At 36.8% G+C, this 144,179-nt stretch overlaps 9 protein-coding genes across 26 annotated transcripts in view; 6 read left to right on the forward strand and 3 right to left on the reverse strand.

Annotated features, from left to right (window-relative positions):
• Nucleotides 1-4,040: 4,040 nt before the first annotated feature.
• Nucleotides 4,041-33,461, forward strand: LOC122574252 (neuroendocrine convertase 1-like). Its single transcript, XM_043741622.1, has 15 exons — nucleotides 4,041-4,154; nucleotides 4,242-4,407; nucleotides 20,497-20,601; nucleotides 20,829-21,062; nucleotides 21,269-21,415; nucleotides 22,058-22,124; nucleotides 22,740-23,011; nucleotides 23,646-23,858; nucleotides 24,523-24,623; nucleotides 25,596-25,661; nucleotides 28,398-28,550; nucleotides 30,307-30,476; nucleotides 32,803-32,936; nucleotides 33,088-33,219; nucleotides 33,331-33,461. Exons 1-15 carry the CDS (start codon nucleotides 4,147-4,149, stop codon nucleotides 33,424-33,426), a joined length of 2,064 nt encoding a protein of 687 aa, XP_043597557.1. The 5' UTR covers nucleotides 4,041-4,146; the 3' UTR covers nucleotides 33,427-33,461.
• Nucleotides 33,462-36,763: 3,302 nt separating this feature from the next.
• Nucleotides 36,764-55,558, forward strand: LOC122574400 (ankyrin repeat and death domain-containing protein 1A-like). 4 transcript variants are annotated; one of them, XM_043741944.1, is made up of 14 exons: nucleotides 36,764-36,912; nucleotides 47,124-47,284; nucleotides 47,984-48,087; nucleotides 48,937-49,035; nucleotides 49,316-49,414; nucleotides 49,856-50,062; nucleotides 51,264-51,461; nucleotides 51,530-51,628; nucleotides 51,692-51,790; nucleotides 51,869-51,967; nucleotides 52,997-53,092; nucleotides 53,773-54,007; nucleotides 54,231-54,371; nucleotides 54,450-55,558. In XM_043741944.1, the coding sequence occupies exons 2-14, from the start codon at nucleotides 47,191-47,193 to the stop codon at nucleotides 54,533-54,535; spliced, it is 1,656 nt and encodes a 551-aa protein (XP_043597879.1). In that variant the 5' UTR covers nucleotides 36,764-36,912; nucleotides 47,124-47,190; the 3' UTR covers nucleotides 54,536-55,558. The 4 variants fall into 4 exon arrangements, with proteins under 4 accessions (XP_043597879.1, XP_043597881.1, XP_043597882.1 ...); XM_043741946.1 differs by having other exon boundaries at nucleotides 54,243-54,371; XM_043741945.1 differs by lacking the exon at nucleotides 36,764-36,912 and adding an exon at nucleotides 45,735-46,947.
• Nucleotides 55,559-55,769: 211 nt separating this feature from the next.
• On the reverse strand, nucleotides 55,770-86,602 carry LOC122574401 (heterogeneous nuclear ribonucleoprotein 27C-like). 5 transcript variants are annotated; one of them, XM_043741952.1, is made up of 8 exons: nucleotides 86,446-86,602; nucleotides 85,160-85,367; nucleotides 84,864-85,050; nucleotides 82,933-83,015; nucleotides 82,032-82,425; nucleotides 80,470-80,670; nucleotides 78,404-78,559; nucleotides 55,770-57,299 (listed from the first exon to the last, which is right to left on the reverse strand). In XM_043741952.1, exons 1-8 carry the CDS (start codon nucleotides 86,481-86,483, stop codon nucleotides 57,235-57,237), a joined length of 1,332 nt encoding a protein of 443 aa, XP_043597887.1. In that variant the 5' UTR covers nucleotides 86,484-86,602; the 3' UTR covers nucleotides 55,770-57,234. The 5 variants fall into 5 exon arrangements, with proteins under 5 accessions (XP_043597887.1, XP_043597884.1, XP_043597888.1 ...); XM_043741949.1 differs by lacking the exon at nucleotides 55,770-57,299 and adding an exon at nucleotides 57,306-58,711; XM_043741950.1 differs by lacking the exon at nucleotides 55,770-57,299 and adding an exon at nucleotides 59,258-60,646.
• Nucleotides 86,603-89,591: 2,989 nt separating this feature from the next.
• LOC122574091 (chondroitin sulfate synthase 1) lies at nucleotides 89,592-100,638 on the forward strand. Of its 8 annotated transcripts, XM_043741239.1 has the most exons (9): nucleotides 89,592-90,547; nucleotides 91,476-91,640; nucleotides 93,147-93,241; nucleotides 93,330-93,443; nucleotides 93,655-94,645; nucleotides 96,770-96,910; nucleotides 96,986-97,166; nucleotides 98,215-98,571; nucleotides 98,688-100,638. In XM_043741239.1, the coding sequence occupies exons 5-9, from the start codon at nucleotides 93,827-93,829 to the stop codon at nucleotides 99,647-99,649; spliced, it is 2,460 nt and encodes an 819-aa protein (XP_043597174.1). In that variant the 5' UTR covers nucleotides 89,592-90,547; nucleotides 91,476-91,640; nucleotides 93,147-93,241; nucleotides 93,330-93,443; nucleotides 93,655-93,826; the 3' UTR covers nucleotides 99,650-100,638. The 8 variants fall into 8 exon arrangements, with proteins under 8 accessions (XP_043597174.1, XP_043597169.1, XP_043597171.1 ...); XM_043741234.1 differs by lacking the exon at nucleotides 93,330-93,443; XM_043741236.1 differs by lacking the exon at nucleotides 91,476-91,640.
• A 924-nt stretch (nucleotides 100,639-101,562) lies between these two features.
• On the forward strand, nucleotides 101,563-103,364 carry LOC122574093 (lysozyme-like). The gene has a single exon (XM_043741241.1). It carries the CDS (start codon nucleotides 101,708-101,710, stop codon nucleotides 102,173-102,175), a length of 468 nt encoding a protein of 155 aa, XP_043597176.1. The 5' UTR covers nucleotides 101,563-101,707; the 3' UTR covers nucleotides 102,176-103,364.
• Nucleotides 103,365-119,925: 16,561 nt separating this feature from the next.
• Nucleotides 119,926-126,596, forward strand: LOC122574337 (pro-resilin-like). Its single transcript, XM_043741834.1, has 3 exons — nucleotides 119,926-120,950; nucleotides 121,514-126,000; nucleotides 126,568-126,596. Exons 1-2 carry the CDS (start codon nucleotides 120,672-120,674, stop codon nucleotides 122,000-122,002), a joined length of 768 nt encoding a protein of 255 aa, XP_043597769.1. The 5' UTR covers nucleotides 119,926-120,671; the 3' UTR covers nucleotides 122,003-126,000; nucleotides 126,568-126,596.
• Nucleotides 126,597-128,733: 2,137 nt separating this feature from the next.
• On the reverse strand, nucleotides 128,734-131,650 carry LOC122574339 (immediate early response 3-interacting protein 1). Of its 3 annotated transcripts, none has more exons than XM_043741839.1 (4): nucleotides 131,449-131,650; nucleotides 129,292-129,467; nucleotides 128,988-129,089; nucleotides 128,734-128,913 (listed from the first exon to the last, which is right to left on the reverse strand). In XM_043741839.1, exons 2-4 carry the CDS (start codon nucleotides 129,380-129,382, stop codon nucleotides 128,858-128,860), a joined length of 249 nt encoding a protein of 82 aa, XP_043597774.1. In that variant the 5' UTR covers nucleotides 129,383-129,467; nucleotides 131,449-131,650; the 3' UTR covers nucleotides 128,734-128,857. The 3 variants fall into 3 exon arrangements, with proteins under 3 accessions (XP_043597774.1, XP_043597772.1, XP_043597773.1); XM_043741837.1 differs by having other exon boundaries at nucleotides 129,292-129,520; XM_043741838.1 differs by lacking the exon at nucleotides 131,449-131,650 and adding an exon at nucleotides 129,832-129,962 and having other exon boundaries at nucleotides 129,292-129,520.
• A 185-nt stretch (nucleotides 131,651-131,835) lies between these two features.
• Nucleotides 131,836-144,179, forward strand: part of LOC122574335 (6-phosphofructo-2-kinase/fructose-2,6-bisphosphatase-like) — a 13,444-nt gene continuing 1,100 nt past the window's right edge. Inside the window, exons 1-6 of one of the 2 annotated variants that reach the window (XM_043741826.1) lie at nucleotides 131,836-133,027; nucleotides 137,948-138,109; nucleotides 139,185-139,354; nucleotides 140,949-141,332; nucleotides 141,818-142,087; nucleotides 143,244-144,179. The exon at nucleotides 143,244-144,179 is cut by the window's right edge and continues 1,100 nt beyond it. In XM_043741826.1, coding sequence (XP_043597761.1) covers nucleotides 132,808-133,027; nucleotides 137,948-138,109; nucleotides 139,185-139,354; nucleotides 140,949-141,332; nucleotides 141,818-142,087; nucleotides 143,244-143,672 — 1,635 coding nt within the window. In that variant the 5' untranslated portion in view covers nucleotides 131,836-132,807 and the 3' untranslated portion in view covers nucleotides 143,673-144,179. Of the gene's footprint in view, nucleotides 133,028-137,087; nucleotides 137,247-137,947; nucleotides 138,110-139,184; nucleotides 139,355-140,948; nucleotides 141,333-141,817; nucleotides 142,088-143,243 lie in introns of those variants that run through there. The other variant, XM_043741827.1, reaches the window with a different exon arrangement.
• Nucleotides 144,100-144,179, reverse strand: part of LOC122574338 — a 4,638-nt gene continuing 4,558 nt past the window's right edge. Inside the window, exon 4 of the mRNA XM_043741835.1 lies at nucleotides 144,100-144,179. This exon is cut by the window's right edge and continues 2,163 nt beyond it. The gene's annotated coding sequence lies outside the window, so the exon portion shown is untranslated.

Raw genomic sequence — 144,179 nt, forward strand, 5'->3', positions numbered from 1 at the left:
CCAGAGAATCTACTCATGTTTTATTTTTTATTCTTTACGGTGCATATATGTCATGTATGTACAAAAGTGGAAATAAAGAATGGAATATGCACGATGATAATTTCAATAATATAGCAACATCAAGTCTATGATTATTATCGAAACAAACAACGAAATCGTTCTCTTTTTTCTTCTTCAGTGAATCTCTCTGATTTTAAAATTCTTGTACTAGAAAGATGTATTGTATGAATATGAAAGTGTAAATGGAAAATTATCTGTGACGTTGTATAATTATTTACGACAATTTGAATAATCCAGCGCATCGAATCTTTGATCAACGCCGAGACAACAAATAAATACAATTTTCAATGATAATAACGCGAACGTGATATATGCAGACGATGAAATGGAAATACACAAAATACATGCTGCCTTAATGGAATACAAACTTCCGTTAACTATTGTAACGGAATTATCTGAAAACTGTCAACGGGTGACAACGGACCGTTAACAGGAAAGTAATGCATGTTTCGAAGCCATAAACGATTGCCTCGAAATAGTGGGAACTGGTCGGTCGGCGGGCCAGAATAGGAAAGTCTCGGTGGAAAATGGACGCGATCGTCGAAGGTCCTACACGTTCACGGGAAATCGAATTCCATCCGTGGAAATGGTCGTACATTTTTAGCAAACGAATTTCTCGACGTTTCCCATTAATTTGCATCGTTATTATTTGGTCGTTTTCTCGATCGAAATATTGGACAAATTAATGTGTACACTGTGGAGAAAATTTATAGTTGCGGGCAAAAGTATTTGAGCATTTATCATAAAAAAGTTTTATCTATGTATCCTACCTATATGTTATATAAAACATTTTGAAATTTCGTCAGCAGTGTAATGAGATACGACTGTCATGATTATATTGATAAATTCTGAAACTGATCTAGAAATTTATGTACAGGTCACAAGTCATTTACTGTAAATATATTTCTTACAAAATTAGTATTTAGTGTTATTATATAAGTGCCAAAGGTAAGTCCAAGGAATATTGAGGCTCATTAATAAAATTGATAATTCACTGTTTATATCTGTGCAACATATACTTGCACTAGATATCATTTAATTTCTGTTGTAGAGTTTCAAATTAATTTCGCCTCGTTACGATGCCAATTAAATTTCAAAATGTTTCATGTAGCATAATATATTTATAAAAAGTGTCTACAAATCTTCGAATACTTTCGTGTGCTACTGTTTTAAATCATTATCTTTGCTGTTTTTATCTATCTTCGGTATAAAAAATTCTGAGAAAAAAAAAATGTAACATGTTACACGCGTGTTTAGTGCTCACCCATCCATGAAAAATTTGGCAATAAAAAGCTCGACTTACACCGTGACAATGTTTCAGCCAAAGTGGAAAATCCCTGCAAATAGAAGAAGCAAGGATTTATTCCGAATTCGACGTGAGCAGAAGCAAAACGAGTTCCCTTTATCGACAGATATCCCGTTCTCCTTTCCCTACGAACTTTACGATGCCTGCTGCCTCTCTGTTTCTGCTTTTATCAGCCACCCTTCAATGTGTCTTCGCGTGTATATTTATCCGAAGGCAGCCAGTAAGGAAGCTTGAATTTATTTATAAGTACTACCCTCCAGAGGCCGACAAAGTGAAGTCGTTCTGGATTGAAAAGTGTGAAATTCTTCTCTATCTGTCCGCACTTCTCGTCCATCAATTATATCCAGATTCCTATGACATATTCCCCTTCAAGTTTATTCAATCAATGATTTCTTATAATTCTCGATAATATCCAATATCTTTCTGCGATGACTTATAACCCATAACCTGCCGTGATCTTTGAATTTTTCTATTTCAACCTTGCTTTCGGTTTGGACGATAAAATGTAATGTTCTACGAAAGTATTTAAGAGAATTGAATAGAACTGAACCGAGAAATTACGGCTACCAATAATGATCTTTTCATATTCCGTTCGAATTTGCGATACTGTTTTAACCAGTAAGAGGCGATGCAGATATCGTTGAAGAAAGTATATAAGTGATATATTACTTTTTTTAAATGCGAATAATATTTAAAAATAATAAATACTGCATAGACGACCGCTACATGATTCAAAGACACGAATAAAGTTCCCATAACTTGAGAAACATGGTTCATCATAGAGATACGGTAAGTATCGCAGTTTCTTCATAAAGTCATCATAAAACTTCACGAGATTACAGCATATAGATGAAATCGAAGGTAATAACGGACAAGATATTAATGGTTCAATTTAAAGATATTAACGTCAGAAAATATATTAGATCGACAGCAACAACTGAGCCAACGCACGAGGATTAGACAAGAATTACTCTGTTTGTACGATAAAGGTACAGAAAAATACAATGTAACAGGACAGAATAAATATTTAATTCTACAACGTGCTTTGACAAAAAAAGGAGGGAAAAGGGAGAGAAATAAAAAAATTACAAACCTCGTCGTTGTACGCGTATTTGATCAATACAAACCGACAAGTTCTACGTACGCGCCATTGAAACAATTATCCCGAAGGATTCGACCGAATTTCTACGTATCACAGAGAGACTATATCTGCAGAGTGTCACAGAAGCGAAATTTCATACGAACTTTAAATATCGTGGGTGCAAATCGCCTTTGGTAACTGTTGTCCTACGGGAACGTGAATATTAACACGTTTCACGTTATATGCACCGACGTTTACAATGCATAAGTCAGAATTACAAATAGATACGTCGGATATGTAAATAAACAAACCATGGAAGTAAATAAATAAACTGGAAATGCTCACACGGAAAATTTTGGTCGCACGATGGGTTTGAATAAAACTTGGTACGAAAATCACGCATATAAAAAACCACATATGATTTTTCAGTAAATTAGGCAGTGAAGACGATGAACAAACAAAATTTATTATTTGCATAATATTTCATTTTGCAAAGGCTTTTCGGAATGTTTGTTGATATCGTTCGATTGATCGTCGCACTCGTGACATTTCGTAAAATAGAGGAATTATTCCGTGTCATTTCTCGCAAAATCGACTCACTACTGATTGTAATTGAGATGCAAAATTATACCAACCGCTGGATGCTTTGTGTTATATTCTCTGGAAATTCCTCGGCGTAATCGAAACGCTTTCCAGAGCAAACATAATCGAAATTAATCGCAACCTGTCTCAAGGATCGGTGCAAGAGCTGCACCTTCAGCTGAGAGCAGACATTCGCAAAAATATGCAATGACAGGTGGTAAATGCGAAACACTTTCAGGGGACGAGATAAATTCAGATATGGGGAATGCATGTATTTAATATTATAATAAAAATTTCATGTTTATTATGTGTGTCCCTTGATAATCAATTTCTTTATCCTATTTCTTCTTAATATAATTCCAGATTTTGATTCGAATCTCACGTAAACTTCTCTCTTAATTACGAAGCTTTTTCAATAAGATGATTAATTTATTACGTTTCTCTTGTAATTATTGCAAATAATTTTCAAATACTTCTGTGTCGTTACCTTTCACCAATGCAAAATCATCATTGTTTAATCATTTCCTTAATAAACGAAATCATTTATGACATCTTTATATAAACCATAGAAGTATCACGATATTTATGCACAGAGAAATATATTTAACGAATTCTAACAGTTAATAGGTAGCATAAATACTACAACATTATACAATTATAATAACAATGTGTTTTATAACGAGTTATAAAAAAACAGATAGTTCAGAAAATGTTTCATTGTATGCAAGATTACAATAGAACCATTTATTGGATTCGAAGTTCCGTTAAATAAGAGGGTGGAAAAAGGACAGAAACGGGATAAATGGTGTCTTTTTAAAACAGACAGGCAATCACTCTTCGTCCCTAATCGTACCTTGTTTGCGTTATCACGTGCGTGACCCTTCCCCGTTTACCTGCCAGACCTGGTGGGGAATGTGAGCTCCCCTACAAGCAAAAAGAAGGATCGGAACTAATTGTCACACACACTGTCCGATCACTTGTCATTCGAGATCCAATAGTCACCGAGGGAACTTCGTTACAGCGATTGTTCTTCCAGAGAAATCAAGTGAAAGAAAATGTAAAATAAAAATCCTCTAATTGCATCGAGAGTGTTAATTACGCGAATTCAACTACCGATATGGCTAGGTATCTGATCAGTTTTAAATCGTAACACAAAGTGTCTCTCATAATATTACAGATAAGTGTCTGTGACGAGTGAATTCATGTCCACAGTGTATACTTTTGGCTCGTTATCTTTTCGATCATCCTGAATAAGCTTGCAACAAGTATAGTGGTTGATGGTGATAATCATCGAGAGGAATGGGTGGTCAGAATTCAAGGTGGGCCCCAAGTTGCGTCTCTTTTGGCGTTGCAGAGTGGATACAGGCATCTCGGACCGGTATGTCAATCGATCAAATTTTTAGATAAACGATATTCCTTCCTTGTAATTATACTACAAATACAACTAAATAAGTGTAAGCTAAATAATGATACGTTTCACCTATTAAATGGGCTGTTTCGAAACCATATTGATCGATTATCAACATAAATTGCAAAGCAGAGTAAAAGGATGATGTTGCAAATACTGCTTCATTTTACCTTAGAATTCTGTAATGGAATTGTTCAGTTTGGCTTCTGAGAGATTCCAATATCGTAACAACTGCGTTACTTTGAATATTCTGTATATTTTTGTATATCACGTATCTATCTTTTACACTTATAAAGCTTCAGATAAGTAACGATTTCGCATCGAGTTATCACTTTACGTCGAATCAAGTATTTGAATTATTCCAACGAATGGAAAATCGGAAAGATAGTCGGTGAAAACTACACGAGATATTCACTTTTTTATGTGGGCAGCGGTTTAATTTTGCAGGGGACGCGTGGTCGAGTGAGTTAATATTTGAAGATAGAATGGGTGTGAAACAGAATAGAGAAAAAAGCGTGGGAGTCGCTGTTCCATAGAATATTCACCGGTAATTCCGGGAATAAGTTCGTCAACGTTAGGTAGAACAGCTTTCTATCCCTCTGAACACAGGGCATTGCGAGATGCAATTAAAACTTGAACAACTGCTTAATAACTTATTGTTAGCCACTTGTGCAACGCCCAATTCCAGTTTAACTTCGACCAGAGTATCCCGCCATTGTAACTTAACTTTCGTGTTTATCTCAGACAGAAGTAGTCGCGAACGAACTTCCTTCTCGTTGAACGGTAGGGAGAAAGGACTGGCAGCGAATTTATTGCCGCGAAACCGAAATTATTCGTCGGCAAATCGACGAAAACAAAACCGACGGATTTGTGAGCCCGTTGAATGTCTTCTGAATTCAATCATCGTAAAATGTACACTGGCAAAAGCATCAGATTAAACCTTTGAAATCTCTGTTGTTTCAACAGAGATTTCGAGAAATTGTTTCTCAAATATTGAAAAGCTCGTGATGATTCGGTGTTTAACGCTGGAACTACCGAACATATTAAAATGGTCAGTTGTAGGTATCTCCTCTTTGCAATTAATAGAATCTAATAAATCTAAATAATAAATAAAGCTAATAGAATCTAAGTGTTTCTAGCAAAATTAATGCCGATTTTCATTGGCCAAAAATTTGGAATTGTATCAGTGCTGAATCTTCTCTTAATTATCTTATTACTTCTAACAAATTAAGTTTAACTAATATTTAAGTAATTAATTCCTATATAAAGTCAATACTAGTCACTTGTATGGCTAGTTTAAGACTGCCATGCTTGCAATAATATAATTAATTTCTATTATATCTTTTTTATTTTCATCCATTATTTTTCATTTAGCGAGAACATTTAACATTTACTTAACCAGCATTGATTTTTATTAATACTTGACTCAACGATTTCAGAAGTTTCCTTTTAAGAAACGACTCGGTTAGTGGATTAGTTACGATCATTCTATATGTATAGTATATTTAGAAACGTTCCATGCATATCGAGTTACAAGTAATTAAACGTACAATATGAAATATACAAGCGCCATCGGAGAAAGGCTCAAGTACCGAACATCAAACGAAACTAATTAATAGGACGAGAAACGGATGAACGGTAACATGTGCGGTGTACAAACAGATGTTTTACACGTTCCGATAATCCGCAACGAGTCACTCTAATCTCAAGTGTTCGTTAAACAGCGGCGCAAAACGCGTTCGCTCCATTTCACGCGTGACGCAAACCTCATGTTTCAAGAGAGTCGAGGATTCGCTTTAAAACGTTGTTGTTAAAACCGTGAATCGTGGGTGACGGTTCCTACGGCGATGCTGGAATAATATCCATTCCAAAAGAATGCCACGAATTCTTCAAGCGAACTCATTAGGGTTTTGCAAACATGCGTCCAAGATTCGCTCATAACATAAACAAGACAGTACTGCTCTTTTAAAATAATGAAACATTCATGTTTCCTTATTTTCATATATTATATTATAAGTTGAACGCTACGCGTCATGTTTCTGAGAATTCGCGGCCAGCTGGCGAGATAAAACTTGCAAGGCTTAGTAGCCAGCGACCGAGGTGGCGAGAAGGGGATGATAGTAGTCTTCAGTAGAGGGAAATATTTATGTTTCCTTATTTTCATATATTATATTGTTAGTTGAAAACTACGCACCGTACTTCTAAGAATTTGTGGTCAGTTAACAAGACAAGGGTTGCAAGGCTTACTGGTCAGCAACCAAAGAAAGAAATGGGTGATGAGGAGAGGGGGTGATAGTGGTCGTCTCTTGAGAAACCGGCTCGAGAATATTTGTAGAGATTCATTGAAACGCGGATGAAATTATTCTATTTCATTAGTAGTTTAAAGAGGATATTTCCTTGCCGAGAATTTTCAAAGCGTAATTGTTGCTACAAAATTGCAATAGTAATTCAAATACCTTGAGCAAACGTTTCGCGGGAATATTTTCCCGTCGATCGTTCACCGGGATTCCGTCAATCCGCGGGAGGACGCGATATTTCTGCTGTCGCAGCCTCCAACCTTTTATCGACAAATAATATTTACATATAATTCCAGTTCGGTTGGCGCGATGTAATTTCGCCGGAACGGCGAACGTTTTTTCGGACCTCTGTTTCCTTAACAAAAATGAATATAATTGAGTGGCGACGAAATACACGACGCATTAAATGCAGTAATTATGACGTTAGTAATGAAAACCGCAGGTGAAGAGAGTGATAAGTTTCTCGTTTCTCACAGAACAATTTCTTAATATAGTATGTCGTCGACCAAACCTACATGGAAACTATCTACGTATCTTGGAATCTATTTAGCCGTCATTCGATTATTTCATATTAGAATACTTCTTTTTAGTCACCAATTGACATAAAGATCAGAAAATTGACAAAAATTGTTTTCTCACAAATTTAAAGAGCAAGTAAATTGAACTAAAGAAATATTGTATTTTTAATGTAAAAATGAAGCTCTTTAAAAAAGAGGGAGTCAAATATACCAAGTTCCGAGAAGTGACTAAACCGCATAATTAAGAAATCTAGAACGCAAGAATAGCAATGATATCACGCCCACGTCGTAAATCTGGCTTAAAACTATCTATCTATAATCCCTTGACATACAACTCCCCAAGCTAAAAGAGGAAAAACGAACACAGTGAAAAGGCAATATTGTTATCACTTTTTTATTAAACTTCACACTCTAAACGTCGACCCTAAAAATCGTTTCCGAAACGTTTTTCTGGTCGATGCAATCGCGATGCATCGCCAGAAGAATGGGGTTAGCTTACGTACATAAGGGACGAGGAAACGAGACGATCGGCTAAACATCGGTTGGTCCAGAGGCAAAAGGGAGAAAATACGTCCGGGGATATCTTCTTGGTCGGTGGGACGTTTTCTCTCGCGCGACTTGATCTCAAGGCAGAACTCGTTTTGCAAAGTGCACGAACGAGGGGAAGAGACGAGACGAGAAGAAATATAGAAAGATAGAAGGAGAAGGAAGATGGAACGGGAAGAAGAAACCGGGGAACGAGATCTGGCCGATGTCTCGGTGAATCTCGACGCGGAAACGGAGGGAGAGAATGGCTGGAACGAGCGATCAAATGGTTCGTGAGGCTTGCTTACCGAGATAATCTCTTTGCAGCGATCCGTGTGCCGTGGGGAAACGATTTGGCCGCACTTTTTCGACGCTTCCCCGCTACATTCACGTCTCGCTGGATCTCGAAGGCCTGAAATACGTTTACGCTTTCGCGCAGATTTACCAGGCCAACGGGAACACGGTAGGGAGGAGGGGGAGGGGGAGAGCTTGCTTGGTAAAATGTACGGGATCCACGTTCAAAGGCTCGGGAAGCTGGGAAAATTTCTAGAGTGAACGGCAACCCTCTCTTTCCACGCGTATTTGACTGGGGCCACAAAGCGAAAACTTCTTTCGAGGAAATTGAGACGCGCCCGTGATCTTCGAATAACGGTGACTTTTCGCTCGTGCTGTCTCTCTTTGAACGTTCACCCAAAGGTAGACTCGATGTATCGCAACGTGTATCGCGAAAGTAACTACACGCGTATGCAAGTGTAAGAGAGAAGGGCGAATCGAATTTCATCTAGCTTTTTACGAGCGCCGTGCCGTGAATGCCTTCGATAACTCTTAAATCGAGTAGCACGATAAGGGTGTATGCTTTGTCTAAAAGCGTCGATGGACGAGAATTTGTTGCGGGAGTATCAATGTAATAAGATAAGATAAAGTATTTTGTGCGCTGTGTCGTTTCGCGGAGAACGGATTTTTCCCGAGAATTATTAAAAAAGAAAGGAGGAATTGTTGGAAGCTATAGAAATGATACGCCCATTGTGTTGAATTATGTATATTCCCTGTTTTTAAAGTGTATTGAACAGAGTTAAATCTTGAGATACGACACAGTCAAATATTATATTCATAGTTATAATCGTGTATTCTAAAAAGCTACTCTAAGAAAAGAACAGGACAAATGCAGTAAATAAAAGGGATTTCAGATCCAAGAAGGAAGTATGAACAGATCGCAACGTGTTCTCCAACGAAAATGATCTCAAAAACTAAGCCAACTTGTCTTCTAGATTTTCTTACCGATAATTTTCTATGTAAATTACATTCCATCAAAAACAAACAACCATCCCTATACTTCTACTTGACAGTGTAAGTACGTACAACGTTCTTAAAGGCGTTCTTCTTCAGCCATACTTTTTAACTCTCTTCTTTACCAATAAGGAAGGTGACCTACATGGACCCGCATGAAATTGCAGCAACCCCGTCGCCGAACGAGCGTTTACCCTCGTGAAAGAAACGCGCGTGTGCACAAACTCTTGAGCATCCATGCTCCACAGAATTTCCCTACGCTCGGCACACGCATCAAAAGTTTGATCCACTTTTCCAGCAAGACGTCCCAGACGAGTTGAGAAGGGCACTACCTCGCCGTGATCGTCGCAATTACCATAATCATTTTTCGTGCCTACGAAAAGTGACGTGTGTTTTTTCTGAACATCAACCGGCATAATACAAGTGGGCAGCATGCGGCATAATTACGCTAACAGAGTGACTCTCCTTTTTCAACCGCTTTACCACGATTCCTGACCCCTGGTGCCGTCAACCAGTCGAGCACTCTGTATTTCTGCGCCCGCGAAACTGCATTTCCCTGCAGCTGCAGCCACGAAAGCCGACTGGCGCAGTTGCAGCTGCACAAGCAGCCTCGCGGCCGACCGCAATCCATGGCGAGCACGATTCACATGCCCTCGCTCGCTCGTTTATTTTCCAGTCACGTCGTGTAATTATTTCGTATAATTAAGCTCACGTGGTCTCTCGGTCTCAAAGGGAGAAAAAGGGTAGAACGACGTAGCGAAAAGCCGTTCGAATCGAGCTCTTTTTTTACTACTGACCTAACACGAACGTCGGTGTCGACGGTGGTAATCTTGGAATTGGGTTATTCGGTCTTTTGGTCGAGATAAGGTTTGAGCGAGTGGCTTTCGTAATTTTCGATTGGAAGTAAATTAATAGCAGAAAGCTAGTAGCGATAGAAGCGTGAAATTTATGCCAAGTAAAATTGGAATAAATATATTGCTGCTCATCTATTGATGTTTAATATACGAATTCAGTGATTTCAATGTTTCTGTTTTCTAGTTAGTTTAATACAAATCTGTTATTCTTTATTCGTAGCGTATTGATTCTATGATTCGAATAATTTCGAATGAGAAGGCTGATAGTTACGCGGCACTGGGTTGATGATCAATCTTCCGTAAATCGCTCCAGTCGTGACGTTCTATTGCTAAACGATTATAAGAGGACACTTAGATGCCATCGATTTGGCAGCGAAACGTAACATCCAGCAACCGCTATTTTTCTCCGACTGTCGTACATTATAGCTAATAGATCACGCGAATTGAAAGGGAACATATCGTAGAGACAACTCGATCTGGAATTCTCCTCTGAATAACTTCTTAATTGGGTTGCCAAATTTCGTGTCACGTTTACATTCATATTGTAAGAATTATATTCTTACGGCGTTACTAAAATTTGAAATCTCGATATTTCTTCCAGCATTACATATTTAAACAAACTATTCTATACTTCATTATTGCCAACGATTGTATATTTATCGATTATCATAGTGCTTTATTCGACAGTCTGATAGAGAATTGAGCAGAGAGTCGCCTAAATTTTCTGGGATTTTCTCGCGTTTACGTCCGTTCAGGTAACAGCTACATGCCTGGAACTGAGTGACTGACAGACGTGGAATAGGGAAAAAGTAATTATTCATCGGGCTCGAAAACGAACTGCCGTCGTAGCCTCGAAAGCTTTCGACCATTTGATATAACGTTGCCTATCCAGGATCTTGGCGACGCGACGACGTATGAAATTTCGTTGATTTTTCTCTTCGAAATACAACGTACCATCTTCGTGCGCAACACGTCCATAGACAAGTCAAGTTTGGAAAATTTTCCAAGAATTGTAATTCAATTGCCTTTGCACATACGGTACCGTTTTTAATTAAAAGACAATCTTCGGAAATTCATATTTCGAAGTTTCGATGGTCCCATTTCTGGGATACTTATTTTACTCTTCTCTTACTTCGCAATACTTTTGGATTCTACCCAACATTCTGCGATATTCCTTCTACCCGATCTTACTTCAGCAACTGCTTTTCTAATACTACTTGTTTGATAAAAATAAAATTGATTTCATCATTGGGCGCAGAAGTTACGTCGTCTCTTAAATTTGTACCATTGTGTATGCAAAAGCGCACTGCCTCCAATATTCTGACAATGAGTAATAGTAATTTCTTGTTGAAGGCACGCGTAAACACAAATGCTATCTGTCTTTGATTCAAGAAAGACGAATTCTTCCACTTTTCTACGGCTAATCCAGCTTACTGAAATAAATTAATGCTACGACAAAATCATATATTATAACGGTCACGATAGAAATGAAATTATTTATCTTGACACTGCTCTTACATTAATTGTATCGAATGACGAGTAGTAGTATACCGAGTTCATGTATAAATTCATATTTAGAAGAAACGTGACCCAGTCTATTTTTATTCCGAATGACTCGTTTGATAGGCATCGCATGGCGCACAATACGCCACTAGTTTTATAGTTGCATTAAGAACGATTGAGATAACAATTTGCTTTAACGAAGAAACGCAAACGACATTTTTAACGTGTGACCCGCATTTTCGTTATAATCTGTCGCCTACCTATGCACAGGAAGCAGAAAATCCGATAAGCCAGTTAATTACTCGCAGTGAAACTTGTGTACGTCTAAGTTACTCAGGTTTATCATATATCTTACGCGGACACCCTATATTATAAAGGCACGAGATTGCTCAATCAAGCCTGGCCTCCGGGCAAATTGAAATCCAGTTATCGAGAAGCTGTTATGAAACTGTTGGAATGAATTTCCTAACATTAATTTCCGGAACAGGCCGAGGGAACAGTGTTTTCTTTATTTCCTTTATAATCGAGCGACAGTAGGAATCGTACTACAATAAATGGAGAATACCGTTGAATGGAACTAGATCGCTGACAAAATTTATTAAACGTTCGAATTTTAATAGAATACGTTGAACGTCACAGTTTCGGAGTTATCAACAACAACAACTTCGTGCAGCATGTAATACGCGTAATTACTCTGTATCGTTAACACATGTATCGTTAAGTGTGGAAATTTTGGAAAGTAATTAACCACCCTGTGAAACGACAATCAGTCTTTGTAAAACCGAGTCTTTTGTAAAATGAAAGGTTCATCAAATTTCAGCATATTCATACTCATAAGATACTAAGAATTCTCATGTTTATTCATCAATGGGACAATATAAACTTGTTCCTGACAGAAACGAGAATTACAAAGAAACGAATTAATCTTTGGTTAAAATAAGAGACAAACTGCTACGAAGCGCGTTACGTGTACCGTAAGCTCGGAGCAAAAATTGAAGGGACTGTTACAATAAAGAGGTAGCGTCACTTTCGAGTAATTTACGTAAAGCGGCAAAAGTCAAGGCAAAATCAATCGAAATCAAATCACGTTTTTGCTACAAATAGAAGTGTCTTGTCGTGCCTCTCTTCCTCTTCCAATAAATACAATTCGAATATTGGAAATGCCTCTTTATCGCTGCGACATTCAATTTTGAACACCAATGACACGGTGTAAACTCGTCCCTGACAAAGAGAGTTACAAAGGGACGAATTAGTCTTTGATTAAAATACGAAAACGATCAACTACGATGAGACGTAACACGAGTGTTCTAGGATCGAAACAAAAATGTTTCAAAGACGAGTAGCGTGACTATGACAGTTTTAACGACCTTCCCTCGTGGTAGAGGCATTAATGACGGTACGTTCATAAATGATCGAAGCGGATGCGAAGGTTTTGCCGATTCAGCTTCAGCTTTTGGCAGTAATTGAAATAAATGATATGGCGTCCTCTGCTGAACGCCATAATGAACTTCCACGTTACGGGGGTTGACAGATGTCATAGCGACCTGCCGCTCGGTGCTCGCCTTCGTTAGCTTCCTACCTTCGAAAAGGTTTAATCTCGGTTCAAGTAGATCCTGATATTTGATCTCTGATTTCCGGGAAACTTCGCTCTCGATATTTCTTATCATCGACTCGATCGTGCACCGTTCAATGGACCCGATGACAAATATTATATTGCATTGGTATTTATTCATTTCTCAAGCACTGTTTGCCAATTACATTACCATAACCGAGCAATACAAATAGTAAAAGTAGTAAATAACAAACAGCAGAAGCCATGCAAAATCGTAATGCACGCAAAAGTTTAGTTTGCAAATATACGTTAAGAAATATGTAGCAAGAAGCACCGTATATTTTTACGTGTTTGCAACACAGGGAAGTATTTTTTAGGCCAGTTTGCGATATTAATTTCATGTTCCATTCATACATGACGCGTTTGATTTTATCATCTTAGATATTTGGAGTTCTTTTTAAATGCACAAGCTAATTCCACCTTTCGGGATTTTCAGAATTTTCACTTGGACACCATCAACGTTGTGCAAGAAGGAAAATAATGTCACGTTGTTAATAAATACGTTTTGTTCGCATAAAAAGACGTGCTCACGATTTTTGTACAACTACACAGTTTAATTAATTTTATGTATACAATGCTCTGTAGGAAATTGATGTTTTAACTTTTTACGCGTAATTGTCAGCATATCTGGAGAACCGAAAGCTTTGGAAAAGATCGATGCGTGACAACGTTATGATCGACTCGTGTGGCAGACAGGTATTTCCCACGCCTATATTGCTGCGAAATTACGTATTAGTTTACGTGCACACTTATGGGTAGCACGGCGTGTCAGCCACATAATTCCGATACATAACATAATCGATACGGCACTAATAGGTTCAAGAGTTAAGTGAGATCGAGTATATGAAACTAGTCCGGACCCTCTTTGACCAAATTCACGTGACGCTGGTTACGGCGTTGATTTCAATTAAAACTTTGATTTTGACGTAGCCGGGTTTGACGTAGCGTAGTTTCGAAGATTGCCTTTGCTAATTCAATTTCCCACGCATTATATGGGCCCCTGGACGCGCTCCCTGCTACAAATGGACGATCCATGGTGAGACACCATGATCTCACCTAAATCGACAACTTTTTCAATTCTAATTTTAACCTAGTTTCATCAGAGAATAAACTTTTTCAATCCAGAAAGTACACTGGCCAACTTTTCTTTCGTTTCAACAATTACAAAGAACGAAAAACAAGGATCGAACGAAATATACTTTGCCTTTAAATCCGGTTATATTCCAGGATAGAAGAATTCATATTACATAGCGTTTCAGTTGGAACCGAATTGTCTTTCTCATTTTTGATGGTATTAAGAAATATTTCTTCCAACGATCGGATCGATTCTAATAAATGTTATGTTTAACAATTTCTATGCTACACGTACAAAAATTCATTTTCGCGATTGTTCGCACAGTAGCCATCGGTATAGCTAACCAGGCAGATGAAATCGACTGCAGCGTTCCCATAAGTCCAACGAGTTTTCACTATTTCTTTCTTCATTCTCGAGATGCTCGTACCCTCGATTCGAATTTTTACGAGGCTCACACACAAATCTACGCGATACATATCCGCGTTGCTTGTTCGCAGACACCAATCTTGAAGATTGTTTTCTCGCATAAGCATTGTCATTATCACGGTCGATATTCGTGAAGTTACATATTGATAGGTAAATACTGTGAGCATCCGTTTCCATTCGAGGATCTGCAAACTTTCGTGCCACGAAATTACCATTTCCATCGTGGAATTCAATGTATATAATTGAATTTAGCGTGCTTAAGTGGCAGGGAGAGAGCGTAATCTCGAGAAACACGCACCGGGTAGAGCGTTATAAGCTCGAGCCACCTACGACGTTGAACGATATACAAGCGATTATTATACCGGGATGGTAAATGGCGCGGTACGAGCGCAATATCTGTGAAATTTGTAGCATTTCCGCAACTCGCGGGTATAAGAAACTTTGCGTTCAACTGTGGAATCGTTTAGACAGTCGTATGTACTGGATATTACGTATATTACAGAAATCTGTTGTTACATCGTATCTCTTTTACCAGTTACTAATTTGTACGTAAATTCATTTACTTTCTGAGTATTTCATTCTTTAACATTTTTAATTGCAAGCGAACTGTGCCAGTTAATATTCCACACACGCGATAAGATTTAAAATAACTTTTTCTTCCACGGTATTTCTCCTTTGAATTTATCCAGATTACGTTTTAATCCCCGTCTAACAGGAACTTCCTCGACTTCGTCACGACTGTTGAATATTTTACTTTGTAGTATGAAAATGAAGAGGCAAACGAGAGGAACGTTTACCATGTTACATTTTATTACATGATGCTGTTACGTGAGATGCTGAACAAACAGTAATTAAAGAGTCAATCATTTAATTTACGCTCAAAAGAGTCTTGTTTTCAAATTATGAAAAAATCACTATCATCGTTCAAACGCACTAAAACTTCTCCTAGTCGAAAGAACAAGGTAACACAACTCGAAACGAAAAGTAACAACAAAACCAGTTCGCAAACAACGACCGTACAAGCGAAGGGATGCGCGAGGTACACGTCCCCCGTGGATGTTACACGAAAGGTGTTTCTGTTCCACGGTAGAACAGAAACGTTAGGGTTTTCATTGAAACGTGGCGATGCCTGCGGGAGCTTACTGCCGCGGGATTACCAGAGACAGTTGGAAATCCGATCAAAACAAATGGACTGCGAAAATACTCTCCCTTCCTCCTGTTATTACCTCGTCTCCCTCTCTTCTCGTACCTTCACTCCTGGCGCATATAGTATCAGTCGTTTGCGCGAGAAGACTGTTACAAACCGACCTGGATAGCCTGGAGCTCGTGGATTTTCCCACAGAGAGAAGACAGCCGGGCGTAATTTGACCGATCGATACGAGGAATCGCTGATCGTCGAGTAATGAGCGACTCTGATTTCTTGTCCTCTATCTCTCAGGTCTCGTTCGTTTCACGTAGACGAACGATAGAATCGGTGGCTGGTTTTCATCTGGCAGGCTAACAAACACAAGGGGAATAGAAGAGCTCGTCTCGAGGGTAGTTTTGGGCAGCACCAAGCGTCGATTGCCACCGGGACGAAGGGAATCGAACCATTATCACGTAACAGACAGATTCGAGTTTGAAGCGTTCCCACGTGGAATTTAAAGCGAGCCATGTTGTACGTGTCCCATTTTAAGGTTAGCCTCTTGTTCAAGAGCTGACCTTGATGGACATCCAGACTTTGGAATTGGAGGAATTAGGGGAAAGATTCTTCGGGGTTTAATTCATATCGTATGAGACACGGTGGAACATATGATACGTATGTTTCTGTCGATTTTCTTATTTTAATGTTGTTTTACGATTAAACAACGAGATTTTAATAAATCTATATCTAAACAGAAAGACTTTAATATAACAGAGTCACGAGTCTGACATAAGTCTTTCAAAAATAGACAAAATTGTGGACACATGAAAAGGCATATGTTTGATTCTAAAGTCAATTAGAAAAGAAAAGAAGAATTTTAGTAACACGGGATCGATGACAACGTACTGATTTTCAAAAATGATCCCCTGTAAAAGATAGGAAATTTAACTCGTCGGGTCCTTCTAATCTTCGTACAGTAAAAAAAAAAAATGAAGAATTGCTGCAGCTTCGCATTCCTAATTCCAAACGCAGGATGAATAGAGCATCGCAAAGAGGAAAGAATCGGAGATTAACCTGGAAAAGTCATGATTAGAAGCACCGTCCATTCTTCAGCAGGTTGAAGATAAAGCCAATGGGATAAAACATCTAGTCGGAAACGAGAAATCCATGATACGTGGCGACTTGAAGCGAACGAGGACGTCGAATGACCGAAAATCGGCTCCATAAATCTTCTGAAATGCCGTGGCGAAATTATTTGCGGGACACGGAGGTGTCGTGGATGTAAATTGCCGCGCTTCGACTTCCTACTGGCGCCGGAAATCGTGATAACATCGATGTACCGGGGCCAGTGGCATAAAAATCGGTAGCTGCTTACGCCATCACGTGCGATCGTTCGCACGTACGACCGTTTTTATCCTCGCGTCCAAACTGAATTGTTCTCTCCTTCCACCAGCCTCCCAAAAATACAAAAAAAAACAATAAAAATAAAACAGATAGAGACAGAGACAGAGTAAGAGGGAGGGAAAGAGAGAGACAAGCGAATAAAAAGGAAAATACAAAAAAACAAGCGCGTCCGTCGTCGAGGATATTCAGCCGTTTATCGTTTAGTTCGATGGCAACGACCGGTCGGATTCATTCCCTCTGGCTGAATACATTTCAAATATAATGGATACTGGATTATAGGTATATTTTCTCCATGGGCCAAGCAAAGCCAAATGCTGGATTATTGTTTCATAACAGGCTTCGTGGATTTTTCCGGCCTTTGTTTTCCCTGTCGACGTTATTCGATGAAAATTGGGGTCACTTTTGAGGGTATCGCGCCACCACGCGACGTCCGCGGTAATATCGCGCGAAACATACTAATCGCGAACCGTTCGTTGTTTTTTTTCATTATCAAATTGGTCGTGTTATCCACAGCTTGGTGTTGCGAGCGTTCTATAAAGTATGAACGCGTATTTGCAAATATCTTTGACCGTTAATTAACCGGGCAACATTACGGATGAAAAACTACGAATGATATGTACGATGAGATGGCATGGCAGTGACTCGCTGTTTGTCATTTTTCTCTTTTTTTTCACGTTTCAAATCGTGTGATTTTTGATTCCACGAAAATATACAGCTATTTGATAATGCGGAGAAATATTTCGACTACTGACAGTTCATTTTCCTATGCTTTTTCGCTGCTGCCGGTGACGAACGAGGTTTTTAATCGTGACGTCCATTGAAACGATGCAAATATGGAAATGATCTAGCACGATGTAACGAGATATGACGTTACATCGGCAAAGAGAGGAGATACACATCTGCTCGCGCAGATACGCTCGATTTATGCAACGTTCGTAATCCATGAACTGCTGTAATATTTGTAATTGACATATTCGTAACGTTCACAATATGGACATGTTGTTTGGCGATGCGCCAATACTTTGCTTTGGTATTTGCATGAAAAAAAGATACGATATTCGGTTCAATTATATTTTATACTTCGTATGTGACCCTGTAGAAATATACCGACAGTTGATTATCCTTGACACGGTGTATTTTAATCGCGCAGCTTTTTAGATAAATTAAACCACAATGATTTTCCTCTTCACAATTTTCGTATAATATCATGACGCGATTAAATTAATTTTTAAATGCTGACATGATACAATACAACCAGTACTCTTAAATGTTAAACTTCGCAGAACTATTTCGTTGCACAATAAATTATTTATTTCCGGATTCTTTAATTTCTGAATTATGAGACAGTTAAGGAAGATCCTCTAAATTGATGAAAGAACTATTTATGCCAATACAAGCAGTGATATTTAAAGAGTAAATTTATATGTTAGTGTACACCACAAATAATACAATATAATATTGTTAGAATAAATCATTAAATCATCATTAACTCGTAAACATTAATAAAATTCGATCATCGTTCCTACAAATTGACTACAAATATTTCTGCACAATAGTATACGTTCAATCCTTACGAAATCATGGATCAACCAGAATCAGTGATCGACCAACGCGTTAAATAGGAATTGCGAGCCAAGAAAGTCCATTCAACTTTTCCATTCATTTTCTTTCTGCGGCCATAAGTCATAAACCATTTTGCACCTGCAGCTCCTCGTCACCCCGTGCACGTATGTCCATGCGTCGCGCCCTATTGCGCCAGCACACGCAGTTACCACTACAATCATCAATCAGGGGAGCTCGTGGATCGATAAACTATCAGGAGCAGCCAGTAGGAAAATCCAACTATCAGGAGGTGGATCGAAAATAAAAAACAGACTTCGCTCGTTATGGAAATATCGAGGCTCTGACCGGGTCTTTCCCTTTTCATATGAGGAAGAAGCGACATCAAATACCAGAGATACCATACAAAAATACCACCAACACGTAGCACTTGGATAATAATAACGTTATACCCCATTTTAGACGTTCGACGCTCCCTCAAAGCCCTTTCATCTGTTCCACTCTATCTGTCTATCTATCTCCTGTTGAAGTTAAGACGACACCAACCTTCTGTTCATGCTATCCTATTCGAAGCGTCCCATTCGATCGTTCGAAGGGCTGAATCGTTGCGACGTCGCGGCGCACCCTCGCCGCTCAAGCACCCTGCGTGCTCAGTCAGAAGGGTAGCGGCCGGCGGCTCGTTCTATAGAGTCCAGTTTACGTACAGTCATTCGTGCAAAGACAACGCAGAAAAGTATGATAAGTCACGTGTCTAGTTTTTTACATGCAAGTAATTTTAAAATCCAATATCTTACCAACCAACTATATATTATCAAAACTTTTTAGTAAAAGGGAGGCTTGAAATAGTTGGGAAAATAACTGCTTGAAGCTGTTATGTAAAGATTCTGATTAAAATAGTTACGAAGAACCTTTTTATCCGTAATAACTGTCACGAAAAACTGAAATTTCCAACTATTATCGATTTCGATTATGGTTTCTATTTCAGTTCCCATATTGATCCCATACACGTTGCTCTTCCGATTCTATATCGCTTTCGAAACGGTTCTAGAATCGATTCCTGTATCGACTTTTCCCTAATTGATATCACTGATTACTACAGCTGCAGATCACACTGTATATGTGTATATTTTTTGACAAAATTATTATAGACAAAGGGGAAGAATTTGTGAATATCATTGATTTCTAACCAAGCGTCGAAATAAATAAACCAGGTACATATTTTTCATACTCTCAGTTAGGGACGTCGACTATTTGCACAGATGGGCACACTCCTTCCTCATAGGCATAAAAGATCGCGGTATATATACGTACACATTTATGTTCTTCCGATGCATGAGCGTATATTTATACGCATATGTTTATAGCTATACGTGTACATACATATTGCAACAGTTTTCAGGCCCCGTTTTTTACTAAATGTCATTTTCTCTTTGTAGTAATTAAATAACACGAGAATCAGAAAATCTACAAAATTATGCTCATCATATTTTCCCTTGTGATCTTCGTAGAAAAATTTAGAGTATTCAGACAACAGCTATTTTCCTGTGAATTTGTAAAAATTTGCGAGTTTCATTTTTGTGGTCGTTTCGAAAATTTAAACGCGATCTCGTTTCAGGTATTTTATTAAATTTTTGGCTCGAAAAATGCTGCCGCAATGTGGTACAGAGTCGTGTTACACGATTATCGAATTGGGAACATAAAAAATCGAAATAAAAGAACTACTGCTAGATGAAAGCAATACGCAGCACTGCACGTCACCATCACGTTAATTTAAATTTTTATGAAGCCACTACCATGCCTAGCGTCACGTTAATTTAAATTTTTCTGCCGAAATTGCAATCTTTCCGATCTTTCCATACGAGGTTCTTCGTTCAGGTCTTGGGCTTCGAGGATACGTATATATGGCTCAAAGATGGCAATGGTGGTCAGAAGAAAAGGGGTGGAGTTTGGTTAACAAAACCACTAAATTCAAGCAGCAAGGTAATGGATAGATTTTTTTAGAATTTCATTGATTTTTTTAATAAAACATATGGATAAAACATTATTCTCTACTTGCGTTATATTATACTTTTCATCCATTTATATATCTTTTCACGCTTTATTTCGTTAGTTTTGATACAAGCTTTAATCCTAGTGATAATTCCAGAGTTACATTTTTTTTAAACTACGATATTATGTTCTACCAACACGATTTTTCAATTTTGAAGATTATTTGGGCAGACCAGCAGAAAACGATCGAGCGACACAAGCGCGGTTACGTGCCATTATCTAGCTTCGACTCGGAGAAACCACTGATAAGGGAGAAGAGACTGGAGGTAGATCAGTATCATTTGAATAGCATCAAGGAGGACGACGAAGATTGGCAAGAATTTTGGCAGGAAGATCCTCAAGACTCTAGACTGATGTTCAATGACGAACTTTGGGATCAAGAATGGTACCTGGTAATTAAACTCATTCAAAATATCCTTAAAAGTTGCGTAAAAATTGCTTGCAAATGTAGGAAAAATAATACAAAAAAGACAGGAAGAAACATGTAGAAAGAAATCAATAGTAAGTGAAATCAATAAAAAGGGATTGTTGGTAAAACGTTTAGTGGATGACTTTGTTATCTGACGATAAGACAAGGCTTCCTTATCAACTGTTGCAGCAAGACACGAGATCGAACAAAGCTCTCCCTAAGCTGGATCTGAACGTACTGTCCCTCTATCGACTGGGGGTAACTGGTCGAGGCGTGAGAATCGCAGTTTTGGACGATGGGTTGGAATATACCCACGATGATTTGCGAAATAACTACGTGAGTAGCGAGAAACTTTGCTTTGAGCTACTCTTTTTAGCTCATAGATGACGAGAGGGATCATTTAAAATCGCACCCTGTAATTTTTTGGATATTTTCTATTTTTTTACTTCTATCAACGACTTTTAGCTTGTCAATTAATCTTATAATCAATTTATTTAATTAATGCTACAATTCTGATATTAGCTACATTTTCTATTTCATAGGCGACCGAGAGTGGACTTTTAAAATTGCATCCTTTGATTTGAAATTTTTAACCCTTTTTTAAATCCTTTTTTAATCCTGAATTTTTTAACTCTTAAAAGCTACCGTCAAAAGAAATCGTGTTAATTCCATCGTGATTGAAATTTCATCCCAGAGAGAGAGAGAGAGAGAGAGAGTACGTCTTTTTTATTTTAGAAATCAATAAAGTCTAACAAATGAAATTAAATAAAAAAGTGAAATTGAATTATTACCACCTAGCGTTAGATGAAAAATAGAAAATTTATTGTAAAACGATAATGTTAAAAAAAAACTTCGCTCGAGGTGAAATTTAATCCAGGATAACCTTCCAGCGTTACAAGATTTCTATTTTTGCTCTTTCATCTACCAAGATCATTATGTAGTGGTTTACTAATTAATTTTATGAATCTGCTGATCTAGGATCCTGATATTAGTTACGATGTAAACGAGGCTGACGATGATCCTTTGCCACGATACGAATTATCAGGTATGAATTATCAGATTAAATCGCTTATACGCTTAACTCCGATATACGTTTTCAGTGAATATATATTATACAGATTATCCTGAAGTAGTATTACAATCCTATCACGATAAATACAAAAGGTGGAAACAAAATTATAGCTTTTGGTTGAGCTCACATTCTTCCCACCATTTATTATACAAACTAAATACGTGACTTTATGCGTCACATCGTAAGATTTACGCGATCAGCAAAGTTTATACCGTAACTTTATACGTCATATCAGAAGATTTGCATCGCCAAGAAGGTTTATCAAGATTTACCAGGAACATAATATCTCTGCAGTAATCCTCCAATTTTCATACTTTAACCTTGCCCCCGTTTTATCAAACAAAAACAACTTAATACTCTAAGATCTCGTCTATCATAGCAACAAAGCATAGAAACTTACTAAAATTATAACGATCAAAAAATAGGATTTAATCAAGAATGGCCTAGAGAAGGTAGAAAGACTAGACATTCAAATAAACATCCGTCTAATCAGCACAAATCACGTTTCCTATAAGAATTTTTCTTCTCGCGCGTAATTCCATCAAACGTTACTTTTTCGCGCGTAACAATTATTCAACGCGTCCTCAGGGGCGAACGGCCATGGAACGAGATGCGCAGGGGAAATAGCAATGGAAGCTAACAATCGGAAATGCGGCGTGGGCATCGCTTTCGAGGCTTCAATCGGCGGCATCAAGTTGCTCGATGGTTTGGTAAACGATCGCGTTGAGGGAGAAGCGCTAGGATACAAACCGGAACTGGTAGACATTTACACGGCCTCGTGGGGGCCAGCCGACGATGGGAAAAGTCTAGAAGCTCCTGGCAGGCTGGCCAGCGAAGCTCTCGAACGTGGTATCGCTATGGCGAGTATAGAGATAAAAGGGGAGGGATAAAGCGAATCGAAACTTAACTCTTTGAAACTGAACGTTTTCGTTTAATCATAGACGGATGAGTCGAGTTAGCGAACAGCAACGAGAGCTCGAGACGCTTTGTGTCACTCTCGGCATAGATCAAGAGTTTCTAATTACTTGGAACGTTAATTACCTTGAAACGAGAAAGTTGTATTAACGTCGTCATTATAACACGCCCACCAGGAAGAATATTTTCTTCGTCACCTGGCAAACTGGTGGAAACAATGAAAATTCATCATCATAAAAATCTTACTTTTTCATCCGGACTAAAAAGTTTCCTGCAATTCTAATTAATTCTATATGAGAATATACGAGATACGCCATAAATGGGTGTCACGAAGCAGGTAGAAAATACACGGCGTGGTAGTGAACAATTAAATATTCATGTAGAATAGATCGTGCGAAAGGTCGAGAAGCATAGGCCTCGATGCATATTTATGTCGTGGGTGGATATTTATCAAACGATCCCTCGTGATAACGTCATTTTATCTGATACGCGTAAAAATATCGTTTTCATGCTGGATAAAGATAATAACGCATGTAGTACGCGGCTTCTTAAAGTTATTGATTTGACACGATTATTCAGGGCAGAGGCGGCAGAGGTAGCATTTACGTGTGGGCTTCCGGGAATGGGGGATTGAGATCGGACGACTGCGGATGTGACGGATACGTAGGAAGCATTTATACCATCGCTGTGGGATCTGCTAGTCAAACTGGAAGATTTCCATGGTACGGTGAAAGCTGTCCCGCAACGTTGGCGACCACGTATAGCAGTGGCGCTTATCACGATCAAATGATAGTAAGCGATATTGTACATGTCTCATTTTCTACTACAATTGAAACTTGATAACTTGAAAATCTATAGGAGGCAACTGATCAACTTCACTTTCTGTCAATTGCTTAATTTCATTACACAAATACACAATTAACGTTTAATTCTCAAGAAAGAAATGACTTACTTGTATAAAACTATTGATCGCAAGAAGATGATACAGTTAATTCCAAAGATAATATGATATGATTGTAAGAAGACAAATGATGAATAATAGTATCATTAAATATAAATACGACAGTGTCATTTTCGCCTCGGAAATCAGAGAAAGAATCGAAAAGGAAAATCGATAAATGAATGATAAAATTATTTAAAAAATGGTAATTAATTAATTTCTAAAGCTCTAAAAGTTGAATTCGTTCTTTCTGAGCACCTACAATTCGGAAAATATTGATCGTGAATGCCTCGTAAGATGGGTCTTTAATGATTTCTGTATGTTAACCATTCTTAAACTCAATAAAACTCGATAAAACAAGATCTTTATAATTCAAAGATTTTAGATGTCCCTTTTGGGTTTGAAATGTTCGAAATTGAATAGTTTGAAATTTTGGATTATATCAGAATGAATGAAAGTACTACTGGGAATTCAGCTAATGGAATAATTTAACGAACTGTCTTTTTATGCTTTCAGGCGACAACAGACTTAAGAAACACCTGCACCACGGGTCATACTGGCACTTCCGCGTCCGCTCCATTAGCTGCAGGAATCCTGGCCTTAGCTTTACAAGTGAAGTACGAGCTCGTTAGTTTCCTTTTTTCTCGGACCCATTGAAATATCTGTTCTATTTAGAGGCGGGTTGTGGCCATCACATTTGCAGGAAAAATCGTTAAATGCATTAGCGCGACTATGGTTGAATCTCGTTAAGATTCAAGTAACTTCGAGCACAATCCTTAAATGGGTCTGCAGAATTGAATATTTGTACGAAGTGGAACATGTATTAGCACCAAGGAAGTCGCGTTACTAAAAGTTCCATCACAGCATAGAGAGATAGTGTGTAGCAGATTTATATCAAGCAGATATTGGTCATTTCTGCTTGAACCTTAGAATTAGCAGACTAAATATTTCCTTCGTTGCGTTCATTTTTTCATTTCCTCCTCTCGTTTCTTCCTTTGTTCCTCTCATTTTGCTATTTTACTTATTTCCTTTCCTTCTTTTGTTCTTTTGCCAATTTCCTTTTCTTTCTTATATCTCTCTTCTATATATCTGTATTTAATTAATATATATGTGAAATACATAAATACGCCATCAGCAAAGTTAAAACGAAAGGCAGGAGGAAAGAAGAGTTCCTTTCCGTATTCGATATTTATTCACCACAGATTCCCCTAATCTCTTTCTCATTTATGAAAACGTTGTTACCGGAAATCTGTGGCTCCGAGGAGGAAACGCTCGTAGCATAAATCCATCCATGCGGAATTAACATAATACGGAACTCGATTAAAAACTTATCGTTATCTCGACCGTCAAGAAAATTTCAAACAAACCACGTGTTCGTTTCGTCTATGAAACTACGAAACTTGCCGACATCAACGTTTCCCAAGGGTTGTTTTAAGCAGCTCAGAAAAACACTTTAGGCTATTTTCCTGTCTTGGACCGATCTAACTTGTCCCAATCAGATTACGAAATATTCCATCATTCACACGCTACAAGTACTTCTTCGAAACATAGTTGCAACCATCAGAATAATTTATGTATTGTCCTTGAAGCAAAGATTTAACCTGGAGGGACGTGCAGCATCTCATCGCTTGGACGTCAGAATATAATCCACTCAGGTATGTTAACATTATATTAAACTGTAACATGCATCTGTAACATGTATCCTTTAAAGACTAACAATTTTTAAATCGGATACGTAATCAATTAATTCCATATCACGAAAATTGCGATTTTATTTGATTTTAAGTCTAAACATATAATTTAAAAATATGTGAATTCAAAAATATAGCTTGCAATAATACTAAACTAGTAAGAAACATTCAAATACTGATGATATAAAAATACGAGTTATCTTAATGACCGTATTTCTGTCTGGATCTGGTTCTTTTCACATTTAGCCATTTCATATCAAAATATATCCGTTTTAGTCATGCAGTCACATTAAAGTTAAAAAATTAACAAAAACGTACTTATCATACTTTTCCCCGTGCTCTTCACTTGCCTCGTTTTCTCCGTTTGCAAATAGAGATAGGAACGGAACGAATTTATATTCCAACTCGATATATCAAAATTTCCAAAACCTTAAATTTCCATAGTTCAGAAACGACCCATATCTGAATAATCTAATCGATATTCTTAGAAACTGCGAACCTTTCTCTTTGATTCCTTTTCTTATTCATGTCGATATCACTTCCTGTATTCGATAAGATACCATCGGTTGAAGAGAAACGTAATTTTTAATGCAACGCTATCGCTGTCCTTGTCACACAGCCCAAGTTCTCGCTCGCACCATCGCCATGACCTATCCCACTGCCACGCCGCGTGCTCTGGTCAGTGACAGGCGCTAATGCGGTTTTTCGTTAATACTACTTACGTCGTACGTATTTCCGGGAGAAAATGTAGGTCAACGTTATTTGTGCATGCCATTCATGACCCTCTACGTTTTCATTCTAAGTTTGATGTTTTATATTTTCGAAATGGTCAAGCTATCGATTTGAAACATCACTGTAAAAGATGTACTTCTTTCTACCTATGAAGTATGTTAAATTCGTCATTTTTGGGATATCGTAAATCAAAGCGACAAGCATGCAGTGTATATAAATGGTGTCATAAAATTCTCGAACTCGGTATAGAAAAACATGAACACGTCCAATAAGAAATTATCATATTCTATGTTCTATTCTGTTTCTTTGAAATAATGATAGCTTCATACGACTTCGATGTAATACATACTTGAAAATTTCTTTCAAAATATTTGATATAATTGCTTGAAAATATTGTTGAAATTATTCATATGAAATGCTGTTTACGACACGCGTTTACATTTTTATCTTTATGTTATTTTGATATGCTTTCCCCTTAACAGTAGTTTTCAGTTTTTGATACGGTATAAAGCTAATCTGTATATCCCATTTTTTCACAAGTGTCCTCTTTTAAACAGATATATTATTATGCAGACTTCAAGTGTAACGATACATATAAGCTTGGATTACAAAATCGGCTTGAATCAGTATTCGCAAATAGCTAGTTTGCTATACCGTCAGAGAATTAAAACCACTAGAACGCCAGTCCTAGCTCCAATTCGCGAATTTTATCGGAACACCGTTTAACGATAATTGTGATCGATTTTAATTAACTGCACTACATTTATATCCACCGAAATGTTTATCCAATTTCAAGCAGATCGCGGTGTCGCTATCTGGACGTATCATTGGATTATTCGGGGAAAATATCTCGCCGAATTCCCCAGGTTATGAAAAAAACTTTTTCGCGATATAGGAAGCCCAAGTCGATCTCGTTTTTCTCCTTGGGCACCGCGAACCGTCGCTGGATTGAAGCATTGTGTCATTCTTATTCGTTCCGCGACGGAGAGGAAATGTAGGTCGTGCTGTTTCAACGAGAAACGATAATTGCAGTGAAACGAACAAGAAGCAGAGATCGTTTCTTTCTTCGCTAAAGACAAATGCCACGGCTTCTGTGCTGTTACGCGCACCTGATCAACAGTCAGGGTCAAGATGTGCTTGCATCATTCGAGCTTTCCTTTTTATGCATAATAAACTATGTAATAAATTAGTTCATAATAATAACTGTGATTTTATTCTGATCTTATCGTGCTCGACGATAAACGAGGTAGTTACATTATTTTGACACGAAAAAATAAGTAGAGGATTAAAATGATGCCAAAAAATATACACGTAAGTTTGGATTTATTAAGAATGTTCTTCATGTCGAGAATTTCATGTCAAGAACTTCATTCACGTCGTTCAAAGAGCTGGTGCGATACGTCGAATTCAGTGACCTGATTGCGCGATTGTATCGGGCTCTCAGCGAAATGCGACCAACAATGCCTTATTCTGTATCGATGTTGCTTAAATAAAATCGTTAGTCGGCTAAATCGATGTTTGTTAAAGTCATAGATTATCGATCATTGCATCGTCGCTGCGGGTTTTTATGAAAAATCAAATTTTTATGGACATGGTTGAGACTTTTATCAATCTCTGATTACCATGATGACTACTACTATTTACTACTGATTACTATTATGATTTACTATGGATATAACTGGAATCTACTATGGATATCTTGGACGCTTTTGCGTATTAAGTAAAATAATCCTCAGAAAATCTTAATGTAAAAACACAAAAATTCCGGGAACAATTTAGAAACGAATATTGGATTTTTGAAAGGAAGAGAAGGAAATAGAATTACCGGCGAGTGTTTCCCTAGCAAAATGGAGGTTCTTTGCCGCGTGTAAAAAGGGATTACACCAACCTACGTCGGGAACCGTATCATTTTACGTTGGACGTTCTTTCTTTCGCGCTGGCAGACCCCGTAATTGCATCAACTTTCAGGAAGAATCCAGGGTGGTTCAGAAACTCTGCTGGATTTTGGTTCAACTCACGTTTCGGATTTGGACTTATGAACGCGCACGCTTTAGTGTCGGCCAGTTACAACTGGACTACTGTACCGGACAAAACCATCTGTAAAGTGGAATTCGCTAAATCGTAAGTAGAATTGCGAGAAAATTTCGTTCTTGACTTTCATCGCTTACAAAAATAATTGTATTTATCATAAAGGAGTATTTCAGCGATTCAACATTTTCTTCATATTCGAAAGGGAATTAGCACGAATTCAAACATATATTAAACCGTATTTCGTATTAAAATGTGTCTGCGTAAAATTACGGTTAAAAAATTAGTCAAATTTACAGTATGTGACATAGATATCTACGTGTTCGTTAATCGATAATGTGTACGTGTTCCGTTGTAGCTGAACGGGCTACATGCAAATACTACGCAAGCGTACGTAGAACGTAGCACACAGGATCCATTTAGATTACCACGGTTAAAACGTAATTCTGTACGCTGTTTTAAACATCGTGAACTTTGAATACTAAAACAAGCTTCCCAGCTTGAGGATCTGGTATTTCCACCCACTATTGCGCCAACTTTTACATGCATTACATCTCGACTTCGACTTCATGAAAATTTAATCACTCTTCCATTACTAATCGATGCCCTTTAACTAGTTAATCCGGTGATCTATTAATCATAGATTTAAAAGTCAACAAACACAAAAATTTAGTTCTCGATTTAATCCCGACAAAACTTTAAATCTAATTAAAATTCATTCTAGAGAGATTTATAAATAAGAAAATTGTTGTATCAAAGAACAGGAACGAGTTACTCGTCGTCCTCGGTTCCATGAAAGGAAGTTATACTTTTATCATTTTTTCCAATTGAAGAATATTAAAAGATGCTTGTTTCCTCAGGGAATGCAGGGCGTGTACTTCTCTCAGGTAGAAAACAGAGACACGAATTACGTCGCAAGCAGTTTCATGCAATCAGAGCTTGAGCTGATACTCAGATTGTGTCCTTGGTCCTTTAAAAAGCGCAGCAAAGCCCGGTGACTTTTTACGTCGTTAAACTCAACATACGGGAAAGTGCTCTTCACTCATTCGTTGCTGCACTGTAAGGGAAGCATAGTCGAAAAAGTGGAACGTCTCGAGGACTTCTCGTACATTCCTTACCCGTCAGTTTACTGTTTCTTCAGATAAGAAGTAGACCCGTCTCCTCCTTTCAACTAAATATGTTCTGACACACTACAGAGTGCAGCCAACATTTTTTGCAAATTTACAACTTAACATTTTCATGTCACATTTCTTCTAAAAAAGTATTCTACTGAAATTTCAACGTCAACAACTTTCTTATCCTAAAATATTTATGGCTGTTGTTTCAACAACATTGTAACTTAATTATCAAATGAAAATTAGAATATTTCGATAGCTCGTCGAAGCTATTAACGTTTTCATACCATTGCACTTCCTTTGCAAAATTCTACTCCAATATCAATATAAAAAATTCTCTTATTTTCAAATATTTACGATTGTTATTTAACTATCTCATATCTGATGCTATTTCTACAATAATTATCAAATTAAAACGTAATCGATTCTCGAAATGCTCGCAATAGTCCAGACTGACATATTCATTGCTCTGTATTTACCTCCAGAAAGAGTTCCACTGGAATTTCCATAATTTTCTCGTTCTACGATATGTAGAACTGTACATTTAATTAATATCTCATGTAATTATCAAATGACATTTAAAGACTTATGACTATCGAGATAGAACGTGCTTCGATCTTGATAATCGATATTCCAGAAAGCTTCAACATGTTCTATTGACAAGACACGGATGTGTCCGGAAGCAACCCACAATTTACTCACACATGTATAAGAAAATATTCCGTTTGGCTTAGAATCGACAAGGAGTTGGCTTATGGAAATACCAGGCGGTTACGATTCGAGACGGAGAACGAGTGTCGATCGGAAGGAAACGAGATTACGTTTTTGGAACACGTGGAAATCGAGGTCAGCCTCGAGTACAGTCTTCGTGGTGCACTTCAGATGTATCTGACTGCGCCCTCAGGTATGCACTTTTCATTTGTGTCAGCTTAACTCGTCTCTAATATTTGTTTACATGCTATGAAACACTCGAGATAAAAAAAATTTATCCAAGAAAATAATCGCTTCGAATATATAGAGATATCCTAGATATTTGAATATCTGGTACAATTCGAATAGACCGTGAATATTATTCTTGTTGCAGTATTTTCAAAATTATAATCGAGGAATATTTTTCCATTGTCAAATGTTTCCCTGTTCCCATAACAGGGACGAAATAATCTCACTTAATCTTTAAGGATCATCATGAACAGTGAACATTCCGTTTCCAATAACATCGTAATATTATTTTTTAATCATAAACAATAATTTTTCTACTCTTCGTCGAATATTGAATAACGATGAAATATTTAATTTCATCTGCTTGATTTTATACAACGCGCAATGTATATGTACATATTTCTATGGTAAATGTATTATCTTCCGCAACTTTAATTGAAATTGATACCATCAAGCAAGAATTGGTTTCAAATTTTACCAGTATAATTATGACAGTCGTATCTCGTTATAGTGCTAACGAAATTTCAAAATGTTTCGTATAATACAGTACAATACAGTACATACAAATATTCTCTGGTAACTGTACAAATACTTACAACGCGCAATTATAATAATTTAGAAGCGTGCCAATACTTACGCACGATAATGTAACTATAAAAAGGCCTTTTATTGATACAATGCCTCGACGATTTTCAATAATGCATCCGCGCTGACCCGAGGTTTCTGTTCAAAGGCTTTAAGGATGAAGTGACGCGTAAAACTCTCGTATGCACTGGAAAGATGCGTTTGAATGTAGATTGAAATGTCTGTTTCGGTCTGTTGCGTATTTATCGCCGCATAACACAGCTTTTACGACGTTTGCGGCGTATGACGAAGGAAAAATGCTCGCGAAGATTCGCGAGAAATAAGATTTTTACAGTGTACACACTTGCAATCGAGATACACGTCGCATCTCGAGATCGATTTCGTGTCATGAACTACCGTTTCCAACCGGAGGAACAGTCAGGAGTGTAGATTTATGATCGTGGTACAACCTCTTACTTTCTAAAGAGAAATTTAGCGAAAAATCTTCCACTCTCAACCTTTTCGACCCTCGAACTTTTAAAGGTTCTACGTGCAGGCAAGTATTGTGAGAGATGCATTATTCTTTTGCACTTAACAAGCATTTTCATGATATCTCTTTCTATCAGTTCTAAACAATTAAAGCCGAAATTTTCATAAGAAAAAATTGTTTATATGTTTCTGGTGTATATATAATATAAAGTGTATTAATTTTTGTCATCTATACATATACATTTATATCAGATTGTTGGAACGATTCGAAACAGGAATGCACCTCTATCATTCGAAATACATTCTAATTGAAAAATTGTTAAATTTCTTTATAAGATAAAATGTTCTATGAATTTGTTGTTGAAAAAATCAAAATAGCTGCTGACTGCTTGCGTGTCTATTATCATGCTCGTATCTTTAATGTTTGATTTATTTCCAGATGTAATATTTAAACTGCCTGTCATAGAAGACTAGTTGAATAAGATCAAGTTATTCGATATCGATTCGTCATTAATAATTTTGATCTTCCGTAATATGACCGCACCGCTTAACAAGTCAAATATATATACGCGAGAAACCGAGTGAAACTGGTATATCCGAAACGGTGAATAGCTATTTTATTTTACAAGTTACGACACGAGTGTGACACGTGCGTTGTGTATAAAATAAATTTCTATTTATCAAGTAATCAAGTTTCTGACACTTTATGCATTTTGGAAAGAAGATTACTAGTATGAGCACATGTAATATGACGTAAAAGCGAGATATAGCAAATGATTCCACCGTAGCAGAACTGAATCGTGCTGATGAATTATTAATTTTTTTATCGAATAAAGATGAAACGCTTCCTCGTTTTGTTTTACATTTTCCGTAAAATTTATAACAGAAGCATTTGCTCTGCGTTCGACGTGCGATTCTCGTCGTTGCTTGATTTTAACTACGTACTCCGTAAAGGACTTTTGAAACGATACTCCGCAATTAACAGGTTAAATAATCGCACATACCATGATAAAAGCTCACAAAGAATAACATTTGTAATTATTATTTCTCTCTGCATTTTAATTTACGCAACTGATTTGCATCGCTTCTAGGTAATCTATATTTATTGATATTAGTTATTTGTCCATTACGACCAACATACGTGGCGCTCCTATAATGCCACACAAAATATAATACCAAGAGTCGAATAAACTTGTCATACAATCTAATGAAATTAATTCTTTTCGCATGGTCTCAAGGGACACGGGTACAGATACTAAAGCCAAGAAAATTGGACGATTCAACTGCGGGTTTCGAGAAGTGGAAATTTATGTCTGTGGCATCATGGGGTGAGGACCCACGTGGCAGCTGGTTTCTAGACATTCTCGATGAGGTAAATCATCATAAAAAAAGAAATTGGGGAAAAGAGAACATTTCCTATTAGCCCGACAAAGCTACAATTTCTTCCCCATTGAGTAACAACGAATGGGATTTTCAATTGAGTGGAACTTGTATATTTGTTCGATTCATTCGCATTTCAACAGATCGGACCAAAAGAGAATAACGGCACGATAGAAACGTTTACGCTGGTTTTACATGGGACCAGAAAAATGCCAGAATACCGAAAAAATGGGCCACGAATTTATAACCAGGACTACAATCGAATGCGAAACACCGTAAGTAATATAGAACTTATCGGTCTTTCAATGAATTGTAAACGTACTGTGTGCTCTTCCCTAATATTTTTTACATTTTACATAAAAAATATATGTGTACATTTGTCACAGGACGAGGATCAATCATCTACGTTCAAAAAGAAGCTGGGATTACTCATGCAAGAGACAAACGATATCTATGAAAAAGATTGGTTGGAGTTTTTGTGAATATAAATTCTCCGAGGAATTAAATTGCCCTGTATTGTGCGCCAACAAAAATACAATATCCGTTTGAATAAAAATAATAAAAATAATAAAAATCGATATACGTATATAGCTAAGAATCTTTCGAATCTCAATTCGTTCAATTTCGTTTTCACATTATCTACATCTTTTATATTAGCTGAATCTATTATTTTTATATTATCTTCATATTATCTTATTCTTCTATTCTCATATCTTTATATTATTTTATTATATTAAAATCGATTTCTCGTATCACTGAACGAAAATAATTGATGACACAAAGGCAATTAACAGATGATTACGATACAAACAGAATTGTAAAAGAGACTGAATTTTCTAGCAACTTGGCTCAAAGGAACTTACTATTTTCCTTTTCAAAGGAAAATAGAATAGAAGAAGTCGTATTAGCTTAATTAATAATTTAATTTAATTAATTTTTAGCAAGCACGAAAGCTCACTATTGTCGACGGGTAGTACACTCAAATTCCATTTTCTGTGCAAATGTCTCGCTGTTATGACATACGGTGAATTTTAATGTGCAAGTTTTCCTTGTTCCATACATCCACTGTACCTAACGTCTTTGTGGTGACTTTCAACTATACCCAGCAGTAGCGAAATTCTAGAAGGCGACTTTAGTGTCAGGGGACTCTGTACTTTACGATGAATTAACATTCATAATCCTTCTGGAAACCTTCATCGTCTTCAAGTCCCGGCAGGATTTCGCAGTAGTATGTCAAACATTTAAGATTTGCTGAAATAACTCACAGTTATAATCCTAGAAATTACTGAAAGCTTCTGTTTAATTTAAAAAGTGGGCAGTATTTTTATATTTCTTTTAGCAAGTTCTTTTATTTTTTGCACTTCTATGTTTCTCTATTCCCGTATTTTGTACTTGTGTAGGAATTTCCGTATTTTTATATTCTTACGTTTCTTTTTTTTCTTCTAACAATTTTCTCTGGAATGAAAATATCACAAAAAGTTCCAGATTCTCATTCTTTGAATATTTTTGATGAAAAAATTAAAAATATTACAACTTGAAATTTACTTGTCGCAACAGTTTCATTGGCTACGTAAGGGTTAAACGTGGATTCGTTTAACTCATTTGGAAGTATTCCTAACTCTTCAATGGCACCTTTCTGGAAGGATATTATTACTTGGTTCATGGCAGCTGCATGAAGAGTAAGGAAAAAGTATTTAAGACATCGTGGAACACATCTTAAATAGAACGTGACCGAGTTCGGATATTCTTTCTCGTCTCGAGTAATGAAATTTCTTAAAATTCGTTCCTCTCTAAACGAGCTTTGATAGTTCTACGAAAGTGTCGCTGTGCTTGAATATCGTGTTACGAGGAACATGAATTTTTTACACGTACATAAGTACCAGCACACTCTCTACAATTGATCTAAATAGATGGCGATATTCATTCTGAGAATTTTAATAAATCAATCAGAAAATTCGATGAAGTCTGCAAATTTCTTTTAATCTTCGTAAAATTCTTTCAATTCTCTCACTCGTTAATCATTTATATTAAATGCCTTCGTGTATAAATTATTAAAGAATAATAAATATAATGAAAAACATAGCAATACAAATATAAAAATCGATTGAAAAAGTGATTGATAAAAATGTGTATACATAAGAAAAGAATTTAATTCTATTATTTTTCTATGGAATTTTTATCGTGATATAAATAAGTAGTCTAATACTTGTGCCTAACATTATGGCAATTCTATCCAAAATCATACTTCAGTACCTTTTAACATTCACATCCACATAATCGTTAGAAATGCAATCTTCGGAGGAGTTCATTCCTCGCCGTCATATATCATATCGTAATGCAAAAATGCGACTTATGTAAAATCGTAGGAATATTTTGAAGTAATGCATACCCAAGAAAACATTTGTGGTGGAATATGGTGGAAATTATTAGGGTGGCTCGCTAGCTATTTCGTCCTTTGAGAGTAAACCCAGATGAAATGTTAGTGGGAACGCGTCCGTTTCGCATTTTTCCGCCACGAGGCATAATTTGCACGTGTCATTGTAATTTTCCGCCAGCATGAAGAAACAAGCAACGAGCTCGTTTCATCCCTTCGTTTCTGATTGAAAACTCACGCTCCAGATCAAAGGAAAAATGCGTCGGTTGCGCATGATATTTGTGAAATTCACTTTTCTATTTCAACTCAGGAAGACGGATAGCTGTTTGTCTCGTGTTCAGAAATTTAATTTTCGTTGCAGCGATGGGTGGAATAACAATAATGCAGGCAACGACGAGGCTCACATTGTGAGCCAGTTTTGCGTGTTGTATTTTTGATTATGAAGCAAATACGAGTTCTACTGGCGGACGAGACAATGAGAAACGGTTGTAATAGGGGAAAACAATATCGGTGGATGAAAGCCGGGAATCAATCGATCTACAACGGAAAATACAGTTCTTCATGGAGAATTTAATTAAAACGCGAATTAATCTGGCCACTATGCAAAACGTGTTTCTGGTTATTAAAAGCCGTTTGCTTTATCGATTGACACGATATTACTGCGAATTAATCGCACGTATATTGATATTATAATTGACGGACAAAAATTACAATACAAATGCAAATGAAAATCACGAAACAAATAAACTGATAATTAATATCAAAAAATGTAAAAAGTATGTACGCCAGTGGTTTTAGTAAAAACTGAACAACATCGAGCGTGGTATTCGTCGAAGAATTATAAATTCGATTAAAAGGAGCTTTCACCGAAAGAAAATCCGTTTTTATCGCGTTTATCCGGAACTCTGAAGAAAGAGTTCCCGATCGATGTGTAAATAATTACGCTTTCTAAATGGCCGTGAAGGTGGCAACGTGGAAGTTGTATCAGAGAAATGGTACAAATGCGAACAACTACTTTAAAGTAGCTTTCTGTATTCAGAGCACACGAATGAATTATATATCAAAACTGTCGCGCTTTATAAATTTCATTCTTTCCTCTCTGAAAAAGAACACTTAACGCTAAATTTAACTTAACACTAATATTGATATTTCACTTTAGAACCTTCGAAATGGACTGCAATTCCACTCGTGTTAAAAATATTATGTTTAAGCAGAAAAAAAATCACTGCCCATTTTTCAAACAGTACAAAGGACACTGGCGAAAGAATAGGAAGAACTAGCTAGATGAAAGAAACATAAAGAAGGAACAACAAAGCTCTCGAAATTCGACTTACTGCGAGCGCCTATCATAGTCGTTGCAACCACCACGTAGCTGCGCTGCCGTCGACCTGATAATGGGGTGAGTTGGGGGTGAGACGGGAACTATTCGGCCAGTAGCATGCCGCCCTTCGTGCTATAAACATCGTGCAGCTTACTTGAAACGAAACGTCGATGATATCTATCCACTGCATTTGACTTCTTCAACCGCTGTTTCAACATCTGCAGTCATAATACAACGACGTCATCAGCAACACACTTCACAGAGTGAAACCGCGTGAGTAAATTCTTTTAGTTATTAACTTCTTTACCTAATTATAAATGCAAACATGGGTTAAATACAGTTCGTACGAGGAAATACAAGAAACGCGGTAACAGGGTGTGTTAATCGTACGAGCATTGCTTTCCACCGCAATTAGACAATGATAAAGGGCGTGACGATGCGAATGAAGCTGGCTGAATACTGCATCCGCAGAGTGTCTTCCTGAGTACAGACGCGAGTTCCGCACTATTCATTTAGCATGCTGACTCTTTGGCGAGTGGCCGCCGCGATTTCGAACTTCCACGCAATACCGCCACGCACCTATTCGAGCTTATGCGAAAGAATTCATTGCATTCTTCGTGTTTTCATGTACGACGAGAGCTATGGAATGTTCTTCTCACGAATATTTTGATGTACAGAAAAGTAGAGACGAGGGGAAACTGAAATGCATCGAATAAATCTATCATTTAGAGTAATAATAATAAATAAACTGAACATTTGTATGTATTTTCGGAAATTATGTTTGAAAAATTTTTTGAAATATATATGGTGGTAAGGAGGAAGGAAAACTTAATCGGGTGAATTTCATGGTTTTGGGTAATAATAAATAAATGTTTGCCCATTTATCCGTAGAAAAGTGTTGCAGTGTAGAAATAAATATAATTGGAGTAGAATTCCACGTATCTGATTCTATCGGAGGACAAGTAGTTCACGTCGTTGGAGTTTACCTAGTAGAAGTTCACAGATCCTTCGTACTATGTGTGACATTTCACCTGTCTAATAGAAGTTCGCGTTTAAATAAGTAGAGTCAATAAGTAGAAGTTCGTTGAATCTGGAACTAGTTAAAATTTTGTTCCAATAAATGGCATTCAGATACTATTATCTTCTGCATATTCAAACAAATTTATGGAATATCTTTGCAAAAATATTTCGAAATACAAAAGAGTATAAATAATCGAGAAAATAGAATTAGGACGAGTGGTTACGCTTTTATTGAAAATTTAGAGCAACAGAAATGTAAACAATACGCATTTCACGAAAATATCAAAAATATCAAATATGTAATACTCGAGAACATAACAGAACTCTGGTTACATTTCGTTTCTACAATTGTATTAATAAAATATGAATTTGTAGAAATATCCACAGTCCAACAATTACAAACGTCAATTTTATTACTGCATATTGCCTTTTAAAAATTTATGTATTCCATTATATATATTCTCTTTTTCTAATTTATTCTCAATTTTGTGATCCAAATACATCTCGTTAAAAATAATCGAGTATCTGGATATTTTTAAACGATACATAAAATATAGTGAACCAACTATATCTGTATTTTTATACAAACAACAACACAACAATTTCGTTGTCCATATAAAAATATGAATTTGCATAAATAAATTCGCAGATTAATAATAAATATTTAACAATTGTTGCAATCAGTGTACTATTTAATAGTATTTTATATCGTAAGATAGTTAGCGAAGATAGGTTAAACCAAAGAAAGTTACTTTCACGATGCAAGTAACCACTCGCATGTAGGGCGAACTTTCCCCTCAACAGGTCGGTTATACTGGAGGAAAAAAAATCATTAAACCCCTGGGTAATCATTGCGTGACCAATACAGTAGTTGTGTGGCGGAGTTTATCTTACCTTTGCGTTTCACTCGCGCGCATTCAACTAGTATAATTAATGAAATACACGATTATTTGATAACTTTGTTGCATCAACGACGTTTACCCTTCTTTTTTTAACTTTTTAATTACGCTCCCTAAAGGGTATTTGACTTTTCCTTGTGCATGAGAGCAAAAATTCTTTACGTAAATAAAAATTTTTTACGAACAAGGAAATGGGGATGAGAACAAAAGAGGTGTACGAAGTGCAGTTAAGCTTTAGAAGAGATAGATTTAAAGATCAGTCCCTAGGTAGACGTTGCTCCTTGTGTTTAATTTATTTCCAGGCATCATATGGACGTGAACAATTTTTTAATAAAAACTGTTTATTCAAAATTTAAGGAAATGATGGACGTGATATCCTTTTGTCAACCATTGCAGCAGTGAAAATAACAAAGAAGTGAATGTTAACTTTGGGATCAGCTTCGTGTTTCATTTAACGACACATCCAACGGATGTGTAGATAGAAGATAGTATAAAAGGAAAAAAGCTGATGGTTCATATACTTCTCCATCTTGTGTCCTTAAGGAAAATATATTACTGCCATGAATCGTTCTCCGTGAAACATTTTCAGCTCACACTACAAAGAATTCAAACGTATTTTTTCCCTAACATATAACATTTTCATGACGCTCCAAGATTACTTTAGATTTAATCTTAATTACAATTGCGTTCAATTAAGTACACTGTTTTTTAGTTTTTATATTCCGATCTTACTCTTGTTCGAACAAGCAGAAACACTTATTAATAGAAACTAAAAGAAAAATTCATGCACATCAACAACGATCTTTCTTATTATTTTCTTCAAACTTAAAAAACAACAGAAAAACGCGATTGTGAAAAAAATGGCCTAAAGAAGAACGATAAATGATAATAGTAGCAGTAATAGTAAAGAAGAAAATAACGCATATAAATTGTAATATGAAAAAATTCCAACATGGAACAGATAGTGGGTAAGTAAATGATAGGAATGATGTTTATTCCTCGTGTTAGCGAGCCTAAGAGAATGTGGCAGGGAAATGAAAGCAGCAGTCCAGAAAAAGTTCTCTGAGTGATTTTCGTCGTTTCGAGTTTCGAGTTTCGAGCGTGGCTCGTTGAATGCTCATTGAATCCGTGAAACGCATGTGCATCGATGGCTATTCAATGCTAGCCCGAATTCCACCATCTGGGTTAATAGCGGTCGCTTTTCGCATATCAAGTAGCACCGATTACTTAACGCCTTATTAACTAACCTCACCGAGAGAAACCCTAAATAATCCGTCGAAATAATTCCTCGGAGAGAAAAATACGAGAAACCGTTTAACACCGATGATTCCACTATCAGACATCAGCGCTCTTAAAATAACTCGTTCTTATTTCAAGGAACATGAATATTAAAGTTATTCGTGGAAACGTCAGAACCGACTAAAAATTAGAGCCAGGGAATGAAATAAAATGTATACAGCTCGAAACGGAAACAAATGGAAAGGGTGAATCGAATCGAAATATTTATGAAAAAAATTTGCTGCGTTAGGAACATGCGAATAAATTCGTTCTAGAGCGAGATATTATTTCAAAAAATACGAATCGATAAGTGGAAACGTCAGAAACAGCTAAAAATTTTATCGAAGGAGCAGAACAAATTTATACAGTTTGACATAAAAACTGATCAAGAGGATAAATTGGATCGAACAGTTTATTAAAAAAAACTAGCCGTATGAAAATCACGCGAATTAAACTCGTTCTAAACCGAGTTTTGGCTTGAAATCACACGAGTTTCTCCGCGCAACCAAATATTTTACGAGAAAGAGGAATAAAATGCGTATTAGAGGCTGTGATATCAGCGCGCGGGAGCAGATTATTGGAAACTTCAATCGATAATCGAAATGCAAGACATTTTTGTATCCGCGAATATATCACTGCACCGATATCAAACAGCTGGCCAGAAATACCTACATATTCTACCGCAAGTTCGGTTTAAATTATTGGCGAATCCGATAGAACTTTCTTTCTCTTTCTCTCTCTCTCTCTCGCTCGCTCGCTCGCTCTCTTCCAGTTCAAGCTTTCTATCGAGAAACTTTGCTCTGCTCTTTCACCGTGATAAGAGGTCGCTTTAACAGATGGTAATTAATCGCGTATGGAAGCAGGAAATTATCAGTTTTCCTTGATAGAACGATTATCATCCGGTATGACTATTGAAAAGCATCGGGATTGAGAATAGTTTCATTTGAGAGATGGAAATTTTTGTCACGATTCGAGCCACTGAATACAACTTGCTCATCCTTTCCTTCATATCTTTCTGTTATCTCTTTTTTATCTTTTTTTCTATTTTTTCCTGACGAATCCTCGATCGATACTCGTGCAAGGAACTAAAACAAGATCGAGTTCCAAGACACTTAGTTACCTAAACATGTTATTAACCGAGTTAAATTAACGTAGCAAAGAAATGAATATTATTTAATTCTTGAAAAATACTGTAGATTTATTCTGGTTCTTCGATCACGTTATTCCAACAATTATTAACAATCAGAAAAATAACAGAGGTGAGCTTGCATTTTTCTCCTTGTGATCTTCAGTGTTAAGGAAACTGGAAACAGTTATAGTAATAGCTCCATAGATGAATTCGCGCTGTTTCGGAATTCGTGAATTCGATTTTCGTAACAATGCCAATGGAGAAGCGCTTTGACTCGAAAAGATGCAGATATTCTCTGTGTGATAGATAAATCGCGAGATAGCTACCGCGAGCGTAACGATCGCTATGACGTCAACGGATAAAATCTGTTGCAAGTTAAAAATCAAAAATAGAATTAAAATAAAAAATTTGTTCATTAGGCATCGAGAACATTGTCCTCTGAAAAACATTAATGGAATAACACCATGAACTGGAAAGAAATCTCCGGTGGTCGTGTATATTTAGCGTGAGTGGATCTAGGTTGAAGGAGGAGCTTCCTGTTATTTTCAATTCAACGAACTTGTTATTTTCAATTTCAAAGTACTGCGCCAAGTCCGGCGTGTCCAGAGCCTCCTTGAAAATCGATTTTATCACGGCACGTAATTACTCGCTCGTGAACCGCGCGAATCCCAAACTGAGCGTTAACAAGCCGCGGATAAAAGTAACCGGGAGACCAATGGAAAAATTGCGAACATGGGACAAAAAGAGCGTACGATTCGAGGATCGAGAGAATATTCACCTATCTGAAGTAAATCGCAAATGTTTCTCTTGTTCCCGAAAAAATCGAGACAACGAATGCCAGAAAGTACATTGGAAAAACGAACGCCAGGGAAATGAAGAAGGATAGAAAATAACCTACAGGCCGGTTGCATTGTGTTTATTTTTAGCTTGTGACAAATACCTCGTTGCGTATGTCTGCAGGTAACATAGGCAACAACACTGCAGCAACAACGGTGACATCGAAAATTCAACCAAATTTTTTATCAATTCGAAACTGTTGGTACAGTGATTTACGAAAGTCTTCGGACAATTGTAAAAGCCTTTTCTGAATATGTTATACGAAATATCTTGAAATTTCATCACCACTATAGCGAGATTCGACTATCACAATGATATTTGTGAAACTCGAAACCAGTGTAAAAAGTATAAGTTACAAGGTATTATCGTTTGTCTGTTGTCTCCTGACTCTGTTGTTTCGACTGTAAATCTAGAATTGACAAAGAGCTTGAGGAAAATGATAGGGGAAATATATATATTTTCTTTTTTATTATTATAACGTATAGGATTTTTTAAACAACCAGATATGGAAGATATTGAAGTTTAATAGCAGTGGATAACAGTAAATTACAAGCGAGGAACCTTTTGAAAAAAAGAGGACCTTTGTATAAGTGTGTTAAATCTCAATCTAAATCTAAGTCTTTAATCTCGAAACAAAAAAGTTTATATCAAACGTAGTTTCATCGATGACTTTTACCCTGTAATTCGAATTTTTATCGAAGTAGAAGGAACACAAGTTAATCCACAATACGATCAGAGTCCAGTAAGGGATTATCGTTGACGCGTAACAACCTACCGACGACCTTTATTTTTAGCACAAAAGCGCTGGTCGTTTTACCAAAGGCGTCATCTCACAGTCAACCGTCATTCTTTATCCGTTGACCCGCACGTTCTCCACTTTTGTCGCCAACTGCACAGAAAGGAAAGCAAACAGAGGGGCCGGTTACCGCTAATTACTTGACTTCTCATCTTGCAGCCACGCGCTAAATAGCCGCCCTTTTCTTTACACAGCTTCATTGACCCGTCGGATAAGAAATGGGTAGAGCGCTTTTCGCTCATCTTTCTCGCATTTTTCCTTCTTTTTGTATCGTCAGCGTTGAATTCGCGGGGGCGTTTATCGATCGCTCCGCAAACATTTGTCATTTTTAATGAAAGATATTAGTGCAAATGTGTGACCTCACGCGGCATGTTACGGGGATTGGAAACACCGGTGTATATAATTACAACGTATTATCATTTTAAACTAATCTATTATTGAATCGATGCAAGGCAGAAATCGCCTGAAGTTTCAAAATAAAATAAACATCACTGACGCTATATTGCACAACATATTAATGCAAATCTTTGCTGAAGCCATTTCGAAACGGTCTATTTAATATTTCAAACAACATTTAATCTGTAGGAAACAATAAAAAGAGAGGGAAGCGGAGTTATTGGAATCTCATTATGTTCGGGGAAACACTATATTATACATTGATCAATCAAAATATAATTACTAGATTACCATTTCCATAATTGACGACGTTGTCTGAACCTGTCAAAGTACGAAATATTTTGAAAACCTATAACTCCCTCTATAAAATTATGGTCAGGAAATCATTATTTACTTAATTCTCACGACAGTATTATCGGTGGTCTTGAATAGCTTGTCATTTATGTCGTAACGACGTTAACGTCGTGGCTCGATAGGGATTACAAAACTGTGCCATCAGATTATCGTAGCACCGCGCCGAGTCAAACGCGGCGTGATAAACGCTCTTCATTCACTGCTGACAAAATTTACCAAAGGTTAAAAGCAGTGTAATTGATCGCCGGTGCTCTCAGTTGCATTAATTGGGAGATATCGACGAATTGCTCGAGCGATATATTCCCGCTCAAAAATTGTCCCCATCTTTGCTATTTTAGTCTCAACTTTACTTTTCTGTGAAGGAAACCGATTAAAGTTGTTCTTGATACATGAAAAACGTTTTAAGATTTATCTGGAAAATACTAGCAAAACGTGAATAAGAAACTTGGTGGACATCTCGAGCGTTGATCGTCGAGTAGAAACTGACGTAATTAACCAGACGCGTCACAGAGAACAACTAAATTGTATTTTATCTTCTTTTTTTTATTTTTCTCTCTTTTTCTGGCTATTTTTCAGCATTGTTTATTTAATTTGCGGAATACAGCGAGTGGATAGTTGGCGAAAAACGCGTATTCTCTTTCAATAAAAATTTGTCCATCAATTGTACAGCCAGTCGTTCAAATATTAATCTTTTTCCCACGGCCTCGTTTGTCAACTTTTAATCGAGCTAATATTATAAACCTGTTAAATGAAAGTATATTGGAAATCGTATCATCGAAACCATTAGCTATGCTACAATGTTTTATATTTAGAGACTCGTGTCAATCCCTTTACTGCCCAATCTTTCTAAAACTCGCTGCTCCAGGAAATGTAATATTTCAGTTGAGTCAGCGAAAGCTGCAGTTAAGCTTGAAAAATATCCTAATTCTCAAGATTGTCTCTGCCGATACGTGCGTCCACAACGTACCGTTTTAGCCATTTATAGGTCAGTCGAAGGAACTTCGATGCTTCCTATTAACGCTCGACTAGTAAAGGTAATCGTAGAGGAATCGATATCGCGATTAATTGACTAATCGCGGTAGAATAGCATAATTCTGCGAAAATAACGATTATCCTCCTACGTTGCGTTTGCCATTAGTAATTTGAGTTAGCCAGGTTATTTCAAACTCGCATCATTAACAACTAATGAGAGCATGGAGTTTAGGAAATGGAACATTCGTGAAATCGTAAAACGAAAATATCAATGATACAATTAAACTTCATTTATCTTATACACGAAATATTATCCAATAGAACTATAGATAAACGCCGACTCCTATTTCAAGCGTCTAAATGCGATGGCAATAAATTAACGATATATATAGTTAACGTCCGATTGAATTTCAACGATGTAATCGCCGAATACAGAGTCACGTTTGCAATGAGAATTATGTCAACATCATCATTCATCAGAATCCAATTGACCAGTTCACTCGTGTCTCGAATAACAAACGTATTATTTTTTAAAAATTTCTATTAAAGTTGAAATATAACAGAATTTAAATGGTGCAAGACACGCTTTTGCGATGAATATCATGAAACCATTATTAATTATAATCTGATTAACCAATCCAACCGTGTTCCAAGCAGCGAAAAAGATAAAAAGAATTTTTTATCCCAGTGAAAATATTCTAAAAATTAAATTATGTAGACTCGTGTTTGCAATCAAAACTGTACTACAATCATCATTCGTCTCAATCCAGATTGACCAGGCGTCCTTTATTTACAATAGCCAACATCTGTCATTGCAAACAATTTTCTGAAAAATTCTATTAAGGTAGAAACGTTTCAGAAATTAAAACGTGTTTGATTAAAGAGTGTATTACATGTTACCGTAGCAATTATGCAAAAATTGTTTGATCTGTGGAAGGAAGAAAGAGTGAGAGAGAAAGACAATGTAAACTACAGTAATCCAACTGGTCTTTCCAACCGATTGTGAATTTTCTCTGGAACAGCATCCACTCTTATTGCCACGTAACATTTTTTAGACCGTGCAGCCCATCTCTGGGATTCTGCTTGCATTTCGTAAACATAAAAATATCAGAAGCGGAAAGGAGATTCTTATTAAAACTTTTCCAGCGCAATAAATTCGGTAACAAACAGTTGACAGAATTTCTCCGCGTATTCAACATCGTTGTCCGCATTTCATAAAGGTGTCGCAGATCAAACTCTCGGTTGGAGAATTTCATTTTTCTGGTCGCTTCTGCAACTCGTTAAACATTCCCCGCGAGTTATAGAACGCGACTAAAACACGATGGGAAGCGTTCTGTCGACGAAAAAAAAAAAAAATAAATCGTGGAAAGTGCAAATAAAGAAAAAGAAAGAAAAAAACTAGTTCGCAAAACACGTTGTGTTTTCATATATTTTCCCTGTTCGTGTCCATGAAACTGACTCGATGATGCCTCTCGCAGAAAACGTGAAACGGAACGAACAAACAACTGCGTTCGTCCGTGAGAGGAATGTTTTGTATTTACATATTTTGAAAGGGGGTTTCTCCTTTCTCATCTCGAGCCGCGATATACTTTCGCCTCTTGACGTCTGCAACACGAGAACCTTGCATGCATTGATTTCATGAGATCCACCTGAGTGATTTTGAGAAAAATTACAGAATACAAGATACGTATCGCCAAACGGATAACATTGAAATGGTTACTTGTGAAAGGAAAAACATGTATAACCAATAAACGTGAGTGAAAAAGTTGTGAATCTTATAAATAAAGTATTTGCAGTTAGACTGACGACGACATGTACGGACGTTACAGGATTTTGTATCTTCCTTTACATTATTCCACGCCTAAGATAGAGTTTTTAGTGGTTGCTCGACCGGATCGATACCTACAACATCGTAACTTTTGATTTTGGTTGACGTGGGAGGATAATATTGTTATTAGGTTGATGAATAGAACATTAGAAAAACAGATCGATACGAGCTTCGTTGTTGCAACTTGTACATTCTAATTAAGCCGTGAGTGAAATCGACGAAGTAAAATTAGCGATGAAATTTTCATACGTTCCACTTCCACTTACTAACCGTCTATCTCTATGGCGTTACGCGTTTTAATTGTGATCTCAAACACCTGTTAGAGAACCATAGCTGTTCCATGAACACCGCTATTGAACCTCTTGCCGACGTCGTTTCGAAATTGAGCAACGGATTCCCCACATAATAACGACGTTAATTCGTGTATAGTCAGTGAGTCAAGTCATTGATGCAAATTAGTAAATACATACGCCATCCTTGAAATAGCATACTAAAGCGAAACCGCAAATATGCGTATATTTATTTCATTTGTGTTCGTCGAGCAGCCTGCCAGGCATGCGCCGAATTTCGATACAAATGGAAACTTCCGACTATTAATAACAGCAGGTTGGTCGAATTGCTTTCAGTGTAGGTTTCACGGATTAATAAATTCGTGGCATTATAGTTAATAAAAGGTCAAAGTAGCATCAGAAAAAATATGAACTCCAGGGCGAAATCAATAGACTAATAACCGGAGGCGTTACACAAAATCCGATGCAAATAAATTTTGCTAATGAACTGCATGATAAAATTGGAACGTGTACGAAAACTTTCGTTTGCATAATTTCACATTAAATACAAACGAGACTTGAAAAACTTGTTATTTCCGTTCTATTACGTAATTCCGCGTAAAATGTTTTATAATTCATAGCCTGTTAGTGCAGGCTGGAAATAACGAGAAAACGAAGCACGTTCGTGTTCAATTTTAAATTTCAGATTTAATAAGTACACGGGATGAGAGCCAACATGTAGACCGAACAGAGACGCGAGAAAATAACAAAACATGGTGGACAAAGAAGAAATGACGAAGACACCATCGCCCCTGAATATCAACGAGGCGATCGAAGGGGAAGTGTTGAACCAAAAGACTGCTAGGAGTAAGTATCGGAGAAAACGAGAATGCGATATCCTCAAGAAATTTTCCTGTTCTCCATCCGATCTAAACTCGAAAATAATAAATTCTCGTCCTTTTATGTCATCAGTTTGAGTAAACGAACAAATTTCGAGAGATTAGGATACAGCGTCTTTCATTGCTCTCGAGTCTGATATGAGAACCATTTTTTTTAAAGACAAAATGTTTAGAAATCTCTTTGGAAGAAAATATTGGGATGTTCGAAAAGTTCGTAGCACGTTTATTATAATTTTTTATTAAATAATGAAATGTTCAAACGAATACTACACTTTATTGAATACTAAGCAGAATTAAGGAAAAACGGCCAAAGTTAATCAACAAAATAGATATGTAGACAAGATATTAAATATTCTATCTAGAAACATGTAAACAGCTGTTCGAAGGAATTCTTTATCGAAAAAGATGAAAAATATTTCAGGAGAAGATTCAAAAAGTTATAGATGGCAAAACGTCTAATTCTAATTAAATCTTTTTTAACTTTCGCTATAAATCTTCCGAACAACCTAATATAAAATAAAATGTAGATAGGAGGTTTATTGTATCGAGAAAAAAAGATAAAAGGTTAGGAAGGTGAAAATAGAATATTTAGCAGCGCAGGTTTTTAACTAACTTTGTTTTTAATATTTATAATGAAAGAAGCTCATTGAAAATTTCTGTTTACCAGTACTTAAGAACGATCTTCTATTATACGAGGCTGTGATAAAAAATGAAGCGGACACCGTTCGCAAAGTGCTCAAAGAGCCCGTGGACGTCGATTCCAGGAACAATGTAAGTGGGAAAAGAACAAGCTACATGATAAATCCAACAAATCTCAAACGGGTGAATATGAAAGGATTGAAAGAAATCCGCTGCAATCGAATCACAGTTTACGTCGAATCAATTTCCGACACAAAAATCGAATTTCCCGGAATAGAGTCGAAAAATAATACGGTTGCAAATAAAATTTTTCGCTTTGTGCCACTTCGTTAACGCTAATGCTGTGCAAAACCCACTGCGCTGTCGAAAACAGATAACATGATGCGTTCGTGGTAATGGCGGAGATGTAAGTGGATGTAAGGGCACGTGTCTGACTACATACGAGGCATTACTACTAGAGGCTCCATTAGCGAAACATTAAGGATTTAATTAAGGAAACTTATCGTTTTCCCAATTTCGTCGTTGCTTACGAACTATTTCAATCTTCTCGCATCGAATATTAATGCAATGAAATTTGAATTCGAATCAAACGTCTGACTGAGTACGAAATATTTCGCTTTAACGTGTTTACATATTTCTTCCGACTCTTCGAGAGCTCACGTTGGTATTTGAACAGCACGCGACGAAGGAACGAACATCGCGTTCCCTACATGAAAATTAATTATATTTATCTTACGTCGTATTCAACGGAACTATTCGCATGAAAAGTGATCGGGAACGAAAATATTAGATTGTTCGAAGAGTTTCTATCCTTTTACAAAATGTTGTGCATCGATTATTTTCTTATAAAACGAAATAAATTTTTGCGCCGATCTAATACAAGACGAGTCTCTAGTGACTAATAGCGTTAATTTAATATCGACCGAAACGCTAGAAACACGCACGATACTCGTATGTTTGCACTGGAAAATGATTGTTTAGTACGGTCGGGCGCCAATTCATTGGGCAGCATCCAGGGGGAACACGGAGATCATAGAGATGTTGATACAAGCGAAATGCGACATCGAGGCCAGAGACAAGGTAATATCGCAGTGAAAATATTATCATTGAGATATTTGCTTCAAATAAAATTGAACTAAACCAGAATAATTGTCAGAACAAATGAACAGACGACGATTCGAACATTATTACGAGTGTTTCTCGTCGTTTCGTTCAAACGTTAATTATTTTACATATACGCTTTCATTTTCTATATTTGGAGAGAATTTTATCGAATGTCAGAAAACCAGTAGCTGGAATCTGAACAAATTTTATATAAAATTGACATAACGTAATTAAATTCCATTTGCCATGTTTCAAGTTCGGCATGCGCCCGTTACACATGGCTGCGCGATATGGACACAGGGACGCTGTTAAAATGTTAATCAACGCCGGAGCGAATGTGTCAGCGGTAAACAAGGTATATCGATAATTATACCGATAGATTGATACTAAATAAAAACATCGGAATCGAATCAATTTGAATCTTTCGAACCGACTGCAATTTCGTAAAAAAAGAAAATTTAAGTTGATATAAGTGTACGTCTACGATTTCATGCATCGTTCTCGTATAGGATCATAAATCGAGTCACGAACCTTTCTTATAGAGTATTTCTTACGATAGAAGCTTTGAACGTGACCTTATCTTTCAAAGAAAGCCCTTCACTGTTCTCGGAAATTCTTAAAGAAACCGTTCAAGATTATTTCTAAAGGAGCTTTCCTTTTCGAACATGTTTCAGTTCGTTTGATTCAATAACAATACGGTCCGATAAAAGATTTATATGCTGGCGTTGCAACGAGGCCAACATTGCGATGACGTTCATTTAGTAAAGTAGTATGCGTAACTACTACTCTGTTACAGAAGCAATATACTCTCTTAATGTGTGCTGCTCGGGGCAACAACGTTCGCGTCGTCGACTACCTTGCTGAGGCAGTGGAATCGTTGAACGGAGATGCAACCGACTGTACCGGTGCGACGGCTCTTCATCATGCAGCCTGTGCCGGTCACCCAAGTATGATAACCGCGCTTACCAATGTGCCAAGAATCGAACTGAATGCCGTGGATAAAGTAAGAGCTATCATATTTCGTTATTTTCTTTAACCGGGAAAAATGTGAGTTGAACTGGAAGAGAAGTCGATGATGCAGGTAATGGGAACTCTGATCTTTCAATAAAATAATAGATTTAAAAGTCCAAAAATTTCAAGCGCGTGAAAATTTGAAATTAAAAGATTGCTTCTCGTTACTTTGTGTTCTTTTCTTTTTCTTTTTTTTTTTTCTTGTTTCGTAACTCTGAACAGAAATGAGTTCAGCTTGAAAAGAAACCACGAGATTAAGGTGTATTTTTTAATACGCAAACTTTTAAATAAAAAAGTTTAGATTTAAAGTTCCAAATATTTGTAAATGTAAAATCTAAAGTTTCCGTTGTTGCTTTTCGTAACTTTCCGTTATTCTCATTTTGTTACCTTGCATTGCTTTAAATTTCATGAGCAAGAAGTACTCGCAACTTCTTTTCTCAACTTGGTCCCCAGAATGACAGGTTATATACCCAGTTTCTCGAAAGCAGTTTATTCAATGTGTCTCGTAAGATATTAATCCACCCTAAATTGATAGGAGAATGTAAATATTTGCACACGAACGGATGCAGAGGTGGCAAGAAACTTCAATTTATACGGAGACTAGTGCCCGTTTTCTCTCTTTACCTCTGTGTCTCTCGATTTAGATACTACGAAACTAGGTCTCCGGCATTAGCTATATTGCCTTCTTATCGCGAAGACAAGTGAAATCCCCGAAGGAGAGAGTGCAACGTACAGCAGCATGAATCTAACTACAGTCCTTTGAGGGAATTTTATAGAACTTGCATCGTTTTGACGATGCTTCCGGCTTTCCACTTCCAGCTATCATACATTCGATCATGACGACTCATTCGTGACCTTTCCCTTTATAAGTATCTTCTTCTTTGAATGAAAACGTTTGATCTTTTCAGTAATCCGGAAAAATTGCAAAATTTGAACAGAAAACTGCAGGAATATTCGAACTTAAATAAACTCAATAACAATGGTAACATTTTTCATAACATATCATTTAATTCTTTCACACCTGAATCTTTTCTTAATTGTAGAAAATATGTTTTTCTAGCTATTTGTACTAAAAATAAACTGCCCTCTGAGATGCACTAATTTTTATCCGGAACTAAATCACATAAGAAACTGGAAACTCTTCAAAACATAATCTTGCGTGACAAAGTTAACAATTTCACGTTGATTTACAGAAAGGCCAGACGCCTATACATTGTGCCTGCGCGGAAGAACATCTGGAAGCCGTGGAAGTTTTAATAGGACTGGGAGCTAAGGTGGATGCTCAGGACAATGAAGGCAACACGTGCCTTCACGTGGCCACGAGAACGAGGCACACGGCTATAGCTCAATTGCTATTGAGAGCCGGGGCGAACACTGAATTAACCGACGAAGTAAATAACGTTTTAACTTCGTTATCATCTTACTAATCAACGAACGTATTCGATTGTTCTTTTTATAGATGGGCTTTACTCCGCTTCACGTGGCTGCCAGTCAGGGTTGCAAAGGGATATTAGATTCAATGATTCACCATGGGGCAGCACTCAACAAACAATCCAAGGTATACTTAAGATACGTGTGATCGATATTCAATAATCATCCATCACCGGGAATCGGTTTGCAGCATGGAAACACGCCTTTGCATTTGGCCTGTCAGAACAACGAAGTAGAAACGGTCGAGATACTGATCAATAAAGGCGTCGATCTAAATTGCTTAAATTCGGTGCGTACGACAGTGTTCGTGGATGAAACGCATTTTTACACATTCGCTCGTGACACGATTCGATTCTATCTGTTTCAGAGATTACAATCGCCGATTCACATCGCCGCAGAGATGGGACACACGGATATTTGCGAACTGCTGCTAGCAGCAGGTGCGAATATCGAACAAAGGGAACAGGTAAATATCGATACTATTAGCTTTTGGTAGTTTCGTTCTTTATTTGCTTTTCCAAAATGATATAAATAGGTTCAGGAAAAGATTCGAAAACTAGTAGATACTTTTTACGAATACATCATCATGTGTGTAGTAGGAAACATTTCAAAATTTTGTTAGCGCTGTAACGAGACGCGACTGTCGTTACTATATTGGCATAGTTTGAATCCGATCTAAAAATATAAATTCAGTGGAAATATATATTACGCACAAAAGTATTTAAACGTACAATTAACCATTCTATTAACAATCTTCAATATTCAGTTACTCCATCTTTTACGTGTATTACATGTTTAAGACGTTTGTTTATGCTATACTAATTTTTTGCTAAATATATGATTGCAGCAAATATTTCCTCTTTTCTATCTACGTTTTCGGATTTGTTTCAAATTGTACGAATATAACCATAACAGTCGTATCACGTTACAAACCTGACGAAGTTTCAAAACGTTTCCTATAAACCATGTAATATTACATAAAAGCTTTCCACGGTAACTGTTGAAATATTCGTATATCTGACGTGAAATTACCGAAATAGCTGAAACTGGTACAACTGGTAAAATCAACGTTACGGTGGAAACTTAGTTGCACAAGTGTATCGCGGTTTTACTACCTGCAACCACGAACGTGGTCCCGGACGTGTCGTAATGTACTCGACGTCCATTTCCATTTCCAAGCACTAAACTTCGTTTGTAAAATAATACCGGGGTTATTCCATCGGGAAAATTTCTCGCAACGGTGTGGCATGTCGACCCAACACAATCAATGTAGGCGTCTCTTTGTACCGAGTATGTTAACCCCGGTTTAACACGAATGTGACGAGCTAACATAGTCAACAAGGCTACCTTCCTTGAACAAAGTTTGCACAGGCAGGGCAGCGTGCATGATATCCTTCAATTCGAGAGTACTCCAACTTGACATCGACACCGCTGTGGCATTTGTGAACTTAATAAAGTTAATAAAGTTAAAACGAAGTTGCTCGGATGTTCACAGAGCGGCAGGACACCGCTTTACATCGCGGCAAGAGGCAGTTTCACGGCAATCGTCGACATGATAATTAAAACCGCGAGATTGGACTATCCCACACCGGTAGGTGGTTTAAACGTTCCATTAAGGTGACGTAAAATTTGCAGAATATTATATTCCCTTGGTTCACAATTATTATTCAGTCCACGACTCGAGACTTTTGTGTCAACTCATTAAGAAGCGGCGTATTAACGTAGCACTTCGTTTGCATATACCTTTCCAATTAATTTGCATCGTTGAATCTCGCTTTCTAATATCAATGATGAGAGAAAAAATTCTGACGATTCGTTTGGTATTTTCTTGCAACTAATTCTTCATTCGAATCTCACGATATTATGCAATTCAAAATGTGAAGCATTTCTATTCTTTTTCAAAATCATGGAAATTCTTATGTGCGACTCTGACAAACAATTCCAAGGATTCATTTAATATTTTTATTGTCGCTATCTCCTCTTCCATCTAGATCTTAGAATTTTATAAAGCTTCAGTCTTGAAATGTCTCTATGCTACTGTAATAATCTATTTACTTTCACATTATAGAAATTCTTCTTGTGTGTATGATGTGTATAGTAAAACATCTAAAGTATCTACCTTGATAAAACAATGCTACACTTTATCAACGTTCGTCAATAATGTTACGTTTACGTAATTTTTACACCTCAATTTGGCTCATAAAGAATAAACAACCTGTAGAAGGATCAAATTTTACAGCAGATAAAGGTGACAGACAGGGATTTTTTCAGGAGGATTCAACATCCGACAAAGAAATTCGTGATCTAACGCCAGCTAGAAGAAGATGGCGAGAAGGATCGAGGGGTGGAAGCATTACCAGTAACAATGGCGCCTTTTCGGAGCATATTCGATCGATTTTATGGAAGTTGGCATACAAACAGTTAGGTCCCGAGGATTGGAAAAAATTGGCGTTGCATTGGGCGTTCACAAACGATCAGATTCGAGCAATCGAGCATCAATACACTGGTAAAATAATTACTTTATACATATCTTATAAGATAATTTCAAGTCGAAAACGCGAAGATTGCAAAGAGTCATCGAGGTATAAAGTTCATTTCTTAAAATAAATGGTTCTCGAATGATAAAGACGATTAGATGATTTAGCGATAAATTGTAATTTACGAAAATATTTTGATCCTCGATGTTGCCTCCGTAAACCGAGAACAGCCTTACGAAAAGGACGATAAAGCTCCTCTTATAGGTCCTTCGAGTTACAAGGAACACGGGTTCCGAATGTTGATGATCTGGGCGTCGGGATTGAATCCTGAAATCTCCATAGGGAAAGAGCTTTGCGACGCTTTGTTTGCAGTAGACAAAAAGTCTGTCGCTGGTAAGAGATTTATTACAAAATTGCTAATATATTTACTTTGCAACGAAAAAAAAACAACTATCGTTAAAATAATTATAGAATCCGTTCGTAAGCACATGGATCAAGAGAAAGACGGGAAAGAGAAAATGAACAAACAACGATGTCATAAATGCTCGATCACTTAAAGATAATTGATGATTCTGCTTGAATGAGAAGAAAGTTACAAAGGACAGAAATTAGGAGAATTTGAAGGATCTTCGGTAGAAAATTTTAGCGATACTCACTATGTGGCATATCTGTAGAAACGCTGATCTTACCTTTTTTACGGTATGTTTCAATATAGAAACGTGTATCATAGTGAAATTGTCGTTTAGCATTCGAAGATCAACGAAACGAAAATAAGTTCTGCGAATCAACGAAAGCTTTCGATATATCGGGAAATCTGATTTGAATCTTTCAAATGAAATGGAACAAATTCATATCATCGCGCAAATGTACAAATTTTCGAGTCTAGATATTTTAATGTTGATACTTTGTATATATTTTTAGAAAATTCGAACAATTCAGCAGTGTTGTAACTTTCATTTTCATTTGTTAGTTAAAGAAATGATCGACGTCCGAAGCCGTCCTATTTCATTTTATCTTTCGTTCAATATATTCATCCCGTTGTTCGAAAATCCTATTCCAAATTTCTACTGTAAATACGTCAGCGTAATACGTAAATACTTCTAGAATAAGCGCGAAAAAACAAAAAAATTATACAGGGCTTTCGATGTGATAAAAGAAATGCATAGAGAGTAGAGGAAGAAAATTATCACGAAACTTTCAATCATTGTATAATTCGAGGAAGACAATCTACATATCCGAGTATTACGTACAATTAAATAAATGCCTGATTAATAGTCTATAGTAAACTATTTTTAAACCACTATATCCCGCCCAATTATGAAACAATACTTAACAGAATTATCCGTTAGAAAGGAAGAAAATCTGATTTATATTTCTCAATATTTCAAATATTGAAAACTAGAATTTCAACAATAACTTTAGAATTATAATTGAAATTCTAATTTTAGAAATAATAACTTTAAAAATACAATTTCTTAATAACCTCTTTACGAAAGAAACTGAAATCCGTCATTTTATGCGATAGTTCCAGGCATCAATACCTCGGTATAATAAAATTCCGTGAAAATATACTGACAAAATTTCGATATTCCATAAATCTTCAAATAAAATATATATAAAAATTAAAATATCTTACCTTGAATCGATCCTAGTCCTTGAATTGTTGATCTTGAAAATGATAACTTGCAGCGGGGGATGATAAGGATGTTAGGCAGTGTAAGGTGGTTATCAGGAAAATTGGCAGGATACTTATCAGGACAATGGTGTATCTGGAGTAGCCTAAACAGAGTATTCTATTAAAATGTGAATGTTTATTAATCCATACGGAATATTCATTTGTTTCTATACTATAAAAGAATGCATTTCTTGTTGTTTCCATCTTCGCAATATATAACAAAATATTATAAACGATATATCTATCATCATCATCATCATCATCATCATCATCATCATCATCATCATCATCATCATCATCATCATCATCATCATATTATTATTATTATTATTATTATTATTATTATTTCATTACTAATTTATAATAGCTATCAGCGGTGATGGTATAAACAAGGCTCGAGTGCCATCAACGGCAATTGATTATCATAATCGTATATCGTACCCAGAATTATACAAATCGTATATTAAATAGGGATATAAATTCACGCCAGGCTTTCTAACTCTTAACATTACATTTAAGTGCTATCAATAATTAATTATTAATACAATAAGAATCACTATAGCTTCGTGATTCTGTCGATTTTCACACCTCCGTAGAATGTCAGCCTTTCTGATAACTATTTATTCTTTGCGTTCGAACGCTTACATACGAAAAAAGTGATGATGTATGTCTCATACCATTGCGAAAAAATACGTGCGTACTGGTGACGAGAAACACAATGGCGTTTAGCATCTTTATTTTCATTCTTTGTCTTTTATTTCTTCCATCTGGGAAAAGAACACTGACATATCGAGGGAAACGTTCACACGTGTTTCTACGCTTTTTTTAACGCCCTTTATCGTAACAACTTCCCGGATGTACGAAAATATACGTTATACTTAGTCTCATAGGCATGTACAATTAATAAATACAAATATCCATTGTTAACTGCACTTACGTAAATAATGAGGTCTACTTAGTTTAATATTTTTAAATTACACATTATTCTAAATATGGACGAAGCTATTGGCTCGCACAAAACGCAGATACGTAACACATCTACGCATTTTTTATATCGTTTCCACTCCTCTGCCGCTTTCGTGCATACTTTCGTTCTCTATATTCTTATTCTCGAACCGTGAAAAATATATACTCTTTCTTTACCTCCATTCTCTTTTCATCGTAACGCACGAAACCTTTCTAATCCGAATATATATGAATAATTACCGAGGAATTCGCGAGGATTGGAGTTGCTGCTCTTATTACAATGTGCGTTACGCACAGAATAATTCATGTTTCGTTCGTTCGATATATAATAATATATATGCATATTTATATAATTCTTCGACTCTCAAAGCGGAAGAAAGAAGTGGGTACCAAATTAATACGCAAACAACTATACAACAGACACAACAAATGGAAGAGTACAAACGTAAAACGCAAGAAACAAATGGAAACATAAAATATATAGGAGATGGAAGATTGAATTTAGGATAAAGGACCAGTTTGATTATTTAAATTAATATGCAAAACATCCCTTTTAATTCTCACGGCCCGTTAAGCGGTGACCGCGACTAAACGCGTGTTTCCGGTTCTTTTACCTCAAGTCCACAAGCCTCGCGTCATCCAGTCAGTAAAATGAACAGGACGTCTAGGAAATAAACTTCCTACGGCAGAAATTGAAAAAAACAAAGGATTAGGTTTCTTGTCGAGTTTTGAAACGAATTTATTTTTTGTTTGTTTGTTTGTTTTATTCGCCGGTCGAAACTATTAAATTAAAAAAGTGAACAAAATTGCTATCAGCTTATTCTGTACGTCTTTTCTCATAAAATGTTACGTCGCGATATAATTCAAAGAAATATTAACTACTGTTTAATTTGATCACAGATTCGAGGTAATTTCCTATTTTAACGTTTCTTACGAATTAACCAAATAAAGGGGGTGGGTATGAAAAAAAGAGAAAGGCAATCAGATAAACTGATAAGTCACGTTTCTAAAGTACTTGATCGCTTCTTGTAGCTAATTCTAAGACGAAGATTTCAATGGATCGATACGATAAAAATGCTTACATCTAAATCTTACAATACCTAAAACCGTTTTGGATGAACCAGTTAACGTTGATGCCTCTAACCTTCTTAATAAGATTCCAGTTTCCTTACCACATCTTTCTTTATATTCGCGAAACAAAAATTCTGATCTGACCGAGGTTTTCATGTACGAATTTTCCCATAGAAAATAAGAAGTAAATGATTAATTCGACAGCTTGATCTACACAGCCTGGCCGAAAGTAATTTTATCTCTTTAAAAGCAATCGTAAAAGTATGTATGTATATGTATATATAAATATATATATATAGTTTATAGTACAATGCTGGGAAAAACTTCTTCGCGTTGAGTTTGGAACTGGTGTTTCCTGATCGTGTATAATAATTGGTCCTTAATGCTCTTCCACAACTGGCAACTTGTCTTCTTCTAATGATCTCTCGTCACATCTTCAGAGAACTTCTATCCTTCGGTCCATGAATACTCTCCAAACGTACAATTTCTCGATGATAGTCCTTGAGATCTTTTTTCGCTCCTCTTCCGACTCAAGTCGTAATGAGAACAGCAAAAGAACGACCATTCTGCGTTCCATTCTTACAAAAAGCGTAACCATAATTCTGCCATTGCTCTGAAACCGTTGTTCGAGAGATGCCTCTCTCGTCGACTTAAAAAAGCTATACAAAAATCATCTTCGTCTCTTTTGCTCTATTATGATCATCGTTGTCATGCATGCTCACTCATACACGCACACACAAACGAAGATTTACACGTGTGATATGCAAGTGTCGTGTAAGCGCGACATGTATGATGCGGCAGTCGATCGGTGATTAAGATGAAAAAAAGAAGCGGAACATCGCGTAACACGGCGAGAAACCAATTCGTTTTTCGGTCCATCTCTAGCGACGATAGGGATGGTAATTGTTGGAGCTGGATGAGGATCCTGTGTGACCCCTTTTGGGTCCACCGCCACCGTTGTTGCCGTTGGTTCCTGGGGCAGGAGAAACGCTTCCTAGTCTCGGAGGTCCGTATTCGGTGCCTGTTAGAATCGTATAAATAAACGTAGTACGTGTGCCAGGACGCGATCCAGGATTGTAATCAAGGAAAGACCGGTAGAGACAGAGAGCAGTAGCACGTGTAGTCACAAACGAATGATCGAACGATTCGAGGACGATCGAAGAGATTGGCTATGGATCAAATAAAAAATTTCTCGAATCATCCAGCCCGAAATAAAATAGCATTGATCAAAAAGTATCTGTCAACCTCTTTATCTTGTCGGGCACAGTGGCGGGTTTGAAGGCCACGTCGCGATAAAGAATTTTAGGTCACAGGGAAGAAATGGTGGATTAAAGAAGAGATCGACAGCGTTAATGGAAAGGATCGCCCCCGGAATTACGAATTAATTGAATTGGCTCGAGCAACGCGACGCGCACGTGAACGTAAAAGTAAATTAAATAGTAATGGCGATTGAAGGATGTTAGGTGGTCGATTCGTGGGCGAGAATCTTCAAGATCTTCTAGAACGTGCTCTGTCAACAAAGCTCCGAGGATACACTTTACATAAGATTTATAAAAAGAAAAAAAAATGGTGTATTAATATCGATATATTAGAATTAATTAATAATCTATATGATTAACGTATAATAGAAAAAGGAAGCAGAAAACGATCAGGTCGTGCAACAAAGAAATAAATTCTATCAAAAATGTTTCGTAACGTGCAAGTACGAAAAGCTTATTATATTACGTCCTTGATCATCTTAATCGTATAGTGCTTATCGACTAAACACCGCCGACTTAAATATACGAGGATTAAAACAATGAAGTTATAATATGCTCGTTACTTCTCATCCAATTCTCGCTCTCTCCCTTTCTCTCTCTCTCTCTCTCTTACAATTTTTAATACAAAATTTATATTTCTTCCATATCTCTCGCGGCCTTAATAATTAGTATAAAAGTACTTAGTACTATGTATCACGAGCGCCGAGCAACTTCGAAGCAAATAGAGTTTACGATCAAGTTTAATTTGAATCTCTGCTAGGAGCTTCATCTTCCTACACACGAATTTCAACGCGTCTTCCCGATTCGAACAGGACGTCGACGCAAAGGGCGCAGTTTAGTAGAATTTAGTTGAACCTCGGCTTTGCACAGTAAATGAATTAAAATGATTGGATCTCGAAACAAATTGCTATACTTTCAAGTTCAAGTACAACAAAGGACCCTGCCCTAAATTTCGACTTATATTTCGCAGCCTCTTAAATAAATATACAGACAATCATTAATACCATGATTCCATTTTCTACATTAGATCTATGCGTATAAATTAAAAAAAAAAAAAAAGGGAAAAGAATAGCATAGACATTTCACAAATCTAAAAAGCTCCCGTGTGGTAAAATTTAATTAATATAAGTAACTTAATAACAGATCTAAATGGTAGGCCTTAAGTAATCTTAATTTTTAAAAGGACGCGTCACTTGCACGTAGCTTATATAAATCCTTAATAGATAAATCATCTTACGGGCTATTTACGAATCATCGTTCGGTACGAAACGATCAAAAAGTGACAACTATAAAAGCAATTTTCCTTAATAATGTATCAAAACGTGGACATGAATTCAGGCATAGGGAAACAAAGAGGATGATGATGGCCACGTTTGGGAAAGTTCTCATCGAAATCTACCACCTCACACCATTTCTTTCTTTCTTTTTTTTTTTCATTCCTCCATTACAGCGCCGCCAACCTCCCTCTTTTCCATTTTCCTAAATTTTGCTGTTTTTTTTTCCTTTTTTATATTAAGAACCTAGAGGCTTGATTTGTCTTTGGTAGGCTGTTTTTGCTATTTCTTAGCGCCTATAAGGGTGATAATTCGTGTGCTGGGTCAAGGAAAACCGTTGGGGACCTGGGGCTGCGTCTCCGTTCGGAATGAAGGTCGGACTTCCACTTTCAGTATTTTTGAACTTTGGGATCGGGGTGTTGTCTGCGGGAAATAAAGGAGGAAATTAGGTAGTGCGGGCCGTCCCGAACACGCCCTTCGCTAGGCGTAAAAGTGCAAATTTAGAATGACGTGTCTGCACGGCGACACCAATGCAAATTTCCATGATTTATACTGTGATAGTGAAAAGTACCTCTGTTTTCATAAGCTTAGAAAACATGGAATTTAACTTAACTTAAAAGAAAACTATATATTGATACGGATGAGAGATACTAAAGGGGCAAGTTACTTAATTATGAATGAAAAATATGACATAGATATAAAAGTAAAGTAATTCATCGTTAGAGATTGTCAACTAAAATCTGATGAGAAAATAAATAATTGGCCCCTAAAGTATCGACAAAGACAAGATACCTCGAACCTGAGTATCTTTAAATATCCCAGTTTTCCAATAAAATATAAGAGAGTATACATGATATATTTTTAATCTAGTGAATACATTTATCAAGCTCAGTTTCGAGATGTAATGAACTGATACGTTGGGACGCGCATAAAACACTGCACCAATGAAAAGCTCGTCTCCACCGTTTCTTTACTTACGTCAATGATATTAAAAAAAAGTAAAGAAAAGGAATTTAAAAAATATTCTTTGAAATAGTGGACCACCTCTGTAATTCCGTCCTATACAACAAAATCATTTACGTTTGCGTTCGAATAGTACCGGATAAAAAGAATATTTTAGTTTGTACAAAAAAAAACAGTTGAATTAGGACCGAAGAGGAACCAGCAACCAAAATTCGCGTGGAACTTTCACAAACGAAATGATTTCGAAAAACGGAAGTTGTTGCTAAAAGCTAATTGCAAAACAGAAGCGACAAAAAGAAAGTAGAAGGAACTAGTTTAGAATAACAATTCTATTTCAACAACTGTTTGAGCGAATGACGGAAAGGCGTGAGTACCGAAACAATTGGGCGAAAAAGGAACTTCCACGTGCACTCGCATGCTCGCTTTCATTCGCGCGCTCATTCATTCGCAAAATATTTTCTAATTTTGTTTAGAGTTGCATACATTCCTCTTACGTAATTAATTCACGGTTATTAAAAAACGGGAATAGATAATCTAATGATAACAATATCAAACTGTGCAGTGTTTTAAGTCTCTCAACCTTTTGGATAAAATAAAAGTTCTAAGATTAACCACTTAATAATACGAAAAACAGATGACTTTAAAACGAAGGAAGAGATTGTTTGGATTCGATTGACAAAATTCATTTGTTTTTTTTCATCAATATCATTTTCTATTTAATCATCCTCATAATCTATACCAGTATGTACTTTACGAATAATGATCCACTCTTTTTCTTCTATATTATTATCATAATAATTATCAGCATATCAACTTATCATCAGTATATCATATATATATATATATATTCATATATTTTTATATATAATTATATATAATTATATATATCATCATTATAATCGTTATATTAATATTATTAATATAATATCTTAAGTATCAATAATCAATTAATCCACTAGAAACACCGTTAAGTATATTAATATATATATAATATATATATATTTATTTATTTATTTATATTTATATATATATGTGTATGTGTGTATTTAATGAATAATAATAATAGTAGTAATAATGACAATAATCAATAATAATTAATAATAATCATAATAATAATAGTAGTAGTTACAATATAGTAATAGTAGTAGCAGTAATAGTAATAGTAATAGTAATAGTAATAGTAATAGTACAGTAGCAATAGTAGTGATACTGTTTTTATGTGTCATTTTGGGAGTGAGGAGAGCAGGTAGAAGTGAAACGTTACACAATTATAAAAGGATATATTCATCGAGTGAAAATAAAGCAGAAATCGGCAATTTACAAATAGAAATTGTGCCCTCCCCAATTGGACCTGCCTGACAACGTTTTTGATATCGTAATTTAAACCTTTCTTAATGAATCTCCTTCTATGGTTAACCCTTTCTCGTATTACTCTGACAGCACACGGAAAATATTAAACACCAAACTCGGAGAATTTTCTTTCTTTCTTTCCTCTTGAATGAAAATATTCATGCACACATGATCATGCACACTCTTCGATGCTTTGACGATTTTCCGCTCCATGTCATTATCAACCATGTTCGCGTTACCTTTTCTATCGTTCGTTTTTCCTCGTTTTATCCGTTCCCTCATTCTACCCCAATTCTATCGGACAAATAGCAAGATTTACGCAGCTGATTTTTTACTTCCTCTCTCATATCGTTGCCAAATCACACACGTGACAAGGGATGTTGTGTTGTGTGTGTGTATTTCTTTGTTTCAGCTTCACGTGTGTGAGATTTGTTCCATCAACATTGCGCAACTATCAAATCTACAGACTATCAAATCTGTGTACCTCCATCGATCCAAGGACCTACACGCGACGACGACATTCGTGCCCTATTCTTTGCCAATCACTCCCTCATTCTTATCAGATTAACTAATGTCGCTAAAATTAGATAACGATCGTTAATCCGCTATTAAGCTACTCTCCGAAATTTTCGTTAGTCTCTGTCCCTTTCTCCTTTCCCTTGTGCTCACCGTGTGTCGCGTATTTTACATACATTATCATAGAACGAAATTTACAATTCGCGATCAAATCAACTGACAAACAACCGTACACTAATAAGAAACGATCCTGATGGGATGAGGAGGAAAACAATCACCTCTGTGTTCAGCTCGTCTTCGATTTACCTCGAAAGTTTCGTAATGCCGGATCTAATTATTGGAAAAAGTTTCTGATGAAAATTTCAGGTGGTTAGGGAGGTTTTCTTTTCTCTTGATACGATTTGGAAATATTGCGTCGGCACTTTCATCACATCGTCGCGTTTTAAGCACTAACAGTTTAGCTATGATTCTTTTAATGCAAGTACTTCCTATGCACTATATACGTAATGCAGCTTAATAAACTTTTACATTGTCTCGCGTGTTTTTATCTTTTTATTTTAACGTTTTTTTTTCTTTACTTATCAAAGATTTGGCAAATCTTAAACCTGGTTCGGCACCAAACGGTGCCACTTGTACATCGCGTACAAACTATGTTCTTTGTATTACTAGAAATCTTGTCGGCGGCACTGTGTGTCTCTGTCGTTTGAACGTCGAAAATTTATCTCTACACGCTCTCCTCTCGCCACTTCCACGCTAATCCCATTCGCACCTGTTTGCCTTTCTCTCCCTCTCGTGTCCATGAAACTTTCCAACAATCGTTTCCTCTATGTCACTAGATTCTCTCTTCTGCAGTCACCAGCGATCCATGCTCGTTTTATGATTTGCTTTCTCGTAAACTTAATTTCGTCGGCTCTCGATTCATTCCTCGTACTATATACCGTAATATCCATCCATCTCTCATTCGTCAACATTCGTCACTCTCTGCTCTTGTAATCATTTTTATTATCTCCCCTCCTCATCCAATTAACCAATTAACCGGCAATTTAACAACGCTCTCAGTCTCTCTCTCCCTGACCTTTCGTACACCCTTTTATTACAATTTGCTTTCTAACAAAAGAATTAAAATTACAACGACTAATTAACGACTTAGATACGCGATTTTTCCTTTTCACTTAAGAGTTACGGAACAATTATGATTCTCACGAGAACACAATGGTTGGCATTTGTTTGTTTCATTAAAAATATCTTCGTTTCGCTCTCTATTTTAATACTTCCCTAAGCAACGGTTTTCTCTTATGTCAAGTTTATACGCTTTAATTAATTAATTAGATAATTAATGGATACCTTAAGTATTGATCCTACGCTTTGCCTCATCCCCATAAAAGCACGGCCTGAAAAAGTATTCGCGACCTCAGCCAAAAAGGCCCAACCGTATAAAAACGGGGGAGGTTTGGGAGAAAATTCTACGTAATATTGTGTGTATGTATGTGTGTTTAAGTCAAAGGTGAGCTTCGTTTTTCTCTCTCGTTTTCTCTCATCTTTCTGTGTTTAAGGTACTCTGAGGATAATCATTAATTTATAATACATTTGTACACAACTTATCCCTTAATCAATAATTATATCGATTTACCTACAACGTTGTCCGGATTCCCTCATGCACTCTCACGTCTATGCATATACGCGCTCGATTCACACAATTCTCACTCTCTCCGCCGAGTGTCGACCTTTCTTCCTTCTCTTTTTCTTTTTTTTTTTTCATTTATTTTTTACGATTACTAGAATCGTACGACTAACGGCCGTACGCTTTTAAGACACGTTCTAAGAGCCTGCCGTTTTATCGAAACGCTACGTAAACGTTCGAAAGCAGCATCGAAGTATAACAAAGCAACAGCGAGATAACGACAGGATACAAACGTGGCAAACGAAAAATTCTACGACTGAAAAGTGAAGAAAAAGAAGAAAAGAATTAAAGAGAGGAATCGGTAAATGTTCTCGTCCGACGACGGTAAAACGGAAAGGTAAAACAAACGTTATCTGTTCTTCTCCTTTAGGACTATAACACGATTTCCTATCGCTCGAATATACCGGTTCCCATTTCCCCTGGTAGCACTTTTGGTGTACTTTCGAGTATTTATTGATCAACCCCCCTCCCCGTAAAATTCTATTTCATTATTTACTTATCTTATTTTCGATTCGCTCTTAACCAGCTACAACTTTTTGTCTTATCGTCATTTTATTTTTCCTTATTTTCTCGTTAAATCGATTCGTACAATCTATCCTTAGGCAGAGGTAAAGTTTCCATGTAATCATTTATCGTGTAAACTAGACCGTTAAACGTTAGATAGCCTTTAACTATTATTTAATATAATAAACATGATAGTCGATAATAACCTTAAAAACGGCGTCCACTTTTAATTAATACTTCGAGGATTTTGTGTCCGCGGGGCCTGATCGTCAGCACCTCGTGCGTTAAATATAATAATTCTCTGTTTAAATTCACTTACTACCCTTATTTATCTAACTACCCGTTCGTCTTCTCCTATTTGTTACGTTAGCTGCAGCCTGTTTTCATACTCATCTTATTTTTCACTTTTTCTTTTACATCTTTCTTCCTTTGTCCACACTTTTCCACTTTCTTAAAATGATTCGTTCCCGTTCGTTCATTCACATTCTTTCGCGAAACACCAATCAAATTGCGTCTCATTCTCGCTTTAACTCGTTCACCCTCCATCTCGCCATATCTCGTTCTCCGCCATTTTTACTCTCCATGCCATACAATCTCACTGTCGAATGATTTAATCAACCGCTCATTCCCTCGTTTTCTCCTCTTCTGATATAAACTTAAGCTACGCTGAAACGCGCTCGAGAAGCTGTAGATATAGGCATTTATTCAAGAAAATAGTAAAGCCATTGTAATTCGTGATAATTAATTAATTACAATAGAAAATAATAACAACAACAGTATGGTTCCTTGTTTAAGTGTTACTAGTCGTAAATAGTAAATAGTTTGATAAATCGTAGCAGTACTTTGACACTTCTTTTACCTTTAATAGTTTCATCGACGTCCCCTCCCCCTTTTGTTTCACGTTTAATAATCCTAAGCCTAAAGTGACACGGCAATATTTCCAAATCGACGTATCGTTCGCAGGAGAAAAAGCAGAGGCGCTTCCTTTCAGTTCGAATAATTAACACTGATTTACAATTCTTTTTTTTTTTTCATCTTTTCGTTCTTCGTTTTTCCCCTTCTTCTTCTTCTTATCATCTTTTTTCTTTACACGAACCCTCGCCTCCTTTTTCGATATTCATTTCTGAGAATCTCAGATTGAAGAATTTTTCGTTAACCTACGCGAAAAAAGGGTCCTCTCTTTGCTTAAGCTGTTTTCCTTTTAAAGGGCAGTGGTCGTTGGACGTATTTTGCTCAGCGAAAAAGTACCGTAATGATTAAATAAGCAAAGAGTATGGTCTTTTAAACGCGAAAATTAAGACTTACCGTAGGAATCGTTTTGACGATACAACATATCTTTACTTTTACTTTTTACGATTTGTTTCATCTAAGATATTCCTCTATTTATTTTGTTTTTTTTTTTTTTGGTTATTTTTCGTTTTGTCCGAGAGCGTCAGTCTTATTAGGACCGTTTCATAGGACTCGACATTCTTGGAATGAGCAAAGTCAATTTCATTCGTTTCAGCCTTGCTTATGTTCGAAGCTAGTTGTACTCGCATATTTTTCAGTCAGGACTCAAACGTAATTAGCAACTATTATCAGATAACTAATTTCCATCGTTAAAATTAACATCTTAGCAAATAAAATTATGGAATCTTAAACACGTGCTACGATAGACAGAGTTATCGAAAATTCGTTCCAACCACCAGCCGGCCCTGATTTATTCTCTCGTTAATATTTTGTTGTTTTCCTTAAGTTATAATTATACACGGAAACTTCTATTTATCTTCGCGATTTCTCTTTTTCTACGTACGTACGTACACACGTATATTGATAGATGCACATCGAAATATTAAATATTACTCGTTAAAGTACAAACAGTTAATTCTATGGTAAAAGGATTAGTGCATGCGCATACAAGACTCGTAAAAACCTATCGTGTTTATCGAATCTCGTTTTATACCGTCGATTATGTCGATTTTATAGTCGAACGGTGTACAGATATATGCATACTTGTCTCTAATAAGGGTAACGTGGTCTTCTAATTAAGTTCAAGCAAAGTACGCTTGTGTGTACAAATTCTTCAACATTCTATTATATTCTGTATCTTTTTTCGCGACCTGTCCAAGTTCACTGAACTATGCCTAAGCCTAAAAACGGAAAAATGTCCTCCGTTGTCGTCACATTTACTATTTCGAGCACATTGAATATCATAGAAATTCTGGTCGCATGACGGTCACGTTTGTCGCGGCGGCACTCGTCATTACGAATGCTAAATGCAAGGGTGAACTTATTCCGACACGAATTCAGCTGATAGAAAGATACGTATCTGCGTATCCAACTAGAGAACGGTTGCTTGTTTAATTCGATAATAAACCATTACGTTAAATCCCTTAATTAATTAATCAATTAATCGATTAATATCAGTAATAACAATCTAACAAGTTTTGTATCTTTCTGATCTGGACGTACCGTCTAAGTATATTAACCAGTAGATTTCTATACGAAGAGTAAAAGTACCGTTTTTCTTTTTGTTTATCTGCATTTTAAGGCTTCGTTCATGATTCTTTCTTATTGAAAAATTCTACTCTCCACCCCACCCCCCCAGTCATATGTAATCCCCGCAATCTGCACCCAACTTTTTAATCCATTCGATTCAGTCGTTTTTTTAACGTTGTACTTCTGCCCGATCACGATATCCCTAGGAATTAATTACGTATTATAATTAACTAGTACTTAATCGAAAAACGTTTCTTTCGGGTCCCGAATTGCTTAGAGGCTGACTTACTTAAAATTGAACGGTCTAATCGTGAGCTACCATAGCATCTCTCTTCGCCGGTTCTGCAAATAATGCGTGAAAATCAAGGCGAGAGTAATAACTATTCTTAATCGCTTAGAGAGTTTCAGTCTGAAACGTCGAGATTTCTTCTTTTTCTTAACCCGTAACATCGATCTCTCGGACTTGGCTGTTATTTTGAGAAAATAGAAAGAGAAAACGGGAAAGAAAACTAACCTATCGTTACGATTATATACGTGATCTGAGAGACTGACGTTAAGCGTTAATCTATGGACTGAACAAACGTTCGACTGTACAAAATTTCTACAGGCTACTCGATTATTTCTTTTGATTTGTCTAGTAACTCACGATCGCGGAAGTATCATAGAAAGAGGCGTTGAATGAATGCGGACGTGCCTGTCTCTGTGTGTCTGCGTGAATATGCTTAACTATAGTGTGAAAAATCTCGTAACACGTTAATTCCTTAGCGGTTAGTAATTTACATCTTTAGTGGAATAATACCATTTAATTGTATGTAACACGTAACGTAATGGTCGACGAAAATCGACGGCCTGGCTGTCTGCGATATCAGCTAACGAGCGAAGGACTTATTACGAAAGGACCGACACGTTTAGGAACTCCAGGAATAAAAAAGAAGCAGCTGGCGCCTCGTTGAAAATCACGGTTCATTAGTTACAATGAGGTATATGTTATTCGACAAATCCTTAAGAACGATTAAAAAACATCTGAGTATCCCTCTTGCGTTCCATTTTCGTTTGTTTCTTTTTTCATTATCTCTAAAAGTATTCTAAAAAGATGATGCTTGCGAGTAAATTGTATCCAAACGGTAGTAGATTACAGAAATTGCTAGCAGCTTTTATTCTGATACCAAAAATCTCATTCTCTCACTCTCTCACTCTTTCTTTCTCTCTCTCTCCCTTTCTCTCGGTTTGTCCTCTTTTTATCATTTTATTTAAAAAAAAAAAAAGAAAAAAAGAAATTTACGGATCGTTCCACTGTCTGCTAACAATTCGACCTATTAACATGATTTATAACTACTCTTATCTTTCAACTTATCACGTCGTTTCGGAAAGTAAATGGTACACGTTCAGACGAACGTGACGGTCATACGAATCGGACGAGAATGTAAATGTGACGACCAACAAGATGCATATCTGATCTTTATATTTTTATATAGTCGACCTTACGAACCTTTGTTGCTAGATACGACCATTAGTCATTGATATTCTATTGTAGTTTTAACACATAAAATCATGTAACCCTGACGAAAAAGGACAGTAGAGCAAGAAAATTAGGAAATAGTTAGATTAAAATATGAAAAAAGGAAAAGCAATATTTGCACAAGTGAATAGCGATAATCTTAGTTGTGAGGAAAGTAGAAGAGTAATAATAGCATTAGCAACAACTACTACGTAAGTAAATTCTACTATGGAGTGACAGCAATGACAATAATAAAAGTAGCAGCAATTGAAAAATAGCGAATCGTAATAACAAACCCACACACCTCTCTATATATTTATGTAGTATTTACCCAATTTTCTTTGTCGACTTCTGTGCTACGCATGCGAAAATTAATGACTCCCACATGTTTCATAGACAATGTTGCGCATGTATACATACACATATATACGCTGTTTTCAAGCACTATACATTTGAATGTGAATTGTAATCGTGTCTCGTTAGCACAACGAAAACAAATCGAATAATACGACTCGGCTGAATAACTCACCACCCAACTTGACTTTATCGATCGAACCATGCGTACACCCCACCGTTAAATATCGTTTAGGAAGATAAAGACTACGTTCAGTCTCCAAGAAATAGTTGAGTTATCGAATTAACTAAAAGCTAAAACTATAGTTAACACGGCAATGCGCAAATCGATTAAATGTATCTGTACAGAAAAGAAAAGAAAGATAAAAATATTTGTTTTTATCGAGACGTAATACATGCTTCGAAAAAAATGTGTATATTTTGAATGCAATTTGCTACCCTTTCCTCCCCGTTTAATTAAAGACTAATTAATTTACCCTCTGTCTCTCTCTTTCGCACACAATCTTACACTTTTCTCTCACTCTCTCCCTACCGAACACGTTTCTTCTATTCTTCTCATCCTCTCCTTTTCTCTCTTTCTCTCTCTCTCTCTCTCCGTCCATTACCTTCCCCTTTTGTTTTCTTTATTCACAACTAATTAAGACTAATAACGTATTTGCTTATCTCATCTGTTCTTCTTCCGTTCCGAATTACAATGTCTGAATATCAACCGTTAAATTCCCTTTTTTTTTTTCAATGATTTTTCCCACCACCTTCCCTCTTTCTTTTTATACAGCCATTTTCCCTCAATAGTAGAATCAAAACAAAAAAAGAAAAATAAAGCAGATCGAAGAAAATTGTAGTGTGTACAGAAGTGTATATATGTGGTATACATAGACGTTAATATGTCGACATTACGCATGCACGAATGGCTGTGCATGCAAAATGTACATAACTTTTTTTTAAAAAAGAAATACGTACGCCCCTATATCGATATATTTTGTCCTGCTTTTTTAAAAGATATACATTTACACGAGCAGACATACGAGTGCGTGTACATACATATATGTTGCAATGAATAATATATATATCATATATATGTATATATACATATATATTTGGAATATATATACATATATATAAAAAATTGTATATATACGTGTATATATACAGAATAGTATGTAAACATGTGTTCTCTCTCAACATCTCCACTCTCTGTATTGTGTGTAATAATAGTAATTAATAATAATAATCAATCATCGTTCATTAAATCGTTATTATCAGTAAACGCGCATAATATTATAATGTTCACCGCGACAAAAAATCTTCTCTCGCTCTCTCTCTCGCTCTCTCTCTCTCTCTCCCTCTCAATCTGTAATATTTTTCGCTCTTAATTTCTTTTTCTCGTGCTTACTCCTCCTACATAATTATTCCTTTCCTTCCTCTCTCTCTTTATCCTGTCCTGTTTTCCTTTCTTTTTTTTTTACTTCTTTCGTCTCTCTTTCTTGATTCTACAACTCTAGTTTCTTAGACTCTTCCTTAAGAGAATTCTTAAAGGTAGAGACAATGCGCTTTGGCCTGGTGTGTGTATATATATATATGTATGTATATATATATATATATATTTTTTACTGCTACTGTGCTGATAATGGAGTGTTCGACTTCGTCTGGATTATGGATACACATATTTCGAAAAAAGAAATTTCCGTGCAATTTTTTCTAGCTAAGGAAATTTTTGTTTGAAATTCTTGACAGCGTGTTATTCGTTTAACACGATTGAAAAGTCGTACACTCCATTCGGTACAGAGAGTTTTTTTCTAGCCTAGGTCACTGGGAATGAGATGGACAGAAAGCGTGCGAGCGTAAAGATCCTTAAATGTATCCTTAAATCTGAGGTAAAACATGATGAACATGGATACGTATTACTTTTTCGCCGTTTCATAGTCACATCGGCTAGGCCGTTTACTTTTCTCGACTGGCAGCCGATGCGACCGTAATCTTACTAACATATATCATTTTCATTTAATCATATTTCCTTATTTTTCTTCGTCGTCGTTTCACATTTATCTATCGTTCCACTATAAATATTCTAATCGTTTGTCTCGTACAGGGGGGCACGATCTTACCAATATAATGCTAAAAGTTACAAGTATACAGGTCATGTTATTACAGTTAACAATTTCATTTATTATCGTTACAATCGTCATCGTCGACTTTATTTCATTTCTTTACGTTTATTTTATCTTATACTTCACACTAAAATATGATAAAAGTAGATCGATCGATTCTCGTTCGTTCAATGCGAGACAAAGCATTCCAAACTGTAGGAATTCCATTCACTAAAGCGGATAATCGTTTCTCGTTTGTTTCATTTTTCTCCAGCGAAATAAAGATATATCAATTTCGTTTTTCTCCCGTTTTCTTTATTGTTTAATTGTGTGTCTGCTTTTGTTTGTTGCTTTTTCTACTTTTCGTTCATGCTGAATTTTTCTTTTGCGGTTAGTGGCTCTCTCGTGTAACATTTCAGGAAGAAACAAGTCTTATTATTATTTAGTCGTTCCTATTCGATCGTTTCTCCAATCCGCTAATGCACTCACGGTTTCGTTAAGAATCTCTAGAAACGTTTTCCTCCCCTTTTTCTTTCTTTTTCGAATTCTCTCCCTCCCAAAGCCCTTAGTCTCAGAATGTGAAGCATTTTATAATGTAGTAGTGTGGAGTGGTGTGTGAACATGTGTGTCGATGAGTGTGTGTACACGTGTCGATTTTTCTTGCGCACACAACGTGTCGTTAAACGGTTCGCCTATACACCATCTATACGTCGATATAAAGTTTCTTTCTTTCGCGCTTATAGCAGGGTACTTAACATAAACGTAGTACATTTAGAATTTTTCTCTCTACCTGTCTCTCTCTTATTGTAAAACTTGAAGTGTCCTCAATTTTTTTGTTTTTCCCTTTAATTTTCTACGTTTTCCCTTCGCTACTATACAGGTTTCTCTCTTTTTTTTATTATTATTATTATTATTAATTAGTTTCCTTTTTCGACAACAATTACGTCGTCCTAACAGGCGCGCAGAAAATCACTTTGCAGAATTAGAATTTAATACCTTAACTGCATCTACTGTAAACGTAATTTAGAATATTCACGGTGTGTACCAGTGTACTCGTGTGTCTCTAACAGTGTATGTACGTCTATATATGCATATACATATATGACACACATTCCCTTCCTTATTATTTAATTTTGTTCTATTTCGTGTTTTTCCTTCCTATCTGAAATCACGTGTATTCCGCCTACCTTTTCGTGTAATACCGAAATCATTGCACTACCTGAATGCTACACCAATGACAACTCGTCCATTCTTCCCTTTCCTAGCTTTCTCTTATCGTTTCATTCGAACGCGATCAACTGAGTGTTAAACAATTTTCAACTTTAATCGACGTTTCATTTGTTCTGTTCTCTGTTGCTTTTCTTTGTGCCTCGCAATATTTAAGATACAATTGGCAACAGCTCGAAAAGTTACAAAATTCTGGGGCCGTTAACTGATCATGCAACGAAACCGATGATAGACAAGGAACAAGCTCAGGCAGTGGTTAACTTTCTTTTTGGTTATTACCTATCATCGATGGAATTTGTGCTTTGAATGATAGTTAAAAATGATTTCAACGTGAAAGTTAAAAATACATTGTCGTGCGACCAACAGATCTTTCCCGAACGTTATTCCTTACAACTTGGAAAAATGCCCACGTAGTTTCGTGCCGTTTTGATTCGTGGCAAATATATGTACTCTATTATCGAATTTCGACGTTGTTCTTTCTCGCCTACTAAGCCAACAAACAAGAGGGGGAAAAATGCGAATGTGTTAGAAGAATCAATTGAAATACAATAATAAGCGTGTAGAAATGCAATAGCCAATACGTCGTTGTGATACCAACTAATTACATTAAATATCCATTAAAAGTACAAGATAAACTCATCGATAAAAACTGTTTCTTGTATAAATTACAATATGAATAGTAAGTTATTTAAGTATAACATTTAATTATAATGACCAGTCTTCAGTGAGCGGGACGTCAAGTATGTGTTAACGTTAAAAACAGACATGTAACGCCCCCGGAATTATAATATATTTATCGTATCTCATCTTTAAATATTCAATGCTTAACTCTTTTTCTTTTTTATTATTTAATTACCTTGCAAACTAAGTTCGTTATATTAAAAATATTGAATGCGTGCACTATCTAATTAAATTAAGGCAAACGGTGAATTAACTAAATATATTATATATCTTTAAGAAATTCCTCGCAAAGACAAAACAAGAAAAAAAATACATAGAAGAGACAATGATTAAACGAATTTATGAAATGCATGAACAAATGAATAAACATTATCTTATTATTTCAATACGCGAAACAGACAGCAAGATTATTTAAATAGTAAATGATTCGGTAAAGTAGAGGGAAAATACTAAAACATGCAAAAGTGTAAAAATTGTAAAAATTACACATCTAACATTGTTTATAAAGTTGAATTGTTTGTTTCTTTTACTCTCCCTGTTGGTAATGTCTTAAAAGTAACGAAGAATTAAATCTAGCTGTATGTGATTTTCTCCCGCCTCCCATTACTTAAACCTTAATGTACAATTATTACTTCTCTACATGAAATAAAAAGTGTTTCAGTCCTACGAATCAACAATAAATATTTTACAGCAAAAGCCATCCTTTTCCGCATTACACCGCCCATAAAATGATTTAAAAAAAAAAAAAAAACATTTGAGAATGCTTCCTTCAAATACTGAGTTCAGTGCCTATTTATTTAACAAAAAAGAATTAACAAAAAAAAAAAGACATAACGAGAAGAGAAATAAGATACCAACCTAAAAAAGTATAAATACAATCATTTTCAAAGATTCTAACAGGAAGTGAAATCTTAGACAGGGAGAATATTAAAAAAAGTGATTGAAAAAGGTAGAAGACTAAAAGATAAAAGAGGAAAAAAGACAGTAACAACCCTGAGAGCAAGTCGTAATTCGTAAAAACGACGAAATTACGACAGATAGTAACAACAGCTAGAATCAAAGTATTTTTCCCTATTTGCTACCTATTACGTTAATTAGATGCATTATTTCTGTATTGAAAAATACTAATAATATCGCGTTAAATATAAATATATTATCTGTTATAATTATTAATTGTCAATTATTCGAATAGTCCCGCTTTCTCGTCATCATTTTGTGTGTATTTTTTTCAAATCCATTGCTACCACTTTCGCTTATTATCTCGATATTATACTTTTCCAGCGTACCCTAAAATATATGTATATACAAGTGCGGCAAGGCAGCCATTTAACTTTGTGTCATTATTTACTTTTTTTTTTCTCCCTCACATTTCCCGTCCCTTCGTACTAGAGTAATTTAATCATCCCTCTGAGACTCGTTAATTATAATATAAATTAATTTACCTGGCTTACCGATTCCAGCAAACACATTAATTATATCGTTAATACGTCTATAAATCAAATGTTATTATGATCACTTTCTCCTAACGCTTTGCATACACTTAAAAATCCTTTAAATTTATACGCTTTAACTTTATTTTAAAAATCGATAATAGTAAGGAATACAATAGTTAGTAGTAATAATTATAATCATAATCGATATACTAGTGGCTTTTTCATTTACGTTCTTTTATTATATTACTTTATAAAATAAGTTCTGAAAAAACAGCCGTAAAGATAAAAACTTTCTCTCTCTCTCTCGCTATTTAAATTTGCTGCTCTCACAGTCTCTCTCTCATCTTTCTCTCCCTCTCTCGCTCTCTGCCTCTCAAGTAGGTATTAAATAATGTATTATTTAGTACAACCACAAAGTCATCGCCCTTTCATTTTAATTCTTTTTTTTTTCATTATCTACTTTTAGCATCTTATTAATTTACTATTATTTGGATGTTCAATAACTTGTGGCCTCTGTTTAATTAGTTTACTTCTTTATGCGCGTAGAAGTGTACGTGTTACGTGTGTATCTGTTGAGAGTACGGTTATGTTTTACGTGTTTCGTGTAATTACCATAATAATTAGTGTAAAAGGTGGTTTTACTTTGATTGAGCTCCCTACTCGTCTTTTCTTGTCTTTAGTTTAGTCAGTAAATGTGTTATTGCGTTGATCCCAGAAGTTTCGACGAGTCGCGTTTGTTAATGCTTTCTCATCATCCCATCGACTTTTACATATCTCTGTTTCTACGATGCTACGCGATACTGTTAATTAAACGTATCGAATCCGAAAATGGTAACGAGCAGTTTAAATAGACAATGCGGAGGATAAGTACAGGAGTTAATTGATTTCAAAGTCGATCAATGACATACACAAAAAAAATTCGCACCGCTTATTACGAATTTGTGTGTTACGAGAAATATGGCAAGCTGAAATAATAAAAAAAAAAAAATGTAGAAACGAAAAAAAAAGTAGTTAAAGTTACGACAATTTGACGAGAGAAAGAACAGATGCCATAAAGGGAAAGAAAAAGCTAAATCGTATTGAGATCAATAGTGAGGAAGCTTACGCAAATTGTTGATCCGTTATTAATTGTAACCTACTGATTATAGTGTGACCTCGTAAAAAATTTAAAATTACATTAGCGCAATACTTGCAATTCTTATTGACAAAGTAAGACACAACGCGACTCGCTCAGTAATAAACATGAGCATTTGAGAGCATTCTTCCGAAATATTCCTTGTTTAGAACTATGGTAAATCCTACAGAGTAAATACAATTAAGTCATATATTTAATCAGGTAGACTTTTCAGATCGACGCCCCCCGCCGAGTACACCGCACAAATTACAAATACCCTTCCCTCCATCCAGCAGATATCATGATCTCTTTCATATCTAATCATCTAGAATTTAAACACTTATAAGCATCATCGTACAATATTTGTTAATTATCATAGACAGTAATAATAGCGTGTATAGTAGTGCAATCATAATGGTTGCAGTAGGAGCAGTCGCAACAGTAAATAGTGATAAATAGCTGTAAATAGTTCATAATGATAATAGTAGTATAATAGTAATAATTATCATAGAAGTAATAATAATAGTAACAATAATTGTAGTCTTAAAGGTGCCTAATAATTAACTATTATAAATCCGAGGTAAAAAATAAACTAGTTTCCATATTTGATGCAATACGACCGTACAGAAACGTGTCTAACGATTCAAAAGTTCTTATTATACAAATTTTCTTTTTTTTTTTTAATCTTCATTAAAAAATTCGATATCTTTTTTTTCGCTTCCTTTCTCGTCCTCTTCCCTCCAAAAACAATAAACTTTTTTCAGATACATGGAAACGGAAAAGGACCAGATTTAGATTAGAAAAAGTCACAAGTGAAAGAGAATAAAAGAAAAAGGAACTAATCGTCAATATGCCTAACATATTGTATAGTATTAGAGATACAACGTGAAAATAATAAAACAAAAAGGAAAGGAGAAAAAAAACATGCTTAAGAAAACTGCAGCCTGCTGTCAATAAAGTTATAGATATACATACATCATATTAAAAGGATCTATTTATTTTACACTATCTCTGTAGTTTAGATTATAAGTCAGCCTGTGTGAACACCTTACTTAATTATTTCATTAATTACTCATTACGTTTTCATTTCCCTTCGTTCCAGCATATTTATTTTAATAAATACGAGATCGTGGAGGGACGGGTGTCTCAAAAGTCATTCATTGGCCTTGCACTGCAGACCGTAATATAATATTTCTTTTATTTAATTATTCTTATTTTCAAATTACCGAAGTGTTCACTAAAAGTATCAAAAAGGTGAACGAGCATCGAAATTTGTGCCATCCACTGAGAAGAAATTTCTCAAAACGAAATTTCATCCATCCCCCGCTCAAATGCTGGTAAGTAATTAATGTTCAGCATTCCCTTATTCTTTACACTCGCTTTCGTTTTATTTGCTTTATTTTACTTATTCCATTCAATCTAACTCTTATAATACTTCTATATTCCGCTTCCTACCCTCTATCCCAGTGCCATACAAAAATTTACTTGCACCATGGGTGTCCATTTACTCTTTGTCCTGGTATTTTGTTCGTCTTGCTTTTTTTTTGCTATTTATTCCTCTCTGTTTATCAGTTTTAAACGTGCGGTTTCAATTGTTTCCACAGTACCTTTGAAACCCAATAAGATCATGGGCCGTTGTCGCGAGCGATCAATGAAATCAATATTTCTAGAACCTAACACCCTCTTTTCCTTGGCGCTTCCGTTTTATAAACTCGGGCAGATGCATTCTCCACTTTCCTTTATACGAATACCAGAAAAAGATATGTCAGAAAATCACTATCTTCCATCAAAATTATCGAGGGGACTGGAAAATACGACCGCTCGCGAACGACATACTGGCTTGATCGAGACATTCTTTGAATTAAACGATTTCTCGTAAATTCTCGAAAGAGTTTAAACAAGCGATAAATAAAACATTTCGCGTACGATATTTGGATAGAAAACATGATCGTGTAATTCGCGATAAATTCTAGAAAAACCAGTATAAAAGTCTCGAAAACTTTTTAAAATAATCCAACACCGTGGCGCTCAAAATAAAATCTGTTGCTCGTATACCCATGAAATATAAATAGATCCAAAGAATGTCCCAAAATTTGAGCACAGATTCTCACGATCAATGCGCAATATTGTATGTTTTTGTGTTTCTCTAAAAATGTAATATGAAATAACCCACGAGCAAGGCCAAGCCATTCAGCGCATCTCTCCATCACGGATCAATTAAAATGGTCATGAGGTGGGCCACTCTTTGAAATCAAAGCCTTGCTGGGGTTTAGGAGCGCTGGCGGCATACCCACCTTGGTTGCTTTCTCCTCCTTGATACGAACGCTGAGGATAACTGGTGTCAGCGTAATTACCATATGCAGAGTACCCAGTATAATCCGGAGTTTTAGCTGAACTGCTACTGGACCCAGGTGCACCTGAACCGGTGGTCTGTCGCGAATACATGTCACCTGGAACATTGATTTTTACCGTATTATCCAACTTCCCCACTTACCTCGTTTCGTTTATTCATAAGCTGTGAGACAGTTTTCCCCACGAAAAAGATACATTTTGGATACTTGTCATGGAATAACCGAGGCACCGATACATAATTCGATTACTTTACGACAGAGAATTTATTATGAGAGTGTTCGTGAATTACAAACGATCGGATGAAAGTATCGAAAATATATCTCTCTCATTTCATTTCGCTTCCTTTTATGAACAATTTTAAATAAAAAAAGCAAGTTTAACATAAAGGGATTATTACTGTATTAAATAAATTAAGATCAGTACGTGTAGAGAATAGACATAAATACGTGCAATTAAAAAGCATCGTGGACAATTACGAATAAATGTAAATGCATTTGGACGCGTTGACTTTGTAAAAGATTGATTATGCAAAACAAGCAGAGAATTGTACTGATCTCGGCAGATTAAAAAACGAATCGATGTCTATTATTACTATTGGAAACGTAAATTGTTATTATGTTATAAAATTCTAGAAATTCTATGCAATGTAAATTTTGATAGGAAATAAAATCGAAGACTTGAATTCGACACAAATTCTACTAGACTCTAGGGGAACTGGAAGGAGCGAGAATAGGATTGCACTATACTACATTACAGCAAGATATTTTTTTTTTTTTATAAAATTCCACATTTTTATATTCCTTTTTACAATGACAATTACAATAGCTCAGAAAAAACAACGTGAATACACTTAAAAAATTATTTCCAGATATCTAATCTACTCTAAAAATACCAATACTAAAACAGCACTGACCAATTACTAGTCGTGGGAGGTATTAAAAAACAACCAATGAAAATAGAAAGAAAATACTTGTATTGAATTACATAGGACAAAGAATAATCCACTTCAAAATTAAAAAATACAAAATTAAGGGTGATGTAGTGAATGAGTAAGTGCGAGATGCCGATGATTACATTACTACAATTATCCAGTGGACCTTGTTTAACGATTATAAGCATAACAAATATTCTAAACATAGCTCTCTACCTTTAAGTATACACACTAGTAAAATAGACATATAAAAAATGACATGATTTACAATTTTCGTAATCCTAAGTCGATTAGCATAAAAACTACGCATATTTATATTTTGTACAAACGAAAGTACATGCTCTCGAACAATTCTGGACGCAAAAAAGGAAACAAGCGCAGAAATGCTAGAACTGACGGATAATTAGGCAAACTAACGAAATGTGCAATTACATGGGAGTCGAGGATCTGTAGAGGATCTTACAAATAGGAGAAAATTTTTATTCAATAAAAATAAACTTCTTCATTTTCATATTACAACATAATTAAATTCTTCGGTTTCTCGTTCCTCCAACCCCAATGCATGAAAAGCTCATCTCTTGTCGAACTCCGAAAGCCAATTTACAATTAATGAATTGTACACGTTAACAGACAAAAGGCATTATAAAAAAACGGATGTTACATTCTTGGACGATCCAAGGGGACACTTAACTATAGAATAAATTTTCGCAGTAAAAAAATACTGTTAATAAGCAAGACGTGATATCTCTCTCGATATCACATTAAATTACAATCATGCGATATCTCTCTTCGCCGCGAGCTTATTCGTTATTAGAACATCATTCTGGATACAAACACACCCGGATATGATCAATAATAAAGATTTTCTAATGAGCTATTTATTAAAAAAAGAAAAATAATGTGTTTTTAGTTGAAATAGTAAGAAAGGCAGACAGAGACACAGAGAAAGAAAATGAAGGATGAAAGAAATACGAAATAATAGATAACTTATAGCCAGGCTCGACTATGTGAAAATGGAGCTGTATGCGAAAGGGTGGTAAGAGGACAGAGTTTGTTTGACTGAGCTTGAAGACTCACCCTGCGGGCCAGAGGGGTTCGAGTTGGAGTTGGGCTGCGAGGAGTTAGGCTGAGGGGGCTGAGGTGGTGGCTGGGTCCCAGGAGGAGGACCGTTTTGTGCCATGTTCCAGGAGTTCCAAGAACCCCCGGGCCCGCCCCCCGCAGCCCCGCCAGTACCCGCCGTGGGCCCATAGCCCCCTGAAGCGGCGGCCGCCGGCCCACCTGCGATTATCAATCACACAAAACACATATCACCGACCACCGTTCTCTCTAAAGCGTTTTCTTATTAATTTCATCGATCACTTTAGTGCCAAGTATGTACTAATAAACGACGTTTAAATCCTCGCCAAATTAATACTACCACTGTTAACGATTTTTAAAAATATTTGAAGATTATTACTTTAAAAAAAGCTGAGCATATACTTGGTTTATTATTGAAAGGGTTACTATTATTTGGAAGAGTATTGAACACTCTGTATCAACCATGAATCGAGAAGTTCTGCAATTGTTCTCGGTATAGCAAGGGTTGAAAAGGATAAGAATCCCACTTACAAACCTTGTTACACAAAAACAGGTAAATTATTTTATTGTAACAAATGAGAAAGTATGTAATTTAGAGACAGGTTGTATTTTCCATTCTTAGCTGGTCTTGGCACTCAAATGTTCGGTTTTATATATGGAATGTCTTTTAGTGTCCTTAAAATTCAATGTTACCTGACCTAAAAATGTCCATGCTTGATTTCCTCGGTAGATAATCCTGCGATAAGAATGTATTTAAAATATATAAGCATCGTAAATGTTTTATCTCTTTCGCTTGACTATCGTAAACTTCGGTTTCTCCGGAACTGAATTATTTTATAAGAAATGCAAGCATGAACATAGTAGATAACACATCATGAGGTTCAATATCTCGGAAGTGTTCATTATCGAGAAAATGTATTGATTCAGACTCGACGAAGAAAACATTGTATGTTTTAATTCCAAATCACTCTGCAAAAATAAAATGTAATTACTGGTCTTACGATATGGTCAAACGAAAAACGCAATTTGTAGCAATACTGATAACATATGATATTAAAAAGTATGTTAAAAAATAAGTAAGAAATGAGTCTGAATTGACATAATTTCGATATACACTTAATATTTCTGATGTCCTATTGTATTCTCTTTCCATAATAACCTCCAGAGGGTATCAAAGAAATGATAATTAATTGTGTATTAAAAATATTTGCTTTCTCATCTTTACTTTTTCCTAACATCTCCAAAAAGGATGGAAGGGGTAAGGATAGGATCAAAGTTACTGTTAACCTTTTATAACTATGACCTTATAGTATACTATCCTTCCGAAAAATATATAAATAAAATTATCAGACGGTTTTTAAATTACAAACTGAATTTAAAAAAGAAACTGTCCAGTTATCATTTATAATAAATTACAATTAAAACTACTTCAAAACAATTATATACAACGTGACGAGAAATGGAATCATATTGATACATTTTTTAATGTACTTATAACCAAACTTATCAAATATTTTGTTATTTTTAAGAACAAATTGAATTGTCAGTTTAATAGAACTTACCATAGCTTCCATACCCTTGAGTAGCTGCTGCAGGCTGGACATTGTAACTGCTACCCCACTGATGATGTGGTGGTGGTGGAATTTGTTGCTGTTGTGGAGGACCAGGAGGCGCACCCCAACCTTGAGAATTATATTGAGTAGTGTATCCAGCAGCATATCCTCCAGTCTGAGGACTGGTACCCCAACCTTGATACTGCTGCATCATGTTTCCTGGTGGACCCATTGGACCCCCCATCATAGGTCCACCCATCTGTCCATTTGGACCACCCATAGGTCCCATATTCCCGGCCATACCCATTGGAGGCCCACCTTGTTGAGGTGGTCCCCATTGACCTTGATGGCTGTCATTCATTTTGCTAGAAGAATCTCGTGGTTCTGCACGTTTGATTTCAACCTGTAATCAAAAAATCGGGACGATCTGTATGAAACACAACACTCCTATTATCCACCTTCTATGATTGAAATTAATTTGAGATAAATAGGATTTCAACCTCAATCGAATATAAATAATCCTATTTATATCTTAATTTGTATTTTTCTTTCTCTTTTGTGAGCATATGATTAAACCTTTGGAACTCGCCAAGTCTTACATCGATTCTAAAGTATATTCTAATTTTTGACTTGCCATATAACGCATATATATATATATACGATATTCTAGACCTTTCACTCTTTTAAATTGATACTTATATATTAAGGACTAAACATACAATAGTTAAGAGTAACATAGTATGAGAAAATTGTGTAAAATAAAATAAGTACTATAACTAACATGATTATGTAAAACTATGCGGTACATAACAGTAAATTATCGTTAACACATACATTCGTACTTATTATTATTTTACATTACAATAATCTAATGATATATAATATATACTAGTGTGTAGGTATGCTATACCTGTTTTCCATTCAAGTTGACGAAATGCTCCGCTACGCATCGGTCCACTGCATCTTCATCCTCGAAGCTGAGAAAGCCAAATCCTATCGTCCAAACGTGAGAGTATATCAAAAGGTGCCCCATATATTTATACAACAAATACATTTCCTTTATATATAACCCCAACCTTCTGAATTTTTGTCATCATACTATTAGCATTACATTTTATTCTTTTCTGCATATTTTATTTGTACAAATTGATCGTTACATCAATTATCCTTTATGATATTAATGATAATGATTACGAGTATGATTTGGAAAAACATATTTTTATAGTATTTTACACGTAATTTTTTGGTATCAATTGGAACATGCATCTTTCAAAATTTTGTAAATATTTATTGTACAGAAGAAATTCATAAAGTATTTATTTTGAATATTCATAAACTTAAAATACTTAATCTAGTAAATTTATGATGGCTGATTTAAAGAAGCTTCTTAAAATCCTATTTAATGCTACAAAAAATATTCACATATTTTGAATGACTATAACGATGCTAATTTTCTTTTTTGTTATTAGGAAAAAAATTTGCTTGCAGATTAAGTTGTCACCACATAAGATTGTCTACTAATCTTGTTAAATAAACGCATATCATCTCAATTGTAAAGAAATATATCTTGTTAGAAAGATATTATGCATAAAAAAAGGTTTATTTGTTGTCCTCACTAAATTTATTAACTTCTTGAATGCAGCCACCAAAAATGAATATATAAAGAATAAAGAAGTAATATACCTATATCTGAGTATTGAACAGTTACTACATATTAAAATATAAAAATATCAGTATTAAGATAAAAAATTTCCAAGTAAAAAGACTACTGAAATAAATAATATTCTACTTTAGGTAAATATATAATTGTTATAAACTGTAAGCTATACGTAATTTTTTATACACATATGATATTAAGAATAAATATAACTAAATCATTTATTATTTAATGAATAATAAGTGGGTAATAGTAATAAAAAATCGAATTTACAGCGTATCTTACTAGTAGCTTAACTTGACTTAAGTTATGTACATTTTAACTTATGTACTTAATAATCTGATAGTCTTAAGCTATCCTTAATAGAACTTAGCCAAAATCACAATATATATTTAATGTAATTTAATATAACATAAAGTATCTTAACGTTTTTTAAGGTAAGACAAGGCGAATTATTAAGAGTAGCAAAGTAGGATAAGAATACTATGTAAATAACTATCCATAATGCACTGAGTTTTATATATAAGTACTTAAAATATTTTATAAATATGTATTGAAAACAAATAATATTAATTAAGAAGACTGTGAGTCAGGATGTATTAATCATAATTATTAAAGGAAGCAAGAGCAGGGTCTTTAAAAAAGGGTAATCAAGCAGAGGAAGTTTAATGACCACAAATTATTAACTGACTTTAAGCACAAAATCATATTACTCAAATTTATATTAATTATTATCTTTAATGTTTACGCTTATTTTCTTTCGTCTTTTTATATGTTAAAACTAGATAAAATTTTAATGTTGTATTTTAAGTAATGGGTGTGCTGCATTCAAGTCAGAATTTTTGATTCCTTACAAAATATCATACCCATATGCACATATTTACTTTGTTATGTTACTATAATGTGTATATCAAATTATATCAAAAACATGTTAGTGAAAAAAACTTATTTCAAGAATTCTGACTGTACTTTCGGACACATAATAAACAAGATGATGATATCCAAATATTTATACAGTACATTGTTGACCATGGTTCCCATTATATTAAAAAAGGAAATTCTCTTATAAATGCAAAATATCATTAGATCAAGTGATATCTTGAATATCATTAATGTAATAAATGGAAACCATTTCAAACAATGCCAATTTAGACATATACATATAATTATCACATCGTACTCACCTCTCGATTTCTTCTTTTCTTGATCATACATTATGACAACCTCCATAACTTTACCAAAACGGGTAAAGAATGACCTCAAATCTGTTTCAGTCACGTTGCTTGGTAAGCCACCAAGGAAAACTTTTGGAAAGCCTCCACTGCGTTTCGGCTTTTGCTGGGTGCGTGGATTGCATGGTTTTGGGTCAATCTGTAATAGACACATAAATAATAGGCATAAATAAATTTGTTAAATTAAATTATATAAACTTTAGAAACGTTTATATTATGTTTATTTTATTAAATAAATTAATACTAACTGTGCGCCCATCAAGTTGATGCGGTCCATTCTGAAGAACTAATGGAACATTAGCTGGATCACTAAATGTCACGAATCCAAAACCACGACTGCGTCCAGATTCACTGTTTTTCATAACAACGCAGTCAATTACTTCGCCATAACGACCGAAGTAACGTTGAAGATTTTCTTGTGTTGTCTCCCACGACAAACCACCGACAAACAGCTTTCTGTAGTAAAAAATTATTTAGTTATTAATATAATCATATAATTAATACAATCTAAAAAAAAAATGTTTTCAAGTCAAGTTACAATTAAAACGAGAATAAACAAATATTTCGAATAAAATAACTACTGGAATACAATTTTTATAACAGGTTATATAACGAAAAAAATTTCGAGGAAGATATTGTACGAAATATATCTAGGTTATTTAATATAATAAATGATGGAAAACAAAAAATGATATCTGCATTTCATATATATTCATTTCATATTTTATATTTATATATATATATGTATAAATAATAATATATATATTATATTATAATATATATATAAGTACATAATATATATTACAAAACCATTTGTCAATAACTTATTCATTCCGACAATAATTCATAACATTAACGTATCCCACGATGCAATTTTTCTCAATAATAAAAATTCTCGGAAAAATCGGTATATAATACACGGATTAGCACGTATCTAACAATAATCGTAATTAGTGAAGCATGCACGAAGAAAGTCACGTAGCGAGGGAGTATTGAAATACTTCGATCTTTCAGGATATAGAGCATAAAAATAGAGAATCTAGAGCTAAAGGATGTAATGAGCGACGATGCAGTAGCATACTTTCACACCGAAATAATATATAGAAAATGTACGATATCCCTTAGCTACCATACCCATAATCAACGATATCTCCAAAACGGCACTATCTAAATGACTAAGAGTGCCGGATCGTGCACGAGAAGAACACTAGGCAAGACCGGCATCAGCGAATTATTCCTCTCTCACGAAATGCTACATATCCCAGCCGCTTATTGCTATGGGGAAAAAAGGTTGGCCTCGCGTATCGTGGAAATCATATACAAATAGCAAAAGCTAATGACGTTTTACGTTGTGCAGATAAGAAATTGAGCTCGAGACCAAGAAAACATTGTGAGGAAATGTGAAATACGAAGTAACTGCAATACGCAAATGGAGATCCCACGCAATAAACCCGACAGCCCGTGAACGCGTCGATCGAAAATTCTCGCATAAAAAATAACTTCAAATGATTGCTAATACACAATTCAAACTTACCCCTTTTCGTCGTCGTCCATTTCGGTCTTCACTCTCATAATATTTCACTTAAAACTACGAGAATGTTGTTAGTATTACGGCGCGAATGGGAATATGGCACGATGCTTAACGCGGACGAGGCTAATGGCTCCCTACGATGAACGCGACGTCGAGAACAGAATGTAAACGTAACGAAGCGACTCGCGTCACTTCCGTTAATGAACTAGTCAAATCAGCAATCGTATTCATTGGCGCCTCAGGGGTGTGCGTAGCGGAGCAATACTCCCTCTACAATACGAGTCTTACAACTACATTTTATTTTCGTTAAATAATTCACGTTTTGACTAACATTATTTTTTTCCTAAATAAATGACACGTATTTATGAAAATTAATGGATATTTCTCTTATTAAGGAAACAAATTATAGTTGAAATTTTGTACCGATTAAAGTCTCGTTGTAAGGTTTTGGTTATTACATTCCTGAAGAAAATATTATACGAGTTCAATGAATTCAATATGCAAGTAAATAATTAATGGAATGAGCAATAAATTTTTTTTTATATTGATAATAGATAAATAGGAAATATGTCGGAATAAATATACCAGTTGAATGCAGTAGTGCTTCTGGGTTCAACGATCTGTCGTCACATAGCTCCCGCCATTTTGTCCTCCAACTGGCGGGAAATTTTAAATCGACTGCAATTTATCAACGCATTGAAGATACGCTTCGCATATAGAGAAAATTGAACTCTCTTTCTTTAATCGTGAGAACATGCCCGCCCGCATGAAAAAATGTATCTAAATCACAAACTATCGTATATCTATCGCAAATTCACAGTTTTATCAGATAAAATATACTAATTTCCTTCCTACATAAAATGCAATCTTCTAGTTATTGCATAATGTATAAGAAACCGTGCATTGTGCAACGCATTAGTGTCTATACCAATATTAATTTCATGAAGAACTCAGGTAGAACGATGGTTTTATTAAAATCTATGTAATCTCCTGCGTTAGTACATGAAATCTAATTAAACACATTTTGCTTGAATTTAAAGTCAAATATCATGTTCGAGATGCATACCAGAAACAACAAATTAAATATACAAATCACACCTGCATATAATGCAATGCAAAAATAATTTTATGCATTTTTTTTTCTTCCCGGACGAATTATTTGCATTGCATCATGTTGAATCTCTTATCTGATAAACTGCGATAATGTAAAACAAGCAGACCCGGACGATCATCAAAGCAATCGTTAGCCTCCGGATATTTTTAAAAATGTATATCTCTACTTTGAATTTTTGTTTAAGTATCTAGTGTTACGTCACTACAAAAAAAGAACACGTGTTCATTCGCTGATCAAATAAATTTCACTAGAGGATAGAAGTAACAGATTCTAAACATCCGAGACATGAACAGTTAAAGACTTATGCCGATACTGTTACTTTTTCAAATGTGTGCCTAGATACGTTTTCACCCTCTTTAACGTCGTTAAAGATCACGCATTTCTACGGACGCCATAAAGCATATTCGTCGACCAAAATCCATAACGAAGATGGCCTAAACTAGAGGTTATCACATGTGTAGAATTCGAGGGATTGGTTCCTCTTTCTCCACTGCTTTCCGGCCCGGAGGATATCCACGAAGCGGCTAAAAATAAAATTATTTAACCCGTCTCGTCACGAGCAAACTTTCCTCTTTCGACTGATTCATCCGGTCTAGACTTCACTGTAATCATTCGAATCATCATAGAACTAGCGTTATCTAATCGTTTCATAGTTCGCCTTTATCAACGATCGTGAAATAAACAGCTGTCAAAATTAAACGAATGAAAGTGCATATTAAAATACCAGATCAAGATATGAATAAGCAAATGTCGCTGTAAATAATCGCGTGTCGCTAGCCGATCTTTTTGAAATTCTCATAGTACACCTACGTCTACGGTTTGCGTCTTAATCCGATCGTTCCGCTCGAACAAAGCTCGAGCATGGCGAATGGAAGATAATATAAAATTCACGAAGCGTAAAGGTAGTTCAATTCGCTTCTATTTCGACGGAAGTTCCTGCTTTACGGACACGATGCTATAGTGTGTCAGCTTCGACTGTTCTTACTAGTCGGCGCTTAGTAATGTTCGTTGTGTGCTACTTTCTAGCACGCGACGATCGCGTAGGCGTTGGCTACATACATAATTTATTTTACGCATCTAGTTACACAATACGTTAACCAGATATACTTATATACACATGTCCTCTCTTGGCGCTCGTCGAGAGTAAACAAACGTCCCGTTTGCCGACAATCGAAGGCGCGTGCTACAGAATGTATAGTATTTACATGACAATAGATACACGAGCAATTGGTTTTAATTTCATATTTAGAATCATGTGTGACGATACCAAGAACGATAAGACTACTTTATCTTTGATAAAGTTATTCCTATATGTTTGCTATAGTGTACGCTATAGACAGCGATATAGATAGTACGCTCTATATGAAAAAAGGTGCAAGTTGACAGTGTATCTCTTAGCTGTCACGATTCCTGTGAAAAATTTTGTTCATTTTTCTTCTAAAGATGTCACCGTCTCAAGGTGTATAACGTTCTACAGATAAGAGTACTTTTAGAGGGTCACGAGTTCTAAATTTAGAGCCAGTATGCGTTCGACCGTACCGTTTGCTCCAAAATTTAATTAATCACGTCTATATCGATAACCGACCATCCATTAAAAATAGAAGCCACCTCGACGAGATTAAACAATTCAATGTCTGTTCTATATAGAAATGAAACAATTTTACAGTTCACTTCTTGTCACGGAACCCGCGCACGAACCTCGCCACGAATACTTGGGCAAGATAATATCTCGCAAGTTTCTGGTCGTATTAAAAAATATTTAGCAGAAAACTCGTTTAAGAAATGCCTGGGACAGGTTCTTACATAATTTTTCACATCCCCACTTTAAGAGTCGCGCACATATCTCTAAAAATGTTAAAGAATTCAGCTAGCATCGAGGATTATACGCGTCATAGTCAGAAAAGGAGAAGCAAAGGAAAGAATCCTCCGAATCGGAGGCTGTCGAAAGTAGCCGAGGTCAGGAGCAGAGAGTGAAGCCTGCGTATCGACTCATTTCCATCGTATCTGAACGAAAAGTTTCTGCCTCGTCGCTTGAAAAGCTTTAGTATACCCCGGCAAGCCGATCAGGCTGGTTCTAGCTTGACTGCTTGTTGCCCGACAACTGCTTGCCCGACTGTCTGACTGCTACTAGCCAGCTCGTCTCGTTCAGTCGCTGCTCCGACATCCTGCTCGCAACACGACCGCGGTCGGTGCCAGTGCGGTGTATTCCGTGGGCCTTTCCACGTTTCTCTCGTCATCTCACGGGTTACGGTTTCTGTCATGCCGTGGCGGATGCAGCGAGGCCGTAACACGGCTTTTTTCGGCGTCAAATAGACCCACGTGTACACGCTCAACGTGAAACCCATCAGCCGGGTAAACGACGAGCACGAAGAAGAGTAAGTTGCCTCGGGAGACAAGAAACACGCATCCGCGAGCGATGATCAGTGATTAACGGAGATTTGCTTGTTACTTCTCTTAATAGGAATACGCGAACACCATTGGTAATTTGAATGGTGAAATGTCGACGAAGATATAGTGTGGAACAATCCGAGTTTTTTCGGTGGAATAGTGATCGTGAGAAAGTCTCGTCGACGGACGAAAAGAAATATTAACCGAAGGTGAAATTTTAATTTCCGGATGAAATTCGAAATTTCATTTGCCGGCTGGCTTACGTAAGTGCTTCCGCGTTTAACAAATTACAATGCCAGAAGGACAAAGGATATTTGTTTAGAAGATGGAGTTGTCGTTTAACGAGATTGTTCAGCCGTGAACTAGGATCGTTCCTTTCGTTATTATCGTGCTCTCGGACTCGAAAAGTCGATGACTCTTGGAGACTTACACCGGTTGATCGAACAGGCTCAGATTGTCTTCGATTCGAGTCACGATCACGTTGAATCTAGTCGTCTAACGTGTCTTTGCTCCGGTGATTCTGCGTCTTGAACGCGGCTCGATGTCTGTGGGAACAATTAGCGGAGGCCTCGTTCCAGTAACAGCTTTTAATGGATGGGTCAGGTCAGTCTTTCGAAAATACCATCGTTCCGAAGTTCATGAACATCGACAGTCACGGGAATCTTTGATCACAACGTGTTTTTACTCGGCCGATCACTTTGTTCTGACTCACCAAGAAATGTATGCAGATCTATCATGCAGAAGCGATTAAAATTAACATGGGGATTTCCTCGTTCTTTGACGAACGTTCATTAAACGGAATAGTATTTCACGACAATTTTTCATTAGATAATCTCTATATTATTCATCCTCCATCGTCTAAAAATAATCGTATTCTGCTGCATCAACTTCAAATTAAATTTTCTTTGCGTCAACGATAAAGGAGATGAAAGTGCATTGACATTTTCTTTTATGGTATTGATGACTGTGGAGATTCTTGTTCCAAGCGACTCATCCGAGCTAGTTCATCCTTATCTCCCCTATAAAGAACTAGAAGTCGTATTCTACCATAGGAACTAGAGGAGATCTGGAGCTGACTTTCGGCTTAAACCGGTTCTCCCGCCTTTCGTTCGTCCTCGTTCGTGCACGTCACTTCGAATTGCATCCTTTAACGGGATGAACACCGGGATTTCGTGGATTCGCCGATTCGACCGTGTAATCACGATTGTCAACACCTTTCACGACCATCGCGTATCGTTTCCCGGAAACTTCTAACGGTATCGAGCTGAATTTTTCTAGAAATTTTCGTTTCCTCGTTTCTCCGTGGAATTATTGATTCGTAGAAAAAAAAGGAACAAATGTAATCGCGACCAGCACTTCAAAATTATCTTCAAACTGTTGTTATTCCGAACAATCTTTCCTTGAAAGCGATAAGATTAAAATATCACGAACGAATATTGAATTTATGTATCACTTGCTATCGGACATTTTTGTACAAATCGAGATAATTTACATTAATCACGGATTTTAACGGGAATTTGTTTCTTCTTAGTTCCTGGTGAGAATAAACGCGAGAAGATTGTGAGAACGGAAACACGGGTGTGCGAATAACCATTGGAAACAATCGACGATGACCATCAGCGACCTTTCATTTAACGAATAATTAATTTACAGTTAACGCGAAAGTACTTTCTTCTTGATTAAATCCCACTATCCTGTGAGTATCTCGTGAGCATTTAGATTCGTCTCTTACAATCGAATTAATCTGTCGAAAGACAAACTGATTAATTCCACTGTTCGTGTAGTTTTCAATTTATGAACCAGGCAGAACTAGTATTCAATGCCTTAAAAAACGAGGGACTTTTTTCAATAAATCTATTTATTACAAGGACGACATAAATAATCAGAAATTTCAAGATGATTTTTAGGAAATAGTTATTAGTTATAACCTCTAGTTATTATCTCTCTCTCTCTCTCTTTCTCTCTCTCTCTCTCTCTCTCTCTCTCTCTCTCTCTCTATTTCAATCTGTGGAGTTGATCAGCGTGATCAAGAGATTCGGAATCAAAATTCTGTCTTATTATCGCGTACAGACTTTGGAAAATCGATTCAATCATTGACGGTAATATATTATTTACGATTACGAAAAATAAAATAATCGCACATTAATTTATTCGCAAATGTACAATTAAAATATATCTTGACCCAAATAATCAAGTTTCGAATCGGCAATGTACTACATACGTTTTGTCTCGTTAGCTTCGCGCGAACAAAAGGACGTCATGTATCGAAATTCAATGACTGCCCGCATTCAGATATGCAGGATCGTGCCTGGAACCGGTTTCCTCAAGGGACGATTCTTTGTCTACGCCGATTTAGGGAATAAATCTCCACTAACCGTTTGGGAGACGACTCGCCAAACGTGGTCGCTTCTCGCATTGTCCATTACTGAGATGAACATCGAGACACGCTTAAGTAGGATACTTACGATCTCCACGTATGTAATTTGAAACACGCGGAAAAAATACTTAACGGTACTTCTAGAGAAATTAAAAAATATATGTGAAGAATTCCAGTCACAGACTAACTTGACGATGTAGGAAATTCTTCCATATTCGCTAAAACAGTGACTGAACTAGCAGGTTAATTGATCGACAATTTCTTCTAACGGCGCCAGGTTCTCATTTCTAGACGCTATTATATTCTGTATCCTGCGGCTGTTCGGGCTCACACAGTGCCAGGTCTGTTCAGTTTCTTATCACCGTTCTTACGACGTTGGGGAAAATAGTACGAAAACGGAATCGTTAAACTCCTGACCCCTATTCGACAAATAATCTTCAAGTACAACAGATGCCTGATCATCTCTATCGAAAGGTTACGATCGAATTTGTTACAATGAGTTATTATCAAGGGACATCTTGATCGGCCGTCGTCGACTATAGATTGTTTCAAACCATAGGCATTCGAACGACGAATGAATACGAATTACGTATCAATCTATCGGAATTTACGACCGGACAGTTATGAAATATTTAATATGTCAAAGAGTAACCGCGATGGAAGAAGATCAGTCATTAATTGCCGACTCGAAGGTTTCAGTCCAAGTATTATTTAGCACGTGTGCGACCTCGATTGGCCATATTAATATATTGACCGTAGTAATTTTTATTTTATCCGTGTATTGTTTGCTCTGTATCTAGCAACAGTGTTTTGCGTATCTTTCAGATTAACATGAACGATCGATTCGCGTTGAAAACTGCTGCACCATGGAATTCGGCGAAATGCAGTGGAAGGAATCGAGGTGGTAGAACATGTTGAACGTAAGTAGTCGTGGTTTACTTGTGGTGACTGTGAACGGAAAGACCGGTTGATTACGTCATATTTAAAGATACCATATCGTTGACAAAGATTATAGATTTCGGTGGACTCATCAGCCGCGAGGTTAACGTAAAAATAAATGGCTAGCTAAACAAGGAACGCTTTTGTAGTCTTGCCGGGTGCGGTGAAAAATACACAGGCAAGGTTTGTTCTTTAAATGGCAAACAAACGTGAGCCAAAGTCCAGTGAATGCCTTTGAAACGAGCCGAATTGCCAATTCAAAAGGGTATCTTCGTTTCTCTTTCGACTTCTGTTTTTTCTGACGATTACAAAGCGACATTTGTTCACTGGATTTTAAATACAAAACCGTCGTGGATCAGATTCTAAAGAAGAATTATGAACGGTTGTTTAACAGGTCTGAGCAGAACTCGCGCTCAGTGTCGAGAAAGAGGAGCAATGGGATCGTACGAAGAATTCCCAGCAATTACGCTAATTAGCACATTGAAATCATTAAAGAAGAGGATCGCGGCAGTTAGAAAGATGACGATGAACCTAGCCGGAGGTCCAGGCACCCCGGAAGAGTATCAATGGAAGAGGTGACGTTTCACCCAGTGATGCGTAAACGGCGTGGACTGGCCAGCGCCATTCTAGGCCTGATACTGGGCCTTGTCCTAGGTTTTCTCATTCAAAGCTACAAGATACTCTCGTCGAGCCATCACCAGCGATTAAATGTTTACTCGTCTTCGATGCCTGGACCACGAATGTTGATCAAATCGTCGGCACGAAACGTTCCCAAATTGGACGACGATGAACAGATAAACAGTTCGTCGACCAGCTTGGTCTTCGTGGGCGTAATGACTGCTGGCAAATATCTAGACTCGCGAGCTAAAGCGGTTTACGAGACTTGGGGTAAAGAGCTTCCAGGCAAAATTGCCTTTTTTTCGTCCGAAAACTCCGTCGTCCCAGGTAATTGTCCAGATCTACCATTGGTACCTTTGCCACGAGTCGACGACACTTATCCACCGCAGAAGAAATCATTCATGATGCTACAATACATGTGGAACAATTATGGGGATCGTTTCGAGTGGTTCCTCAGAGCTGATGACGACGTCTACGTGAGAACGGATCGTCTGGAGAAATTGCTACGATCCGTCAACTCCAAGAGGGCCATGTACATTGGCCAAGCAGGCAGAGGCAACTCTGAGGAATTCGGTCTGCTATCGTTGGAGTACGACGAGAACTTTTGCATGGGTGGGCCAGGTGTTATTCTGTCCAGGGAGACCTTAAGGAGGATCGTGCCGCACATCAAGTATTGTCTGAGACATTTGTATACTACGCATGAAGACGTCGAATTAGGAAGGTGCGTGCAGAAGTACGCCGGTATACCTTGTACCTGGAGTTACGAGGTAATTTTCTTTCTTTCAAAACTTTTCCTCGCTCGCGACAAGTTGTTGGCGTTTTTTCTTTTTTTTTTCTTCTTCTTCTTCTATCGCTTAATCGTCGCGTAAGTTCCGCGCAAAATGATTGTCGTAAAGTTTATTTTCGTGGTTCACTCCTTCTATGTAATGTTCCTCCGCTTCGTTCGACCACTTTATGTATCTCATCGTCGGTCATATAACTATTAAATCTATTTTCGGTCGTTCAGTTTACTACTCTCTCCTGATACACCATAGTTACTGGGGACGTACGTATCACGTGTAATTTGTTGATCGACACAGGCTCACGGTTCATTAAAACAACCTGCTATCCCACAGAACGTTATACGTACTTAGATATACCTTGATAATAGGCTGCGCGTTGATGGAATCTTGCTTGAGGTAACGGTCATTTCCCCAAGAATTCGCAATTTCTTTGAAATCCTTGAAAATATTCATCTCCTGTGTCGTTGATAATTGATCATCTCTAGAAGCAGTTTAATAACTGTTGTTTAGTAGGATGTAATAGAATTTTCGCACGGTCTAAACAGGGCCCACACGATACGTATTATCGATTTAAATACATAAGCTACGCATCTGCATCATATACAGGGTACGCTATCATTGGGTTAACTCGGAAGGTACAATGCACAGATGAGGATGTTAGTCGTTAAGTACAAGCGAATAGTACCCTGGTAACCCAGTGGCCAGATCGAGTCATTCTCCTCCATCTTGACACTCAACATTAGGTCGAGGTGCTTAAGTAACAATTTGCAGCACGCAGCGCTTGAATCTCTTATCGCACTCCTTGCAATAATTTAATCGAACTGCACGGTTACGTTCATGGTTGCACGATGTTGCAATGCGAATTATTATGTCACGCTGCATCTGCTAACGACCACATCGACAGAATCATGATTCGATAAAATAATTCTTTTTCTACCGTTTTATATCGTGTTAGGAAAAGCGGTCACGCTAGATCGGGGAACTTTCAATATGAAAGAAAGAAGAGAAAAGATGGATCCTTCTTTACTTTCCCCTCTTTGTCTCTTCTTGTTTAAATACAAAATTTGGATAGGTAAAAAAAAAAAAAAAAAATGAAATATATATGTTAGATATTTTTATCGAAGAACAAATTTAACTTCTAAATCTAACGTTCTCTTCTTGGAAAATGTAAATGTCTGGAAATATTGACTTATGGGAAGACGTGGATTGAAATAATGGAATAACTCAATCGGAACGCAAAATACAGAGATGAGGATGTTAGTCGTTAGATTCGAACAAATCGTAGCCTGCTAACCTACTGTATGTTCCCGTCTTGACGTTCGTCGTAAGGTCGAAACACTTAATAGCTATTCATACTACATGCAATAACTACGAAGTGTTTGTTCTAAAGTTTTCACGCGTTTTCCCTGTCGATCGATTGATTGCTCCGCGTATTAAGCTTGCAATAACAACATTACGATTTAAATATCAAGTAATACGATAACAAATGACATCTTTTTCGACATTTTAATTACCAGATTGGTCCATATGAAATGCCTTTGCAAACGAAGCTTAAATTTCATTTCTTCTTCGAAACATCCTAAGATGATTAGCAAATTCATATTTTCAATAACATAATTTGTAAATTACTCAAAGGAACATTGAGAACAGACAATACTAGAACATGGACGAGTTAACTCGAGCGATGTAATACTAGAATAATACCCTGTAATAAGACACCACCACACCCAGTCTCGCAGCTTGATTAACACTTGCTCTGCAGTCTCGGTAAGATGCAGTTTCATGTTGCTGATAATATTTATCATCGGACATTAAATCAGTAAAAATTGTATACCTCAAGTCTGCCTTTATTTGGAATTATAAAAATTCGTCTCAATAATATTTACCAAGGAATCTTCAAATCTTTATTGTCTAACTATCAATAAATTTCATCGACAGAAAAATGATCAGAGAGATAGCAATTTCAATTTTAAAATATCGTTTGCAATATAAAAATAATTATCGCGATACTAAATTATAGACTATGTAACAAAATAAACGACGGTCATTTATTTCTGTCCCTTTAATGGCAATTGCAGCTGACGATACTCGATGCTTTCGTTGTTGCAGATGCAGTCCATTCTATATCACAACAGTAGTGGAGCACAGGCGTTCACCGGAAACTTGAAGAAAAAAGAAGTTCACCGTGCTATTACTTTGCATCCTGTTAAAAGTCCGCCTCACATGTACAGGTTGCACAATTACATGAGGGTTGGTATCGACTGGCGTAATATCACCTGCTAGTTTCCGCTGCAAGTTGCAAAACCTTCTCTATTTCCGTTCTAGGGGCTACAGATTCAAGATTTGCAACAGGAGAGACTCAATCTTCACAGGGATATTTACACGATGGCGAAACAGTTAGGAATTAGCGTGAAAAATCTCAAGAATTTCGAAATAGCCGATGGTGTTCCACTATTTCCAGTTAATCGCTACTCGAAAGAATATCCCGATGACACAGAAATATTAGGTAAATGAATATTTCCCAGGAATTCCGAGGTCATAAAATTTCCACGAGGAACGTGGGCGGTTAAACGACGTCGTTAAGATAAATACGATGTCGCGAGAAGGTTTTCGTCCTCGGAAATATGTTACGGGTTTCGAATCGTTCGTTTAAAGAACAATCGCGTTTCCCTGGATGTGCGTTATTAATAGAACCATTTAGGCCGATTAGCCCGTGCGAATTGATCGTCGGACAGACGTGGCGTTGCAGAAACCAGCTACGACACGATTCGTTTGAGCCCATCAGACGAAACGATCAGCACTTCGATCATTTTCAATGATTCTATTCATTTCCATTTTCTGCACTTACAGACGTATTCACGTCTAACACGCGAGCAAGCACTCATCAACTGCTCCGGCTTTACATCCGCGTTCGTATCATGCTAATAAAATTTTCAATACGCTAATGGAACCAGAGAGTCATACTTTTCCATCGTATACATAATTACCGTATCTTGTACGAATCACTTCTATGTATCTATGTAAGCCTTTTATGACCGAATATTCTTCGGGCTGTGTGAAAAAATAATTTCTGCTCAGCTATCGACGATGTTGATAATAAAAATAAAATACATTTCTTTCGATCCTCTTGTAAGGAAAACTTAACGCATTAAAATTGGGAGCAGTTTCACTGAACACAAATACATTTATCGTTTAATTGATTAATACAATTTTATAATACAATGTTGTTCAAACGAAGGGGATAGTGGTAACATGCTATATCTGTTCATACAAAGTTCTCGGACATCGTCTGTCATTAATAAAATTTAAGCATTTAATGTAAATTACAAACCTTAAGTCACATCAATTTTATAATAAAATGAAAAATGTCTTAGTACTTTGTACCTTCGTTGTTATATAAAATATCAAGCTAAGTAATCTTTTAATAAATACGTAACGTTTCCTAGTTTTCAAAGAAATATAATAGAATTTTCAAGCGGAGGTGTACATTTCTCACGAGATAAGAGAGATAAGAATGTGTTAATAAAAATCCTGCTTTTTTCTGTTTTAACCAGGTGTTCCAGCAGGACTTCGCTCGTTTAAACCGACAAGTAGCGACGAAGTAATTCCTTGGGATTTTTTATCGAGATCCGAGTACAGCTTAGGCGATTCGAACCCCAGGAGAAGAATTCATAGTGACATAAAGGAGGGTCTGGAGGACATCACGAGGGAAGTGATGGCCTCTATAAATGCCTGTTCACGGCAGCGTGGCCGAGTCGTCGAGGAAAGGTCAACTCTATACGGATACAGGCGAGTGGATTCTTACGGCGCTGACACTATACTGGATCTTCTTTTGGTGTACCGAAAGTACAGAGGCAGAAAGGTTACGTTGCCCGTTAGGAGGCACGTGTACCTTCACCAACACTTCACAGGTATCCTTCGTATCTCATCAGACACATTTTTCACCGTTTCGTAGAAAGCGACGTAGTAAAATGCGAGACGAATAGGAAACGGCGTTTCGAAAGATGCGTTGATTTTTTGCTCGCAGGCCTAGAAATACGAGAGACCGTGAACGGCGAGGAAGTCGACGAGACGCGAAGAAGTCAGCAAAACGACAAATCTCTGCAAAACATATTCCGCGGTGGATTTCTAAACCTGAATTTCAACTTCGAGGAAGAGGATCCAGTGAAGAGCAAGATCATTCACTTTATCCTACCTTTATCCGGAAGGTACGAGGTTTTCCGAAGGTTCCTACAAAACTACGAAGAGGTCTGTTTGACGAGCGGAGAAAAAACGGCACTTTTAGTTATCCTGTATCGTCACGGAACGGAAGATTCGTTCAATCGAACGATAGACTTGATAGAACAATTGAAATACAAGTATCGTAGCGTCAGTATCGATATTATTCCTGTCTCTGGTACATTTTCTCGAGCCAAAGCTCTCAATTTCGGTGTGTCAAGATTGAAGGACGACGATTTGATGTTCTTCGTTGACGTCGATATCGTATTTACCGAGTCAGCCCTCTACAGAATTCGCGCAAACAGTCTTCTAGGTAGACAAATATATTTCCCGGTGGTGTTCAGTCAGTACGATCCAAAGGTCGTTTACAAAGGTAACGGGAAACAAGATACGTTCGCCATAAACGAAATATCGGGATATTGGAGGCAGTTTGGATTCGGTATCGTCTCCTTGTACAAACAGGATTACAAAAGCGTGGGTGGTTTCAATTTGTCTATCCAAGGATGGGGCAAAGAAGACGTGGATTTCTATGAGAAAGTGGTGAAATCCAATATTAAGATATTTAGGGCGGCTGACAAGGATTTGATTCACATTTATCACGACGTTGAGTGCAGTAAGGACCTTTCAGAGACACAGTGGTCCATGTGCATGGGAACCAAGACTGACACAATCGCTGGGATAGAGACTCTGGCTAAGATGATCTACGAAAATCCGGAGATACTGCGATTTGCCAAAGCCAGAAGAGAGAACTTGACGCGTGCAGCGGGTTGAACGACTTTCTAAAGGCTAAAGATATCTACTGTATCTCGGTTGTTAAGGTAGAAATTATGTTTGCGACCATGGTGGTGCCAGAATGTTTCGTAGATAGGATATTTTGTAAATACGGGGTGTGACAACGAATCTTACATCGAAGTTCGCACCGAATGATAATTAATAATTGATCGCCAATTCACCAAAGTCTTTGTCCTCGTTGGACTACCATAATGGTCACGTTTGCAACTGTGACTTACTCGCTGCATCGATAAAACAGATCCTAAACTTCAGATTTAATTTAATGAAATAAAGAAGATATATTTATGTAATGAAGAAGATATTAAGTGTTCTATTCGTATGTATAGGTTAATTATCGTATTTTCGTACGTATACGTTACATATAGAAATCGCCATTGATATGCAGAGTATTAAGAAATATCAAAGAGCAAGACTTTACGATGATCGATATTAATACATATTTTGCATATTAGCTATTAATTAATAGAAATTTCCGTGTTACTTGCGTTACGAATTTGATGTATCGCTTTTGGTTGCTATTAGTGTGTAACACGTACCGAATACTATTCATTTCGACCATAAGAGTAAATTAATACCATATCGTGTTATAACAAATTTGTTTCCTTTATGATATAAAAAAGATGAAGAATCTATTACAAAAATCTCCGTTAGTTCCGTATAAACAGCAATAATTTTGTGAATAAGTAACTTAAGACGATTTAAGATGCCAATACTCTCTAAGAATAACAGCGTAACATTACCCTTGAACGAATGTTGTAAGTACATGTGATATTATTGTGCCTTCTGTATAGATTTTTATTCGTGAACACTTTACATACTGCCTACTTTATTTTATTTTTACCTTAATCACAATCGGCTAGAAAAGAATGTCTAGCAATACAAGTCTTGCAACTTGCATAATCATTTATGCAAGTGGTTAAGATGCTGGTCTTGCTTCATCGGATTGCAAATAAAATTTATCTATTAAATAATCGTGTTGCGTTAATCGCTGTACCTCGATAAAAAAAATTTCCTATCGCTCTTCAATTACATCTCGAAGATACTAGATCTTTTTTCTCCTGTCAATTCGATTCTATATTTACATCCATCGATGCAATCGTTTCCGATATTATCTATATTTTTCTCCATTAGAAAGTGTCTACAGCTTATAAGGCTGCACTCAAGGTTCCTTTAAATAACGAAACCTTCCAATTAACCGATATCCCGTGAATCTTTCCTCAACATCTTCCATTTCTGATCATTCTAACTGTACCCATTTCAGGTAGATCCTCAGCAATCCTTCCAAAGGATTCATTTCAAATTCTTAAAAGATATACGATGTACGTACGTGTATGCAGTTGAAGTGTACAAAAATTTAAGCAATATGCGAGATATCAAAATAGAGGATATTTAATGAGAGGAATTTGTTATATCAATAATTGATAATATTTATAATATCAAATAAAATTATATACGTGTGAAGAATCCATCTATTTAATCGCGTTCGTAAAAACACGTATTTTCATGAACATCTACGTAAACACCTGCAAGTAATAAAGTATTTAAAGAATATCACACAAAACATTGCGATCTTAAAGTTGTTTATTTGTTGGCAAATCATGTACATATTCTTATCAATTCTGCGTAATATCAATTAAGAACTTCGTACGATATGATTCAATTAAAAAGGGAGATACGATTATCATTAAGAAATAAAATAAAATGAAAGAAACATGTACGGAAAAGAACATCGAATCAATCGTAAGATTAATGAAACAACCTGTCTACGACGAGTGACGCCAAAGTAGAATCGTAGAAAGAAGAACAAAGACACCGATCGCCAGACATTCTTTCCAGCCGCGCGGGGCTTAGGAAATTACAATTTATCGCTCAAGCTCAGGGTCGTCTCATATCATTCGTCGCAGCGCGGCACAAGCGGTAAAACAAGCCGTCTGATATTTAAGCGTGAATTCTCGTCGAAGTAGTGTTACATCGAACAGTTTACTGGCTATCGGTTCGCCCCTCGATCTGATCGATAACACAATCATCGTCAGACAAATGAAGCGAAAGACGAAGCTCTGCTTGATCCTGTCCCTTCTGGCTGTTCTGATAGACAGCCAGGTGGAAGGAAGGATTTTGACGCAGTGTGAAGCCGTGCAGGAGCTTCAACGAGCTAAAGTCCAAAGAAGCTTAATCAGCAACTGGGTCTGCTTGATGGAGAGCGAAAGTGGATTGAACACACAACTGATCACTGGTCCGAAGACTGCCTCCAGCTACAGTTATGGAATCTTTCAGATAAATAGCGCCAAATGGTGTTCCAGAGGACACAGCGGAGGAATTTGTAATAAACGTTGCGAGGATTTCGCCAACGACGATATCACAGATGACATCGAGTGCGCCAAGAAGATTCAAAGTATGGAAGGATTCAAGGCGTGGGATGGCTGGATGAAGAAATGCAAGAACAAACCTCTGCCTAATATTGGAAACTGCAAACGACGTCGACGACGACGACGTGTGACAGTATGATTGAATTTTTTTCTTTGAATCAGCGTGTACTGTGATAAAACGATTGTCATAGTATCGCGTCACTGGGGTTCATGAACTATTAGGTGTTGGTTGCTATAAACATATATCATGTATAGTCTGTCTGATGTAAGGCTGTTATTCCTATCAGCACCACCATTCATCGCGACCGATTGCGTATATAGAACGATGAAGTTTTATAATAACTGCAAGTCGTGATTCGTGAATGGGATCACAGGTCACTCTAGTGCGACGTATATTGGTGCTTATAAGTATGTGGACAGTTTGATTGATTTAGAATAACGATATGTTACTCTAGATTTTTAGGAAAATGTATAAATTAACGATGAACTGGAATTTAGGAACATTGCTCGCTACATTTTTATGGCATCGCCAAGCTATAAATTTGAATCGCCTATTGAGAAACAACAATAATATATTTTATTACTTATTGTTGGAATATATACTGCTACATAAATTTGCCTTTTAAATAACGATAGGTATATTAACTTCAGGGCTCTCTTGCACAATAATTTATCGACGAATAGCATTTTGCAAATTGGCAAGTCACAAGTTGCATGCCGTACACTTTTCTTAAGGATTTTCTAATTTTTCATCAAAAAGAAGAATCAGGTGGCCTATAATCTACAAAACTCTCGGGTAAGATATCATTCAGCTTATCATTAAACTCGTTGCTATAAAAAGCGGATATTTGGTGATATTGTATTGTCACTTGTGACTTGTAAAATTAATATAATAGTTCAATTATGCAGGAGGGGCAAGAACTTTATCTATCGATTTAGAACACTCTTCTTAATCTGTTTTATAATTTCAAGATTAAGGAACGAAGTGAAGATTACCATCCGAAGATGAGTTTGACAAACGATAAAATAACTCTATAAGGTTTGACAACTACAATGTAAATTTTATTATACTATCTTTCGAAAATCAGTTTAATCGGTTCAAGATAGACATGCTAGTTATAAATATTAGAATCGTTCAAGTTCGATTTGTTCGTGATCTTTCAATCAAATCAAATGTCTGGATACTTCTAAGCGGTTATCAATATAGTCTAGTGAACATTTTACTGATAACAGCGAAGAAATTATACATCTATGTATCTGCTTTGATATGTGTATCTGTGAATTTATGATGGATGAAGAAATATACGTGTCTATAATCGTAAATTAAATTTGTTTTGTACGTCTCTGTTATGCAGTAGATTAAGCATCTATCAATACTTAATTGGTTTGATAATTTCCTAATTGCAGGAAAACGATTCGTTAACTCTGCTAATGTTGTGACGCGTTTAGTCACCTCAGGGGAAAGAGTAATTATTGTTTGCTTGGAATATATGTATTAATGATATTTTGGAACGAATTGCGATCAGATAATGCGGTGGCACTTTCCAGAAACTTGTCGTCGAATTTATCAAACATTTAGCAAACATTATATTAAGTGGATTCGAACAAGCACTGCTAAGTGAATACAACTTAAGAGTCACTGTTCTATAGAATTATCGTGGTGATCACAAAACAAATAGACAATGCTCACCAAATTTCAGATTTAATTTAATGAAACAGAGACATACAGAAGGTTAATTTATGTAACGAAAAGAATATTAAACGTTCGATTCTTATGTATAAATTAATTACGTTATTTTCGTATGTATAGTATATTACGTATAGAAATTACTCCATTGATACGCAGAGAATTGAGAAATATCGAAGAACAAAACTTGGCGATAATCGATATTGATACATATCATATATATTAATTATTAATTAATTGAAATTTTGGTATTTTTTACGTTATGAATATGATACGTCTCTCTTGGCTGCTATTAGCGTGTAACACGTGTTGAGTGCATTTCATTTCACCAGAAGAGTAAACTGGTACTTTTGGCACATTATACTATAACAAATATTATAATATGGAAAAGACGATGGATCTATATAAAAATCGTTGCTAGTTTAGTACAAAATGCAATATTTTTATAAATAAACGTCTTAAGACGACTCAAGCACCAATGCTCACCAAGTACGGAGCGTAACGTTACTCTTGAACAAAGTTTGTAACTATATGTGACATTATTCCGCTTTGTGTATAGACTTTTATTTGCCAACACTCTACATACTGTCTATTAAATATTACTTGTACTTAAATAACGATATGTACTATAAAAAAATGTCTAACAATGCAAATTGGAAAATTTCGTTTATGCAGTTGGTTAAGACGCTGGAATTGTTTCATCAAGCTTTAAATAAAATTTTTCTATTAAATAATCGTGTTGCGTCAGTGGCAAATGTACCTCGATAAAAAATTTCCTATCACATTTGAATTAGGTCTTGAAGATAACAAACCCTTTCTCTCCTATCAGTTCGACTCTATATATATATATATTTCCATATATCGAGGGAATTGTTTCCGACATCGTCCGTATCTTCCACCATTAGAACGTGTCTTTAGCTTTAAAGATTCTGTTTGTTCGACCAGTCGCGGGGAGACGCGATCGCGAGGAAGCGCATCAACGGGAGTCGTAAATTCCCGTTACGATTAGAATAATCGACACCACGAACAGTTCGATCCCCGTATTTCGGTTAGGACAATAGGGGTGGTTGTTTTTGTAGAACACTGCGGTTGACAGGTTATACTATTTATTTTCAACAACGATTTACACTTTATATTTGGATAACTCTGATTTGTATCTAAGATGTGTATCTGAGAAGTGATTGCCCCTTAGTTGAGGAAGCAGTCAGGTGTTGACTGTCCGAATATCGTAGTAATAGTTAATTGCGTTCTCGTAGCATTATGGAGGAAGGGTGTAGGTGTTCATAGGAAAACCCAACTTTCCTGTTAGGGAAATATTCTCTTTCTCCGTTATTAGTACGAACGCATAATAAACCTAACTGTTCCAGGGACCATTCATAAACCGACAACATTTATAAGATTAATGATTCCTTCAAGGTTAATAGGAGTTAGTTATAAATATCAAGACAAAAGGTAAACTAAAAGCCTAGGTTTATGGTGGTTGCTTATGAATAGCGGTGCAGACCCTTGGCGGCCAGGCAACTAGAAACGTCGCGTGGACCGCTTCACGAGACATAGCAGATTCCACTCAAGGTCCCTTTAAAGAGCGTGACGAAACCTTCCAATTAGTCACAATTAAGCGATATCCTGTGAATCTTTCCTCAACTCTGACTATTCGACTAACGTTTCTGACTATTCTAGCTAAACGCCCATGCTAGATAGCTCTTCGTCAGTAGCGCCAAAAAAAAAAAAAAAAAAATCACTTCAAATTCACAAAAGATATATGACGTCCATGGATATGTATATGGAATTGAAATCTACAAAAATATAGACAATACGCAAGATATCGAAATACAAATATTTAAAGAAAGGAATTCGCTATAATATTTATAACATTAAATAAATGGATTTTTCATACATATAGAATTTTATTTTATGTTATATGTTCATAAACATTTCGGTGTAAACATTTACAAATAATTAAGGATTTAAAAAACCTATACAAAACATTCCGGTCTTCAAGTTGTTTATTTATTAGCGAAGCATGTAAATATTCTTATCAATTCTTCGTAATATCAATTAGGAATTTCTTACGGCACAATTCGATAAAAAAGGAAGACACAATTATCGTTAAGAAATGAAAGAAAATAAAACGAACATGTGTGAAGAAATATTTTCGATCAATCGTAAGATCGTCGGAGCATACCTGTCCACGACGAGTTTTTTTTTTTTTTTATTATTTAATTGCAATTTTACAATTTGTCCAGTGGGACATTAGGTAAAATGTTATATCTTATATATACATAGCATGTGGATGGTTACCCCCAGCGGAGTACCATCTTCGTGTTTGTTAGGTGATATCCTTTGTGAGATCAGCTGAGTGTTTCCTTTTTAATCTTCTTTCTATGCTTGTGTTGATCGTTTCCGATCGTTATTCTTTCTCTGTATTCTTTCGCATCTGGTAATCTCCTCCTTGACCATTGGTATTCCCAGGTCCTTCCGAATATCCTCATTTCTAACGTACCATGGGGCGTTTACTATTGTTCTAAGAATTTTGGCTCGTAATGTCTCTATTTTGTTTATATGGCTCCTTGCTGCTGTCCCCCATAGTGGTATTCCGTATGTCCAGATTGGTTTTATGATTGTTTTGTATATTTTTAATTTATTTTCTATGCTTAGTTAATCCACGACGAGTGGCAACAAAGTAGGTGAGAACGAAATGCGAAAACAAAATTCAAAAACACCGATCATCGGACATTCTTGGCACACGCTCATTAGGAAATCACAATTTATCGTTCAAGCTTGGGGCATCGCATATCGTTCGTCACTGCGCAACACATGTGGTGAAGCAAGTCGCGTGATATTTGAATCCTTGTGGAGGACGATTAAACGTGTTGTTGATTAATGACTAGACGAGTTGATACTTAGTGTAGTCAAATGTATTTAAAATTATTTGCAGTACAGAGTTAGTCGTCGTTCGCTCAATGTTGCTCGATATGCGTATACAAGCTATACGCTTACGTTCGCTCAATATTAATCGCTATAAGAATGCTCGATACTGATTGTCCTCAAGGATCGTGTTCGTTTATTTATACTGGTCGGGGTAGTACCGGAAAGTTAAAATTCGACTTCGGTTATATTATTTTTTCCGAAGTGTTAATATTCCGAGTCAAAACAACGACATGAGTCATCCTCGATTGGAATCGTTCTATGACTCATGTACCGCTACATCCTCTACGGGGTAGTATTGCATCCAACACTTTGGCGATTACTGATTCACTTTCTTCGTCCAATTTCGTCAATAACAAAATCATAACGAGAGGACAAATAAGCCGAGAAACGAAACTCTGCTTGATCCTGTCTCATCTGGCTGTTCGGATAGAGAGTCAGGTGGATCAGCAATTGAGCTTGCTTTATAGAGAGCGAGAGTGGATCGAACACACAGTTGGTCACTAGCCCGAAGACTGGTACAGTTATGGAGACTTTCAGATAAACAGCGCAAAGTGGTGCTGCAGAAGACAATTGGAAGTATTTGGAGGATTTCGCGAACGATGACATCAAAGATGATATCGAGTGCGTGAAACAGATTCAAAGTGTAGAAGGAATCAAGGTGTGGGATGGTTGGATGAAGAAACGCAAGAAGCTCCTTGCCTAATATTGAAAACCACGTCAAGGACGACGATAAATGAGAGTACGATTGGATTTCTTTGCTTGAGTCATTATGTATTATGATAAAATGACTGTCATAATATCGGGTTACTGGGATTATTCAACTATTCGGTGTTGGTTGTTATAAATATATACTGTGTATAGTCTGTACGATGAGAGATTGTTATTTTTACTGACATCGCCATTAATCGCGAATGATTGCGTAGATAGAACAATGAAGTTCCGTAATGACTGCATGTTGACTGTTTCGATGTTTGCGAATGGGATCATAGGTCAGACTAATGCGACGTATATTACTGCTGACATATATCTAGACATTTTGAGTGATTTAGAGTAACAGTATGCTATTCTAAGTTTTTAGTAAAATCTATAAATTATCGATGAATTGGCAGTTAGGAACATTGCTCGTTACTTTTTTATCGCCACACTATAAATTTAAATTACTTATTGAGGAACAATAATAGTATATTTTGCTAATTAACCAATTAATTCTGTTAATAAATTAACAAGTCACAAGTTGTATGTGGCAGAGTTTTCTTAAGGATTTTATAATTTTTCAAGAGAAAGAAAATCGGATAATCCGTAATCTAACTCGTTGCTATCAGAAGTGGATATTTAGTAATATCGGTAACTTGTCACTTGTGATTTGTAAAATTAATAATGGTTTAATTGTGTAATAGTTCTTAATCTGTTTTATAATCTCAAGATTAAGGAACGAAGCGAAGATCATCATCCGAAGATAAGGAGTATGTCAAACAACAAAATAATTCTACAAGGTCTGACAATTGCAGTGTAAATTTTATTGTTGCTATACTATCTTTCGAAAATCAATTTAATCGATTAAAGAGAGATATGGTGGTTACAAATATTAGAGTCGTTTATGTTCGATTTGTTCGTGATTTTTCAATCAAATCAAACGTCTGGATACTTCCAAGCGATTATCGATATAGTCCAGTGAACATTTTATTGATAAGAGCGAAGAAATTATACATCTTTGTATCTGCTTTGATATGTGTATCTGTGACTTTATGATGGATGAAATATAGTAAATTAAGTTTATTTTGTACGCCTTTATTATGAAGTAGATTGAGCATTTATTATTTCTTAATTATTTCGATAATTTCCTATTAATAACATAAAAACGATGCTTTAACTCTGCAAATGTTGTGACGCGTTTTATCTCCTCAAGGGGGAAAATAATAATTTTTGGCTGGAATATTTTTATCAGTGATTTCTTGGAACGCAATATAATCAGATAATGCAATGGAAGTTTCCAGAAACTTGTTGGAGGATTTATCAAGCGTAATTATGTAAGAAACTACAACATTAAGCGCAAGTTAGCGAACACTGTATTAAGTAGATACAGACAAGCACAGTTTAATTGAATACAACCTGAGAACTATACTTTTGGTATTCATCCGGCGATAGTGAATAAAATTGCACAATCTACGAAAGGATGTTTCCCAAATATGAATACAAATTCGAATGGAATTAGGCCAATAATGATGCAAGAAATCGATTAAACGCGCCGCTCCACTTGGCAGACCGAATCAGACAAAATAAAATGGTTTAGAAATTCTGACTATTAGAATTACAAAGCACATCGTGACGCGACTGTACAAAGTTCTTCCTCGATTTCATTTTCTGTTCAGGAAAAAGTATCACGATATTCGCTCTTTCAAAAATGATTTTCATTCTAATCCGATTGTAGGAGCGAAACATTTTCATTTGGTAACTGACCTAACATATCTGCACACTATTACACATGAAAGAGGAAATTCTTGATCATTCTAAAATTATATACATAAAATGATCTATATGAATAGAAAAATATTGATTGAAGCAAAAAAGGTTTAGAAAATTGTCACGGCGACATTTGACATTTGATATGTAACGATCTAATAGAGAACAGTAATAATGATGCAGATAAGTCACGTAGACACAAATCAAAGTGTAAAATATAATTATAGACTTCGTAGAATCGGAAATATTTCGTCTAAAAGCTAATGCAAGTAAATGATGACTGCTCAGAACGATCGAGTTTCGGATACAATATCAATGAAGTTGCAATCACCGAGGTTACTTGCTAAAATCGCAAAATTATTTGATTTTTTCAAAATGTTAAGTGCACGTTGATTGTCGATACTCGAGGAAACGCATTTTCATACGATAAAAAGTACCGAGAAGGAACGCTCTCTTGGAGGATCTCGTTCGTCTTTCCGCGTTTCTCTTTTTCTCCTTTAAATCGATCGTTGCCTCCTGTTCGAGCGTTTACACGATACGCCTAAGAAAAACGATATCCAACCGTGTAAATGATTATGCAACAAATTCCCAGACTCCTTGTGACTAAAAAATCATTGCCGGTTAGACATATGAAGTAGTTAACAACTTCCATCTCTAAACTCTTTCTATTTCATTCTTCCAGCAGATTGAATGTTACCAGCAAAGAGGAAAAGAAAGTGTGAATTTAATCTGAACTTTATATCTAATTTTAACAAACAAGATTTAAGGAAATATTTGAAATTGAAACGAGAATGAAATATTAATAAGAATTTGTTCATATTTCGATCAAAGATAGTTGATATATTGTTCGAATGGAGCAGCGGCGTTAAAACATAATCCGATGGTGCCGTGATTAAAACTCTCTTCTTATGGAAATAAGAAAATTCTCTTTTCAATGTATAAAAGTCTTCAGTTTGAAATTGCCGCCAAATGTCTTTACATCATCATTCGAATCTGCTTGTCTACCATCATCCAAGAAAGATAATTATGATTTCGATTCGAAGAATCTTCAACGCGAATCATAACCAAACATCTACATATCTCCTTCTCGTTACCATTAAAATTACATGTCGTGCCAAAAGAGAAAATTTCGATTTCGATCGCAAGAATCCTCAACACGCGAATCGCAACGAAATGTCTTCATACCTCTGAATGTCTAATGTTTTAATGCAACATGCCCAACGAAATTGATTCCGCTTGTAGGGGTTAAACGACAGGACGAACATGCTTAGAGAAATCTGCTGGTTCGTCGCGAGACACCCGTTAGAATTTCAATCAAAATGATGCTACGATCTAAGGCTGCCTTTCCAAGCAAACATCGCCGGTTACTGATAGACGAAGTGTACTTGGATAGTCTGATGCGCACACGAGAATGCACGTAGGTGTACGTAAGCGCATTTTACCGTATACACCGAGGTGAGTGTGCATGCACCTTTCACTAGCGGAAGTGAACAACTGAGACAAACGCGTGAGAGCGACCCGGGTCATCGTTACTTTTTTACCGCCGGCAGCCTGTTATCGGAGGTCGATTTATGTTGCTTCGCGGTACACGCTGATCAATCACGAGCAATTTATCCGTATAATCGCGAATAATTATCGACTCTTTGATGAAATCGAGAGAAGCTTGTCTCGCCTTCGTTCGAATTTCTATGGAACCTGCATTCACAATAGTTTGATGAATGTTCTCTGGGAACGAAACGAAGAAAGCAGCATAATTCCGATGCATAGTTCGATACGTAATTATTAGTTAGAAGCATGCTGGAATCTCGTGGTATTATATAATTCATCGATATTGGCGTCTATGGTTTATCAATAAATACGAGTGGAGACGTTGATAATAATTACTGACAATTACGCTTATTGATAGGCTATTAAGAAAAACTAGAATCTGACATCTAGGAGAGTGTAACCGTGAGAAATAGCGAGCATAATCGGGAAGCGGTAATTCATGTAACGCATTTGTACGAGAGACGTCATACACGCAACAAGCCTCTTGCATATGTCACATTTCTCGTAGAACTACTGTTGAATAATGATACATGTCTAACAAATATTAACAAGCTTTTTGTTGGAAATTTAACGCACGGTATTCTTCAATGAGACGTACTCGTTTATAAACTAGACGAAGAGAATCGAAGACGCAGGTGAACAGCGGATCTTCGGTTTAATAGTATGGCGAAGTGGAAGCTTCGCGAAAAATTCTGCAGCGATATTTTTTGCCACTTCAACGCTTCTTCTCTTATCACGACTTTCTACATAATTCACGCGGGGCTGTAAGCCATTTCCCGGAACAATCTACCATTCCGCCCACTAGTAGGTAGAAGTACAGTCAATAATCGTAAAAGCTAGATATAGTATATTAATGAGAGGATCTAACATTGTTTTCTTCTTTTTATCATAGTTAATCATATGACTACTTTCAATATAACTAAAAAAAAAAAAAGGTAATTGAAAATATTTGATACAAACGTATCCACATTTTACTTATTTAACGCATATACATACTTTCTAAACCAATTTTTTAAATAATTTCAGAGAATGTCCTGATGTTAATACGAATCATTGTACATTAAAGAGACAATCAGCCGTTGTCTTCTTAAAACGATCTACTATTCGATTAGTAAATAGAGGCATTGTGAATAACCATAAAAGCTATTGAGAGAATCTACCTAATAGCCGTGTTCGAAACACTGCCAATTACAAAAATGCGCCTTTCTCTCTCAAAGGCGTTCCAATTGCCATGTCAATTGATTCCCAATTGATTAACAGGCATGGGTCTCGCATTTCCGCCAAGCTAACAATCTTCGATGTTTCGCGCGGATCACGAAGTCGAGCGTGTGTTCTCAGGGTGGTTCGTGATCTGCTACGTCTTAGTCACAGGAAGAAGGAAGTGCGCGAATCGATCGCAAAGTAAACGAGCCCGAATAACGGTGAACCAAAGCACAAGATGAGCGTGCTGGTGAAACTCAAGCGTTGTTTAAGCGACCTCTGTAAAGGTCGCTACTCTAATGATTCTCCGAAGAAAGTGATTCGACGAAGAGCGAGCAGGAGCGGCCTGGTAGTCGCGTTAGATCTTTGCAACCATTTTTTTTTTCTTTTTGGTGATTATTATTATATATTTTCCTTATGATCGTTTCCTCGTTCGTAGTAGAATACTTGGCGCGATCGTTTCGTTTTGATTGATTATTATTCAACATTTCAAGCTCTTTCTCCTCCATGTTCGCTTTAGTACGCTAATTAATAACCGAGAAGTTTTCTTGTTTTATGTCTTGGACATAAGACAAAATAGTGATTTGAATACATTGAGTTCTACCTCCTTAATATTAGTTTTGACATTAGAATTGATGACGGCTCTTAAATGATTCTTTTTATGCTTATGAAATAAATATTTTTATTATTATATTTTTATGTAAAAAGTCAATAAAATTCCCGTCATATAGCGTTTAACTGTTACTGTCGCTGTCGAACTGTTCAGTTACTAATTAATTCAAGTATTTGATTGAAAACTCGATGATATGATACTTTTCATTGTTTCTATTTTCTGACTATTTCATTGTTATTTTATTCGCGCCATATATACTCCGTAACTAAACATTTATTACTTGCTTCCGCTAAATGTAACAATTACATGTCCTGTTATATCTATAGATCGTCTTTTCACAAAGCTCTTCAACTGTTCATCGGGTAGTTTGGTAATGAGAATGGTTACATAAAAGATAGGAAAATGAATAATTAAGGTGACTGCAAATTACGTGACACAAAGGTGGTAAAAGCATAGCGGGCGGAGAAAGAGAAGAAGATGGCAGAGGAAGCATTTTAATGGACGTTACGCGCCGTGCCAAATAAGTATTTTGAGCCGGAAAGGAAAGCGGCGAGATTAAAACGGTGCCAAGCTGATTAGAAAGAAGCGAAAGGAATGAAACAACTCCATACGTATTTAACACTTTACAATCACGTTACGACTGCAATAATTGATTATTTAAATTCGCAAAACAGTGTCAGAAATATCATGAAATTAGCGATACCGTACGATTCACGCGTTAAATATCAAGATCCTCGCGACGAAGAATGAAATTCTTGAATAAATTAGTGCCGCCTCGAAAGGCAAAATTTACAATTTTTATTTAACGTTTGACAGAACCGTGATGAGATCTAAAATATGACGGAACGTGATCGTTTCCTGAAAAGAATAGAACTTCTTCGAGATCAGATTCGATCCATCCTACCTTGTCGTGTAATTACTAAGCATAAAAACAATCCAAATAATTAGCGGCTTGTCTCTAAACGTTTCTAACGAAGCATTCGTGTCTGTACAAGAATTGGCTGGATTTTCTTTCTCCTCTTTCGACTTCGATCCTTAATTGCTAGAAAAAATTGCCAATTAAACGTTTCGTAACCGAATAACTTTTTAAGTAACTGTTTAGTAATAAAATTGAGGAAACTTCGGCTCGAAGAAAGTGAGTTATACCTAACTCCGGTAATTGCCTCCATTCTCCCGGCTACTAATCAAGCGATTAAAAAGGGGAGAAAGAAGGCGAACTTCTGGAAAGATTGCGCGGATGTTATTAAAAGGCAATGAGATGGGCGCTCAAAAAGAAGAAAAAATGGATGAGCTCGGTTTTTATTGCGACCCGTTTCGTCCGGTATAAGCCAACCGGAAGCGTTTCTCCAGTTTTCACATACCACAGTGATAATTACGTACATGGGAAGATGTTCATGACGCTTTTCTAGGACGTTTGGTCGTAGGCATTACCGGTCTTTGCCGTGGAATACACGCATATGACGTAGTACTGGTATGTTTTCTATACGAATACAATCACCATTGTATAGATTTGGTATAAATCATTCGTAATTTTGACGTGACATCGATAAATACATATAGAAGAACATTTTTCTAATTTATGAACAAAAGTCGTTCAGGAACTCATTAATTACCAGTCAACTGACTGCATGTAAATCCTAATGACATTCACATGCTAATAACCGTGAGGAATTAGTTCCTTCGTTGCGATAGAAGGTAGCTTCCTCGGTGTTCATTTTTCACCAAGGCAAAAGCTGTATTATTCGGTAAAATATGGCTTATTGTTGAGATATGTATACGTCGTACGTTGGCCTTCCGTGGTTGGCTCCTGCAACAGGGACAAGGAACGTTTCGTTCTTATTTTGATAAACATCGCACGATGTAATAGCCAAGATACGCCAGGAAGATTTCTCATTAACGCTGTTGCCGGTTCAACAGGGCTCCCTGCTCTCACAATGATACTACCTGCCTGTACCAATTTCTCAGCGATGAGGTCATTTTATATCCTTGCCACGTTTCACCATACCTGATCAGCCTAGAACGAATCAAATTCGTCCACTATCCGCCACTTTCATCACAAATTTCCTTAATCGCCGCAGGCAAAGTAATCTAATATTCTTCGAACTTTCAAACATATTCGTATACGCCTTACGTAAATATTTTAGGCGAGGTTCCGACGAAGGATCAAAATACAATTTTGAACTTTTGAAACTTTTGAACTTTTCACTTATACGTTAACGTCCGTATATATATATTATTGTAAATATGATTTCGAGGTAATTCATGTTTTATAAATAATGTGTTGTTTAGCTGTTGATGGGTAGGGAAGCGTCCTCTCTTGTGCAATAGCTAAACGCAGGCTTGCTCCGTTTCCCGTAAGCAATTTTGCGTAATCGTACTACCTGCTTCAGTTACTTGCACATCGTTAACGAGTACTCCAGTTGCCACAGATCTTTCCTTCACAGCCGCTCCCTGCGACGTTGATAATCGTCCGACTCACTGAAAATTTCCCTCCCCATTCTCTAACCCAGATTATCGTAAAAACTATATCTGATTTATCATGTAAATGGTACAAGAAGTCTAATGAGACGTATTTATGAATTTCATAGATCATTAGATATACCCTCGGAGCGTCCTTGCAGCTGTTTATTGCAGCTTCCACTCGTAAAGTAGAATATTATCGACCAGTAGCACACATACGAGCAAATATTTAAGTGACTCAAATATTCTTATTAGTATGCTAATGTGCCAAGTGACCCACTGACGTCCGCTTTATTGTTTGCTTAGTTTATAGCCTCTTACTATGCAAACGTGTTGCTAATGATTCCGCAGCGAATGGATGTGATGCCGACCGCTATCAAATCGGATTAAAGACGAATCTCAGCCACGTCGTGTTCTTAACAAGTACCGAATTTTCTCGAGTGCCACACAAAAATATTTTCCCTTCACCTTTCACTTTGAATTCAGCCTTTCACCTCACGGGGATTACACACGATTCTGTTGCGATGTTAGACTTTTTTTTCGCAGGATTCCCATCACATCCTCGATCGTACGATATTTCTCAAAGATACAGCATCGAGGAAGTATCGGGTACGGACGCGAAACCGCGTTCCATTCTTTATATAGAAAATAAGGGTTAGCTTCATGAAAAATGTATGCGAACGAAATTCTTCAACTATGTGGGCATTAAAAAAGACTCGGTTATGTAAGTTACAAAATTCATGAATATCTTTAAGGTTAAGTCGAGATCGAAGGCTAGACGAAAGCTTTCCTTTCTTCGTTGCTCAAGCAATTCGACAATTTTTACTGTAAATTTCACTCGGAAAAGGAAAAAAAAAATCGTGAAAGTTTACAATGTGATTCTTACGCGACGGATACTTGCTAATTGTCTAAATAAACGACTAATCAAGTCACCGGCTGATATTCTTAATTACACCGGCGACGTTTGCATCTTGTATGTGGGAAGAAAGTTCGTGCGAGCGATGCACTACAAAACTTGAAAGCCAAACAGCGAAACTATAGATACAATGTTCGAAGAGCCCAGCTCGTTCGTTTCTAGCCTGTTACCACCTACTGGTCACCTGCTGCCCACATTGCCCAATAGCTTGATTATAATTTAAGATAAATTTCATGGACTAACAAATGTTCGACAAAGTGTGAACGATCTAGTTAACATTGCCGGAAAAATGCGTAAACGTAATGTAATATTTTTTGCGAACATTAAGTGTCAAAATTCATGTAACAGCCGACGTGTTGAAGATTCATGGCGATTAATTTGAACGATCATGATCAAAGTGATCCATCGGAGATAGAAGAAGAACGAGACGGACTAAACAGCATCGAAAAGGGAGAGGACCAATCTTGGGAGAAGCTGTATCGGACGAGCGAAAGTCAAGCCCCAGGCTTACGGATTCCCCTTCTTTCCTGCGACCCTGCAACATTAATATCCGAGAAACTCGGATGCAGTACACGACGAGACGTGACTCGAGGGCTCAAGAATATCACGAGTCATCGGGATCGACGAGTCGAGATGAATCGCGGCAGGCATCAAGGAAATCGAAATTATTCACAAGCGCCTCTTCAACTAATCTGCAGTTAATTCTCCATTTATTCTACGCACATATAATTGAGTTGCTTCAAGAGATACGTGGTATTTTTTCGTATAGCAAACTTGATTTATTTGTTATTCATTTTCCTCTTGTTTAGGCGTGTTCAACTTCCGGTCCAATCCTAAATTTTATTATGTATCAGCAGATAGTCTATTTTGGAATATTCAAGATTTCAAGTGATTACACTGATACACGTACAGTAATATGTGACAAGTAGCCAGTCATAAATTACTGGTACCAATAAATTGTCTTGTATAATAGGAATAAGTTAGATAATAAATCAAGGTATATCAAATATAAATCAAATAAAATCTTACAATCAGAGTTTACAAATTGCAAGTCATCTCGTTTTTCCACTCAACGTAAAATCGTGAAATTATAGAGAAGAAGAAGATTTCTTCCTCCTTCTAAGTAGTTTGTATTAGAATACAGTTTTTTCAGCCATTAAGTAACATCAGAGTTACAAAACCAACGACATCCTACTTATTATTAGCCTGCGAATTTCTATGCAAGTTCATATTTTTGAGAATGTAATTAAAAAGAACCTGGAACCTATATTCTATGTAATTTTGTACTTTGAAAGTTCCTATAAATACATAAAAATTCGCACTCTTCTTATCATATTTATTCCTCCTGAATAATCTATGTTACTTGCTATTCACTGATTCTTCATTTCAAGTGTCTTCTCTAAATTGAACTTGATCTTGTAAGCTGATGCTAGTAGCGTGTCGTTCAACATGTTAGGAAAGGTAGGATCGAATCGCAGCAGGAATTTATTGGACGAACTAATACTGCGACACTGTCTTCGATATTTCATCACTTAATCCGCAAAGTAGGTCAACGTCTTTTTACTTTTTCTTCTTTCTTCTGGTTTTTGATCGTCGTAAAAGAAAACGTGTCCTCTTTTTGAAAAATGTTTTAACAATTTCACTCTTCGATATCGGAATTTATGATTCCTACAAAACGTATAATTATGAGAAGTCGAATGGAATTTAAAGAATCTTGCAAGTTGTCGGAAGAATACCGCGTGTGTACCGTACGATCCATTTAATTTTATAATGAAAAGCAGGATTCGCGCGCTCCACCTCCGCAACTTTGGCTTTCTCTTGCTCGATTCGTTTAAATGCGCCGGGATAAATTACCCCGCAATGCACGGTATTATCGTGGACCATACATTATACGAGTCGTTGTCGTTAATGATTCCGAAGATTTAATGTTCACCGAAGCTTCCGTTCTTCTCAACGTACAACGGCGCGTTTAACAAAAATGAAATTACGAGAATATATCCCCCATACATTCTAGAATAATTAGACAAAAATTTCAGGTCAAATTCGATGCGAATAAAAATCACTTTCACTCGAGGCGAGTCACCATAATGATGAATCCCAGCATAAAATTACTTATGCGTTTAGAATGTGACTTTTTTTCCAAAGAAACAGCATTGCAACGAGTCTTGAGCACGTACACTTCCACTCAGAAGTCTTAAGACCTCTTGTTTTAGGTATAATTTCAATATTCCATGTAAATTATAAATCTACAATTGCATACGTTTCTCAATAATATTATTAATAATATTATTAATCAGCGCCTTGTACATTTAGCTACTTTTATCATCGTACAAAATACATTTTATATTAAACGACAACTCTGCATTCTTTCCCAACTACTTAGCTTTTCCAGCTTTCAGACACGGATGTAATAACTATCCTAAGACTTCTCGGCATCAGTGTACGTAGATATTTCGTAACACTGCAACTTTACCACGACTCTCCCCCTGTTATCGAGCAAAAATCAACAGAAACGATATATCTGCCGGTGCATTAAACGTCTAATTTCCTGTTTCCTTTATCGATAACCAACGAACGGTTTCCGAAGCGAGCATCGAAATCCATCTTACTTCCCGCTTTTCCAACGAGCGACACTGTGTTAGAACGGAGCCTCGACGAACAGCGAGGAAAAGCTTCGCAGCAACGACTGACCGCGCTCACGCGCTCGTGGGACGCGCAAATCTGGCCGGAAATAAGGCGAACCCGGTGAACAGAGGCAAAGAAAGAGACGAAGGATGACAGAAACATCGGATCGGAATCGTGTCGAAAAGTGGGTCAAGAGTTCACGAGCCGGATAATTAAATTCCTCAACGAAGAAAGCGTTTTCCCTCTCATTTCGTGGTACCATCGCCAACGTGCTGACCAACCAGCTGAACAACCGTTCGATATCGTCTGATATTTCTCCGTGAACGTACGCGTCTGTGTTTGCGAATAGATGGACGTAAATGTATACAAACGTATGGGTCGAAGATGAATAAAGGCGCGTACTCACCGCGAACGATATTCGCAAATAGTAGTCGCAACACGATTGCACAAATTTCCTTGCCGTTAGGCCGCGGATTTGTACGCATTCGCAGGAAACTAAGAGATGTAAAATTGCGTAGAATGTGCTAGGAATGTAAAATATATAAGATACTTTGATTATGGTACTTGTTAAAGTATAGTAACAGGCGGTGAGCTGATCACGAGATCTTGTTGAATACCGGTAAGGATGCACCTTAACATGAACACGCTGTTAGGAGAGCCGACGATGATTACTCGAGACGCAAGGAAATTCTACGACAAGGATGATACGACAGTTGATCGCGCACTTTTCTTCCTGATACTCTCCCTCTGGAGATCAGGGATCAACGATCTAACGGGTGGCTGTAGGATACGCTCGATGAGTGCGACATATTCGTACGACATGTTCGTACGACATGTTTCGCTCAGGCTAAGACTACGTAACCAGGTTACATAAAATCAACACAAAGAACTGTGCAAACTTCTGGATCGAATCTTCTCGTTAGTGAACGATGTTCCATAAGCTTGTCACATGATGAGATTAGTCATTAGTAAGATGTGAAAAACATCTAGAAATCGTTAATGATAATTGAATTATTTGAAGAATATCGCTTTCAGAGAATTGTCAGGTTGAAAAGTAGAAAGATGGATGTATTTAACGGATTAAACATGAAAATAAAATATCGTCTCGCTTCCTGCGGTCTAAAAACAAAACGGGTTCGACGAGAACACGGAAATCGGTTATGAGATTTCCGTTCGTAGCATAAATCGCTTGGTCATATTATTGCATCCGATACTAGAGTGAAATTTCCTTGGACAAAAACGGATTTCTCAGTAAGCTGAAGAATAGAGACGTTGAAGATGAGCGTAGAATTAAATTGTAAGGAACTAGAATAAATATATTACAGTATCATGAAAAAAAAAAAAAAAAAGAAACGAAGAATCACCGTGGTGTTCTTGCGATGTTACTTAGATAGATGGGTCTACGTGTCTTTTGCGAACACGCAGGTGGAATATAAATGACGGCAATTTTAGCAAGATTTGGAAGCGTATTTATTAACCAACGTACGAATCAATCGATATCGAGTTAGAACTTGGACGATTACGCCAGAACGTTGGCGACATCGTACTTCTTCGCAATCTTTTCGCAATGAATTTGCAGACGCTTTGTACATTTAAAAAATATTCCAATTCTGGTCTGAATAGATCGATATTCCATATCTGCGCTTATATTTAAACAAATATTCCAATCGTATAGAATTTACAATTCACCTATTTGAAAAAAAATCTAATTCCAACATAAATAAATAAATATTCTATATCTATGTTCGTATCTTGATAAATATTCAAGTAATCTATAATTTCTAAATATTACAGCTTGCATTCTTATTCCGATTTAAAAAATACATCGTAGTCTTTTAGATCTCTCACAGAAGAAAAACCAAAAAATGACGAAGTGGAGCGTAAAATTATCGAACACCTGTTCGTTAAATTTCTTCGAAGCGTTATTGCGCCATGTAATTGTAAAAGAAACCCGGACCAAGATCGAGCATCACCATACGATCGGCTCGAAACCTACATTTGTGAAATCATCCAAAGACTCGATGTCTCGAGTGTGTACCAAGAGTCTAGGTCTAGGACGCAACTTGAGGCCTGTTGGCTGTGTGGATGCCAGAGAGAGAAAAAGAGAGAAAGAAAGACAGAGAGAGAGACATTTTGCAACACGAGGATCATCCAAAATCGGTTAGTTCTGAGGGCAGAGGGTCGAGGGATTGTCGATGGACGGGCAACGAGGATGTGGTAGGTGTAACGTCCACCGGAGAAAGAGAGAAACAAACACAATTGAAAGGACAGAGGAGAGGCATGGAGGGAGAGGGAAGGAGGGAATCGTCTCACAGCTGAATTACTCTCACTTGAGAGGCCCCCGTCTCTTCTTCTTTGTGGGGGCTTCAAGTATCCCCCTGCTTCTCGTGGGGTATAAAGGACCCTGGTCTACCTTGCTCAGAGTCACAGAACAGAGCGGCATCGCAGAAGCCGACATGAATCCTCTGATCGCGGTAAGCACGCTGAAATCTTTTAAACATTATTCTTAAATTGAATCAAACGAAAGAGAGAAAGAAAGAGAGAGAGAGAGAGAGAGAGAGAGAGAACGAATGCGAGTGTGCATGGACAAAGTGTAGACAAATCTTTTTAAAAAAGTGAGATATTTGAAAAGTGATTCGTGTCCCCGATTCTTGTTAAAACTTCGTGTCCCTGTATCGATTTTCGAACCGGAAACTCCGTTAAGTTCCGCTGGGATTACGTTCTATCTGTTCGGTTGCTTCGATGCATGTATTTATCGAGTTTGCCCGTTAGCGATATCTTGCACTCCCGCTTTCCCTCTCGGTCGTGTGATTTCTATTTAACTTCAACTACGCTTCAACGATCGTGGAGATTTCGCGTCTTCTTTTTCCCTATGGTTGATTGAACTTCGTACATCCGAATCTCCTCTTTCAAGCAGCACTTTCTCGAAGGTATCGCGCTTCTAACTGCTTTCTATATCTTATAATGATAATAATTTCAGAATAATAATCTTGAATACAACAGACACTAACGTGGTTGATGTCTTTCGTTTTTCCAGTGTATGATAGTCGGTCTAGCAGGGTTCGCCCTGGCTGAACCACCGATCTCGTCCGGCTACAGCTACAGCAGACCATCCGGAGGGGGTGGTTACTCCATAGGTGGTGGAGGTGGTGGTGGATACACCGCCGTATCAACCGGCTACCAGACCAGCGAGGGAGCATCCGTCGATGGCGCGTTGCTCGAACAAATCCGTCAGATTTTGCTGAGGGAAGAACAGAGCAGTGGATTCATAGGTGGTGGCGGTGGTTACGCCCCTAGCTCGAGCTATGGCGCTCCATCCAGTCAATACGGTGTACCAAGCTCGTCCTACGGTGTACCAAGTTACCAGACACGCGTTGTAGGCATCGATCTCGAAGGAATCAGGCAGGCCATCCAAGTGGCACAGTTCAACCAAGTGACCCATGGGCCTGGTGGCTATCCAAGCGGACCAAGCGGAAGCTACGGAGTACCAAGCAGGCCAAGCGGTAGCTACGGTGCGCCGTACTAAAACGGTCATACATCAGATTAAACTACAGATTGGATGATGGGAGAGCAAGAGAGGGAGAGAAAGAGTGAGAGCGAGTGAAGACACCAGTCGACCACCGCGACTATCTTCCGAGCTGAAACTCCTAACGAACGAGAGAAACGAAGGTTAAGGTTGAATCGAGAAAAACCAAAAATAGATTAATCGATAGTAAAATACAGGACAATCCAGGTTTCTATAACCGGACAAAGGAATTTCTTTCAAGCGAAACCTATCCTCTTCTAAAGTCCGCTCGGAAGGTCGTCGTAAAATGGACGGATCGTTGAAAAGAATACTATAATAGAAAATAGAAAGATGATGCTATTTACAAAGCACGAGGGTCGTCGTCGTTCGACGAATCAGGATTCTCAGGGGTAAAGGACGAGGATGAAATCAAAGGTGTACGTATAAGCTAACATCGAGCAGGGATTCCAGAGGCTCCTGTTTCGTTGAAATCAAATCGTCGTCGTTTCAACGGGCCACGATCCTCCGAGGAATCGCGGGCGTACGTACTAAAAGATAACGGAATCTCCTGGCTACTGGCTCGTTGGAGAATAAAAGGTCGTCGCTTCAACGGGTCAGGGTTCGAGGAGTGAACTTGAACGTTCGAACGAACCGGCCACATAGATCTAACGATCTGAGCGTCGACGAGGTGTCCATCTTCTTATCGTACCAAAATCGTCGTCGTCGCGGTCGGATCCACGAGGGATCCAACAACGTAACCAGTGATAGAAACATAGATCGAGTCAAAAACACGAAAAGAAACAAATCGTTATAGAGAACGATCTCATAGGAGATTCAACGTAAGCTACATTCGTTATGACTTCGAGATGGCATAGCCGTGGAGCCGGAGCCGAAGTCGAAGCCGTGATCGGCGCGAGAACGCGCCTTGTAAATACAATTTACACACGCTTTCCACAGCGTTCGCTGCGTCATCCGACAGTACGAGGAGGAACTGAACGCGTACATCCATCGAACCTGGTCTAACAGTTACTTCAAGGAAGATCGAACAACTTATCTAAAAAGAAAAAAGAAAAAAGTAATGAAAAACGAGGAATAAAAGATAAAAATGAGTTCGAGGAACGGAGCGAACGCTGACACGAAATACATACGTACATACAAGGAACACAACACAAATACATTATATTTTTTATATGTCTTAAACGCTATTCCTTAATTACGCATCTTTTTTTATACTTGTATAAAGGCTTTTTTGTAGAAAAAAATAAAAAAAAACGTCGCCACCGTTGAAACAGCCGCCTGTGTTCTATTTCGACGTGTCTTTTCACCAACGACTCTCTGGTAGCTTCTCGATCCTTCGCTGTTCCTCTTCCTTGTCCTTAATTTCTCTTTTCCTCATCGATTTGGCCTCTTCCTGAATTACAACCACCAAGTTTTTACTCTAGGTCCCATGCCATTCGTGACCTCTGGGCGTTCGCTCGCAGCTACGTGAATATTCCTCCTCCTTTAAAGACGACCAATTTTTTTTTCTTCTCGTTCAGCAGACGCCTTTCTCCTTTCACTGTACCGATCAGAACCGACCGCGATGGTTCGTTCGCAGACCGCCTCTGGGCTCACGAGCTTCTCCAGCCTGGACATGACGTAAATTCTCACGAGCGGCGTTTAACAGATGCTCGTAAAGCGGATCGAAGAAGGCTGGACACCGGTCAGGGATTCGAAAGTGGCTTCACTTCGCTATTCTACTCGCTTCAACGTGAGCGAGACTCTACTACGTGCGCACGTTATGTACTCTTGATTTTGAATTATTACCGAATAATGACGTACTTTCGAGAAGCAAATAATAATCGATCAGAAGATTTCTAACGGACGTCATTAGAATTTTACAGACGATCCGACGAAATAGTATCTTGTGTTGACAGATATTTTGTCTCGAGCTTTCAATTTTATCTCGGATAATACATTTTTCAGAAGCAAATAATAACCGACCAGACGATTTCTACTATTAACGTCATTTGAATTTTATAAATCAATTCGACGAGATAGCGTTCCGTGTTATCAGAAATTTACAGGACATTTTTTAACTGTGATTCGACGTACGTAAGTCCGTAACTAATGGAAACGTTTAGACGCTGAGCAACGAGCCGCGATACGCCTCGTGAAATCGCTTACGCGTGTTTAGATTTCGTTGTTTGTGCAATCGGTACACGTAACAGATTTATCGAAGTCAGGCGCTAGAATTTCCTCCATTAGAAGAGTTGATGTTGTCTGCCTTATGAAATCCATAATGTTCAATGGGAATGTCTGTATTTTATGATGATCCCATTGCACTGTTTGAAAGCGGTGTGATTAAATCGATAATATAGAAATTCTCATGAAATAGGAAATTCTTGTGGCTTTCGAAACAATTTCGATTTAGGATCACCAGGAGTTCCGCGGCTCGGGTAATTAGAAATTGAGTAACGTGTGCTAGGATTAAGTAATCAGCCAGCGTCTCGGACACAATGCGAGCCTGGTGCAATTAAACACGCCGTGATGAAGAATAAGTCGCGAACGCTGTGCTACAGCTAAATTAAATCATCAAGCTGGATATTTCTCCGTATTCCTGGTAACGTCGTTGTGTTTAATCGAGCTAATTTTGCGCAAGAGAGCGTGTAACACATTACAGAAGAAAAATAAATATTTGATGTCGGCGAGATATCGTGGACAATAAAAAAAAATACTATCGAGAGAGCGGAAGGCGTTAATAGTAAAAACGTGGAGGAGATATTGCGTGAAAAGGCTTGGGGCCTTTCATAGGATGTTCTTCGTTGCTCAAACACTACCAAACAATTTCTTTATACACTGTGAAACTATCATCTTCTATACGCATCTGATTGTTCAAAGGAAAAATATGAAATAGCTAAACAAATGACGAAATTTATCGAGTACTATTTTTCACGTATATACAAATATCGTTCTAGTCTTTGGAATTAAGAAAGGGATAGTAGCGATTGAGAAAGTGTTATTTTTATGAACAACGAGAAAATCGGAATGTCAATTCCGATTCGGCCATTTTAAAAGGACTTACGTATGTACGACGTCCAGCAGGGAAAGTGCCGCGACTCTTCGCCAGGGATAGCGAGGTCGAGAAAGGGGAAAGGAGAGAAGAAGAGGAACTGTGAGACTCTCTGTGGAATTTTGTAAGAGCCGTACATAATCCATAAACGTGCCTGCCAGGCAGAAGCCGTGCGAAAGGAGGAAAAACGCTCACGCAATGAGGTCCATCCGTGCTCCAGTTCTGGATGAAATTGCAAAGTGGAATTCCATGTCCTAAAAAGGATTCTTTTAAAAAGCCAATCACAAGGAGATTTTCATCCAATAAACCAATATCTAACCTCATTTACATGTATTTTTCTAAAAGAAATGAATACTTTAACGTGAACATAAAAAGCTCTTTGTCTTCGGATTGAAATGATAAAAATATTCCAAGTAATTTAATATTGAAAATTTATATGTTAATTTTGAATAATGTAAGATTAGGATTTAATGCGATAATAATTCCCGATGATTTTAATACAACATTTTCAAACAACGTAGAATTCGAATTCTTTTCTCAACTTTTTCAGTCTCGAAGCTCATAACGAACTTTTTTCCACGAGAAACACGTAATCGGACGATCTATCAGATCCGGAGAAGTCGCAGCGTGTGAAAGGAGAGAAAAACGCGGGCACGATGACGCACAATGCGATCTGCTCGGCCAATTATGGGAAGAAGATTTGTCGAGCAGCCGGCTCGTAAAATGTGCGCGTTTACAATGGCCCTGTCTGTTTTACTTTCGCTAATCCCGTTTCTGCGCCACAAGCTTTTGAGCCTAATGCCGATTGCTCAACATATGGCTGATGTCTTCATTAACGCGACAACGGATGCGTTTTTTAACGAGCTTCTTAAACCAAGATACGTCGCCTTCTATAATTATGGGACCTGGCAACAATACTACTACCGACAATTGTATCGACACTTTCCGTTGGTTTCATCCGTTGCATGTAACTCAATTTTTCTTGTGATATTTTTTAAAATACTGCCATTTTTCTTATACAGAGACGTTAATTAATTTTAATGCGTTAATTAAATTTTTACACCGATGAAAAGACTGAAAAAATAACCATGTATTACAAACGATAAAAATCATAAAATATAACAGAATTACTTTTCAATCATCCTTTTCAAAGAATGACAAACAAGTTGAATAGATGACTGATCTAAGGGCGGAAAAACCAGTCAACGGATGTTTATTGATCTAAGGACCAGTGAAGTTCGGTGACGATGCTGTCGCAGAGGAAAACTATTGCTGAGTGTTGGTCGCCTCATTATCGATCGCTTGCGGGTGTTAATGACCCTTGAACATGAGAAAAACCCGACCTTCCCATTTTTACCTGATGGAACAATAACCATAAGGAACGTCTCGATTTGCATATATTTTATAACAATTAAGGACCCTAATAAAATATAAATGTTTCGTTTTATAACAGTTCCTTAGGATTATTGCGGTTCCATTAATTATACATATAATATAATTATTCTAATAAATATATAATTATTTGCATAGCTAGTGGCCGCCTCGACCGAGGGATGGATTCTGGGTCACCGGACGTAACAATAGATAAATATAGAAAATATGTAAAATACAGTAATCATAATATAGTATTTGATAAGCGAAGCAAATCTCTACTTTTTTATTCAAGTCTATTTATTGAATTGCGTTGATAAACATGTGGATGAGTTTGCATAAACAACCGCGGTCGATAGATAACAAACTTGCACAACATTCTCTCACAGGTTTTGAAAAGAAAAACAAAGAAGGACGGAGGAATTCATTCGCCAGAATGTCAAGAAAGTTCCACGAATATCTCTTTCCTCTTCCTCTTTTCTTCAAATTATATCTTTAGCGGTTCTAATGATTTCTGGTATCTTGTGAACACATATATCCATTTCGCGTTGTTCAGCACGCACGTGCGCGTACAAGTCGGAAAGATTACGCAACAGGTTTGTATTCTGCGAAAAATGGAATAGCCACTGCCGTGGATCAGCGCAGCTAATCGAGCAGCTTCAGCCATTCGCAAGAAAAAATTTAAAAAAGAAGGAAAGAGAGATTCTCTGATGAGGGTCGGTTATGTAACTTGGACAAGCATTACACGAAAGAGTCCAGGGAATGCAGGTCGCACTTGCAACTGTGGAACTTGCACGAGAGAAAAAAGCGGTGCAATTTTGATGGACCCATACGTGCTCAGAAATTGTGTAAATCGCAGGGATTCGATTGCACAAACGTGTTTATCACTTTTATGACTATTACGGTGAAGGAGATCAGCCAGAAGTGATCCAGTCGTTATATTGCCTCACGATTTCCGTTCGAATCGACCGCGAAGGCGTCCAAGATTAATGGACACTATAAATTAAATCTAACGGAGGAAATTGAAATAGTTAAATCATTCTATTTATCGTTTTGAATATATGATTAAGCGGACGTAAACAAATGTGCATTTCAGTGGCGATTTTCCGTGTTTAGCGAATCTATTTTAGACGTGAGAATATGTATCTATATTTCAAGGTATAACTCGAGGAAAATAAATTGATCCTTTAAAGATAGAAATAAGAAACGAAAGATTTTAAAGTTGGCAATAAGAAGTTAAAAAATTAGGAAATTTGTTGCACGTAGCTGAAATGTGACAAAAATTGAGTTGTTTGTAGCTAATGACAGAATGCAAAGTCGACATGACACTTGTTTATTGACTGCACGGAGATGTGTATGTATGTTACTTCCACCCCGAGAAAGCGAAGAAGGGGAGAAAGTTACGAGAAAATCATTGGCTTCCCGCGGACGCCATCACGTCGTCTATGAAGACACGAAGACAAATAGGCATGAGCATTCTGTCCAACTACTTACACCTCACACCAAGTCGAACATAATTTACAGTACGTTCGTCTGTTGATTTATGATTTAAATTACTCGTGAGAGAGTACATTTGAAGACACTTAACGGAAAGAGACGTCCTGTAGCGGAAGTTCGCCATAGTTGCATCTCTTCGCCATGAAATTTCTCCGTACTTTCAAGAATAAAATGTAAATGACTAATTAAGAAAATGAAACAAGTTCCGAGCACATATCTTGAGTAAATAGAATTTCGAAATAAAATAAAAGTAAAAAAATATTCAATTCTTTAACGATTCTCCTAACGAAGTATGACATTTTCAATTGTTGGCGTCGATAAAAAGAAATGTAACTAAATTGCAACTTACAGTTATATGTTGAGGTCGCATGACAAACTTCCTTTTATAGAGTTGATGTTGCAATATGAAATTCGACGGTTTCAAGCTTATTTGTAGCCATTGGCAAAATGAAGTAAGTAGATGTTGTTTAGTGTAGGAAAAAGCAGATGTTTAGTGCAGATGGAATAGGAACTGCCGGATAACGTGGAAAGAAATATTCTAAAAAGTTCGAAAAATTGAATGATATCTTAGATGAATATTTAAGTATATATGGAAATATATGTATTTTGATATGATAGAAAGTTTGTGGTGTATTACCGTATTATCGTATGAGGAATTTTTTTGTCCTTACTACGGTGATTAGAAAAATATGCAAAACATATCCAACATAATTAAACAATTGGAAGTTTACAAAATAATATAAAAATAAATAAGGAGTGATGTAGATAGAAACAACGTATATAAATACTGCTATCTTTTAAAATACTTGTAGTACAAAACTATGCTGAAACATGATATAATAAAAAATACTTTACTCTTCGATACAAAGGTAAAAATAAAAGAATGTAATTTTGCGTTTATGTACATCACTTTTCACAGTTCATTGTCCTTTTATTTGCACCATCAATCGTTTCTTTCACCCAAGCACCAGTTTCACAATTATTGTTACGATATTTAGGAATATCAATGGAACTGCAACAAACAACATATTTGTGTTATATTTAAATTAATTATCAAACGAATTAAAATAATTTGTTTGTAATTACTTCGTGCCACCGTTCGTATCGACCTAATAAGGTTTAAAATTTGTGACTTTGCTGTAGGAGGTTCTCCGAAACCTTGAACATTTTGCCACGACGCCCAACCAACTGTAACAATGTTTAAACAAAAATTAAGTAATATATTCCAATATATAAGTAAAAACATATACATATGATTTATATATTTATCATACAACGCGATATATGTAAATACAATAGATAACATAACCTACAAATTCTCCGTTTCTATGCAGGGTAAAAGTTCAGTATAAGAGAATAATACAAACAAAAATATGACGATATTGTGTACCTTTTGCAAGAAATCTTTCTTCGTTCAAAATGCAGATCGCATTCAAACACAACATAGTCGCTTCAAAAAGTGTCCAAAGTGTAAACGCCATATTATACCGATATGACGAATGATAACATTGAGAATATCACACAGCGCCACAAGCGTAGGGAAAGGTAAAACAGCTTCATACGCATCTACCAATCAATTTGTATCGATTAGAAACCGTCCTGCCATCTTCTGCGTTCCGCTGGAAAGTAGCAATTAAAAAAGTGGCGTTATGCGGGAAATTTGAATTAAAATTTATTTCTACTGTGTCAAAATACGTTTAGAGTAATCTCGAGACTTAAACATCGTTCAAGATTCCAAAAATATGATAATCTTGGATTTCATCGATAACGTTTTACAAATGCTTGCAGAAATAGTACGATATGGAAACTAAGAGTCTTAAAACGATACTCGAAAGAATCGGCAGACTTTACAAGTAACTTAACAACGCGATAATACAACGGATGGTTAGGAGCATTATTCTATTTATAATAATTGAACGACAAAGCGTACCTTCTTGGCACTAACGCTTTTGGAACAGGAGTACGAGTGTTTCTAGACGATTCGACGCTCTCTTCTCAATTGAGTTACGTTAACAATTCATGTGTGCCGATTTAGTTATAGAACTTAGAGTTCATTTCGTGCTACCCTCGATCGTTCATGACCTCTATCATCATTTTATCACGCGGCATTCGAGGCACACGTTTATCACGTGTAAGGAAATTCGTGGATTTTAATATTCTGATATCGTTTTGCGTATGCAAAGAAAAGTCGGAATCTTCCATATCGTGATGAAAGTCACGAACGTATTTGACGTGTGCAAAAATTTTTCTTGTTTGCAGACGATAAATATTCAGCAAAAGCTATGCTAACTCACAGCCTCGAACAAGTGTTGTATTACTGCAAAAAAATTGCAACACAGACTAAACTCGCGTCGGCGGAAAGTATGCGTGAATCACGTGTTCCAAATGTCACGTTTATGCAACTGTAGAAAATATTGCATTATGCTAGGATTAAAAAAAGTTTGAGACAAAACTATCATTAACTTCAGGAAATGTTTCCAACGTGTACAATGTATGTCTTATTTGGCAACAAGACAATATAGGAAAATTGTTCCAAAGCCAATGTTTCCTCGACTAATTTAGATCTTCCACGAATTCATTCAAGTCATTCATCATCCCCTAACAGATAATAATATTTTTCATGTACAACGATAACGATTGCCTTAATTTTAGCTCCCTATATAAATCACAAGGTACTCTGATTCATTTCCTCAGTAATTACGCAAATTGTATGATTACAGATCCTCTGTCGCATAAAAATGTGTATTTTTCAATAAACTAAACGCAGCAATAAACATACATTATAATCAAATTTATAGAATCAATTCCAAGAGATCTTATGATTCAAATCCACATCAGTGTGCGAACTATTTCCATAATTTATGCCGTATTAGTATGTACCTACTGCAATTTCACAGGGTAATAACGCGTTACCATTCACCGACTGAACTAAATGAGGCTGAATGTGAAGTACACGAGACTGGCCGCTCGTGTTCGCTAAATATCATCGGAGAAATAGAAGAAACAAACGTGGACTTTGGTCGGTTAACAGACGAAGAAAAATGAGAAGGTCGATTCGTGAACGTTAGATACCAATCAAAGCAAATGTTATTTCAATCGTCACATAATTTCAAAAGAAATGATACTCAAAGCTTGCAACTTTTCATCCAAGTAGATTGTAAATAATTATCATTTGTTATTGCAATCCTGTTTTTAATTCGAATCGCATATTATCTAATCTGTTGCCTGCAATAAATAATACTTGGGTGACGTCGAAACTGTTACCCAGGAAGCAAGAGTAAAATGCTTAAGCCGTGCAATTAGGAATTACGTGACATGTTACGGTAACAATTTATGAGGCATAGGGTCCAATGATGGAACGAGACGAAAGAATGATTCTGGTATCAGTTCGTGTGAACTGAAGACGCGTACAATTGAACTCTTAAGAACGAAATTCTATGTTGTCATCGTTTCAAGAATTAACACGTTAACAGTCCAAATTAGACTAGTTTCTATAATACAATGTCTATGTAAAGCGATTATAGTTAGCTGACCAAAATAAACGTACCTAAAAACCACTATAACGGCGATTCACATTTGATGGAACGTAGCTCGCGTCTGTCGAAATTATAGTTGTGACATTGTACGATGTTATGTAATAAAAATACTACCAGATTCCTCCATGACCGCTATTGATATTTTTACGCAGATTTGTAAAATACTATGTAAAAAATCACATTGTCTAAGGTTGCAGTAGTCCAGTAAATATCAACGTTTTGTCTTCAAACGTAAATACATTCGACGTGTTCCCAACATGATTGCTGTATACTAGTGGTGGGGTGAGCGAATCGTTGATTGGCCAGTTTCAACAGAGGGCGCCTACCAGGTCCGGGTCGATGTTGCTAAAAGCTGCAGCAAATGAGGGAACATCAGTCGCTGGTACCTCCTCGACCTGTATACAGAGAATTGTTTTCACTGTTATAACAACACATTTCTACTTCGTTTTCACTTTGATTTTTAAACAGTTTCGTGCATCCACAGTTACAGAACGTTAGGCGGACTTGCACGCAACATACAGTGAACAAAACATCAACAAACGCAGAGATTAGAATCAGACAGTAGAGAGTCGACAGTTATATTCGAAGGTCTTTGGTGGATAAAATTAATCTGGTAAACCGGTTGTACGAGAACTGATTCTGCAAAGGCGACTCCACAGATTGTTCGATTGAAACCACGATTGTCGTGGGCGGTAAAGGCAGAGAAAAGGAACCAAAAAGGGTAAGGAATACCTTACATATAAATATACATAACTAAAGCAGAGTTGAAGTGGCGGCGAGAAGGGAACACCGGTGTGCTGGAAAACGGTGAGGCAGCACCGTGACTATGTAAACTACTAGCATATACTTGTGGCAGCGCGTGCGCAGAGCCGGACAACGTCTGTACCGACAATATTTATAAAGGTACATCGTAACGTGATAGATAGATCGATCGTCGACGAATCAAGTAAATCGAGGGTAAAAGAAGATTTAACCAAAGAAGAGGACAAAATCGGAGAACTGGGCTTTTCTTCGAGCATAGGCAAAGAATCACGCAAACTGGCTCCAGAGGTGAGGATCAAGCAAATTGGAATGAGGGAGGACCTGTTGTCCATAATACGGCACACAAGCAGTGATCATTTTTCGGAAGAACTCTAGCCGAAGATTGAGCAGCAAAACGGGTAAAAAGGAGACTAGCGATAGACCACTGTTTCCGAGTATTTTATACAAATAGAGGGCTCTTGTTTGCTGGATATTTCAAGCAAAAGCGTTACCAGGATCACTTTCATTCTCTTCCTGTAATTATCGATTTCTCGACTGGTCTACCTGTTGGCTTGTGTTTTCCTGAAGGGAAATCAAAGACCCCAATTTGAATAGTTTATCGTCGTGTTATGCCCTGGGTTGCCGCCTGTCTCGACCTGTTGGCGGCACCGATTCTGGGTTACTGTCTGACTGTGAGGAAACTTGCACTGCAAGCCGGCTTTTTCCAAGAAGATACCAACAAACCGATCATAACACAAGCGGTGAACGCAGCCAATACGTCGACTATACAAAAGGAGACTTCATCGTGCGCTAATACGATGGCACCAAGCGTTGAGGAACAGCGCCAAGGTAAAACGATTAAATGGAACACTAGTAATATGAGTTCCATCTAATTGATATTATTTACTCGTACAATCACACCATGTTCGATATATTCGATAGGTAACGATGTTATTGGATAGCAATTCAATCGGTAATCAGGTTGCGAAACATTTGATGGGGAACGTTATTTATTTCTTATCAATCGAAAACGAAAGTATCGGATTACTGTGCGTTATGCAATGCAACAGTCATCATAAAAAGTTGCACGGAAATGCAATATGCAAACGAAATTAAAAATTGCCACCTGCGGGAATACCGAATGAAATAATTGCTTTTTTCATCGTTTGTTTTTCTCATTGAAACGCGTTTTCTTTGAATTTCTCGATTCGTGTCAGGCAGATATTTAGCTATTGCACCGAAATTCTCACGAAACCAGGCCACGGTTTCACGATTCTGTGATCTCCACTTGTAATCGGAGTGGTGACTATAAATAAAACGCGATTTAAATAGATATCCGTGTCGTACGTTCGAAACGCATGCGACGAATGAAAATTCAATATTTAACAAATAACTTAAAACTGATAAACTTATTGTTTCCATTGAACTCGCATGGAAAATGAAAACAATAAACAAAGAAAGATTCACAGTATAAAAACGGAGAATCTGTACATAGATTTGCACTTGTCTCGCTATCTGAGAGATAAATTTATCGCGAGAGGTAAGTTTGCGTCGTCTAATAACGGAGGTCTATCGCCTAAAAAGTTAGTATGCATTGATAAAAAATATTTTTTTATCAGTCGAACCAATTAACGTGCGCCTTTCAAAGAGGCGTTTCTGTCGTCTAAGGTTGTCCCCGGTATTCTTTTAACGACGATAAATTGCGTGTCAATGAAAAACATGTCGGGTACAGTCACACAGTACGTAAAAGCAGAAAAGATCACGAAGGTCAGCAGGAGTCAAAGACGTAAACGAGAAAATTATAGTAATGACATGAATTATCATGATCCCTACGGTTATTGTAATCTCGTCGCAGGGGAAAATCCTTTCTTAACCTCTTGCGTTGCTACTTTTTTTTACAACTATACATAATTAGCTACTCGCGATTAAAAGATTCAATTATGGGAACTTCGCATTGGATTCCTTTTACATTCCTTTCATTTACAATTAAAGTCTCTATATTCACAAGTGTGTCTGAATATTAGAAGATAAGGGGTTAATCAACACTGCAGAAGGAATTGCGTGGTTCCATGTTTCTTCTAAACGTGGCCTCGAGCACAAAAGCTGTTATTCGCAAATGAATGGAGATTATTCAGTACCAGTCACCGAAGGACATCGAACGAAATATCCTATGACAAATTTATCTTATTGCTATTCGTAGTAACATAAATTTTTTATGAGATAATTGAACCTTCAGGTATCTTCGATCTTTGAATATTAACACGTGTCTGATATTTTCAAATCGGCAATCGGTATCGTATCACATAAAAACTTCATTGATATATTCGAAGACGCGCTATTAATTTCGCGTTATTTAATTGAACTTAAACATAAAATCATTTGAGACAACGATGTCTTTTGACAACGTGGAGATTGCTGGTAAGAATTCGTTACACGTTTCAATGTTTACCTCGCGATAAACCGCGAAAGAATTTAATGAGACAAAGGAAGAGGGAAAAAAGAGAGGGAGAGGAAAAACGAGAGAAACGAAAGGTAAAATTTCTTCAAGGATACCCCATGAGGGATATTATCTTAGCTTGTGAAACGGGAATGTGCACATTGCACATCGTACAAGTTGTACGCCAATAAGACTAAAAACTTCACGATCGAGGGTGTGTCCCTTGCGTTTCTTTGAACTGCTACTTTCGTGACCAGCCGTTCATGTAGTCGTTACACGTGCATTATCATCAGCACACGCCAATTATTTGTATTGTCCTTGTAGATACGCACAGCTTATATATATATACAGAGGCAAAATAGTAGCTGTTGTCAGCTGTGAGAGAATTGTATCTTATATCGTAATACGTTTTACACTCAGTTGACGCAAATGCTCCTTATCACGAAGCACGGTAGTTTCTTATCAACGGTTCCGTTTCTTTTTTCTATATCTCAGTAACTAAACGATCGTACCAGGTCCCACGAGTATCTCATCTTATCAAACTCAAGTGCTTTCGAATTTCCTCTCTATCGTAAAATTCTGACAAGAGTTTTCGAGTACGATGAGTTCCAGAAATTACCTTGTTTTATCTAGTTCAAGTAGCTGTCAGTTCAATTTTTCTTTTTCCTTTTACTTTTTTTTTTTTTTTTTTTTTTTGAACGAAATACTGGAGGGAAATTTGGTGAAATGCGACGCTACCACTGTAGCTGACGTTGCAGCGCTGTTCCGATGCAACGAAAGTGGTTTTCTCCACAAGACCGATTATCGATTTTCTGCCACTGACCTTGTTCTTATCCTGCGCATGAAAGCGTATGGAAATGGCCGTGATGAATCTTCGCGAAGACGTAACGACGAGACGAGAAATTTATTCTCATAATTACATACTGTATTCTGTCGACACAAATTTCATTGCCATTTGTTCGTAGATAAATAAATATTATCGACACGGTATACCATGGAACGATTTAGTATTCACGCATACGCTGGTAGCCGTAGCGTGGCGAGAGCACGTGCGTTGTTACAATGCAACGCTTGAATAATGAATCGAGTGACGACACGTTTCAGGTCAACGTATCAACCGTTAAAGCTGGTTTCATAGGGATTCTCGACAGGTGATAGTACATCGTTCGGTATACACGAATGATCGGTATTGGCCGTGTATCGCGTGAAACAGCTTGATAAAGACGACACTCGAAGCTGCACTTTGAATTATAAAACAATATACATACATCGGTATATCATCCGATTGTTTGAGTTGAAAAACTTCCGTTTTCAATACGTTTTATTTTTCAAAGCGAAACGTGCGAATCATTTGTATAATCTATAAACGTGCATCGAAGCTCTTTTATCCACGGATCAAGGGGAGTAATTCGTAATTATTTTGTTGACACACGTTAAGTCGAGAAAAACAGACACGCAAATAAAAATGAAAACAGATATCGCGGATGACGAAATCGTTTCGTGGCGTACGTGCTTCTGCTTATGGTAAAAAATCTACTTCGAGATTCGTTAAATTAGTCCAAATGTAATGACCTTTATCGCTTTTCGAGCTTCGATTATTACGCACAAGGACATGCCGATTTGAAACAACACGCGATAACGCATATTTCTATCGCCATGTCGAATTTCGTGAACCCAGATAATTCGATAATTCTTACCCCATTTGAATTTGTTTTTATATCGCAAACAACGAGTTAATTATAACGTTACAGACAGGTCGTCGTACGTATTTTCGTACTTGAACTTTAATCCTGCTTTGAACTTTCATTCTATACACTGCAATACATTGCGTACGATTACATATCGATTACGAACGATTACACGATATATTACATAAATTATCACATGACATATAGAGTTTTGGAAAATATAGAAATCAAATACGTAGATCGCGGATATTTATACGGTTCTGAGAAATATAGAAAAATAAAATATATATAAAAAATATTAAGGTGTCTGAAAAGTTCGCAACATTTCTGAGAATTGATGTGCTCCGTAATCGATTGCGATAAAATTGGAAGGGGTTAATTTATAATTTTTATAGGGGTTTCATAAATTTAATTTATATGAAACGATATTGTATTTTACATTCGATAGAATGTAAAATATATGAAAATACATTTTCTTTGAACTTCACTACGAACTTTCCAATTAATATAAATATAGATAAATATATGAACTATAAAATTGCTACATTTAGCGAGTGAAACAAATAATTCTCACAAATATTTCGCATGAATATCCGTATTCCAAAAATGAGAATAGAATGATTAAGAATTTCGACCAAACAAAAAACGAAGTTTGTTGTTGAGATTAATACCACGAAAGAAGCGGCAGTCGCAAAAGTGCAGCCAAAAGCTCTTGTGTATGAGGAGAGAATTCTAAATATAAAGTTCACCAACGCTCTGTTTTTAACGTGGAACCCAACAGGAGAGCATCAGTACTCAGTTGAAATTCGCACTCTGAACCTCGCGAGTTTGTCTAGCCGGTTGTTTCCATTGAAACGCATTTGTTATTATCGATTCGTCATTAGTTGTTAACAGGTCGAACAGTGTTGTTAACGGTACATTGTAAAGAACATGTGTGTAATCGGTAAGGATTATTCTTTCATCGATCAATAGTGAAAAAGATTTTAATCTAAATCTTAAAGTAAAACGTAGAAAAAGTAGAACGCTCATGCAAATAATGCACGCAATATAATGCACGCGTATATCGAATCTTTTATTTTCACTTTTACGTTCATTGTTTCGTAGAAACCTAAATATTTCATTCGACGGAAACAAAATGAAAATTTAAAATATGTTGTTCATAGTGCGCGAGAAAGAGTTCTTTTGTGAATCGAAGATGCGTCAGAGGGAAACGACAATTTTCTCGCTAATTTCATTCTTACTACTATACAATCACATTGTTCGATTTTCTATCGAATTACGCCACAGACGTTCACATTGTTAACGATCATTCGACTGTTGGCTGGCTTAACAAACTAGCTTGGCACCGAGTCAAATCTATCATAGTCGTTTGGGTGCATCTTCTAAAATTGGTCGTTATTATTATATTATTATACATATAAAAATAAACCGGATGCTACAATGAAATGCCTTAGAAAATATTTGACATCTATCGTAATCGCGTATTGGCGTTGTTAAATTTGTTCACGATCGCTACATTTATACTCGCGTCTTTGTTGCACAATCCTTTGTCTCCTTGAGGTTTATCAATGGCCATGCGTCTACACATCGAGCAAATGAAAATGTAATTAATTACACGAGTATCATAGATTCTCTTGCTTTCAGAACCCAAGGATAAAATCGCAGTAAGGACGGCGGGGATAATGAAGTCTCCCCGAAAGTTTTCAGGGGTTGTAATCGCGATGTGCGGTTTACCAGGTCGTGGAAAAAGCCAAGTGGCACAATGCCTTTCGCGCAGGCTCAACTGGAACGGTGATTCCACTAAAGGTTGGGAATTCTGTATTGTTTATTGTTGATTGCTACGCTTGAAGACAAAACCCGTTCATTAAATCATATTAGTCATCCTAAATAAGCGGTTTCGTAATATTATTTCCACTCGACCATCAATTATCTGTGTTTCTTTTTTCTTTCCTTTTTTTTTCATTTTTAACATCCTATTTCGCGGTTGTATTATGTGTACAAGTTACGTGTCTGATCATTAATTCGTTAGTTTTTCTTTTTTCCCATTTTTGTTTTCAACACGGTCGTTAAGAGGATTTATTATATACGCTCGATAGACTTGTTACGTAAATCAACATTTACGGCGCTTTAAACAAATTCTAATTTCTATTTTGTAATATCTCACACTGTGCACTTCCTAGTTTTTACAACCCTATGAAATACTACAGATGGATATATTCTCTACATACGAATATACGTATAACAGATGAAAACTATATAACATGGTCGAAAAAAAACATCATCTCATATTGTTTCTTTGTGAAATGCTAAGTTATTGTTCTATGTTATTACGTCCCGAGACCTATCTATATTTCATGTATAAATAAAACTATTTTTGTATGTTTTATACTGCACTGATTTCGTCACACCATTGTAGTAACGATGGTAATAATAAAAAATTTACGACTATTGATGAAAAGTTATAATTAATCGTCAACAAAAAATAATTATTCAAATTATGTATTTCTGCTAATCTTGGTGCGCCGGTCACCGGTGACCCCCACGACACCGCGGCCATGTTGAGTGCCGGTCACCGGTGACCCCCACGACATCACGGTTAAGTTGAGTGTCGGTCACCGGTGACCCCCGCGACACCACGGCCAAGTTGAGTGCCGGTCACCGGTGACCCCCATGGCATTTAACGTGTTAGATAATGACTGAACGCTTCGCGAATTGAATCGATGAAAGACAGGAATCACAGGAAAACTAGTGTAATTTCAATTTTACGCCGTACTATTATATTGTTTCCATTTAACGATACAAAGCTAAATCAAAAAATATCCAATTATCTAAGCTCTCCTAGACCCAACAACTAATGAATCACATTTAATTATTGCTTTAGTGATGAGGGTTAGTGACTACCGCAGGAAAAGACTGGAACCATATGGAGAGGCCGTATCGCACGAGCTGTTCCTTCCAGATCATACGACGAACGCAGCGTTGAGAGCTCTGGCCCAACGAGACGCGATGCACGAGTGCGCTACATGGCTCGCAGGCGGGAATTCCGTAGCTGTAAGCATCAATTAGACGCGTGACAAACGTCTAGTAAAGATGTGAAATTGAATAGAATCTGGAGATAAATTCAGTATCGAAACGAGAACGCGTGCCGTTGCATTCGATCGAAAATAATCGCAAAAGTCCAAGAGATTTCAGTATCGAATCGAGAACAACAACACACGCGATTGTATTTGATTGAAAATAATTGAAAATAGTTGAGAAAGATTCGGTATCAACACGAGAACGAGAATACGCTCGGTTGTACTTGATTGAAAGTAATCGAAAAAAGTTGAGAAAGATCCAATGTCGAAACGAATGGAAGCACGCGCGATTGCATTTGATCGAAAATAATAGAACAGAGTTAAGAAAGAATTTTAATCGTTGCGCATTTGAAGAATCCGACCGGAAGAAGAAACACGTGTTTTTTTTTTTTTTTTTGTTATTATGTAACTGAGGCTGCAAGAATAGATTAGAATATTAGAACGGTCAAGGGTCGTATTTATACATAGATCGCGCTAACGGTGGACGACGCGATTAAACCGAGGCTAGTCAAGCCGGTCTACCTTTCTCCGACCGAACCGAATCTCGTCGTACGAGTTTTATCTGGTTTAATATTTTTAACAACATGTACCAACGTTCCATGATAGAAATCGCAATAGTTCATAGTGTTGAAAGTAGCTTAAGATCGGCTCGTTATTTTCTCGATATTATACGCTTTAGAAATAGTTGAGAATTGAGCAAATATGACACGCTTTCTATATGAAGACTACAACGGTGAAACGTCTTCAGTAAATTTTAAATTCTATGTGGAAACGCATCTCGGATATTATAGGAAACTAATTATTTAATTCTGGAATTAACGGTGCATTTTTCTTTCCAAATTATATCATATTGAAATATTCCTATTTATTCTGATTTATCGTATTCTTCCTGTGTGGTCTTGATATATAAGTTAACAATAAGAGAAACCAATATGTAAATTCATATATAAATTACTCGCCATAATTATTAGGACATCTACACGTTATAAGCATCGATTGGAACACTTTGACACTTTTCTTTATCTGGTATATCTTACATTATAAGGTACATATGACGCGAATGAAATAACAGGTTTATAACGAAATAACTAGAAAGGAAAGGCACTCCATTCGTATTAAATATCAATATGTGCCCTAATATTTATGGCCGGCAGTGTTCTTAATTGAATAAAGCGGTGATTAATTTTGACGAAGGGCCTGCAGCAACATGAAGACACTTTCAGTATTTAAATTGCATTTATTGGAAGAGAAAAACATAGGTATAGGTTTCATATTCAAATGTGTTTAAATAATACAAATATTAGTTTAGATCATGAATTTATAGCACGTGTCAAAATATGATATAGTTTTGGTTAATTTTAACTTGCATTCTGCTGGTTTACACAAATTATTGGAAAGCTACCTCCTTGTTGCAGCAATCTCTCCAAATATACAATACAAAGAAAGATAAACCGAAAATCGATATAGGCTAATGTCTATTTAAATAAAACGCGTAGGAAGAAATATACTGAAATTTGAGTTTGCGAGTCGTCACAGTTAGTTGCATTTAAGAGTTTTCCTGTTTGAAGATCCTGGACGCCACGCTGGTGATGCGAGCGCAGCGCGCCGAGGTCTTCGACTATTTTTCCGGGCAGCTCGGTTATCGCGTCCTCTTCATCGAGTGCGTCTGCGATGATCCGGTTGTACTGGAGCGAAATTACAAGGAGATATTGCGGTACAGCGCTGACTACGTTGGCATGGATTCAATAACAGCCGAAGAAGATCTACGATTGAAGATAGCTCATTACATTCGATCTTACGAGCCAATGGATGAGAAGACGTATCCACGAATCCGCATCGACACCGGCAGCATGGACATCGAGTCCTGCAACGTGTCAGGCCACGTGGAGACAAATGTCCTTGGATATCTTGGAAGCATCACTGTTGAGCCGCATACTCTTTATTTCTCTCGGGTTGGTAATCCATCAAATTTCACATTTGTCATTGTTTAATCCTGCTCTCAGATGTTCTAATCCTAGAAGCCCAGTCTTAGCGTCTTTAGTCTTAATTAAAAGAATTTTTCGACAAGTGATAATGATAACGATAATGAAGAAACGTGTTTGTTCTTAGATTACGAGCTGAGTCAAGGACAATTGAGCCAGGTCGTGGCGCTTGCAATTATTAAAAAGATTAACGTACATAACTGAGCACTTCATTTAGCATGACGAGCCCTCAATTGTTTACATACAACGTGTTTTAAAGACATACGTATACGTATACGTAAAAACATACATATTGTATTTTTAAAATCTTGCTATCTTATCAGGGCTTGGTTCCAAAAGTAATTTCTTTTCATCTGACTGTAATCTTATCATTGCTACGCCTCTCTTCTTGAACGTAACCAGAATATTCTACGATTTGGTCAAACTAAAACTCTCCCTCTCTCTCTTGATTACAGCACGGCGAAAGCGAGTACAATGTATTGGGTAAGGTTGGTGGTGATGCAGTTTTAAGCGCACGTGGCGAGAGATATGCACAAGCGTTGGCCACCAAGTTCAACGCTATGCGTATTCCTGACCTGCGCGTGCTAACTAGTCGCCTTCGAAGGACTATCGCGACTGCTCGTGGCGTGGAAGCGCCCCAAGAACACGTGGCAGCACTCAACGAACTCCACGCCGGTATCTGTGAGGGTCTGTCTTATGAAGAGATGCAGGAGCATTATCCGCAGGTAATTTCAGATTAAACGCATCTTCCTCCTCGAAATTTCGTCACTGCTTGCATTGAATTCCGCTTCAAGTGCTGTTGACCAAAGGCTTATTCAGACGCGGCCAGTAGATTAGTGAAAAAGCGAGTGAAGATAATTTATACTTTGAAGGATTACTACGGATGATTCATCGAAAAACGTGTAAATTCGGCTTTACTTGTTACTTACCTAGACTTCTGGCCGTATTTAAACGAGCCTTCAATCAATTGAATTTATCAGTGCCTAGCTCTAAGAGCTTTAATTTATTTGTGTAGTAAGTGGTAGATAGCTGTAACAGTTATCATTGTAAGTTATAAAGTACAGAGTATAAGCTTTTTGAATTAATCTAACCATATCAGTATTACGTTAGAAACATTGTTATATGATTGACACGTTTAAGATTGATATTTGATAAAAGTTTCCCCAGTGGTCGATTAGTTACTGAAGTTGTAATTTGTATTTCGATAAGTTTGTGGTCCTAGATATTGAATATTTGTTATCTAATAGGTTTGTCAATTTACTTCTCTAAGCGAACAGCTTTCAATCGTATTTTGGAAAGTGAATAATAACTAAATCTTTGCAGATGACTCAGGCATTGAATACTTGGCCACTGGGGAAAAGTATCGAGTGACTCAACGTCTGCGTTAACACTCTGCAACTGAATAAAACTCAGTTGTATGCAAATTTATCCACTTACGTCCACGACATATTTGCTTGACTAATGAGAATAAGAGTTGAATTTCAAAGAAATACTCCCAGTCAAGTAAATAGCATATTCACGATGATCAAACTGTTTCACGTTGCCAGATTGAATTCAATCAGTGTGATTAATTTGGGCGAAGTTTTAGAACACGCGTAAATGAATATTATAATTACAATACAAAGTTGACGTATACTTATTGACCGTGTATTATAAGGAAACTTAAATCATACCATGATTTGAATATTATTATATCGCAGGTCTACCTTATTAAAGCATATGTTTAAAATTAGCCACTGTTCCCTGACTTTGCGTAAGCTAGGTTTTAATGATTTAGGGATCTCGATGTACGAATTATTCCATGACTTACAAAAAAAGTATATAGTACATAGATAGCGTATATACCTTCTACATTTCTAAACCAATGTTTCTTCTGCGTAGGAATTTGCATGGCGCGATCAAGATAAGCTGCGCTATCGTTATCCATGGGGAGAAAGCTACATCGACGCGATGCACCGCGTGGAACCGGTTATTGCTGAATTACAGAGATCCAATAACATCTTGGTCGTATCTCATCAAGCTATTCTGCGCTGCATCATTGGCTTCTTCACAGATAAAAAACCGGAAGAGGTGCCTTACGCTGAGGTGCCACTGCATACGATCATCCGAGTCAGCAGCCAGGGTTACAATTACAAGGTGGACTTCTTCAAGTTACCCATCGAATGCGTGAACACGACTCGCGTGAAGCCGCAGAATTGCAGCGCGGACAGAACTGCGGACGATGCTCTGCTCACAGTACCAGCACATTTCGACATACCGGATCCTTGGCGAAATCTTGGTAGCGGACCTACTCTCGTGCAACAACACTGAGAAACCGCTCGGAGATCCACGATCATGTCGAAAATTCGATGTCTGTTTGTTTGTAACCCCTGGAGCTTTCAGCAGTGATGTCTTCTTGGAATATTTTTACTTTTGAATTCAGGCAGGGGATGAAGATTTGAAATATCATGCAAGTGATGGATTGAATATATTTTTAGTATATATAAGTAGATCGCTTTAAGATATCTTTAAGAATTACAGATTCGATGAGACGGAAGATGATGATATTGGAGTCAATTCAGAATATATTTTTCGATAAATAGATTGGATAGATCGCGTGAAAGAAACGACATGTAGGATCGAATAATTGTTATCGAGGCTGGAAATTTATTTCTGAAATTTTCGTTTTCTCATAAATCCTGAGAAACTTTGACTTGTTTATCGTCGAGTTCCGTTATCTTCGAGGGATGTACTCCGATTGTCGTGTTTTTCCTCGTTGATTCTGTTCCCATTGGCAATAATTTAGTATCCTGCTGCTGGAGCCCTCTATACGTTATG

This window comes from Bombus pyrosoma, linkage group LG13, assembly GCF_014825855.1.
Source record: "Bombus pyrosoma isolate SC7728 linkage group LG13, ASM1482585v1, whole genome shotgun sequence".
NCBI classification, from domain to species: Eukaryota; Metazoa; Arthropoda; class Insecta; order Hymenoptera; family Apidae; genus Bombus; species Bombus pyrosoma.

Coding starts and splice junctions, on each gene's coding strand:
- LOC122574252 (XM_043741622.1), top strand. Junction 20,602..20,828: donor CACTAAATTCAAGCAGCAAG/GTAATGGATAGA, acceptor TCAATTTTGAAG/ATTATTTGGGCAGACCAGCA. Junction 33,220..33,330: donor ACAATCGAATGCGAAACACC/GTAAGTAATATA, acceptor CATTTGTCACAG/GACGAGGATCAATCATCTAC.
- LOC122574400 (XM_043741944.1), top strand. CDS start 47,191: ATGGTGGACAAAGAAGAAATGACGAAGACACCATCGCCCCTGAATATC. Junction 47,285..47,983: donor GAACCAAAAGACTGCTAGGA/GTAAGTATCGGA, acceptor TCTGTTTACCAG/TACTTAAGAACGATCTTCTA. Junction 53,093..53,772: donor GATTGGACTATCCCACACCG/GTAGGTGGTTTA, acceptor GGATTTTTTCAG/GAGGATTCAACATCCGACAA.
- LOC122574401 (XM_043741949.1), bottom strand. CDS start 86,483: ATGAGAGTGAAGACCGAAATGGACGACGACGAAAAGGG. Junction 83,016..84,863: donor AGAAAAGAAGAAATCGAGAG/GTGAGTACGATG, acceptor TTTGGACGATAG/GATTTGGCTTTCTCAGCTTC. Junction 82,426..82,932: donor TCAACTTGAATGGAAAACAG/GTATAGCATACC, acceptor TTTTGATTACAG/GTTGAAATCAAACGTGCAGA.
- LOC122574091 (XM_043741239.1), top strand. CDS start 93,827: ATGGAAGAGGTGACGTTTCACCCAGTGATGCGTAAACGGCGTGGACTG. Junction 96,911..96,985: donor GGTTGCACAATTACATGAGG/GTTGGTATCGAC, acceptor TTTCCGTTCTAG/GGGCTACAGATTCAAGATTT. Junction 97,167..98,214: donor CGATGACACAGAAATATTAG/GTAAATGAATAT, acceptor TGTTTTAACCAG/GTGTTCCAGCAGGACTTCGC.
- LOC122574093 (XM_043741241.1), top strand. CDS start 101,708: ATGAAGCGAAAGACGAAGCTCTGCTTGATCCTGTCCCTTCTGGCTGTT.
- LOC122574337 (XM_043741834.1), top strand. CDS start 120,672: ATGGACGGGCAACGAGGATGTGGTAGGTGTAACGTCCACCGGAGAAAG. Junction 120,951..121,513: donor ACATGAATCCTCTGATCGCG/GTAAGCACGCTG, acceptor TCGTTTTTCCAG/TGTATGATAGTCGGTCTAGC.
- LOC122574339 (XM_043741839.1), bottom strand. CDS start 129,382: ATGGCGTTTACACTTTGGACACTTTTTGAAGCGACTATGTTGTGTTTG. Junction 129,090..129,291: donor AGAAAGATTTCTTGCAAAAG/GTACACAATATC, acceptor ACATTGTTACAG/TTGGTTGGGCGTCGTGGCAA. Junction 128,914..128,987: donor GATACGAACGGTGGCACGAA/GTAATTACAAAC, acceptor TGTTTGTTGCAG/TTCCATTGATATTCCTAAAT.